Source organism: Apteryx mantelli, chromosome 18 (genome assembly GCF_036417845.1).
Source record: "Apteryx mantelli isolate bAptMan1 chromosome 18, bAptMan1.hap1, whole genome shotgun sequence".
Lineage (NCBI taxonomy): Eukaryota > Metazoa > Chordata > Aves > Apterygiformes > Apterygidae > Apteryx > Apteryx mantelli.
In genome coordinates this window covers 13885039-14007022 of record NC_089995.1, presented here as the reverse complement: position 1 = coordinate 14007022, position 121984 = coordinate 13885039, and the positions used below count along the sequence as shown (strand labels likewise).

General features: G+C 42.7%; 2 protein-coding genes and 1 pseudogene across 7 annotated transcripts; 1 reads left to right on the top strand and 2 right to left on the bottom strand.

The window, feature by feature from the left end:
- Positions 1 to 754: 754 nt before the first annotated feature.
- LOC106492789 (piezo-type mechanosensitive ion channel component 2-like) lies at positions 755 to 33128 on the top strand (annotated as a pseudogene).
- A 2919-nt stretch (positions 33129 to 36047) lies between these two features.
- Positions 36048 to 52384, bottom strand: NPEPL1 (aminopeptidase like 1). 2 transcript variants are annotated; one of them, XM_067307611.1, is made up of 12 exons: positions 52196 to 52384; positions 50648 to 50833; positions 49250 to 49420; positions 46531 to 46620; positions 45715 to 45796; positions 45373 to 45515; positions 44753 to 44830; positions 41036 to 41136; positions 40246 to 40369; positions 38581 to 38757; positions 37785 to 37895; positions 36048 to 36937 (listed from the first exon to the last, which is right to left on the bottom strand). In XM_067307611.1, exons 1-12 carry the CDS (start codon positions 52343 to 52345, stop codon positions 36779 to 36781), a joined length of 1572 nt encoding a protein of 523 aa, XP_067163712.1. In that variant the 5' UTR covers positions 52346 to 52384; the 3' UTR covers positions 36048 to 36778. The 2 variants fall into 2 exon arrangements, with proteins under 2 accessions (XP_067163712.1, XP_067163713.1); XM_067307612.1 differs by having other exon boundaries at positions 49250 to 49346; positions 52196 to 52279.
- A 2787-nt stretch (positions 52385 to 55171) lies between these two features.
- STX16 (syntaxin 16) lies at positions 55172 to 70850 on the bottom strand. 5 transcript variants are annotated; one of them, XM_067307511.1, is made up of 9 exons: positions 70672 to 70850; positions 64476 to 64583; positions 63335 to 63475; positions 62620 to 62782; positions 61482 to 61573; positions 60101 to 60244; positions 59479 to 59559; positions 56844 to 57195; positions 55172 to 55780 (listed from the first exon to the last, which is right to left on the bottom strand). In XM_067307511.1, exons 1-8 carry the CDS (start codon positions 70750 to 70752, stop codon positions 57091 to 57093), a joined length of 915 nt encoding a protein of 304 aa, XP_067163612.1. In that variant the 5' UTR covers positions 70753 to 70850; the 3' UTR covers positions 55172 to 55780; positions 56844 to 57090. The 5 variants fall into 5 exon arrangements, with proteins under 5 accessions (XP_067163612.1, XP_067163614.1, XP_013808185.1 ...); XM_067307513.1 differs by lacking the exon at positions 70672 to 70850 and adding an exon at positions 70618 to 70665; XM_013952731.2 differs by lacking the exon at positions 70672 to 70850 and adding an exon at positions 67997 to 68215.
- Between the last annotated feature and the right edge of the window lie 51134 nt (positions 70851 to 121984).

Below are 121984 nucleotides of genomic sequence, written 5' to 3'. Positions count from 1 at the left end.
ATACTGTTTTTTTTTTTAAACATTCTAAGTATAGAACCCCCAGTCTATTGGTAAGAAAAAAAATTTGTAATCCATCTTTGCTATCTTTGTTAGTCTGTTCTTTAACAATACTTATCCTAAAGCTATCTGAGCCAAAAATACAGACTAAATGGATTTTTTGAGACAAAAGACTGACCTCATCATTTTAGTGACAAACATTAAGCTCACTGCATATAATGACATTCTGGATTTTTTTTTAATCAGTGTATGATTTTAAAATAATATCAGCAATTCTTTCTTCAGCACTCTAAATGAATTAATATTTAACCGTATTTTATATCATTGGTTGAGGGTAAGCACTAAATTTCTCTAGTCTTTCACAGGAGCTTAAGAGGTGCAAAGTTTCTGTTTCTTCTGCAATGTATCTGATCTTTAAAGCCACATCTTAAGAATTATACTCAGTGTTTGAATATAATACCAGCTCATATGATTGATTACTGTTATTCTGATGTAATTTGCTTTATTTTAAAGCACATTAGTGCTTTTTTTTCTCTGTTACTGCACAGTTACATTTCTGGGTGGTAGGAGGAAGAGAGATTTCAGTTTAATTTTTCAAAAGGTTATATGGAAAAAATGAAGCAGTAGTTTTTTAAAGCACTGCTTCCTGCTCTGCAGGCTCAGCGAGGTCGATGCTGGGAATATCTTCCTCCTACTGATTCCTGATGTTGGAATGTTTCTTAGTAGCATCACAGTTACAAGAATTTGTAAAAAACTGATGAAGCCTCCTGTTCCCAAAACACAGACTTATTCTGAAGACCAGGAACAAGAGGAGGAGGAGGAGGAGGAGAACGATGAAGAGGTACATGCAATACTCCATTACCTGAATTAAAATGCCGACAAATATCAAAAAGTCAGGCAGCTGGGGTAAAATTTGTTGGCAGCGTATACAGGAGCCAAATAAACAGTCCACAGAGAAGTTTTGCTTTCTCTGGTTCACTGTATAGCCTAAGTGATCTCCCAGAAAAGCTTCTCACACTCCAGCTGTAAATATACAACACAGTGTTTAGAGACTTAGATGTACCTTGACTTACTTTTCAGTAGATTCTTGTGTCCTGTTCTGCACATCACTGTATCCAGACTGGAACACATTTCCCCTCGTGAGAAAGTGCATTAAAGACAGTTTGAGCGCTGATGAAATCGCTTGGTTTTCATTTTACTCTTCATGCTGATGTTTGGCTCCCGCTTTTTAAAGGACTCCGATGTGGAAGGAGGAGATAGCAATGGAATGGAGTCTGACTGCTCAACTGAGGATGATCTGGGAAGAGAAACAAGGGAGAGAAAACCCCATGTCGTGCAGAAGATCACTGTCTTCCTGGCAGGGTTGAAAATCCTATTTGAGGCTGTTTGGACCAGTGCTGCAAAAGTGGTAGGAACTCTGCTGTTACACTTGAGGTAAGGCTTTAAAGAAGAGGTCTCAAAGGCCTGGGCCTCAGTCCAGAAAAAAAACAAAACAAAACAAAACAGATCTTAACTGCCCTGTTATTCTTGTTTGTTATTTGCTATGACCCTGTTACTGTTGTCACGTCAAATATTGTTGCAAACTCGTAGTACATACAAGGCAGAATTTCTTTCTCAATTCACAGATAGCTCTTGAAATAGCTGTTCTAGTCACCCGACCTGTCTGATGGGGAGTTTCAGATAATCCAGCTGCTGTGCAATTGAAAAAGCATATTTCTTTAGTGCAGATCTGTTGTCCAGAGAACTGTGAGGATTTCAAAAATTTCCTTTCATTTTTGTAGGTTACCTAAGGGGTAGAAGTTAATATCTGCTTATATTCTTGTTACCTTGAGTTAATACCTGTCAGTGAGATGCTGTTCTGCTGAGTGCCTGGTCTGCAATTTTTACATCATTGGTTGAGGGTAATCCAAGTGCCTGCGTGTTGCTTGCTGTGGAACAGAATCTATTTCATTGACTGCTTTTCCCCTACGTATAATCTTGCCTTCTGCAACATCTGCAGTCTATTTTCTTACCTTCTTGGGCTCGCGCTCCTGCTGGGCTTGTCATCGTAGCATTACCTTGGTCAACTTCAGCAGCATGTGTGTGATGATAGCTACATTCAATGCAGGGCACCTTTCTGCCCTTTACCTGTACTAGTTACCATATTTCCAGAGCCTCATTCCTCCTGATGACATCTGTGCAAGGTAAAGACATCATCTGCTGTGCAGGGAAATATTTAAAGTAAACTGCTTTCAGAATGGATTGAAACTCACATGTTATCTTATCACCAAGGCAATATAAATAGAAGTGAAATGTCAATATTTGGAAGAAATACTTGAAGAAAGCTCTATGGGACGATGTGCTTTCTAAGGTGTAGCACGTATGTCCTTTCGCACCCTCTTTGCAATTTTTAGTGGAGAATTTCAGAGCACTTGACAAACTTTATTCAAACCTCAACCCCTCTCCTGTTTATTCTTCCCAATTTACATATTGCAAAGCCGAAGTTTAACAGCTTATCCAAGGCGATGTGGAGCACTGTGGCAGAACAGCTCCAGAAGAACCTGGACTTGCTGAGGTCAGCGGCTGTTTCTCCACCGATTTCAAAGGGCCTAAGCTTTGCTGCAGGAGGCCCAGTTTCCATCCACCCATCACGAGTCAGGACCCTAACGCTATTCTGGCAGCTTGTACCAACTTCATTTCACAATAATTACTAAGTGGGTGATCGTGCAGAGTAGCTGGTGGGCGATGATTTTCATGGGTTGAACTCTTAGCATTTCTTTGCTACTATTTTAGAAAACAAGATTTTTAGCACCTTTGCTGTTTCTCTTCCACTTCTCCAGGCTCTTTGGGATGACGGCACTCATCAACACAAGCATCACAGAGTCATGGAAACTGCAGGTTCATCCTGGATTAACCTGGCCTGTGTTTTTAAATCCCATCATACTGCTTGCACTATATTATACTTTGGTCACATTGCTACAGCAGAGGACATGAAATTCAAAGGTAACAAATGGGTGAAAGGGCAGAGGGTGAAAGGCAGAACAAGTGGTGTAGCAAATACGGTCACATAAAAGAGACAATCAGAAAGAAAGGAGTTTCTTCTTCTTTCTACAGAATTGCTCCACATGAGGAATCAGTAACAGGAAATTCTGTACAGATCCATCTCTCCAGTCTTAGGTCCAGGGTGTTCAAAAACATGTCTCTGCTTGGTTTACAAATGGACTCTGTTACTGGGAAAAAAATTTTAGAGGTTTTGCTGATATTCTGTTATTACTCTCAGCTAGTAACATCAGCACTGGATGGTGTGTAGTTGCACGCTGGGTATATGATATCCTGGTGTGATACTTAATGCAGGAGCATAGGGCAGAAATCCCATTGCCACCAGCAGGAAACAGAAGTCTGCAGGAGAATAACATGCTATGGATGATCAAGAATGAAGAGAATAAGGTGGATTAGTTTTGTCTCTTATCTACACAAATGTATGCAGAGAAATTGAGAGCTATTGTTTCTCCTTTCCTGCTTTGCCCCTCTCCCCATTTAAGTTTCTTATTAAAAAATCCAATATTCAGAAAGCTAACATCTCCATCGCTGTGTCAACATGCAGGAACTATGAGTCATTAGAAAGCAGTTCCAGGTTCTTATACTGCTGCACTAGACAACCTCTGTAAGAAGACAAGGCTGCACCTACAATATTTTTGTATTTTATTTTTAGGCAGGTTATTTCTCAAGTGGAAGCTGGCAGGACATACCCCTTTTACAGTGTGAACACAGCATTTCCTGCAAAGTTCCTGCCAACATCTGTGAAGGACGCAGCCCTTCTTTATTGGGTAAAATACTCCTAGAGCGATAATTACATGACTAAGTGCGACACAGCCCAAAGCACTGTTGCCACTTAGTGCCATCAAAGGGTGCAGTACCAAAAATAAAACTAAAATAGCTCTTTTCAGAATATCTTTTCTAGGAAAAAAAAAAAAAGGAACTGCAAAGATAGACCATGTTCATCTTGCACCTATGGCAGTAGGAGTGCCAGGTTATTGGGCAAATAATATCACTTCGAAGGAGTTGCCAAATCCAGCATTCAGGGGGAGAGCAGAGTCAAGCCATGTCAATGAGCAGGATTTGATGCAAAGTATTTCTCACCACACAAGAGCGCCTTATTTGCTTTTGTAAAACAAGACTTTCACTATGGGCCTTCAACACTGGTTGCACTGATGCACTGGTTGCACTGGTTCCCCGTGTAGTATTTGGGGAGGTTCAGACACCTTTTACAAAAAGGAAGGTGGCTGTGTAAATTCACAGCCTCGGGGCCCACAGGGACATGAAGACAGGTTGCCTGGGATAACAAGCCAAGTCCCTGGGATGGGGAGCCACCACGTCACACAGTTCAGTTCACCATATGAGGATTGCTGGCACTGGTGAGACACTCACAGCAGGCACCATAACCATGTTCACTGATGGATATAAGCTTTATATTTCTTGCAGAGGACAACATGTGTCCTGCAAACGCGAAGGGTGATGGGAATGATACCGGCTGTCCGGCTGCACCAGCGCAGTTTGTTCGGAGTCAGAGCCATGTCAGTGCCCCGACTGCCATGCTGGCAAGACTGCTGCAACTGTATGTATTCATATTGTTTTCCAGATTTCATTAACCTCATCAGGGAGCTTGGCATAGAGCTGGGCCTCTTCATCATTTGGAGTGGAAAAGAAAGGAAAATAAATTTCCTAGACTGTAAAACTCTTGTAAAGAAACAGGATTCTTCTTCTTTTATAGCAAAGCTTCCTGGTCTGTACTCTCCAGCTGAACGTTGCATATATGGCACTGAAATTTCAAAAGGACTAATACATTTGTGGGTCAGTCCTGATCAGCCATATAAATGCTATAAAAGGGACTTACTTCCCTTAGTATTACCAATATGAGCAAACAAACTGTTCTTTCTTAAGTTTTTCTCCCGCCCCGCCCCCCCCCTCCCCCCCCCCAGCAGGAAGGGAAGTATCCATGTGGTTTAATGGCAGGTGCCATATATGTTCATTTTTTGACTATTGCTAAGCAATAAATGATTGAAAGAGGAAGTTTCAGTATCAGAACAAGCTCTAAAAATAAAACTCCACTCTGCTGTCAGCGTGCAAGAACTTTATGATGATTAAGAGCATACAAATAAAACATGCTCATTTGGTCAATTAAACCTATCTATCTAAACTGATTTTTTAACACCCTGGCTTTGCAAAATTTATACAAAGTTTGCAGGTAACCTTAAGACACATTCCAGTGTCACATCCGCTTCCTACTGAAGTATGCAAGCTCTGTAAGTGCCCAGAAGACCATGGCCAGAGGGACTGAGAAACTGAGGTCTGAAAAGGTGCTGGCCACTCGTTGCCTAAGAGACTATTCCGCTTCCTTCCTTCCCGAGGTGCCACATCACACTTTTGCAAGCCCCGTTGTTTAGTACAGACACACAAGGTTTTCACTTTGGAGCTGATAAAACCCTAATTTTGCTTCTCATAGGGAATCAAAGGGGATAACGTAGTGCATAACTTTTCTGATATGTCTGATTTTGAGTGCTACCAAAATTTAAACAGCAGCATTTCTTCCACTGGGTGTTTGTGTTGTCTTGCAGGTTTGGAGCATCACTCATAACAGCTGTTTGACTTTTGCTCTGCTGATTTTGTCCTGCATCGTTTGGATGGTTCGTGACCAGAGACATTATGCCTTGCATAGTTCTCCATTCCTTGCTGTTTATGGGAACATCCTGCTTGTCCTCAGCTTCTTTGTAGGGCTGAACATCTCCGTAGAGGAACTCTTCCCTGCAATCCCACAACTGGTTCTCATTGGTTTTGATTTAAAACCATACTCCTTGCCATGCACGCATCTTGGTGTGAAGGTAATAATTCCTTGATTTCTCACCCCCTTTTTAGGCAAGTTGGAGTGCAGGTCTTCAGAGAATGAAAAATGTATTTTTATTCTTTTACTGTATCATACTCTCCCTCAGACTGCAATATCCACCCTCATGTTAGGAATGGTAAGAGGGACAAAAGAAATGAGCTGGCTAAGGCATTCATGAAATATGCCTGCAGTACGGCTTGTACGTTCTCAACCTCTGAGGGCAGGCCATTTGCAAAGTCCAGCTCTCAGTGCTAAAACCTGGGAGTTGGTTCCAGGCCTATCAGGTTATTGTAGTACAAGAATCTGGCTTTGTAGGAGAGCGCAGAGTGGCGAATGGCTAGTCCTGGAATTTGAACAAGAGAACTGCAGTGCTTGAAGCACTTAGCATTTGATTTGTCAAAGACATTTCAATGCAGGACGTGGGGAGTTTGGAAGAGATGGTGTTATACAGCCAGCTTAAACTTTCTTCTTCCTATGCTAAATTAATCAGCTGTCAGAAATAAAAGGAAGTAGTTGTTATTACTGAAGAGAAGCACAGCAACTAGTCTTCTCACCTTGTTTTCTGACAGTGCACGGACCTCACATCGTTCCATGCTGTACTGACACAAAGCAATTCTTGCCCCCAAAGTCTTTGCAACCTGAACTCTCTAATTTACTTGTATATAAGATATAGCCACTGTGACAAACCTCTTTAAAGCGTGCTACTTTTTTAACTTATTTAGGTAGTTTGTGAGGATCTAAATCTCTAGCAAAAGGGGAAAGGCATCACTGGTATTCCTTTATGAGTTCTGCAGAAAAAATAAGGTGCAAATGTGGTTTAATTGCAGATCCTTTATGCATTCACATTCTGGCTGTTGCTTAAGGCAACATATGATTGAGAGACATACGAAGGATAAACAAGACCCACCCCAAGAAGTGATAGTGACTGAGAACAGTAAGGAAACAACACAAGTTGATCCTGTTGTGGTTTTCTGACTTTCTCTTTAGAGATACAGCCAAGCATTTGGTCTTGTTAAATTAAAGCTGGAATCTCTTACCAAAATACTCTAAGGATAGACACTAGTCATCAACAAGTTGGCTTTTCTTCTCCTGAATTTTCTGAAACTTGTTCATGAGACTCAGATATTAGCATGCAGACTCTTAGAACTGCACTTCCTTAAAGTTGTCTCTGCTTGGGTTGTCTGGATCACTCTTCAAGAGGTCAGTAATGATTTTTTCTTATAAGCTTCTTTCCTGGCACTATGACAGGCCAAAATCATGCCTAGATCAGTAACCATAACAAGTCATATTCAGGTTTGGGACCACTACCTGGTCTTCCAAAGCACAAAGAAAGCATATTACAAAGAAGCAGAGGCTCTATCATTCTCTACCTTCCCCCAATCATAAACTTCATGACTTTTTTTTCCCCCCCAATTCTCATGAAAAATATTGCACTTTCTGCCCAGCGGTATCAGCTAATTCCCTTTAAATCTCAGAAGTCTTTTGTTTTGTCTAATGACCTAAATGTTTATTCCATACAAAAGGGGAGGAGGGCAGGAAGGGTGCAAAAAGACTAAATTTTGCTAGAAATTTAGACTTTCTGTCTACAGTGATTTTAGGTCTCCTTGATGAATTATCCTTTTTTCATCCTCTGGGTGTTTGCTCTACCCAGGCTCCCTCCTCACACATCAAGGCTTTGCACCATTTGGTCTTGTGTTGTGGTCATCTGCAAAATAATATATCAACTGAAGTTTGTCAAACCACAGGGTTATGCCTCAAACTGCACAGAGGTGAGGTTTTTAGTCACTCAGATGGACTTCAAGGACCGTGAATATACTCGGCTTTTATACTTTAACTAATCACACATGGTTAGTCCCAGACACAAATATTTTCAGGATCAAGGCCTTTAGTACTACAGAATTAGGAAATTATGCATCAGATAACAGCAATCCACAATAATGAAAGACAGTAACTGATGATGAGACATGGGCTACTTTTCTTGGGTTGCTTAAAACCCTGCGGTTGCACACCTGCCTGACACACAGGCTTTCCACTGTGACGTGCAGAAAGGCAGTAACATAACTGCAAGTTACTAGTCCCTGGATTTTTGGGGTAATTTTTTTCTCTAGTCTTAGTTAACCTTAAGTTCTATCCTATGTAAAAGTTTCACTTTTTTCTGATGACGAACATAAGTATAAATAAATAAAACCATCATAGCTGCAACTATCATTACCATAAACAATGCTTTACATTCATCCAACATTTAACATCCTGCAAATAAATAGCATTTTTCTCCATATTCAGCATTTTCTTGAATAACTTATACCAGGACAAGATTAAGCAGACAGGTAAAGCTCTCAAAGGCAAACTTTCCTACTAAGATTGTTGTAAGTAAGTTTGTAGTAGATAAAAGAACAGTATGCTGAAGAAACAAATGAAAAATCTTTTAAAACTTGCTTCCTATAAAACATCTCAAACTACAAGAGGCAGAGACTGCACTCACTGGTTCTGCTACACTCTGCTACCTTCATTTTAGAAGCGTAACTCATTTTTAGGATTTTTTTTTTTAAACATACAAAGATCCATGAGATAACTTGTGACCTTTAAGTAAAAGAGAGAAAAGAGAAAGCAAAATCTCCAAACAGACACTACCTCACATCTCCAGTTAGTTCCACCAGCATCATTCCTCTCCTGCAACCCAGCACCACCTGGCTGATAAGCTCACCATTAATAGCACTTCACCTGGCTCCCAGCCTCTGCCACTTCACTCCATCCCAGCACATCTCCTGTGTCAGGTGCTCAACTTATTCAGCCTTCTCCAGACCTGGCAAAGTCTCAGGCAACCTGCTGCCTTGTCGCACCAGTAACTACCACCGTGCTCCCAGCATTTATCCTGGTTGCAGGGGAGAGAGTGTGCCTTCCCTCTCCCTGAAATGATTCCTTTCTCTGCTCCAAAGCATTACCATCTTTCACAGCTTTCTTCCCAGACGGGCTCCACTTATTTCTTGATCCTCATTTGCTCCTAAAATCTTAAAAGTACATCATCATGGAACAGGGCTTACACTGGGTCTCTAAGCCCTGCAAGTCCTAAAGTGGCAGCCACCCTGTCATAGTGACAGACGCAGGACAGATATCTGATTATAACCAGAGCTTCAAAGTCAGACAGCTGGAGCCGTGAATAAATAACACGGTTGAGGTGATGAATGAAACAGCAAAGCAAGCACAGAAGACATGGGGCCTGGCTTCATTTTCTATATCAAGCATTCATTACTGACTTAGCATAAAAAGAGAGCTTTTCGTAAGAGTATAGTGTCGGGTAGCTTATGGAGGAGAGCTTTGACAGTGTTGCTCAAGAAAACACCAAGCACCCTTGGGAAGGCCTTACTCAGGGGGGAAAAAAAAAAGAAGAAAATTCCTGCCTAGCAGAGGACCTGTTCAAATGTGTGTGATAAATTGGTACAAACACTTGAAATCTCACAGAACTACTGGAATTTGTGCATACCTCCTGTATTGGAGGAGTTTGTTCCTGAAAGTGGAATTCAGGCTTGGTCTGTCCTTATCTCTGTAGGGGCTTTACCAAAACATGACGTACCATCACGGCAGCCTGGGCGAGCTGCTGCAGAGATCTGCGTTACACGGTGCTCCTGTTGATCCTGTGAACCGGTGGGGAGGGCTCCGGAAGTGTGGTGACAGTGTTTTACCCTTCCTCAAGGTAGGAGCCTTATTTTAATAATTAAATGATTGCTGGAAAAATAGAAGAGTTTCAAGTAGTACAAAGCTCTGCTGGCGTATCAGGCTTCAATGTTTACAAAGAGAAGGAAGTACTTGCAACTTAGCACAATTTGAATTGACTTTTTTTTTTTAAACACAGTTGCAGGAAATTTCCTTCTTTTATTTTGTTTGCTTTTCTCTTTTAAAGAGAGCTGGAACTTTAATGTTGGCTAGAAACCATTAAAAGATTTCTGATTCAGACAGTAGGCTAAATAAACCATTATTTGCATGGCTTTAACAAGGATAAACATGGGTATAAAAGATTTCTTTAAAATAAAAATCCTGTTTAGATCTTTGCAATAGTAAATGGGAGAGAGGAGATTTATGAAACAAGTAATATTTTCTCAGCTATCTTCGTTCTTAGTCTTTTTCTGACTTTGCTTCAGGGCCCCTCCCGCTAGGATCTGGAGTTAGATAACTCCAGAAACATTATCCCTTGAAATTACCAGTGGCCCAAACCCATTACTGTCATTACTGCGGAGCTATGAGGAGAATCTTTCCCACATCATGACATTGCAGTATTCCAGGCTAGAAATGGACTACGGGTCATTCCATTCTCACCGTACTCCTATTCCTACAAACATCTAGAGAGAGCTGTAAATATTCACAGTACTGTGTCCTAACAGAAAAAAGTGCAGAGCAATATTTTAGATGCTGTGAGTTTTGACTGTCTCTTCTCACCTTTCTGAGTTATTCTTGCTTAGTGTCATACTTAGGTTTTCTTAACATCTGAGACCATTTCACGCTGATCTTGCAGAATCACCTTATTATTTTGGGGCTAACAGCAATGGAGATGACAGTGTATCGCCATCAGTTTTTCTACCGGGTTCAAAACCAGCTGACGCCACCAATGGCAGGGGTCATATTTGACAGCATTACTTGGGAGCACTTGGATGATGGGTTACTCAGCTGTGTCAAATATTTTGTCAGCTACAGTTTTTGTAAATTTGGGTTGGAGGTGAGGAAATATGAGGAAAGAAGGAGTCTTTTTGGAATACAGGCACCAGCAACAGTTCACTGAGGCATTAAAAAGCCCACAGTAAACTCATTTAAACAGAAGTCAAATTCTCTACTGCTATAAGCATACACGACAACAGCAACATACATTTGTCTTCTCTTCCCTTGCTCTTTCCCTAGTATGGTACTAGAGATATCAGCTCTGGGTATGGGTTCTGGGGGTTGCATTTCTTCCCTTCCCCTTTTCCTCCCACAAGACATGTCAGAGGAGGATTGAGGCGTCAGGGTTTCTGATCAGTTATCAGGTTATCGCCCACTTGTTCAGCAAAACAGAGTTTTACTCTTAATGCTTCACTCCCTAAAGAACAACATCGCTTTATGACTTCTATAAGCACAGGCCTCACTAATACAGCAAAACTTTATCTGTATAGTTACATCGCTGTACTTATACAAGTAAACTCCAACTATAGACGCTCTTATTCCAGAAGGAGTGGTTTGTTTTTTTAAGTCTTTCTTAAAACTTTTCTCCAGCTACAGTCAGGAGACTGCAAGGCAAGTCAGGATAATTTTCTAAATGACAGTAGATTGTAATCTACAAAGCCATGCCTTCTTTCTGACTTGGATTGTTATGTTCTTCCAGATGTGTCTCATTGCTGCCATTAATGTTATACAGCACCGTGTGGATTTCTATGCATTGCTCCACGTACGTTGGATAATCTATCTGCTGTGGAGCCAGAGAAGAAAAGCAGTGGCTGAAGTCTGGCCAAGATACTGCTGTTTCCTTGCCACTGTGATGGCCTTCCAGTGTTTGGTGTGTCTTGGTCTGCCTCCTGCTTTCTGCAAAGGTTTGTGCAGTACAGTTTCTAGGTCTGGAAAATGGAGAACACAGAAAAGATCTATGGAAGAACTGGCCAAAGCATGACAGTGGAGGGCTGGAGGGTTACTCCCCTTCCAGTTCTGCCAGAGGAGATCACCTGCACAGCAAAACAAGAGCAGCAGGTGGGATTCCAGTCAATAGTGTCACTTACTGTTCTTTGCATCATTAAACTCTCATTGGATGCGCTTTCAAGAGCAGTGGGAGGCTAGTGAGGGCCATTTCACCCAGAAGTGGATGCAAACAGTTCTCCAAGCCTCAGGTCACTAAGGCTGTTTTCTCAAGGCTTGTTTATTATCTGCCCAACAATCAGAAAAGCAGTGATCAACTTTAATCTCCACAATAATCACCAAAATCTAGTCATGCTCTGGAAGACATGCTCTTTCTCTTTGTTCCCTTTCAAACAGCCTCCATCTCTTTCTCTGCTGCATCCTAAGCACCATGTCTAAAGAGGTATTAACTCTTGGTAGAAAATAGCTATGCAAATCAAAGTTCCTGAATTTTTGCTCAAAAAAAGACAACTGCTAACAGGTCAGGCCAAAACCCATATACAAAAGTGAATCTACGACACAATGTATTCATGCTCCTGACAACTTTATGGCCACAATTAAAAGGTCTCATTGCACCCACATTTTGCTAGAGGCAAAAGACACACAGTGCCTTTGGGGAACTTCTAGCCCAAAATGTAATAAAACAGTGACCACTGCTGTAAATCATTCTCCTGTTTGTTTTTTGTTTTCTCCCAACTTGGTTTCTCCCTCAATCCCTTTCTAAAGGATGCAGCAAAATGAAGAGAGCAGGAATGAGTTCCTCCTCTGGCATAGCTGACTTTCCATGTCCTCTCCCTGCCCATGAGCAGTCCAGAAGCCAGGTTCTAACACCATCTTGTAGAGCCGAGGGAGTGGAAGAGGGCAGCCACTGCAATGAAACATCTAAAACAAAGAAAAAAAAAAGGGGGGAGGGAAGTATTTCAGAGTTTGGTTAGCAACTGGCAGAGTTCTGCTAATGCTGACTAATGATGAGATCAGAAATCATCTTGGAATAGACCCTGATGAGCTTCTTCAATTATATCCCCAAACCACCAGTTGCTAAGCAGTGAACCACATACATGGTATGCAGCTGTAAACATCTACCTCCTGTTAGAAAGTCTCCTGTTGACTTTTCCCAGGGCTGAAGTCAACTCACGTAGCCACTCCCATTCCTTGCCACTGAGGTCAGAGCACTGAGAAGGTGCATTTTTGTGGGCAGCAACAACATTGCCTCTGCATATCTCTCCAGACATGTCCAGATAAATAACTCCTCTGTTAACAGATTACCTATGGAGGACCTCTCGCTGGTCAATCCATTACAATCTGATTAAATGGCTCTATCATCTGCTGGATTTTGAAAAGAGACCTGATGCTAGCTTTCTCCTGTGTAAGTATGAATCACTTAGTGCAATGCTACAGTTAAAGCTACATTATGACTGCTGTAATTTTTCTGGCTCTTCTGTCTTTCCAGATGACTTTGTACTTCTGCTTTCTGCCTCCCTCCAGTGGCAAGTATTTGAGAACAAGAATAAAGCTTGTGTGAGAAAGCAGGCAGGAGACAACGTGGAGATCAGTCATGATTTAGACCTGGCTGCCCTTAGCCAGTACAGTCCTGTGCCAAACTTTATATACTGCAGGTAAGAGCCAAGGAGCTATAACAGGTGGAAATGCAGGATCTTTTGATATTGGTTCAGGAGATTACAGAAGAGAAAGGCATTTGCAAATACTACCACCTCAGCCAGAACTAACTGAGATTGCTGTTCTGCACTGCAGATGTTAGTACTGACTTTTCTTTCTTCCATTACTCTCTCATAATATGTTTCTTAGGCTAATTTTGCATATGTTTTGTGAGTTTTTATGTTTTTCATTGATTCTGGGTATCCCATTTTCCATCATTTTCTGGAATAATCAAGAATTGATTATTTGCAGTTTACTTGATTGCAGTTTACTTGAGTCATTAGCTTATGTTTGACTAAATCATATCTTCATCATCTAGCCTTAGTCTGAAGAAATTAGGAGACACTCCCATTTCTCCTGACAGTTTGCTCTACCATCTAATAAGTTTTCTCCCTTTGAATAATAAACTAATAAACCTGGGTTGCTGCTCCTCTTCCAGAACAGTCCAAGTATTAACAATCCAATACAGTGCCTGTGTCTGACACAGTTTGGAAATAGCTTTTAAAACACCATCTAATTATGTGAAGCCACAATATCAGAAAATGGGTTGCTGAAGAATCCTCAATGTTACATCAAAAGATATATTATCCAAATTTTGATTTTAATGTGTGGCTCATAGGACAATAGACAGAGTTCCCTGTAATGCTCTGAAGTTTCATTTTCTGCGATGGTTTCTCTCCTGCAGGTCCTATCTGGATATGGTTAAAGTGGTTGTGTTCAACTGTCACTTCTGGTTCGTGCTCTGCCTGATTTTTACCACTGGGACAACTCGAATCAGCATCTTTTGTCTGGGCTATCTGATAGCTTGTTTCTACTTTATACTTTTTGGAAACAGTCTTCTACTCAAGCCTGTCAAGAATATTCTTAGGCTGTGGGATTATTTGATTGCATACATTATTTTAGTAATAGAGATGAAGAATCTCTTGTCTATATATATTTTCTTTTTACACTTCACAAAAATAGGGGGAAATCTACACTTTATTATTATTGTATTAATGCCCAGAAGCACTACCTAAGACACAGGAGTAATGTGCTGATGTTCACATGCTCTTTCACAACAAGTGCTATCCTAAATATCTCCTAGTCAAATGTTAAGCTCCTGTGGCAGTCTTCACATTGATAGGCACTAAATTCAGGCACTACATAAGCCACTAAAACTGAATTACTTGTCTTCCCAAGGAGGTGGGAAGCAGTCAAGAGTTATGGTCTGCTCTGGATTTGTTTTGCAGATAAAAACAAATGCCCTTGGCATGAGAGCTAAATTCACCTATAAAACAAAATATTTTTTGAAAAAGAGCCTCTTGATCATGAAAAATCCATCAAGTCTTCCAAAAGAAGTGGGGAATTTGACTCTGTTCCTGTGCCTGGGTGGTCTGCCTACAGCAAGTGGTGAGCATAGCATTCTTTTGCACACCCCTGCCTGCTTTCCACCCGCTGCCTGCTTTTCACCACTGTGTTCTCCGAGAACCTTTTCTTTCAGAGAAATCACATACAGCAAAGACAAATGCTCATTCAACTGGCCCAGCGTACTGGGTTGGATCAGAAAGTAGAGATGCACTAGAGCATGGGTGGATGGATACACTGGAACCAAACCACGCTGTCTTCCTTCCCAACAGATCGGAGCATATGCCTATCTATCTTGACAAGCTTCTGAGAAATCACTGCTGGCTAATACAGACCTTTGGCGTGTTCTGCACTGTACCAGGGTATGACTTTGGCAAGTAACAGTGAACACTGGGAAGGAGAGAGGAGGCTTATGGGGCAACATTGTTGGCGAGTATATTATTTCAGAGGAATTAACAGCAGTCCATTTCTCTTGTAGAGAGCAAAGGGAACACTGTGTACCATTAGCAGTTCAGGCAAAGTGCAGAACCACAGGAATGTGTAAGATCTTTAGCACGGATCATATAGTGGATTCTCCAGCTGGATGAACTGACTGGAATTAGGTATTAGATTCTCCAAAGGAATGCCTGGAATCACCTGGTGTCTGTAACTTGTCCACTGTATTACTTGACAGTGTGCAAAGGCAGGCGATAGAGACCACAGAACAGGAGGAAGCCAGTGAGTGCTTCTGGATAGGATCCTTAAGAATGAAGCAAGGAGTTGTCCACGAAATCTCCAAATCCACTGCAGTTTTGTTTTTTGATGTTTTACAGAGCCTGACTGTTTCTAAGATCTGCACAAATCACCAGGTGCTAGTCACATGTTTGTGCTGTTTTCTGCGTGAAAACTGGACAATACTTGTATTAATGTCTTAATGTGTAATAAAATATTTGAATAGTTGTTGTGATATTTTCTCCCATCCAACAGTTCTTGAGGACAGGAAATGTGAACTGCCTGAAAATGAAGCAGGAATAGTCTGGGATGCAATATGCTTCACTTCCCTGCTAGTACAGTGAAGGACCTTCACAAGCTACTATTACCTCTATGTGGTGGCAGATCTGAAGGTCACCAAGATCTTAGCTTCCAGGTATTCTTGCAGGATGCAGGACTTAGAAAGTTTAAGCCAGTTCTTAGCAAGGCAGAGAGCAGCTAGATCCCTCATTCTACCCACAACCAGATGGTGTTGGTTAGGGATGCAGATTTCTAGGGACAGTGAAAGAGAATCTCCCCAGTGTTTATATTGTTCCTCCTTCTTCCTTCCTCCACAAAAAGTGATCCAAAACCTAATTACTATTTTTCTGGGAACTCAGTACTACAATAAAATATGAATAGGAAGTTCAGAAATAGCTGCTAACACCCTAGGTCAAGAACTGGTTTATTGGGTAGGGAGGGAAGTTAATACAGTTGTATACCTATCACTCTATGAGTACCATGAGATGCAACCCATGTTCCTGGCCATGCGACAAGGAGGAAACACGAAGCATCACAGAAGCCCTTCCACATCAAGGCCACAATTAGCCCCAGTGAAGATGCACTTACATAGCCACACAGCAAAAATCTTGCCAGTACCACTGCTGAGAAGTTCGGGGAGCAGGGTTTGGCATAAGGAATTTAGTATTTTAAGTGCTGAAAATTCTACCATGAGAACAAGAGAAACATTAAGTCTGGCTTTAGAAAATAATTTGCATGGCTACTTTATTTACCCAGAGAACAGTCAAAGAAAAGGAAAGAAACTGGGGCTTGTTTTGAAAGCTGTGAAATGCTGCTGTAATTCTGAAAAGAGGAAGGGTTTGTCAAGCACTTTGTCACAATCAATCAATCAGAAGTGTATATGTGCACTCAGAAAACAGCAGGGATTAAAAGAGGAAAAGAACCTGCATGCTCTATAAGGACTGTTAGGGAACATCCTCAGCCCTTCTACTCATGCTCCAAGTCTCTCTCAGACAGTTTCTCTCCTGTCCGTTGATCTATATTTCTGTAAAGCTGCCTGTTTCTAAGAGATTTCTTTCTGTAAATGTAATGTCTTTAATGATATCTTTTCTCAACTCTGTTGAGTGATTTACCATGAGTTGATCTGTAAGACTGGATCTTCACTCTCTCGTTCTTCTACTGCTCTGTTCTATTGGCAGAATCAAATACCTTAGGCCAGACTTTTGCTACCAGACTACCAACATTAGGAGTGATGTAATTGTGAATTCTCCCAGTCCTACAAAGAGTAGGCAGTAATGTCAGTCCTTGGATCTACCAAATTGATAACCATAGTCAGCTAGTTTATTTTACCATGGTCTATTCCTTTGTGGCAATGCAGGGATGGCTGCATGCTGCCCAGAGGAATGTTTCATGAACAGTCCTACAGAGGAGCTGAGCTGTTCGCAGCGAAGCTGAAGAAAGTTGTGTTGTACAGATTGGAGGAAGAGAAGAAATCCCTCCAGGCTATGAAAAGACAGTAAGCCTACTATAATTTAAAACTGCATTTTAAAATATACTGTGTATCCAGATGGTGAGCATGGTGAGCTGTTTCATCTTTTTACTTCTCCCTTTCTGTACTCAGATGACTGAACTTTCATTCTTTTTGATTCTTTCCTTCTCCTCCTGTCTGAGGCCAGTCCTTCACAGTAACATTGATCTTAAATCTTTTACCATTAGGTGGAATGGGGGTTAACGTTATAATAATATTAACTAAGATCAAAATACAAGGCTCTGACTCAGGAGTCAGAGATTCAGCTAGAAAGGCTCAGATTATGGACCATGTGCCCAAAACACTACAGCAGCTCTTTACTCCATGTCCGCATTCTTCAGTGGGATCCACACTCAATGGGACACAACATGTGCCTGTTCTGTTCCAGGAGCCATGCACCTATATCAGCTGGTTTCCCAGCATTTTGGTTCCTAGCACATAGCTGGCTTATCCCTGGCCCTCTCTGAATATAGGCAACATTCACTCACATTTGTCCATCTGACCTATCTCTAAGACACAGTCTGTTGGCTCAGCATTGTGGCTGCTACCTCAGATGACCTGTCTCTGCTCACCAGGGCAGTGTTTTTCTGCTAGGACACACCTTTCTATTCCATCCTATGGAATTCTAGTTTCTTCACTGTTTTACAGCAAAGGGTAAACCATTACAGCAAATGGTTCAGTGACTGGAGCTGGGAAATGAGACCGAGGCCACCTGCATGCTAAAGGCTTTTGTTGATACTGTAATTGCACTGGTGCAAACAACTAGTGTAAACACACTGCACTGGAGCAAACACGGATTAACCCCTGCACTTTCTGCCATAAGCTCTCCAAAAAAACCTGATGCTAAGACAATATGTTATGTAGACGTATCAGTGTGAAAGCGTTACAGCTTGTTAAGAGTCCTCCACTGAAGATGCAGACAAAGAAAAGACATAAAGTTGTAGAATGTCCTTGGAAGATGGAAGGGAAATGTGTTAGATATAGATCTGCCTCATGACCATGATCTGTGGTCCAGCAGGGACACAACAGGATTGTCCTTGCCCATTTTAACTGCCCGGGCACTACGCCACCACTGCTCGGCAGAGCACTGTTTGAGGCTATCAGTACTTGCACTTTTCATGTTGGAATAATGAGACTCATTTTCACTTTGCAGTTGGGACTGAATGAAGCCTTCTCAGTGCCTTTCTAGATGAACAAAGATTGACCAAACATTTTGTGTTATCCACGGCAGAATCTCACAGATGTTTCCTTGCAGAAATCTTAAGCAGAATACCAAATGTTTCCACACCACATACAAAGCTGGTCCAGAGCCAAACATTTACAATGTTGTTTTGTGTTTGCCTATAGTATTGCATGCGCCTGTCAAAGCTGCTTCCTGTTTTGGATATTATATTTTGGGATGGAGAGTTTCCAAATACTAGCCAGGTCCAAAGTAAGCTGTGCTCAGTAAAAATAAAAACAATAATATCAGCAGAAGTATAAATATTCAGATGAATAATTACCTCTTTATTATTTCCTGGCTTGCAAACTTACATGTGTGGATAGGAGAGGGGCAATTTTAAAAGACATATGCTAAATCTCAGCTGGCCAAAGACATGAAAGACTTTGTTATTCTCACAACCTTTATATTTTGCATGTCAAAGCAATAACCAACAAAATACATATTTGAGACCCGTCCCTATCCCTTTTCATATTCATACAATGGACATTGAATCAGGCTTGTGAACTTGTCCTTTGTTAAGTCTATTGAAGACAAAGGGATGCTACTTCAGTATCCCTGGCAATATTTCGGAAAGATATGAGAAGTGGCTAACATTATGAAATTGCTTGTGAAATAGGATTCAGAAAGAAGCATTTTGGTAGGATACCCAGTCTTATGAGAAAGACTGTGACAGTCAGATGAAGGGGGAAGAAAGTCATGTTTGTGAGTCAGGTGATGCCCATAGCAAACAAGTGGCTGGTTTTTTTTTTAGCACCAGTTCTGGAGCCACTGTCTCCTTGGTATTAGTCTTAGCCTTTTATCTTTGGGGAAAATACTTCCAGATTTGCAATCTGGACTTATTCATTAGGACAGGTTTGATAGGAAATCAAAAATGTTGTAAAATAAAATAGAGTAAAATAAAAGTATATGACTAGTTGAAAAAAAATGAAAAACCCAACATTTTAGACAAAAAAATGAACATTTCTCATTTTTAAGGTAATTTCTAAACCAAATCTTATTTTCCTGACCATTTCTATAACACTGATGTTGCAAACTATATGCCACAGAGCAGGCATGAAAACAATGTTTGTAAGACACTGAATTCAGATAAAGTGCATGCCTATTCGCAATACTGTCTAAATTTTCTTTTCAACCTGCAGGATGGAACCAATCAAAATCAGAAAAAAGAAATTTGAGAGCTTAAAGCAAACAACTAGCCCTGTGATGCAATCAGAGAAAGAGCAGCAGCTCCAAGATGCAGGTAAAACTGCGGCATCACATTAAGTGTGTTGTAGTCACACAGTGGGGAAGGTCTCTCTGTCCCTATTCTTTCTTTGGGTTCTAGAGAAGAATATTCCACATTGCCTCTAGATGGTTGGACCACAGCTTCTGTCTGTCCCAGGCAGTTTTCACAGTTGCCTTTGGGCCCACAGGACTCTTGGAAAGCAAAGATTCCTGTGGCCTCATTCGCAGTTGAGAGCAGACATGGCAAATTGCCTCCATGGTTCACAACCGTGGCTCTCCTGCCATGCACACAACCTCAGAGTGCCCTGAGCAGCCCTCTGCAAGAAGGAATGTCGTTCTTGTAACTTAAAGGGGAAGAAGGAAAATCTGCCCGTCTGTTCTGTTACATTACTTTCACAATCATCTTTGCAGAGGAGGGTGAGAATGACTGCAAAAAGAAATGGTGGCAACCTTGGGTGACCCACACCACGGGTAAGCTGAAAGTCAACAAGCCATTACTAGCTGGAAAGATGATGTGTAGAAGTGGAAACAACATACCCTTCTGGAGATGTGTCTCTGCACACAACCACAGCCTGCAGGAATGAAATCCAACTGCTCTCCCATAGCTGCACCAAGACCTACCTCATTTAAGAAGGAGAATGTGTGTATTTTAGCAAGATGTGTACAATTTTCCAGTCTGTCCCTTCCAAACACTACCGTTGCCCGACATACTTCAGTGTAGATGGAAAATGATTTTTCTCCACAGATGTTCCTACTTAGAGCTTGAGAACTGCCTTAAACTATATAAAAAAATGCATTAAAATACTAATGAAGAGAGTAAAAACATTAACAGTATGTTCCATTATACTATAGCTAACCTACTAAAATACATATCTTGTTTAAACATAAGTTAAACATGTGGACTAAGATTTCTAACAGTACACTGGTGATTGAGATGCATAATTCATTTGGATTTTGAGGAGAACTGTGTTTCTAAATCTCCTATACATCTCTGAACTCTACCATTTCTTCATTGTTTTAGTGATTCAGGTTGGTAGTTACCACCTCTTTGAGAGTGACAGTGAAGAAGAGGAGGACCCAGGGCACACAGGAAAGCGTGAGGAAGAATTGCCAAAGAAAAAAACAGCATTTCAGGTGCTGGAAAACAGCAGCAGGGCCTAGGGGACAGGGCATTAGGTGGGAACCTGCGGAATTTAAGAGCTACTTCCAACTCTACTAGTGAGTTATTTAAGGAAATTACTTGATTTTCCTGGGCATTAGTTTCTCTGTAAAATGGGGATAGTGAGGCTTACTTCCTTACTACAGCACTTCAAGATCTACAGGGGAAATGGTACAGGTATTGCTGTTACATATGGCAGCTGGACATCAAGAAGTATTTTTCTGCTACTGACTGTTGGTATTCCTGTATGGGTGTTCTCTGACCCTGCAGGGAGCAAAAAGGGTCTGTGGACTGTCACTGAGTGTGGAGTCGAAGGGAAGGGAAGCAGGGTTGGGGAGGGAGAAGCTACACTACATTGGATGAATGAGCAGACATATGAGGCCACTCCAATCAGTCCATGAGAAGCAGCACTACCCAACCCCTGCTAGCTAGACAGATCTGTCCAGCTCCTGAGCAGAGAACAACAGGGCTTCTCCATGCAGCTTGCCTATGAAGCCTGGATGACCAGCTCTACATTGGCTCTGAGAACAAGGGAACAGGATGAATTCAGAGGACAGAGAACGAAAGAAGACGAAGAGCACCAGAGGCTGGCAGGTAATGAGGAAAGCACTCGGACACTTTGCCACAGCAGCTTTCTAACCATATCAGACCAATTGGAACAGCCTAGGAATAAGAAAAACTGTAGGCAACATGTCAGGGAGTACAGACAGCTATCAGGGTCCAGAGGGGTCTGAGGAAACATTAAATATGTATATCCCTGTAGTGCACAAGCTGCAAATACTGCAAGGTTACACTGTACAAAAACAGGCCAAAAAAACGTGAGACTTCTTGTCCTCGACATACTCCACATGCTCAACAAAGTCTTCCCTTGTCTCCTGCCCCAATATCCGTAGCTCTGCCCCCATACTTGTGATTTCCAGTGCAGCCTTCAATGATATGACCTCCACATAGCTCCAAAAGCCCATTCATTTCAGTGAGCAGTGGAAGGGGCCCAGAATTCACGTGCAGTGAAAAGATGTATAGACAAAATTTATGTGGCTGTGTTTGTATTCCTATACAGCACAGGAGAGGTGAGAATTGAATGCTGTGAAGAAGAAGAGAGAGTGAGCTTAGATGAACCAGGTAAGGCAACCTATACTATAGCAAATGCATAAGCCTTTGTACACAAGGTGTCAATAAAAAGTGACTTGAAGTGAGCTTTGCAACTTATTGCCATCATAACAAGCACTGAGGAACGAAAATAGCAATGGAAAAGCATGATGAATCATTCCCTGTTTGTTAATGCATGTCTTTTTTTTTCCTTCTAACAGAAAAGATTATCCAAAGAGTAACCAGTATTGCCAAGTTTATGTGGGTCTTTCTTCAAGTACTGCTAGATGATACTACAGAGGCACTGAATTCCCTCTGCAAAGACAACCTGGACATTGCAAATGTACTCAGAATTGAAGGATGTATGCTACAGCGTGAATTCAATAGGATAAGAACATTATGGTTCACATGCATGGTAGCTTTCAGTGTCAACCGCATATCTGAATTCATTAATTTCCTACTGGAAATTCTGGGCTCTATCCTAAAATCATTCTACATAGAAAACACTGTCAGATGAGAAAATATTGCATTAATTTTCGTACAGATAACAGGCTGAAAACCAAAAAGTTTTCACTGGTCACTTTTGCCCAGCTCAGGACATCATTTCAACTCACTTCTGATTCTTTTTTTCCATATTAATCACAGCTCTGCATATTCTTGGTATTCATTTAGATGTCCAAAGCAATCTGAAAAAAAAAAGATGCTAAATAATTCTATTCAGGTTATATAGAGAAGACTGGTAGATATCAGCATTGTTTTCCGCAGCAGATGAGAGCAAGGGGAAGGACATAATATGTTGTGTGGAAAGAAATTTAAAACTGAACCTAGCTATATGTTCTAGAGGTGAGAATTCATGTGGGACCTCAGAGGTCTTCCAGGATAGAACATACCTTGTAATCATTTTCTTCAGCAAAAGAGAGCACTGTATTTCTGCCACTTGATTAATACTGTATTCATTTTTGAAGGGAAATGACACTGTCCTCCAATAATATAACATGAGGAAGGGTCAGCAGGCACAAGCAACTCTATATGAAAGACACAAAATGGAAGGCTCGGAGGAGGATAAGAAGGAAAAGGCAGTATCTGAGTGCCAGCAGACATCCAGAGATGATACCCTACCGCTCTCTGAAACCACTGCATCCAGGTGAATGGGCAGTGATGATGATTATCATAACTCTTTGGAGCTGTAGAGACATCACTACAGGAACTCAGCACCAGGCAGTATGTGCTAAATTTGCTAGACTGCTTAAACTCTTATGACCCTGTTACTGTAGCATCTGAACAGCTCACAGATATTAATATAGTTAATATATTATCTTGTGTCACTGGATATCATTCTGTAGGTGGGGAAATGAGATACAAAGGATCATCACTAGTACAAAGTCGCAGAAGAAGTCCTAGGAGCAAGGATGTCCTAAAACTCATAAAATCTCATTTCAACTTTTGTTAAAGTTCTCCATTTCTAAATTCTAGACGAACCATACTCCCAAGACTCAAAATCAGCAGCATTCTTGTGTCTAACAAGTCAGAGACTGCTCCAGAGTGAATACAGAATAACTTAGAATATTCAAGAACAGAGAGATGAAATACTCTGAGTATATGAAATACAGAAAAATAATTTTACATTTCTGTGCGAGGTAAATGTTATCAGAATTAAAATAATTGCAGATTCACAAAGACAGGATTGGTGTGGGAATTCAGAACAAGTGTGATGTTTGCCACTTGGCAAGAGCATTTTGTTATCTCTGTCTAGAATAATCTGGACATTGTCTATTAAAATTTTTTCTGATAGGTCTAGAGATTTTCAAAACAATACATTTGAGCCAAGGGACTGTGACCAGGATGCTGAAAAAGTAAGTAGAGATGAAGCAGCAGAGAAGATGGAAGCTGAAGACAGCATCAAAGGCATGGTGCCAGAAATGAATCCTTCACCTTCTTCCCATGCTCAATTTCCCAACCTGGAGAACTGTTCATTAGATGCAGCAGATCATGTTGCTTCGCCATCAGTTCAGAGGAGCAAAGAAGCAGGCAGGCCATTAAAAGAAATTCCTGTTGAGATGACTGCCAGTGAACTACTTCTGAACAGGCAAGAAAAACCTAAAAACAAACCCAACTGTTATGATATGTGTGTGTTCAATGCACCATCTTGAAGAAATAAAAAGCACTTAACAGTTTCCAGTTTTTAAGTTGCTCCAAAAAGGACTGGAATCATGTATAGACTAAAAAGGTTGTGTAAATCAGTTGGTGTAAATCAGTATTACTGCATTCACAGAGAATGTGTGCCAGTTTTGAGTGGGCATCTGCCTCTCAGGGTTACACCCTCTGCCAGTGTTAGAAGTCATGCCATGTGCAGGAACTGATGATCATTTTCACACTGCACTTTTTATGGCCTTTTAAAGAAAATGAAACTTTCAACAAAGTAATTTAGCAGCTGTTTAGTATCCTGCTTGATGTGTAAGTGTGTAAACACACTCTTGTAATTTAGGAGGGGTGACAGAGTAGGTACAGTTTAGGTGATTTACCGTATGTCATTTTAGTACCAATAAATCAGCCCTAGGATACTGGAATGTGATTATTGGTGGATATAGTCAGCGATAACTTTTAGTAAGACTTGGTGAACAGGCTGTTAAAGCTTCACACATGCAGATCTGAAGAGGTTCCACTATGCCATCCCTTTGGTCCAATTTATTTAATCATCTGCATCAAAAATTCTGGTTAGCTATCTCACACCCTTTTTCCTAGAAAATATAATTGATTCCTTTGCATATTTTTTTGTTCTGTGGTTCAGGATATTTCATGACAGTGAACTGGAAGAGTCAGAGAAGTTTTATCAGGGTCTGCCTCATCCTTTAAAGCTGGACTTTGCTTTGTACAATGCCATGGTGTCCAAGTCAGAAATGCTTTGCTATTTTGTGATTGTTCTGAATCACATGGTTTCGGCTTCAATCTTCACTTTGGTTCTGCCCATTCTTATTTTTATCTGGGCCACATTATCTGTTCCAAGGCCTACAAAATTCTTCTGGATGACAGCAGTTATTTACACACAGGTATGTTTTTCTGGATGACAGTCATTACTTATACAGAGATACGTTTTTCTCACTACTGCTAAAGTTTTTCTTAATATTGAAGTGAGTGGCTTTGTATATAAGTCATTTTTAAAGTATAGTAAACTTCTCTTAGGACCAATGTTTAAGTCGATTAGCAAGGGGAAAAGACTTAAAAAAAAGATGCATGAACTGTAGGCAATTTATTGACTTGAAAACAAGAAATAAGTTGAGTAAAAAGAGAAAACATCTATCCACCAAAAAGTTTCACTGGCTTTTGGAGAAAGACTTGCTCTCCAGAATTTCAAAACTTTAGGAATGTCTGTTGGACATTCCCTATGGCTCTTGGAGCCATTCCCTATTCTTAAAAGATCTGCAAATCCTTCTGAGAATACTTATTCTCTACAAGTTTGTATCTTTCTTTTTTTCTCTCTAGATAACAGTAGTTGTCAAATATTTTTTTTCACAGTTTGGATTCTTTCCATGGACAACTAAATTGTATTGTGCCATCAATGCAGAAGAACCATTCGTTCTGCCAAACGTTGTTGGGACTGAGAAGAAGCCTGGCTATGTGCACTTTGATCTCTTCCAGCTGCTTGCTTTGTTCTTTCACAGGTAAATCCTGAAGGTAAATGGTCCTATATCAGAAGAGGAAATTATTATTTTTTCTAAACTCTGATGCATATTTGCAGTTAAATCAAATGCTGCTGAATGCGCTTTATCTTAATTTTTGTTATAAATCCAAAATTGACTTTTGTGTTTTAAGGAATATGGCCTCAGCATCCAAATCTTGATTTGAAGGTAAATTTAAGATCTGTCTCTCAGCTTTGTAAAAGGCTAAATCACAGATCTAAACACCACTGGCCCTAATTCTTTGGCTACATGATTAAAAGAAATGCTGCATATTTAATAGAAGATGTGCATATACCACTGTAGTTGGAGCCTTGGGAGGAAAAATTATGGTCCCTTTGAAGGGCAGTAAGTTGTGCCAAGAATTTCAGGGGATCTGAAATGTTGATCTAAATCTGTGAGGCTGGGTTCACTATTTACTCACCATAAAAGCCTTTCTTAAATCTCAAGTGCAGGCTGTCTTTCTGGCCATTCCCATTTTTGTCCTTTTGCTTATCTGATGGGTGAGATGTGATTTTCATAACTCACAGAAATAGATTACATTATGCTTTCTTAAAATATTTCCTTTAGTGCCATGGACTGTGGGATTTTGAATGTGTTGATATTCCTGATTCCAAGAAGAAAAGACCAACTAGATGGCAAAAGAAAAAGCCGCGTAGAGGTAACTTGGTGGAAGAGGAACATGGGTCAATGCGATGGCATCTTTTCAGGCAGCATAATTCTTCAGGAAGTGTTTGCAGAGGAAGTCTGACAACCCCAGGGAATGGAGGCCATTGGATTTTCAAGCTATTTTTGTACATGTAAAGAGAAGTATGTTGCATTTTAAATTAAGATAGGAAGAGTACAAAAAAAGTACAATTGTGTTGACTGAATGAGTGCATTCTTGCCACAGGTAAAACAGAATCAGTCATCTTCCCAGGGAAATTAGGAAACATGCTATGATTAAAAAAAATTTGCTTTTTTTAACAGATTGGTTATTTGTCTTTCATTTGGTAGATAAGTTTTGTAAGAAGGAAGCAAGGAGGAGATGGAGTCTTTTTGGAAGGAATCTCAGCAGTAAGAAGAAACTTGTCAAGCATAAGATGAAACAACTGATACTCAAGACAAAGATGATGGTGGTTAAAATGTAACTTGAATATGACTTCTAGCCTCCCTTAAAAAGATGCACTTCAGCCCAGTAGTTATATTTATTCCAGTCTTCACAGGCTGCATGCATTAAGGACATTTGTACATTTTAAAGACTCTTTAGCAGAAATTTCCACTAAAACACCCTATTTTTATTCCCTAGTGCCCTTCAAGTTTACTGGCCCCTCAAGCAGTTCTTCTGTGATATTATTCATCCGGAGTACAGCCCTGTGTGTGACATCTGTGCTCTGATGGTTTTGGTCGACATGATCAATTTTATCATCATTATCTTTGGATACTGGGCTTTTGGGGCAAGCACAAGAGTGAATTTGGTTCTATAGCCTGTGGAGCAAGATCATTTGATTCTTGACTTAGGGACCATAACATATATTCAAAGGTCTCTACTGAGACTTTATTCTTAAAGCTGGGGTTTAGGAGAACCCTTTGACAGGCTGTTTTAATGATGAAAACTGGAAGTCTGTATTCATAAGCCTGTATAAGACATACACTTTGTATTCACTTTAGCTGATTGCTTTGCTCTGCCACTAGGAACGTGACGGAAACTTCCTCTAATTAGTCTATTACTAGGAACATGATGGGAATTTCCTCTGATCTACAGCCACTCTTTTTCTGTTTGTTTGATTTCTGATTTAGTCTTAAACTCCAGTGAAACACAACAGCTCAGATGAATATCGGAGTGACTAACCAAGATACTGGGAAAAGGGGAGGCACAAAGGAAGAACATGAAAATGGAATGCAGATGTGGCAAGGTCACTACTTCCCAAGAAAAGCAAACCATGTGCTTTGAGGTTTTCCCAAAGCATTTTCCTTTCCTAGGCAATGCTGGAGAGCTCCTGTGCAGGATGGGAGCAGATCTCAGTGCAGAGATAAGACATGAAAACTAGTCAGAAACAAATCAGAGGGCCTTGGATGACTCCCTGAGAAAATGAGCAGTCCTAAATTCCATCAAGATCAGGACTTACGCAGGGCACCACCATAACAGGAGAAATGCTCTTTTCAGGATCAGATTCCCAGAGCCAGAGCGAGAAGGCCAGCTTCACTTACAAACTACTCTTAATGCCAACTGGGAACAATAAATTTCTAGAAAAAATGCTCAGCTCAGTCTCTGAAATGTTGTTAGCTTGGCTGTTTGCATACTGCAGTGCACTCTTCTAGGCCAAGCTTTGCAAGGAGATGCGAAAGGGAGCTTACAGCATAAATGCATTTTGAGAATCTTAGCGCTGCATCTCTCTTTCCACAGCTGGCTGTTGCTAAAGTGACTGCTTCATTAAAAGAGAAGTGGATACCAACCTGGGAAGAGAGGCAGCAATAACAGTTGCTGGCTCTTAGGAGAGAAAAAGCTTTGCAAAACAGTCTTAGCAATAAAAAATGAGCACAGGGACAGAGAAATCAAAAGCTGGATCAGGATCTGAATTCCCTTTTTTTTTTTTTAAACAGGATCAGATAAAAACTTCAGCTCTAAAACCTCTGAAATCTGGGGATGAGAAATCTAGAGCAGAGCAGTATGAAAGCATTTGGTTTGGGGAGCTTCAAGAAACAGATGTGTCAGGCTTGAATGTAGGATTGGTGCCCATTCATATGTAAAACTTATCAACAAAGAAAACTGTTCAAAAATACTATCTTTGAATCCTTTCTTATGCATCCATTGTGTTGTTTGTCTGTGGCTTTCTTAAAGATGCATTCAGTGGCACTACTTACCTAAATAGCAACAATGCACATGAGCATGGATCCAAATTTTCAGTTATTTTACTGGATATATCAAATCACCAGATGAACTCAATCATGTGTGTTGGTATACAGAGTCTCCTCCTCTTTCTGTTACAAACCCCAGTCTCGATTCATTTCAGAAACATTCAGCAGCTGCTGACATCACTGAATCGCTTTCAGAAGACCAGGTCCCAGCAGCCTTTTTGGTGATGCTCCTGTTTCAGTTTGGTACAATGATTGTGGACAGGGCTATATATTTAAGGAGGACAATGTTTGGGAAGTGTGTATTGCGGGTGGTCCTCGTCTTTAGCATTTCCTTTTGGATGTTTTTCATCTTACCAGGCATTACTGAAAGGTATTAGCCTGCCCAGTTTCACATAGTATACTTCTGCCCTAAGGCCCATCCACTGCTTTCAATGGAGAAATGAGAATATGTGCTTTTGGCTGGTAAGCTGTGATGAGAATATTTGGAAAGGGATAGATAGATGGACACTGTGAACTTCAGCTTTTTCCAGCAATCCTCAACTGAGAAGTGCAGCATGTTCTGGGCAATGACTATGCAAAAACATGATTAATTGTAGTTTATTTTGCCTCTGCAGACAATCATGTCTGTGGTTCATATGCCTGCTCAGATGTGGCAAAAAATATTTGATCTGATAAGGCGGCCTAAGCTCTACCAGGAAAAAGAGCCATCTGCGTATGTATGAAATATGACAAAGGAAAAATCCCAGCAGAAATATTTGCCCAGTCTTAGCTATATCCTCTCAAAAGCTCTTCTCTATAAGTAGACACCAATCTTCTCGGACTTCTTATTGTTCAAGCTACAGAGAAAAGAACAGTATTTAGCAGAGCTTCCAGCTCTGGCAAATGGCCTCTACATTGAATCTTGGGTTTTGCTGGGTTCAGATTTGGTCCAGATTTTAACAAAGAGGTCAAATCAATTATTTTGAAATAGTCACATTTATGTTCTTTAAAAAAAACTTTCATGGGAAAAATACTCAAGCAAATCCTATGATCTGCTCATTTCCAGGAGGTTTAACAGAAACCATGTGGCTCAGCTTTGGTGCTTGTTCAAATGCATTTATTTTGGTTTGTCAGCCTATCAGATCAAATGTGGCTATCCAAGTCGTGTCCTAGGCGACTTTCTGACAAAGAAAGAGCTACAATTGCATCAACCTCTTCTTATTTCAGGGGTAAATACAGCAGTGACATCCAGCTTTTGAAACAGAGTACGCAAACTGCAAGCCTGGTCCTACCCTCATAAGAGCCAATGGCACATTCCTGCCATGGTTTAGTTTAGGATACTTGCAAATTATGGAAAGTGCACCAAAAATTCTTTGCAGGAAATGAGAGCAGTATCTGAATGCTATTGTTTGGCCCCTGAATACAAACCGTGTTTCTTACTGCTATGGTCAGCCTTACCCCGTCCCTGATGGAGGACTGTTCCAATTCTAAATAACTACTCCATGAGTGTTTCAGACACATGGTCTCATTTCTGGCAGCCGCCCCTACACTAAATTCTCTCTGGTGCCTGGAACAGCTGCTTATTCCTCCAACTTGGGCCTTTGAGATGTAAATAGTGTAATCCAGCTTCAAGAGGCAAGGAAATATTAGCAGAATTTAATGTAAATATTGTATAAATCATCCCAAAATAGCATGGCCATGGGATGAGCCAAAGACACTAACAGAAAGTTAAACAGACTAAGTAAATACAGACTAAATATATTCCCCTCCTGGAATTGCCACTGGAATGGATCCAGATAGGAAATAGGTTGAAATACAGTCTTGTGGCAGTGATATTAAAAAGCCATTGGCCCGTTTGGTGACATTTAAAATGAATTTTATGTACTCAATGCATTTTTAATACATGCTGAGTTAAATATTATCAAATCTATAAAAAGATTATGGAAAGAATGTCTGTTTTCATATGGGTGGACACTGCCCGGAACTCTCTCTGCGGGTTTTGTGTAAGAAAGAGAACTGTTTGAAAGCAAACGTGAAAGAAAAAAACCCATCCCTGCTGTAAGCTATGCGCCTAGATTTCAAGCAGCACACGCACAAATCGTTGCACTGCGGTTTTTGAACCCAGTTACTTGCCCGTTCAGAGGCTAGAAGTCGTTATACGTTAAGGCAACAGAATTTGCAGGACACAAAACACAATGAGGACCAAAAAATGAGATACACTAGTTCTATGCCTTACATGTGCAAACGGAAGAAATCAGTCCAATTGTCTGGGGTGGGTTTGTACAGAGCCTGATTCAACACAGCATAAGCATAAATGGACCCTATTCTCGCATGGTTCCCTTTCTAGCTGGTCCCTAGCCCCTACTGTAGAAAACAACAGTTTTCTGATGATAACAAGATGTCCTGACTCACCTTGAACAGTCCTAGAATACAGACACCTGTCTTAATGTCCCAAAGCCCTTTCTTCAGAAAGCTACTTTGTCCAAAATTTTACAAACAGGATGGGCTTTCCATGTTTCCCTCTCTCATATTGCACCCAAAGAAGGTGGCAGCTTTCTATGATTCCTCAAACACCTGGAAACTCCTCAGCTACCCAACAGACTTCAAATCAGGAGCTACAGAAAAAGTCCAATACACCCAAGGGGGACCATGTCAAGGAAACATGGCAGTGAAGACCTGCAGCTAGGACTCCAGCTTCCTCTGCTTAGCAAATACAACAGTCTAAAACGTACAAGCTGTTTTCTGTTCAATCTATCGGTTTCGCCTGGTGCCTTTCCTCACAGAGCTCCGGACTGTCATGGACTGAGTCTGGACTGACACAACCCTCAGCCTTTCTAGTTGGGTCTGTGTCAAGGATTTATATGCAAACATTTTCATTATGAAATGCTGGAGAGAATCTGAGAAGGTGAGTGACTCCAGTTGTGCAATCCCTTCTGATTAAAACCTCTGGAGCAGTTGTGGCAAAGTAACTGTCATTTTCCTTTTTTGCAGAAATAACCTCAGCCTTCAGGGCAGAAGAAGAAAATGACTGAGATGTATGGAATGGGGGGCTGCATCATCTTCGTATTGATCTGTATTGTGTGGTTTCCTCTGTTTTTTACATCACTGCTCCAGTCAGTGGCAGGGGTGACCCACCAGCCCTTGGACACCTCAGTCCGACTTACGATTAATGGTTACGAGGTAAGGCGTTCCTCTCACCACAGCCTGGGGGACAACTGCAAGCTCCAAACTCAACAGCCAGGAGGCTTTAACACGGGGGAAAGTCCTTTCACCTTAATGTTAACGGAAGGCTGTTCAGTGCCATTTACAAAGCAGCAGGGAGGCAAATGATAGAAAAAAGGTAAGGGATAGTGAGAAATGTGGAAGCGGTGAGATCCATTGAGTTTTTCTGCTTCTCAACATTACAGATTTTGTTAGCTTTACTAAATCCAGTCCTGGATGCAGAAGGAGGTGTTTGCAAACACCCAGCAATCCAGACTCCCTGTAGTCAGTGAGGAGCAGTTTTCCCCTCATGGGGCAGGCAGACCACAGGGTCCTCCAGAATAGCCTTTCTCTCCATATTAACGGTAAGAGACTAAGCTAATTTGCCTCCCTAGGCTATATGTAGCCTTTATGCTATGGGCTACAGGCTGCACTTAGAAGACTGTCTCAGACTCTCCTTCTCTTCCTCTCCTAGTCATTATTCACCAGGAGCGCTCAGCAGAAGAATCTGGTCCCTTTTACTCAAGCAACATACAGCGACCTGACAAATCACTACGCCCTTCACTCGCTAAGTGTCACCCAAGAACCTATGATACGTAACACACGAGTCCAGTATCCCTATGTGACTTAAAGATGAGCACACAGCACAGCTCTGGTATTTTTGCCCGGCGCTGTACTAGCTCCTCTGCCAGGAGCTCTCACAGTTGCATTGGTGCTGCACGCTACCGGCCTCAGACACTGCCTTGCAGCAGCCTACGAGCCCGGTGACGTGCCGCATCAGCACATCAGAGGGAGCACACCCATCGCTATTGCACTGCGCCGTATAAACGCCCTCCGAGGGTTAATACTGCCCAGCAAGAGCTATTCAAAAAGACAGAGCGTTCTGGATAGGTCTTTCCTCTATGGGACTGAGCCATAGGCAAAACTCTGGTGATGGGTCTGTCCCCAGGTCCTCAATACAGACGGTGCCAAAAGCGATAAAACACGCTGCCAAACTCATTTGCTTCATGCAAAACACAGTGCAGTCAGAAAAGGCCTTTCTGCCTGCGGTAAGGTTTACAGGTTGAAGGTAAATCAAGACATCATCAAGACAGATTCTCCTCAGACTGAGTGTGTTGGTCTGAGACAGTCCTTAAAACATCCATTCCCCTTGGTTTTTAAAAAGCAAGCTGATCACCTTCTAAGCTGCCCTAGCAAGATTTGCAACAACAACGTGGAGCTGATCATCTTCGATGGCAGTCAGCCCCTCTGGCCTGTCTCCTGGCCAGCTCGGCAAGGCCGGGCTCTGCTTCCTGACCGCTCGGCTCCGCGGCTCAGGTGATGGCAGCGCTGCCCGGGGGAGGACACCACGGCATTTCCTTTTCCGTGCCCGCGGCATGGGGCTAAAGCCCAGCTGAGCCCCGTTTTGGCTGCGGGTGACCGCCGGCCCTTTGGAGCAGGGGTGGTGCAGCAGAGGGCATGGCGGAGCTTCCAGCAGCGGCGCCGGCCGCTCGGGCACGGCACGCGGGACAGGCAGGACGCGGCAGCACTCACCGCGCGCAGGCAGGGCTCCCCTCCGCCACGGCCAGCCCTGCCCCGGCGCTCCGGGGTGCCCCCGCTGGCTGGGGCTGCCGGTCCCGGCAGAAGGCAGCGTCCTCGACTGTAGCCTTTTTTTTTTCCGGAGGGCATAAAATTGAAGTGACCTCTGTCGATCTTGCCCCAGGAACACCTCTCTGGTGGAGAAGGTGGAAGTGTCCGGCAAGCACACGCTGCGGTAGGAGGAGAAGGAAATACGAGAACAAATTGCTCAAACACTGAACGGGACCAGGACGGAGCCAACATCAGTATTTTTCTTCTCTTCGGGGAGGTGTTACAAAACGCACGCTGGCGGAGACTTCGCATTACAGAAATGAGCATGCTTTGCTAGGACCGCTTCCTGGTGAGGAGGGGGGGAAGGTGGGTCTCCACCCCCAGGGTGCATCAGCAGGCGCTTGCTGTCATCAGCCTCTTCTGAAAAGCACTGGGCCTGTGATGGGTCTGCAGCTGTAATAATTTAAGCTGTAATGATTATTTAATTATTTAAGATGGAATAATTGAATGGCATGGACTGTAAAGTTAAGCGCACTAGTCACTGTGAAGCACTCAGTCAGGTTGGTGATGGGGCAGTAAGAACTTCGGGTAGCTTCTGCCAGGTGCTCACCTCGAGCTGCACAGAGCTCTTAGCAGGTGCAGGTGGTAACTGCAGAGACCAAATTCCAGTTGGGCTGCTCAGTACAGGCTTATTTCTGTTTGGTAACTACCTCACAAACCCATTCCTAACGCTGAATATTTGCTACTTCTAAGGCAGTTTTGGCATCTCCCCTTTTCTAGATTGTTTCCAGGCCTCATACCAAGATACTCGAGGGCGAGCACTACAGCAGAAGCTAAAACAGCGTATCTCCTGAAAGTGGGTAAGCAGATCAAGGAGGTAGTGCAAGTGGGTGATGGTGGAACTAAAATTCTACCATTTGGTAGTAAAGAAACATTGTGAGCTTAACAGGAACGATCCCAGCACCTCTGTGATACATAAAAGAGCATCACCTATTAGGTGAATACAGCTCATGAATCACTTTCTTGTATAGGTAGGAATATTCTGCTCTAGGGAGTAGATTGCCTATCTGAAAGGGAGGAAAGAATAATATGGATGGGGCATAGCAAGAGATGTTATTAAGAAAATTTAAAAAGCCTCAATTTTTATATCTGTGGAACAACTCCTTCTAAAAAAGCACAAGATCTAAAAAAAACCCCACCTTCTTGCAAAACATAACCCTAAAACTACAGCAGCTGCCCCCCAACTCATCCTCAAGCCAAGTCATTGAGTGGTGGATTGTTGAAGAGCAGAGTCCTCGCTGCTCTAGCAAGATTTGCAACAACACCACGGAGCCAATCATCTCTGATGACAAAGTCAGCCCCTCTGGCCTGGGATTTTCGGCAGGATGTGGGTAAGAAGGCAAACAACATACTACCAATGTCACACCCTCTTGCTCTTTATTTTTGTTTTATTTTATCTTGCTTAAGCAAACTTAAGTAGTTGTTCAGGTTTTGATTTCCTTAGTATTTATCCTGTTTAGTCCTGCTATTGCTTTTCAAGTATTTCATATTAGATTTCTTTCCTACATTGGTCAGCTGGCTTAAGTGCCTTCCAATTCCAGCAGCATGACATGCTTTGAGAAATGGCAAAATAGAAGAATATGGTCATCAGCCATTTCTTTCACCTGAACTTGCTACCATTCAGTGAAATTTCAGTGGTGAATAATATTAGAATTTAGCCCTGGCCCACAAAATTGCAGGCTAGTCTTTATATAGAAATCTGTCTAATTTTGGCAAAACACTGTAAATCTCAAAATTAGAATTGATTAATCTGAAGAGGTTTCTACAGGATGGAGATTTAAGACTTGATTTCACAGCAATGAAATTGGAACATTTTGACATTAATTTCAGTGGTCAGACTGAATCAGTAATGAAAGTAACTGCTCAAGTCTTCCCCCACAACAGGTTTTGGTACCAGATAGTACTTTATACTGAGTGCCCAGAGTGATAGGGAGACCAGATTTATCAGTTTCACAGAGCTGAATGATTCTTCTGGAGGAAAAGGGGGGGGGGAAATCAAATACTGTCCACGTTTTCTTCCTTTCCTCAGCACTGCTGGACTCTGTACGTCTATTGTCTTTGTCATCAGTAAGTTTATCTGAGAGCTCCTCAATGGTATTTCCCGCTCCATAATGTTTGAAGAGCTTCCCAACGCGGATCACATCCTGAAACTCTGCACAGATGCCTTCCTGGTGAGGAAGACTGGGGAGCTGGAGGAGCAACTCTTTTCTAAACTCATCTTTCTTTATAGATCTCCAGAAACTATGATCAAGTGGACCAGGGAATTGAAACCACAATAGAGGAGCAAATACAGGAAATAATGAAATTCTGTTAAAAAAAAAAAAGTTACATTCTGCCTAAGAATCAAATATAGCCACAAAACCAAAATGAAAAATGTTTTTTCTTCTCCCTTCTGTGTTAAGGTTTCCAGAAGGTCTTTAATCAAAAAGACTGATATCTAAACCAGATGTGTACCTCATTGTTGGAACTTCAGCTAAAACCTAGCACCAGTTCTCTCCAGAGATCACCTTGCACACAAGGAAAAGTATAATTTATTACAATTCAGTTTGACTTGATCTGCAAAGCAGCCAAAAGTGTGTGTTGGGTGGGATTTTTCAGTGTCAACACTCTGGTTAAGCCAAGAAGTGTTTCCAAAGGCTGATGCTTGAATCCATGAGGCAGGGACCAGCACTGATTAAAACTCGGTCACTCCATTTCCAGCTCTGCTGCTGACATTACATAAACCAGGGCAGGTCATTTCCCGTGGGTGTCCAAGCCAAACTATTACTTGTAAGTATCTTGTAACTAGCTTATATAGAAAATAATACAATGCATCCCATCCCTGATTCCTGTTGAATCAATCAAATGAAATGAATCATTTGCTCAGTGAATCAGTAAGTTCTTCAGCGCTGCATCAAACCGTTCAGTACAAGCTATTACTCTGTTAGGTCTGTTTTCAGATGTATGAGTGCTGGGAAGATGGATTTGAACAGACTAATGAAGTTGCACAGGAACTTCTGGAGCACTCAGTGTACTCAGAAATGTAAATAACACTATGAGACATAACATGGGATACGTAAGCTGCTTTAATAATAATAAATTTATTAAGTGGCAAGAAGCCACTCTGCTTTGTAAACTGATTTTACTCAATCACAGTCCCCCTATTTTTTTCTCATTTAGCATGAATTATTCTGTAATTTGCATGTGAAAGATTTACATAGAGATATGTTCTGGCCCACTCTCTTGTTGATTTTACCGGTCAGCAAAACATTAAACATGCAGAAACAGCACCTTATTAAAACTAAATGCATTTCTCATTACATCTCTTTTGCTGCTAAGCTAAATTGTCACTGAATAAGCCAAACCTACAGTGGTTTTTTCCTCATCCTGTGTTCCGAGATGTATTGGGGCCTGCAGAAATGTCTGATAAAACCTCACGTAAAACAAGTAATTCAGAAGGCTGTGTAAGCGAGAGTTGCAGTTGCTTCTTCAGACTAGAGAGAGCTTCTCATGCATTAAATGCACTTAGTTAAGTTTTGTGAGGTGCTCTAAGGAGGACCTGCCATCCCCCTGATACAGTTAGTAGAGCCTGGAGTCTGCACCATTGGTATTGTTCAGTCACTGTGTGCACCAATAATTTAAAAAAACAAGAAATCAGGTGTTTTATCAGAAACAAGTAATAAATCTTATGATAGTAAAAAAATGGCAATTTCTGATGTGGGACTTTTTCATTGCTTGAGAATGAATCAGTGCAAAGTGAGGTAACACATGCACCCCGTCACTTTGGGATGAGGGCGCATTAAACCAGGCGGCGCCTTTTGGAATCCCTCTCCATATCTTCAGTGGGAGAGTCTCCATTGCATCCTAGTGGGGACACCATGTTTAGCAGAGGGTCTTCAGATGCCCCTCCAAACAGGGACAGCAACAAAGCCACACCATAGCCAGTAGCTCGTTCACCCTAGGAAAAAAAATAAAATAAATAAAATCACACTTTAGATTGTATAACCTGGGCTAGTTTTAATTTATCTACCCACTCAACAAGAGCAGTGAAGGTGCAAGGCCACAGTGAATACTCAGGGTCCCTGTCAGGCCTCCTCAGATTGTGGTTCTGTCTCCATATTGCTGGAATCCAACCAGGAATCTGTCCTGGTTAGATTAAACCTGCACATCAGTCGATTCACACAAGAACAGAGCCCACAATTACTCGAAGTGGGATTTGTGCTGACAATATTCAGGGCAAAGAATGTTCCATCCAACATCAGCATGGATTTGGAATGTGAGCTGAAGAAACTGGGTTAAAAAAAACAAAAACAAAAAAAACAACCCCCCCCCCACCCATATACAAGTTCCAGGCAAGGGAGGAAGGGGAACACTAGAGCAAACAAATGTTTTTCCTGCTGCCAGTCAGCAGGCAGAAAAGTGAGCTCTTGGTCAATCACCTTAAAGACAATATGGGGAAAAACTGTTTGGAAGGCTAGAATTACTTCCATGAACAGCAAGCCACTGAGTTAAGAAACACAGGTTTTGAAGTTTAAAGAGTTAAAGAAGCTGCTGCCTAAAGTGACTTTTAGAACATTTTAAAAAACAAAATGAAAAATATGGCCAGATGAAGCTACCAAAACAAAGGAATTCAATTTCCCAAATACAGATGAAGAGTCATTGAATTCCAAAACACTCTTCTCCATCTAATTCTCTCCTTGCATTTAAAGGGACAGAATTCAGGGTCTCTGCAGGCACAGGCAGTTTTCTTTCCCACGGGAGCAAGCAAGGTAAAACGTCAGTCACATGAACACGAACACACTCACCGCATGAACAGGTGCAGCAATGTCTATATGGACCCAGACTCCAGGCCAGTCAAAGCCAATGTGAGAAGCAATGAAGAGTCCAGCACAGGAGCTTGGAGTATTGTCTCGGTCCTGTAGAAACAAAATACAGTTTTCTTGCAAGAAAACAAAATGTCAATGTTTTATTCTTGCCTACGGAGAAGGTAGCATGCAAATCTAGGTCAAAGCTTAATGGATGGCCCTAAAACCTAGACTTGCTAACCAAGTATACTGTAAATCCCTTGACTTGATCCCTGGTAGCAGTCTGGTCTCACACTCTTCCTTGCAAGCTTCTTCCTGACATGTTTTTGGAACCTATTGCATACTGTAACTCTCACAGTGACCACAGCTGCAGCAATCCCTCAGGTCTCTGTCCTCAACTTCCTGGTTGCTGCATTCCCAGTTACTCTCTCCACCGGCTATAAACGATCTGCGGAACATTCGTCTTTACTTCTTAGGAGGTTTCCACCCAGGAATTTAGCATACATCTTAGAGCCATGCTTAAAAGGCAAGCGAACCAAAGATATCTTTGCAGCAAGCTACACTGTATGATATAAAATTGACCCTAAATATCAATGCAGAGACATTTGGTCTGTAAAATACCCAAGAAAATAATGGTTTTCGAAGTCCTTATATGGCCCATTTCTTAAGAATATGGCTCACAGGAAAAGCTTTCATCCAACCATCAACAGACCAGTGCATTATCCAGGATACAAAAAGGAACATGAATCAGAACACATCTTTGTGTAATAAAGAAAGGATTTAAAGAAAAACTTACTGCCACAGAGTTCTTCATATCAGCTACAGCAGAGGTAAATTCACTGAAGTGGAGCTCAGGGCAATATACAAGAGGATGGACCAAGTCTCCACAGTTCCTACCAGCTTTAACGCAAGCCTTTTCCCACTCTTCGTTGTTGGTAAGGACAGCAGCATGATACTTTCCTGTAGCAATTCCCTAGTGAAATACAAGACACAGTCAGGAAGGATTCACCTTTATTGTGCTGAGTAGGACAATTCTCTACTCCCTCCTCTGCATTACCAGTTGCTTGTCATCTAACAAGACCACCGAGAAAAAAAAGTCTCAAAGTCATCTGACGAGAGGGTGGTGTTACGAAGGTAGACACAGGCATTGTAGCTACTACTGAAGCTTTTAAAATTTTTGGAAATCCATTCTGCAGTGAAACAGTCCACATTTATTTGGCCTATTCAAACCACAGCCCCATGAAAATATTCTTTGTAGTTACTGAGTAAGCAAACTATATGGCTTGATAGTTATTTCTTCTTAGGAATAAAATCAAATCAGCAATGAATTACAAATAAAATAGCTAACACACGTGATATTCCAGCAGTGTGTGTCAAACATTCTGCATGTAACATCCTGAATGGTCAGAAAGGTTACTTCCTTCCAGATCTACAAAATCCAGAAGCCATCCTTGCCTCAGCTTTCCAGTAGGATAATGATGGGAAACTCTTAAAGGATTAATGTTTACACCAATGCATGCAACATACATGCTTTCAAAAATTTGCCACCATTTCTCTTCCGGATATGAAGACCATTTTTTCTCTAGAAGATTATGCCACAGGAATCACTGCCTGCCAATATCACCTTCAATGGAAAGATAATAGATTTCAAAAAACAATAGTATTAAATTGGTACCCACGTATCATTCTGTGTACGACTTACAACGTAAGCCATTTCACGGACAAGAAAATTCCTGTGCTTTGCATTATCCTCAGTTGGTGGAAATCAGCAAAGCCTCAAGGGAGCTATTTTAACTCCAGTAGAAGACCTGATCCATAATTTCTGTCTGGTATCTTGCAACTGCTAAGCAACATTCAACTGGGTGCAGTATCCACGAAATGCAGTAGCACAACCATGACGCTCTCTTATCTGACCTTATGGTAATGAAAGCCTAATAGTATTTTACTCAATCACATCACAATCTCTTGTGCCAAGGAAAGAAGTCAAACTGAAGTTATCAACAATCACATTTAAATCACACCCTTATTTTCAGTGTTAAGAATGGCTACTACTTCCCTGTTTATTAACCCCACTTTGGGGGTGTTACTAAATATAGAAACTGACTCATAGCAAACACTGGATCACCTACAGCACCTGCTAACATCATCAGAAAAACACCTTTTTCCTTAAGTATGCAGGAAGCATAAGTTGCATAAAAAAACAGAAAACCTGCTAGTTTCTAGAAAACATTGATGGCACATGTCATCTTCTCCAAATACATAGTGCACACAGAGAGTTACAGCTTACTGGTGTTACTGTTGGTGGTTTTTTTTCCTTACACAAGTTTCTGAAGTCATCAACAGGTACCAGTTCATGATACCCAGTTTCCCCCAACAGCCAGCAGAACTGAGGCGAAGATGCAAATGATGCGCAGACACTAACATGATGTCTCCCTGTCCATTAGCAGCTTTGTACCAGTACCTGAGCTCCAGTAAGAGTGGCCATATCAAGAATGATATCAGCTCCAAGATCTTTGCATGCGTAAGCTACTCCATCAGCCAGTATCAGCCTGCCTTCTGCATCAGTGTTATTGATTTCCACAGTTCTAGAAAGAAGACAGCGCATTTAATATAGCACTGGTTCAGTCTGGAAATTAAGACTGCATCTATCCTGTCTAGAATACTGGACAAGAAAGCAGGCTCAAGTCTAATGTGCTTTTTAACTTGACTCTGCAAGTCTGTATTGCTGCTTATTCTCTGCTTGCAAGCAACCAGGCAGAGCAAGCCCCAGTAAGTGTTTTTATAGAATGTGTTGTCCTCATGGGAAGGTCTACCTGCTGGGTCTGTACGGTGCCCAGCATGCCAGGCCGGGATCTTACAAACTACTGCCATACAAATAAGTATCATACTCTGTTTAAAACTATATGAGATACTTAAACAACGCTAGCCTGTTTCTGGGACAATACAGACTACAGATGGACACAAAGCACTGGTTGTACAGGAACAACGGACATACTTGAGAGTGCTTTAACAAAACTTCAACTCAGCATATTACATACATATTATATGTATTTTGACGTGCACTTACATATCCAACAGGAAACTCAGAGCACACAGGAAACTCACTCCTATGGCTGTCTGAAAGACTATTATCAATACTAAGGGAGGTTGCTGAGGGGCAGGTTCATAAATTGTATGGTACTCAGATAAACAGAATCAAAGATCATGTTTCTTCTCAAAGTGTCTGTTAAAAGGGATAGATACAATCTTACTTTCCAGAGTAAAGAACATGAATATCATCAGGTCTTGTCGCGCACGGTCCAACTGCATTCTCAGCCAAACAAAAAACAGCATGAAGATTGTCTTTAAAACCCTGTAGTAACAACAGGAGAGAAATGGGTTTCTATTCATAACATCAGGTTAATTTATTGAGACTGAAATCAATAAAGGATTACAACTTGACAGAAATGCCACTAATTACGTGGGAAATCCATGATAAATGTCTTACAGTTTGAAGCTGAGGCCAAGAGCTATAAAATAGGGATGAAAAGATTGTATCTAATACTAGCTTCAGAGTCCTCACTGGAGAAGGAATGGGAGCCTACAAGCATGTGAGACAGACAAGCAGTGTAGGGATCTAGAAAGTCTTCGCCAACTGAGCAAGTGACCCATACAATCTTCCCTCAATGGCAAGGTATCTGAGTTAGAATGTCTTTTATATGCAATGTGCAGATGCAACAGGAGGGCAGTTACGTTTAGTCACTATGATTCTCTGGGAAGAACACTTTTTGTACTTTATAGCCAGCTTTAGTTAGATCACCACAAGCATAATTCCAAAGCCCACTGAACTCACCAGGAGATCGCTGGGCTCACCAAAAACAAACCCTAAGTCACTAAAACTACAGTATCCCGTGTGAAAACCTGTGGAATACATCTCCAAAGATGTGCTGCTTCATTCATCTAACTTAGTACAACTCTAACATAGGCTCACAACAGAGGTTACAAACACCAGGGCCAAACTTCATAAGCCCTTCATCTTTTGTAGCCACAAAGGAAAGATCCAAGTAACAGATGCTTTCAACATGACAGTTACAAAGATTTGTGACAGTACGTTACGCAGCCAGTCAGGATGTCTGGGATTATTTTCCAATCCCTATATTTTCCATTGCTTTTATTTAGTCTCCAATAACAACAAAGATACAATTTGGGGCCATTTGAGAAACTGAGCTCCTCCCTATCATTTCTGCAATATTGGGAGAAAGCCTACAGTAATAATGGAAAAGGATGGAAATAAAAAATGCTAATATGCAGCCATTTGTGAACTATGTGCTTTCTCTGTAAAAACAATCCCAGATGAACTAATTCCACCTCTGAGAATTTTGTTGGAAAGCAACTCCGATCATGCCAATCCTGGAACATGGTACTCCTTCATGTCTCAGTGCATCTCCCAGCCACCAGCCATCTGTGACAGCTTGCTGTCCCACAGAATCCAACACTCAGACCACAGGTCAGATACAGGCTAGCGGTATCTACCCTCTCCTCTTTCCATATGAAAACAAAATAACCACAGTTAAGAAGAGTTTGGGGTTTTTTATACATTATTCCTGCTGGGAGGCACACAGCATTTTCAAAATCTTTTTCCTCTTAACCCCCTCTCTTTCTTCTGCCAGATTCCATTCTGGTTTACTTTGGTTTAAAATTAAGTGCTTATATGGTTATGGGTGGTATTTTAAAATATATGATGATTTTGTTTGTACAATGACTGTATTGTGTAGAGGGATCCTATGAACAGAAAGGCAGACAGCAGCATTTAACAATAAAGGCACCATTTCTCTTCAAATGGGATAGCTAGCCTTAAAAACAACAAATTCCTAGGAAAACCAAGGTCAGTTTTACTAGGAATCTCTTGATAAAAGTCCATAGCTGAAGAAAAACGGACATGCTGAATAAGCTCATGTTCTGAAGTCCAAAGTACAAATGCATCAATTGAAGACTTTCAGAATAATGGGCAGCATCTGGAAGCCATAAAGTAATTTTGCAGTTTCTAGTCCAGTCAGGGGGCAAACAGCATTGCAGATGAGACAACCTTCCATCTAGGACCCACTGCTCTGCCAAAACAGCCTGTGCAGCAAAATCCCACTCTATTCACAATATCTCACCAATTTCACCAAATTTTCCTCTTCCAAATAGGACATGTAGTTTACCTACTGTCAAAAAAAACGGAAACCTGCTTCCACTGTCAGCTGCCTTTTCACTTTCACTGAATCCCATTCCTTCCATAGCTGTTTAAAAGCAACATTCCCTATGTTGACATGCAGGAGACAAGGATTCCAAAAATTTAAGTGAATGTTTTTCTCATCTCACTTGTGTTGGAAGGCTCACAATGGATGCAATGCATCTTTCTAGGAAAAAATCACTGCTTAGCTTGATTTTTCTCTCCAAAGTCTCATTAAATCATGTTGAAAAATTGTAGAACACCATGTAGACAGAAGATTTTTTCTGAAGATGAATAATTGCCTCTCCCCCCTTCCCACTGAGCATCCTATTCAATACAAGTTTCAACTTCAGTCTTTGGGACAAAGCATAGCTAAGCTAAACTCCCTCCAGCTTTATATTACTTTAAAAAGCATAAAAAAAAAAGTCTTGAAACAATAACAAGGATAAATTCTTTCCACTACCCAACTGAATAAATTTTCTACAGGGAGTTCTTTAACAGTTTTTTTCACATGAGTTTTTAAAATTAAGCAGGGAGATCATTCTTTTGTTTCTACATATGAGGGCACAGATTTCATGTAGATATGACAACTTTTGCAGGATTGGTTTGTCCAGACATATTACTGACAGTTTTGTCATGGTCCCAGTAATTGCATAGGAAATGACAGATCACTTACCATTCACGCCTACTGCAACTGTGAAAGCAACTTCAGCCAGTGGAGATAACTATATACAAGCATACTTCTGAAGTAAGGACTGAATCACCGAAAGAGTGTACCACATATGTGACTTTCCCAGACTTTCCCAAAGCACTGGAGAAGTTTTACCTTTTGTCCCTGTTAAACATGCGATTGAACGTTCTGAAGGACTGAGTTATGGAAAGCTAGCCGTTTTGACCAAGATGCTCATCACAAATCTGTTTTCAATTGTAAATCTCTACAGATAACTATAAAGTTTGCAATCCTTCCACATCAAACGTGCTGCTAGGGCCAAGGCACAGGGCTATACTGTTGAGAAATGGGTATTTGGCAGTGATCCTCCCCTGTACAAAGCTTCCGTCAGATCTATGCATTAATCTGCAGCAGTAAATGTTCTTTGAACTTTGGATACTCCTTGGAGGCAATAGCTGCTCTGTCAGCAAGACTTAGTGACTGGATTTGTGGAGAGGGCAGAGTTTTATTGGCAGTGGCCACGTATTTTCCCCAGTTCCTATTGTTAAAGTGTTATATGCATTTCTTTTTAAATCTTCATATTTCAGTGCTTGGCTTCTTCTCAAGTCCCCTACTAATTTCTGAGCACAGGGGTAAACCAACAAGCAGCTCCTGATCAGACTAGAACTGTAACTTCCCCATTAGGTAATATTAGAACTGGCACAGGATTCAGGATATGGATAGACTTAGTACCCTGGGGTAGTTCATCCCCTTTTTTGCTAAGGGGATAACAGCTGCCTCAAATCCCATACCTTAAATAAAAACAGCACTGGATAACTCAGGTGTAAATCTGATTCAAGGAACTTGAATCAACCCTAAAATTCAAGAAACTCTTTAAAAAAAAAAAAAGAACTCAAGAAATTTCTCACATTTCCCAAGATCCCAAAGATTTTAAATATTTTCCTGAAATAGCAGAAAGAGCTGAGTGACCCAAGATCACTTAAAGCAGTGGCAGGTCAGAACTTCAGGATTAGACTGGCCCCAATATCTGGGAATACATCCAAAAATCAGACTGCTCCTTGGCAATACTGGTCTACATGGTATCAATTAACACATTTTACTTACTTGCTTTACAGTGGCTTTGAAGGCACCCAAAATAGCAGCTGCTCCACCACAGTCTCGTTTCATGCCAGGCATAGTAGTCTGTTTAAACAGAATCATACAGAGTTGGGGTTTTTTTGTTTGGTTGTTTTTTTTTGCTTTAAAGGAGAGTTTCACAGTTCTGCCCGCTAAAATTAGTATTTCTGATGCATCTGTAACTCTATTCTTGACAGTGCTCAGCCATAACAGATACACAGAATACATGTGCATCTGCTTTTCAGTGGATCTTGCTCTGCTGCTAATTTATTAGCAAGGAGGAAAAAGGTTGATAAGATTTGCATTGAGATCAACTCAGATGGGCTTTGGATCTGTCTCCAAAATCAGAAATTAAATACCTTTGCTTTAGCTTTCTACTAACAGTATGCAATACCTAAAGAGTAAAATACCAGGTAGTTATTAACTGCTCTGTAAAATAGTCCTTGAATTCTATTTGGTCTTTTCACCCTGGTAGCTTACGTCCATACGGGCGAGGCCAGATCCACCTCAAATAAAAATGTTTTCGTTTCTACAGACATTAAATGAATTGTTTCCATCAGGAAACATGACTGCAGGCAAAGACATCAGAAGAACAAGTGTTTATGTACCTTTCCCTTAATGCTGAGTCCTCCAGTGTCATACACAATACCTTTGCCCACCCATGCAATGGTCTGTGTAGCACCATCTGGAGTGTGACTGAGAACTGCTAGGGCAGGAGGATGCAGAGCTGCCTTGCCAACTCCATAGATACCTGGAAAACAGAGAATTAAACCACCTGTGGGGAAGAAACACTGGGAGGGACAAATCTCTGGTTATTCTGTGTGAATCATCTTGAGATTCTGTGGGCAATAAAACTGTTTCAAAAATGCATAAATAAAACATTATAATTCAGATGGCATAATATTCCAAAGAACTGCTGGGAAAAAAGTTGAATTTTGAACAAGATATACCTCCAAATCCTCTCTCTTTCAGCTCCTCATCCCGAATAATGGTTGGAGTAATCCCAAGATCCTTGCCAACTTTTTTGATTTCCTTCATCATTAAGAGAAAAAAGACAGCCAGTCAATGATCAGAAAGACACATTTGCGTCTTCCCACAGTAAAGAGAGATGTATCCACATATGGGTTTTGTGTGATTTTTGTACACAGACACACACAAACATTCATTATTTTGGGCTTGGCACTGGTTTTCCAATGGCATAATTCCCCTGAGACATCCTTGATTTACTACTGCATTAAATGCAAATCTGATCTTTAAGCTCTGCTAATAAAAGAAATCTTCAGAGGTAAAGGCCAGCTGTACTCTCTGGACCATGATGAAACAGAACATTTTCACTCTCAGCAGCTTTCCAGAATTATAATAAACCCATTTGCAAACATGTCAGCTTCTCTCCCTTAATTTCAGAAACATTCAACACCATGTGGCTTCCCATTTCACAGATCCATGACAATTGCACATCCTTGAAATAGCCAGCATCTTGCTGCTTATCCAAAGTCCCAGAGGAACCAGTGTCATGACCAAATCAAGAACTCACTTCTTCTGACTGCTGTTTGTTACCCCAGCTTTACACTCTGCATCCCTTCAACTTATCAAAGCTCTTTGAGCTGTTAAGGAAATACCCCAAGCATCCTTGGACAGTTTTTTTTGATATGCCTCCTACTGCCAACAGAGAAGAAGGTTTTGCTATGAGATACCAGCACTGGTTCTTGATCACTGTAGTCAAGACTTCCAATATGCAACTCTTACTCGTAAGGTGTATTACCAACCTCCAGGAAGTTATCTGTGTTCATTTCATTGCATGGGGTGTCCACAATTCGAGCAGCCAGCCTGACTCCTTCTGTAGCACTTGCCAGACACTAGGAAAAGAAGCAAGGACACTTGAGAGCTGGCTTTGGTTTGAATGTTTTTCCCATATAACTTTGCACCTAGTCCTGTGCAGCGTACACTGGATGTGTGGCTGCTTTGGAGTACGTTAATGCTTAAATGCAACAGATCCCAGGCAGTTCTACAACACTAAATAATGACAACACAATTAACCATTATTTTTCACATTTGTTAAACTTAAGTTACTTTTTCCCGTGCTCTAATTTCTAAGGAACTTCATTCCTTCCCACAGTGAACTGATACTTCAAAATTAGCAGCTTTTTCCCACTATCAAAGTGTGACCAAGAATGCAATGGGAGGTGCAGGGAGAAACGTAAGACAAAGCAAGTTCAGGATATTAGGGCAAACTTGTAGGCTGCCTGGGCTGGAAACCTGCAGAGACTATGCAAGCTACAACATGGGAAGTAGTAGCGTTTAGAATGGTTCAGTGCAGTAACTTACTACCATAAGACATTCTATATGGGGAGGGAGGTATGGAGAATGTGGAATATTTCATATTTGTGTGAAACATGCATGCATCTGTTTCTTCATTCCCGTGGCAGAATGGACTGACCTTCACCTGGACTGAGTAAAAACTGACTGAAGCAAGAGTGGATTAAACCAAAATGGTCCACAGTGAGCAAGCTGAGAGCATTTCTTTAAAGAAGGATCCTCTCGACAAAAAGGACAATGGAGGCACCAGAGAATAGACTTTAAATTTTAACACCTGGGAATCAACAACTCGAAAAAAAAGACCAGGTGGAAGGAAACTTTGTTCAAGTTTTCCAGCAGCCACACTACACAGAAGACCACACACAGCAAGAGGGTGAGTCAAGACGGATTTCAAAGAAACCTGATGTGTTGGCTACTTATTCGTGCTGATGTATCTCAAGTTTGGCTTGGCCAGGCTGCCCTAAGGACTCTATATTTTGTATCCCAACAGACTCATAAACCTGGCTTGTTTTGGAACGGTGCCTGATTCCCTACAATTACTTCTGGTTGCTTTACTTCCCCTAAAGGGATAAGGACCTCCTCAAGAGCCAAACTAGGTTTGCAGTGATCCACTGTTAGGGCCATGGAGGTAAAAGGAGGTGTTCTAACCCAAAGGCCAAGTCCGAGGGAAACAATACAACCTACCCACAGAAATAAGCTGTGCCTGGGTTTGGCTTCCAGGGTACTCAGAGAACCTGGATAACGGCAGTCTTGGGCAAGAGCCTTGTAAAACTGTGACAATCCCTGCTAGTCCTCACCATGAAATATCTTGGACTATGCAGTAGGGGCAGAATGTGGCAGCATGCCTAGAGAGAGGTTAAGCCAAAAAACTGCTACCACATGCCTCTTCCAAGCTCTGCATTAGCTGTCCAGTGCTGGTGGAATTTAAGGGGTGAAAACTTGGCTTGGAAGAAGCCAGTAGTACTTTTGGCATTGACATCAAGGGGAAAAACAGGAGGTGGAAATGACTTCAGCTTTGTTTTTTAGTTACAAATACCCAAGTGGCTTCGAATCTACCTATCTAAAGGAGTTTGCTTTAAACCCCAGTTACTTGTTCTCTGTTTTGAGGCATGGAGAAATTTAGTGATCAGCTGCTGTATTCATAGAACATCTCTCCTTGCTGCTTTCCTGCAAACTGGGCTGGCATCATTTGCTGTAGCCAATTCACCCAATCAGTAGAGTAGGGCAAAAGTGGAGGCAAAGATACTGCAGGAAAAAAAACACAAAAGCCCTAAAGCTGCAATTCTGCAAGTTTCAGATGCAGAAATACCATCTCTCGAGTCCCATCCATAGCCAAAAATTGTAAGGGATTTTTCTGACCTCACTGACTGATCACCTAAGTGAGTGTCAGTCTATACTGCAATAGAGAATTTGGAGCACTGAACAGGAGGCTGCCTAATAGCTTAACTGTAGAACTCAGAAAAGCTTTTAAGTTAGAACTTGATGAGGAATGATCTAGCATATTAAAAGTTACCTGATGTGGAGTTTGCTCTCTGTAACAGTCAGGTGTAAAGAAAACAATCTTTGATTTTCTGCTGTTGAAACATGACTTAGAAAAAAAAGGTAACTGTTATGCATAGCTCATCTCCAAGCTGGGCTGTTTCTTAAGGGTCTTATTTCTGGCTACAGTTTTGCTAGAGGAATGCAGCCAAAGAGATACATCAGACAGAAATATCAGAAGCCACGTGTGACCCCAGAATACACAGCTCTTAAGTGACTTCAGTGATATTCATCTGCATAAGCATGGACAAAATTTGCCCAGGTAAAAGAAACAGGGAAGCCCACACACCAAAGGTAGTGTAATAATAAAGACTAAAAATCTACTATTTGCATCCATGATTTTATTTGCGTTACTTGTTTGTTTGGTGTCTTCCACTCCTGAAATCTAAATTCTGAACAACAGCTTCAGCCTTCACTGCAATAATAACATGTTCAATATTTCTATTTAGGTACCCTGCAAACTCATCAATAACAAGGAACTTTGATCTGGGATCGTTTCTTACTTTAGATACAACACCTAGTCTATAAGTAGCCTGAAAGACATGCATTTGTGCATGCAACTATTTAAAAAAATATATGATTTTAGAGAACAGTGGAAACAACTCACCACATAACAAATCAAAAGCTTACTTTAAGTGTTGCCACTTCTATTGGTCCATTGTTCTGTCCAACCAGGAAAAATTCTACTGTTACAGTTTTCTTCTCTGTGCGTCTCGATGCACTGGACCTATGTGTGAACAACGGGAAAGCCCTGGCTAACGCACAAGCGGAGGCGAAAACTTCAGACCGCTCACAGACCATCTGTAACACCAGCCAGAAGACAAAGAAGTCAGACAACTTCAGGGGTGTGGACAACTGCACTTAAAATGATCTATCATCTGTGAAAATATTGGTGACGAGGAAAAAAAAGGGGGGAGGGGAAGAACTGATGTCTGGATCAAGACATACTCAAACATCGTGCTTCACATGGATGGAGAGGCGGTACAAGCAGAGCACACAACTGAGCAGGTTCAGTTCACTTCCCATACAGAAATGAATTACAGTGCTGCACCTGACTGCATGGGAATGAGTATGTCCTTATAAGGGAGCTGAACTACTTTAATTACACTAGTGCAATTAACACAATTTTGCATATAGACCAAGACAAAAAGGCATGGGAACCACCAATGTGCGTTCAAAACAAATGACATGAAGAGAGCAAAGATGAGAATGTGATAAATATTAACATTTTTTAACATGTTGAATATTTTTCTAAAGTTCATTGCCGAAATTACCAATGAAAAGCAGTTTTAGTTAAATATTTCCAAAGTTAACTATAAGGGAAAAAAATGCATGTAGAGTTATTACTCTTGCAAATAACTTTTCCAAGTGAAGACTATAATTAGATTTTGTTACTGACACAGACTGTATGAGTTTTCTCTAATAACCTGGAAATCTGAATTAACCTGGAGGAGCCATAGAAAAAAAAAAATGTAATCATCAAATTGAATTTTCATCATTCAGTCACAAATTCATCAAGCTCACAAAGCAGATGACCAGAGCTGCAAGACCTTGTCCAGTATAAGATTCACGGTGGAACATTAGTTTGCATTAAGTCTTTTAAAACCCACTGACTAACACAGGTGAGGCCTACTGCTTTCAATACACCCTAAATAGGTTATGCAACACAGACTGCATGCAGGGTGCTATAACTAAGTTAATCACCTAAAGCATGATATGTAGCATGTGCTAATATCATAAATCCTAGTCTGAAAAAAGCCACTACTGGTTTTCTTTGCATGGACGTTCCTGGATGAAAACATTCCATACATATCCATCTTGAATTCCCTCCAACTGCTTGAGCATGCATAAGCTGTTATACTTAGGTTTCATTAACGCTTCAGTGCTAAACAGCTTACAAATACTAATATAATTATACTGGCATAACTTGCCCACCTTCAGTCTCCTTGGATACAGCTAAAATCCTGAAGAGTCAAGAAAATACTTCACCAGACATTTCACCAAAAGCATTTTCAAACAGCCACTTACAACAATACATCTGTTGACACCTCCTGGAAGACAATTTCTAACCAGGCGGGTGATGAACTGAGCTGCAGATGGACTATTGTGTCGGCTGACCCTGGAAGGCAACGCGGCCACAGTGGCATAATTCAGGTAGAGAGGACAGCTGTCGGTAGGGTTTGGATTCAGAGTGCTTAAAGCAGATTGCCATATCTGAGGAGAAAAGAAGAATTCAAAAACAAAGAACTCGTCGGACTTTTCTTTCCTTCTCATTCTGACTATTAGTCACTCTTAAGCACAGCATTTTAGGGGTTGAAAACAAAGAAAAAACGATGCAGCCATTTTTAAATGCAATATGCTCTATCATCATCAAAACGAATCAAAACGAACAAGAAGTACGATGAAGCTCTTTAGTAATCAGAAAATACAAACTTGCTTTCCATCACAAGTATAGCTCTCTTTTAAGCCACATGAATCATGTTTTAAAACACAACATTTGGTGCAAGGCTGCTTCAGAGCCCTTTTAAGTTGAAACAGTTTTACTAGTGATAAAAAGATGGACTGGTTTATTAGTTTCAAATTATTGTCTCCCATAGCAATTTAACTAAAACCAAAAAAAGGCTAAATATTGTCCTAAGAGACTCAGAAGTCCAACACAAAACTGCCAAACATCCAGCAACCTAAAAGCTGCAATGCAAAACATTTACCATTTTACCACAAGCCATCAACACCATGTAAATAAAAATAGGCGTACATGTTCCACTGCGATAGCTGGGGGTAGGGGAGGGGGAAAGAGATGTGGTATCTTTCAGCCCTTGCAGGGAGCAAGGTTTAGGTCTCGCGCTTGCCACCTGGCACCTGAGAACGTGCATCTCAATAATTGCATTAATTGCAGCCCTCATCTTGGCACCTCGGTGGAACGCAGAGCACTTTTCCCCCACTGAAGCGGGTAAAAGGTAGGCTGAGCTCTGCGTTTGAAGCCGCAGTGATTTATCCGCCGACGCACGGCTTGTCCAGCCAGAGCAACAGGCTGCTGCAGGGAGGCACCCCGCCGCCCGCCGGCCTGCAGGGGACCCCGGCTGCTCGGCCGCCGACCCCTTCTCTTCTCCCTCGGGCAGGAGCCGCTACAGCGCGATTTTACGGCCCTGCCCAGAGCGGGTACAAGGCCTCTCTGCTCGGAGAGGACGATGAAAAGCGGGTTTCCCCCGAGCAGGCCTGGCTGACCCCCTCGCCCCCCAGCAGGCCCGGCCCGCTGCGGGCGCCCCCCGCGGCCGGGCGGCGGCCGGCTCCGCTGCGGCCCCCTCGGGACCCCCGAAGCGCGGGCGGGAGAGCGGGGAGGGCGCCCGCGCCCGCCCTGTCACGGCGGCGGCGCCTGCGGCGAGGCGAGGCGAGGCGAGCTCCCGCCTTCCCCGCACCACGAGGCCGCTCGGGGCCGGGGCGGGGAGACGCGGCCTCAGGAGGGGCCGCGGCCCCCGGGGGAGGCGGTGCCGGGGCGGGGGCCGCGCTCCCGGCGGCGGGGGGGGGGGGGGGGGGGGGGGTTGGGGGATCGCGCGGCCCGGCGTGGCGCGGCCTCACCTCCTCGGTGACCCGCGGCTGCAGCTTGCCCCGCAGCTGGGCCCAGGGCAGGCGGTGGAGGTTGTGCAGCTGGCCCAGCACGAGCAGCGGGCGGCTCTGCGGGTCCGCCTCGCCGGCGCTGGCCTGGAACTCCAGCTGCACGTTCGCCATCTTCCCGGCCCGGCCCGGCTCCGCTCCGCGCGGCTCCGCTCGGCCCGGCCCGGCCCGGCTCCGCCCCGCCCCGCGCCGGCTCCGCGGGGCGGGCAGCACGGCTCCGCGGCGCAGGCGGCCCCCGGCGGCCGCGCCGGGCACAGCAGGCGGCGGCGCCCGGATGTGACATGGCGGGCGCGGCCTCGCCAGACCGCGCTACCGCATGGCGCCTGCTCTCGCCCGCCGCGGCCCGGCTCCCTCGGCTCCTCGGCTCCCCCGCCGCGGCCCGGCTCCCCCCGCCTGGCAGAACCGAGCGCTTTGGCCCCGCAGCTTGGCCCTACGTCTCCCCCCCCCGCCCCGCGGCCGCCTCGAGGGGCCCAGGGCGCCAGGCCGGCCTCGGCACGAGGCGCCATTTGGGGCGGGCTGGTGCAGCCGCCCACGCCGGGCCAGGCCTATGCGTAGGAATCGGTAAAAAACGGGGAGAAAAATACGTATTTGTAGTGTCGCACAGAAAGGAGAGGGATGGGCTGATCATCTTGAGTTAGGGGATGGGAACATATAAAAAATACATCAAAAATAGAGGCTACATATCACTTAAATTATACCAACGATACAACATTTCAGAGGGAAAAACCTAAGACTACAGAATAACCCAGGTGGTGGAAGCTTTGCAGGGATGGGCCATATAAATGCAGGCAGGAGAAAACCTGAAGGAAGCACGGCTTTAGCAACTAGTAGCACTGTCACACTGTGCAACTTCTTCATATTTGGATCCCCCTCATTATTTGGAAGCCACTAAACAATGCATGGGTGTGATGGTGGTGGCTGCCTCGCCTCTGCTGTAAACGCTAGGCTAAAAAAATCCTGTGCTAAATAATAGTGTATTTGTAATTTTGAAAATATAATGTGCTTTTGTATTTGGAATAACTTTCCAAAAAACACGCAAGTATCACTTTTACAGTTTACTCACAAACAGTTCAGAGAGGAAAAGGGAAGAATATACTGTACCACTGCTGTGCAAAATGTGAGATCCATTGTGTGCTATTTCTATGCATCAATTAGTATATCATAGTTTCAGAAAACAAAAGCAGTAATTCCAGCTACCTCCACGTACAATTAAAAATGCATGCAATTTTATCAAAGGTCCAGGTTTCCCATTCATAATGCCATTTAAGGATGGAAATGCCTCATTTTGAAAGTGTAAAATTATATAGGGATAAATATGGAAAATGCTCTTTGCCACACAAAGTTAGATATCATCCAAAATGTACTTCTAAAAAACATTCAGAAACAGAAAATAGCCAAAATACACTCCAAGGTGTAGCATGGAGATTCACTAAAAGAAAACAATGTTTTCCAAACTCCAGCTTTAATAGTTAATTGAAATGTTATTTTAAAGATAATAGGATATTTATCCTCATCTTTTCATATTTGCCAAGGATATCCTATTAATGTTAGGTCAGTAGGGAACGAATACACATTAATCTGCAGCTATTTGGAAAGTCTAAACATCAAAAAGGGAGTGCATTTCCACTTACACTGGAGAAGTGAATGCTGGTGCAAATAATGGAAATACATCTGAAAAGAAAAAAAATTTAGGTTGTATTCCAGAAAAGGTTTCCTTAGCATAAGGTCCTAGTCAGTCTCTGAAGGGAAGCTGTGGAAACTTTACTGCCCAATACATTTAAAATTAGCCTGGATAAAAGACCTAGCAAAATCTGCTGTGGAGGTCAATGAAGCATCATCACAGAATGTACAGGATAACCCAATAAACAAGTTCCGACTACAACTTTTATGAGTCTCTTATTGAGCCAAAGAACACGATCCGTTTAGGGGTTCAATATCATTCAAATACACACAGTGTCGAAGGTATGAAAAACAATAACAGAGCAGTTGTTTCATGATTGAAACAAAAAGACTCTACCAGATGGAAAACTTGTAGTCATTTAGTCCAAATCCTGCTGTTGCAGAATTCTTAATGTGGATTCGGGGACAGTACTGTATTATCTGAAATGTAAACAAAGCAATAGGAAATACTCATCTAGCCCTTCATCCTTCTTTCGTTGACTTTAATGACACCAGAGGAGGATCCTAATCAAGGCACTGGACTAAGTCATTTCTATCTACAACACAGATGTTTTCTACATATTTTTCCTCTAACAGTAGTTGCAAATATTTCTACTAACGCGAGCCACAGTGAAAGTTGCAGAGTGGACCAATCTTCTCTAACACCGGAGCAGGCACCAGCTACTGCTAAAACTCCTTGCTTGCAGTGGCTTTTGGGGGCTTTCACAGCCTAATGGCACTGATGGTATCTCTCTCTGTATAACACTCCATGTAGAGATCATTTTACAAAGCACTGCAAGAGTGTTTATGATTTAGCTGCCAAGAATTATTTACACTTGATTGTAACAGATTCTGGACATCTGAAATTATTTAGAAAACCTAGGAATTCTGTTTTTTCCAGATATAGTCAGCTTCAATCACTTCCAGCTCAAGTTACACAGGACAACTCCCATCTGCGTTCAATCTCTTGTGCAGTGCGTATTAAAAAGTGCACTTCCCTTTACAGTATTTGTATAGAAAACATGTAGCCAGTTACCTTACTGGAGTTAAGATCCCATTGTCATTTCATGCCACCTACACAGAAAACAAAAATCCATCTCTGTCCCACTTTTGACAATGCAAAATTACATTGTGCTACAGAACATATAAAAAAATCTTTTTAAAGATACATCACTGCTGCTTTCATTTAATTTTAGAGAATAATATATATATAGACATATTAACATCTATGCAAGTATTTGTGTCAGTTTATAGTATTTAAAAAAATGAGCAATTGACCAATTAGGTTGGAAATGTTTTATTACTTCTTTGAATTCATTAGGCATGATAAAATGTCAAAAGCACCAGTTAGGACAGAAATAAATAACACAATCTCATGTTAAAGAGAAAGTTGCAAATACAGTATATTAAATTATAGCAATATGCTGCTTCACACCAAATGATGTAGACAGCACACTAGGGAGACAGTAGTTTTACTCACGATCATTGAAGAGATCTATACCAAAACAGGGGAGCTGCACACCCAACTGGAAGCATCGTTCTTTCTTTTACCAATTCACTCTGTGAATTCAACCAAGGGTTTGAACTGACAGTTTTGGAAGTTCAAAACCCCCTTTGTCCAGAGGTAACAAGAATGGTACAAAGCTTTTCTCAATAAGCCACACAAAAAGCCAAGGCTTTCATGTCTCTGTAGTCTTCTTTATCAGGTTTGTTCCTGCACTAAGCTTAGAGCCATACCTTAGGTCCTCCTTAGTGCACACACAGTAAAGACGCAAGCTCAGGGCAGGTAGAGGAGTTCTGTTTCCCATATGTAACATTAGAATCATTAATATTATGAAATTGTACTTCAGGGGCCTTGAGCAGATCATCTCTGTAAGTTTATGGAGATCACTGTATCAGTCAGAAAAGGAGATAAAAGTTACAGTCCCTTAAGCAAAAACAATCCACAAAGAAAAGCCATATTAAAAATATTAAGGCAAGGCCTCTAAAATTGCACATCACTTCAGGCCTGAATTAAATCATGAATAATCTATTACTAAAATGCTTCCCTATTTTCTTTCATGGCCCACAGCAAAATTTTCAGCTGCAAAAAATAGTAGAAAAAAAACAAAAATTCTATACTGAAAGCCTAATTACCTGTCAGTTGCATGACATTGGTCATGGTCAGTAGAAGACCATTAACATGTCCTCTTCCAGGTAGAGGTTTGAAAAAATAATCTATCAGGGAGAATGGATGCAATATATACTGTAGTGAAGTCACATTTTTATATAAAAGTTTACCAACTTGTATGGACAGGTGTACTGTAAAATAAACAGCTTATGCAACAACAGTAGAATGAAATATCCCAGATCCGCTGTAGCGGGCCAGATGATGTAGAAGGCCAAAGGATAACCTCTGTATTTTTTGGCTTTAACTTTATCACTGTTTCAATGTAATGGTTGTACTTTAAACTATATAAAAAAAACTGTACATGAAAACCTATGTGATCTTTCTGAAGAGGAAAGACATTCCCATGATTACTCAAGCTTAGAAAATTTTTTAATTAACTAAGTGTGTTAAATTATGTCAGTGATTAAATCTTGTTATTTACAAGATTAAGTACTACTCTGATTCTTAGTAATGGTGCAATATCTAAATTAAGATCATAGGGTTGGATTAGGTTCCGGTTGTTAAAAGCTTTCCTTTTTAGCAGTCTATCCAGTTCTTTGTGGGGGGGTTGAGTCTGGAGGAAAGGAGATGAAGTCAAACATTTTTGTGCTTCTTTTAACACATTTTACATCTAGATCTGTTTTTGTTATTGAGCCCCATGACTCAGTAACATGGTTTAAATTTGAAGCTCATGATAACTGTGACATAAGAAGATGGAAAACATTTTTTTCCACAATAACACACTACTTACTGTACTCATTAGTAAATTTTTTTTTTTTTTAAATGTACTGTGTTTCCAAATACCTCTGGATAAAGAGCCAGATAATTCGTTTCCGAGCATCATCGAATTTCCTGATGTTTTCCATATAATCTTTACCAACACCTCACAGATGACCAAACTTGTACTTCAAAGAGTTCTTCTGAAACATTGCACAGACTTTGTACCACAAGGGCTTATACATTCAAAGGCAGCTTTCTGGAGTGCAGGTCCATCCATTCACATTGGGAAAAAAGTTCACAAACTCCAAAAAATAAGAAAATTGAGTGAAACCTAGTGTGACTTTACGCCAATGAGAACAACAATAAGGACAATTACTACAACAAACAAAATTAAAATAACAAGCATCTTCCGATTCTTCTTTTGATATTGCTCTGCCTATAGAAACAGAAAAGAGACAATTAATACTTAGATTTCTGCAAAACTCTGAAGTATGACTCTTGCTTAGTATAATCAAGTACATGTATTTTAGTATTTTTCTTTGGTAACTTGACATTTCATACAATGTATATTGCAAGCAACTCCCACAAAATAACTCCGGTCTCACTACCGACTTCAGTGAAGATAAATGTACACTGAAGTCACATTTATGCATATTAAATAGGAGAGGCTCTTCACAGAAGAATGCACCTCATGTGTGTTAAGCAACCTTGCTACGACTTCTTTTCAGCAGTCCTTGAGAAGGTCCTATGCCCCCAAAAGATACTGCACATAATATTAGTTGAGGTGATACTTCATTTGTAAAAACACTTAGCTATGAAGACTGTGGAAACAAAAATCAGGCAACTGGGTATGTCAAAGTCTGAACAGTAAGATCTGGTAAAATGCTTTAACTCATTTTGCTGGTATAAGATTCCTGTATTATATTCAAAGGACATTAAAATTCATAACAAAACTTCATTGTTTTAATAGGCATTTTTGTTGTACCTGATTCAGCTGTGCATTTTCATTTAAATTCAATTAGAACTGAAAGTTTTCATTTTGATTTGGTTCTCAGTTTCCTGCTTCATTCCTTCTTTCTTCTAACCACATTTTCTCATCCCTTTCCTCTTTTTCCCAGGGGAATTAAAAGGAGGCAACGTGGAGAAAACTCTCCAAAAGCCAAATGAAAGTCTGCTAATAGAAGCTAAACAAAACAAAACTTGCATTTAATTCGTTTTAAATTAATAAACCTTGAAAATTTAAAGGGAAAAAGAAATTAATTCTGCTCCTTTACAGTCCCTGGAAAATAATTATTTGTTATCAGATCTACTAAAGAGGAGTTTTGACCTGCAACTATCTCATGTGCGACCACTGTGACTATTTAGTTAATCAGGCTTAAAGTATCACAAAGCAGTAACTTTGATTCCAATTTTCATGTGAAGGATGACTTGGTAACTAGTAATTCATATCACAAGATTTCTGGAGTGAATGAATGCAATTTCTGTGAAAGTGCCTTCTAGGTAGTTTGTGATAATTATGCCAATTAAAACAGAAAGGAAATTGACATTACACACATTAAATTAGAATAAAGTTACCAGCACTTTTAAAAACAGCACTGTATCTGTGTTTTATATTACCATTCAGATGCGTGTGTACATCTTACATGATAGGCCAGAAAATTTCTATGCTGTACTGCAAACATCTGATCTAAACTGCATATTGCATCAAAAATCCATACTCTAATCAGCAAGCAGAAGAGGGGTTTGCTGATGATTCATTAACTACTACTAGACTAGATGTAGTCTTCATTACAATTGATTCATTTATTTTCAGTTCAGTTTGTGCAAATTGCTTGCAATTACTTTAAGACTTGTTTCCCAGTGGTTAATGCCTTAATGATCCCAATTTACCTCTATGCGCAACAAAAATAAACCTTTAATGAAATTTATTTTGCTCTTCTCAAATGGCACTTTTTTGCTGACAATATATTAGAAGTCTGCCATAACATGAGGAAGTTGAGTGCATTAATAAGATGTCCACATTTCCAAAACTGAATGTTCTACTCATATAGAGGTTTTTGCATAAATCTCTAATTCCATTTTATTTCCAGCAATGAAAGGACTGAACTGAGCTGACAAGTCAGAACTTTGCTTAAAATCAAAAGAAAACAAAAAAGCCAAGAAAACAAAACAACTGCAAAATCTGCATTCTGCTGCCAATTCAAAACTGTCAGATGTTCACAGTAAAAGCTTCACATTAAAAGCATAAGGTTGGATCTAACTTCTAACAAATACCGTACTGTAAGAGAAAACATTTAAAGTTATCCTTGCTACTCATTGAGATAACACTTTCAAACTAGGCTATATTGACTGATTGAAATCTGAAATGAGGTATCCAATAACCAGTCCTATTTTAAAAGTGCTTAGCTCTCAAAACAAACACTGAAGACAGAAGGAATTGCAGATAGGTCCCAACAGGTCTGCAACATTAGGACCAGAGCACACTGCTTGGATGCCCGAAAAATAATTCAGGAACTTAACACTAGGCATTGAGCATGTTGTTAAAACAAGTTATCTGGAAAGATCCTACTACAGTACAGGTGGACATTTTATACTGCACAGCAATCATATCTAACAAGAAAGATGTCCAAATGAAAAATGACTTGTAAGAACTTAATGGCTATTAAATTATAAAAGATTATTAGGTATGCAAAGCATCTTAAGTTTTCTGTGAGCTTACCTTATGTAACTGTTTTAGGCCCTCTTCAGTTTTGATACATGACTGTTCAACATTGTAGTCAATTCTATCTAGAACTGTTCCCTAAACAAAATGGAGAGAATGAATACCAACTGGTATCTAAATACACTCCATAAAGCAATTATCACTATGATTAGCAGGGTAATAAACAAGGCTTACAGCAAAGAGCTAATGAACTGGGCTAAGCTGTGAACTTTTACAGAAGAACTGGTTAGGACTTTTAAGGGACATCCTTGTTCAGTGCCTAACTGGCAACTCTGTCACCATCTCACATCACATCCTTTAATAACCCCTTATTCCCAATTCAGGTGTTCTGGGCCAACATGTTCAACTCAAACAGAATCTTTGGGAGAAATAACCAACCAAGCTCTAGCATTCTATGTTTTGCTAGTCTAATCCTCATGAATAACTAATTATTTTTCCTGATTTTTCTTGTTAATTCATCTTCCAGCAGATATTGAGCATAGGAAACCTTAGACTGAACAAATGAAGTTTGGAAAAGTGATAAACACATGAAAACAGGACATTAAAACAGGAAGTGTCTGGAAGCTTTGATGCTACATGGAATCTCCTATTTCTTACTAACACTGTGGTGTTGATATACCTGTTCTACTATCATTGCGCCCAGGTCCCTAAATATTTCATTCAGATCAGAGATTGACTGTACAATCTGACGGATTTCTCGTTCCCGCTCTTCCACCATTAATGTGTTTTGCTCCACCAATGCTAGCTGGTCATCTGTAAAACCCTGTTGAAATAAAAGATTTAAATGTTGAACTAACATTAACAACATGTTAACACTAGAAATAATTATAGCAATTGTAAGATTTCATAACATAACAGTGTTCTTGGAATCCCCATAGTAGACAATTATCTAATAAAAATCTTGCTGTAATTTAGAAACAGAGTTTCAGAGTTGCTAAGATAATTCAGATGGCTATTTATAGTTTTAGTAGAGAAAATTTAAATCTTACGTCCTGCTTAAACACACAAAGAACTTGTGTACATCAATAAAAATATTATTTTAGGACAGACTTTATTTAAAAACCAATACATGTAATGGACTTGTAATTATGGAATATCTACTGATTGATCAGCATTACAGAAAGTCTCATAATGTTAATGGTCATTAAAATGTGTAAAGACAAAACACCAATTCTGATTTTTTTTTTTTTAAACTATAGAGACCTTATTATTTTTATCTTTCAAGGCCATTTACTACAGAATACCATCCCTTTTTTCCAACATTTCTATTTAGAGATCAAGCAAAACACCTCTTACGCACTAGTTGTGGAAAAAGCAAAGACTGCTTTTCAGCTAAATTTTCAATTAAACATTAAGCATTAGAGTATTCTGCTGCACCATTACATGGGACACAATCAAACAAATTCCAGTATTGCTTAGATATGCAGTATCCCCAAATGACAAGTACTCCAAGTATTCCCCCCCCCCCAAAAAAAAGTAAAACAAAAATATGTCTGGTATTGTGGTACAACAATACCAACTTAACTACCCAGAAGCAAGTCATTACATTGCTATTTATATCAAATTTTAATCTTGAAAATCTTGAGTTACAGTTTCCTTCACTTGAAAAAGGGCCACCTTCCACCCAAACCGAGCATCGTGTGCTCACAGCTTTAATAATTACTCTTGTATATGCCCAGGGAGGTGATGTGACCAAGAATAGCACTGTATTTTCAGACCTCCTAGTCCCTGTCAGTCATGTAAGAAGAATTCAGTTGTCAAACTGAGTTCCCTCACACTGCAACACTGAAGCTGATGGCACAATCCTCTTAACATCTCAACAGCAATACAATCCTAATCAGGTAAATGTATCACGCAAAGCTGCAAAAATGTTTTTTCCATGTAGTTTGGTGCTCAGTGCACATCAGGTTTTCATCCTTTTTTATATTTTCATATTAAAATTAAAGGTATACTACAAAAAATTCTCTGCATTGAATTCATGTAATAATACCTTTACTTACCCTATCGTAAAGTGTATTGTCCTCTCCATCATCCATAAGTGGGACTGAAGTGTCAAAGAAGTGTTTGGATCTTTCTTCTCTGTTCTTCATACCTGTAAAAGACAAACTGCATTTCAGCATAAGGTTTAGGCCCACTAAATAAAAAGTCACTCAGATTTCCTATCAACTTGCAAAAGCATGTGTAGGTAGAAGAATACTTTCCAATAGCTTTTAGAAGAACAAGATATACACTGGAGAGTAAGAGCAAGATCTGAAGCACAAGATAGAAAAGAACAAGAAAGAAAATCTGGCTAATAAATGACATAACTAGCAGGTTCTGAATTTTAACTGTCATATAGGTTTGCTATTTAACAAAGCATAATGAATTTCACCAGACTGACAAGACCCTGATTAAACCAAAGATTTTAAGTCATTATGTTCCATGCAGTTAAAAAGTTAGATCCCAAGGGTAATAAGAGCCTTAATATGTCTGTGTAATGACTCTGGCCTATTTTCTAACAAATACTCTCAGGAACATCCTTCGTCTGAATTGTGACCCTAAGATCTACCTGCGCCATTTACAGCATGGGAGGAAGAAATATTAGACCAGCATTAAGTTTAAAGATCATACTTTTTACAAGATTAAAATAAGTTTGCTTTAGTATGCTAAAAATAGAGTTGTACTCAATTTTGGAATTTAAATGGAGGATATTCCATTTTCAATCTGTTTATGGATACAGAATTTTAATTTATCACAAGCCACCTTTTAAAGTTTAATCAGACTACCAATCAACAGCAGGTATCATGTGTGAAGGCCAATGGCTGTTTCACGAGTGTAACAGAAGCAGCTTTGCAGACCACAATTTGAGAAGCAATGAGACATTAAAAATTTGTAAGGAAGAAATACACGTCCGATTTCACTGATATATTTAACCATGAAATTTCTGCTTTATCAATATGAAAGAGAGAGGCACAGTCAAGCAGGCTGAGCATGCGCTGTGAACCAGAAACTCCCAAATTCTAATCTCCATTCTTGGTGGTCTTATGAGAATCACTTAACTTTTCTGTGCTTCAGTTTTCTCAACCAAGGAAACAGGCACCCCTTAGTTACTGTTTTCCACAGAAAGTGCCCATGCATTACTGTATCTCTTATGCTTACGTTTGAGATAGTCAGACTGTGCATGCCTAAAGTTGGTGGATAGGTCCTGAAGGGACTGTGCTAAGGAAGACACTACATTCCTGAGAACACGTTCTTCTTGTTCTGTACAACTGCGTGACCTGCTCTGCAAGACTTGAACTGCTCTCTGACACCTGTGAAATAACTGAGAAAACACTTCTGTTAGTAAGAAGTACAGCAACACACATTTTAAATATGACATTGCTAAAGTTCCAAACAGAAGACTAAGATTTTGACTTAGAGATTTTTAAAATAAAATCCTTGTTGCACAGTCCAACGTTTAGAAGAGTACACAGAGTGTTCACAGAATGAACACACAGAATATAGATGAACAAACTATTTAAGCTAACAGGATAACACAAGTAGTTTTGACCAAAGACGTGCTTCATTATAGCTGTTCAGACTGGAAGCCACAGAACACACTTTTGTATCTCTGTCAGATACTTTAAATGTGATTTATTAAGCATCCTAATCCTATTCCAAGAGAGAAAAGTAAGTGGGTAAATAAAGGAACAAGTGACTTGTTGAGAAGTTCACTGAGACAGCAGAAGTACCAAGCACAGAACCCAGGAGCCTGGCTCACTGAAAATACTGATTACAGAAGATATAATTTATTCCAAGGCAACCGCTGCCTCACATGAGGATATGCATTATAGATATGCCATACTGTAGCTTTAGAATTGAAAGCAATCTGCACCTGTGTGATCTCTTGGGTGGTTATTTCTATTGCATGTTCTTCTTCACTGCTGTCATCCAATGTTGGTCTGTTTAGATGTTTATCATGAAGACTGGCTAATTCTTTCATCTTCTGTTTAACCCTGGCGATATCGCACTGAATCTAAAACACAAAACCCCAACAATGGAGAAAGGGAAGTGACTAATGTTTCAGAGGAAACAGGTCTGACAAATGGTAGACAAATAATGCAAAAACATTAAAAGAAATCTCTGTAACATAAAAGAGCAGACTAAAGATCATTAAAAAACACACATAAAAAGCCAACCTCTTTGTGACTGAAAACTTTCATAGGCTTTGTGAGTTTGCTGCTTTTCAAACGGGGTATAAACTCTCCTCTAATTGATCTTAGACAAGACTGTGCTGTTTTCAAATATGCATCATTAAGTTGGAATAACATTTTTATTATTATATGATTAATGTCATAGTAAGAAAGGTTTAGTCAACTTCCAAAGATATAAATGAAAATTCAGGTCATGTCTTCATCTCTGTCAAACATGCTATAGACCGAGTTCAACAGTGTAAGTTAAAGGACATGCTTTCAAACTGGTCACTAGAAATAAATCTGTAAGGATTTGGGGTCTATTCAGCCGGATCCCTCAAAAGGCTCAAACAAACAGCTGAGTGGAAGCACTAAATTTTTTTATATCCTCCCTTCTAAACTTTGAACTTTTGGACTTTATATCCTCCTTTCTAAGCTAAGGACTTTGCTTTGCTGAGAGCTTTAGGACCTTTCTGCAGTCTCAAGTCTCTCAGTGCTCAGCTACAATGTGTCCTATTCTAACAGTCCAAATGAAATGTTAATTCTGGACTCCTACTGATCATGGAAATCCAGCCTTCTAGAATTTCTGGCCCTAGATAAGTTCCCTTTATTTCACTTGTGATATAGCTTTCAAGATAATAAAATACAGCTTGCCCCAAATCTTCCCTTAACAGGGGTAGCAGGTGATCCAGCAGTATCAGAATGTAGAAAAAAAGCTTGCTTTAATTTTTTTTCTAATACTATTTCTATCACAAAACTTCAGAAGCAATGTTGTCACAGTTACATTCCCAATAAATTCTTTTGGGAAATCACACTCAGTGTTGCATTTAACACACAACTTACTTCATCTGCTCCATCAACCCATTTGGGAGGTAAGCGTTTTGTTACACCAATTGCTGCTTCAGGATCTAAACTTATTCCTGATACCAGTGCCATACGATCATCAGCAAGCTGCAGAAGATAAGAAAAATATCCTCAAAACCAAAAAATTAACTTTACTCAAATTAGAAGCATAACCTTAAGCATTAGGAAACAGTGCATATATGCCTTCCCTTTCCATAAAAATAACCTCAAAAATGCGTTTGCACATGAAGCAGTTAAAACCATGCTCCACATTTTCTCGTTAGTCCCCCATATATTAATGATCTTTGTTCTCCCACTTCCTAAAGGATCTGAAAGATGGAACCTACCCTTAAAGTAGATTCTTAAAAGATTTTCAAGGGTTACATGTGGCATTGCAGTGAGAATTCAAGTAATTCTTACACTGGAGTAAGAGGTGCATTTCATTTTAGGAAATGATTCATGGCCAGTGGATCCTTAATCTACAGTGTAACATGGCTTGTACTAGTTTAACAAACAAGCTTAACAAACTCATTTGGGGAAAACTCCAAATAAATCCAGATGCTTACTATTTCCTCATGAAATGAAAATGATATATATATTCTCATCAAACAATACTGTATTTAGCCAGGTGCTCACCTATACGCTGCATGGCAAGCATTCTTGCAAACTGACATGCAACTAAAATTGATATATTATTTATTTAATGGAAATTAGAAGGTGCTAAACAAAAATTACTGAGTCAATGAATGATCCACACTTCTCTGTCACAATGATATGAGCTTGCTGCTTCAGCTATACAGTCTGAAGCAAATAAACTCTTGCATGAAAATAGATAGAATAATTCTCCAGAAACTTCCACACATTGTCAGAGAAAGTAAAACAAGACAATGTGCCAGCCAGCCTTATACACTGCTTTCCCCAGATCCAGGGTAGGGCTGGAGTTGGGGGGTGGGGGAAAGATGGGGCAGTAGTCTTACCTGCAGAACTGCAGTAGGTCCCTTACCCTCCCCACTTTCATTACATGTTTTCCAAGTGGAAAAACAGCTTCAAGCATTAGACTTTGCCACTGCAGAAGTTCTGAAAGACTCCTAATTGACAGTTTCCGGGCTTCTGAAGCCCACAACATTAGAGTATTAGTTTGTATCTGAACAGATGTTCTGAGCAGAAAAAGCCCTATTTTGTAGGGGAACCTCATCATTTGTGTCCACTGGGGAATCACTTCTAATTTAATAACAAAATCAAAGAAAGCATCCAAGAATAGAAAGGGGCTAAAATGGAAAGATCAAAATGATATACAAGTAAGCTGAGGCACTTAACTGAGGACCGAGAAGTATTTTATGCATTCTGGATGGTTACATTTTATAAGCATATTTAAATTATTATCAAAACTACCAAATGTGATTTTCTCTATGCAACTAGCAGCTTATTAAAGAGCATATCTATCTTCATCTCTTCTCCTCCCCAGTAGCCTTTTCTGCTTTATTACATATTACTTTTCTCTGCTCAAATTGCGTAGAGCTCTGCAGCATCACACTCCTGTACTTAAGCAAAGCCCCACTGACTTCAGGAATAACGGACCAGAATGGAGATCACTGATGTATCAGTGACTTGAATTCTACACACATCTCTCTCTGTGCAATGCATAATACAAGGCCCTGATCCTAAGTAAGGCCTCTGGAAACAGTGACAAACACAAGTAGATAACATCAGCAACCTGGAAGGAAAATAAAAAGGCATGCATTCTTAGCAGCAATGCACCCGACATGGATTTATAGGAACTTAATACACAAATCATTTCAGAAATAGCATACTGCATTAGTCCTCCTTAGAGGAGATGACACATTATTGCATCTTGCTTTGCAGACCTGTAATAATACAGAAAGAAACCCTTTATCACAATTAACAGTAGTCACATAATTTGAATAACTGAAGTGTGACAAATCAGGGTTTTATATTATTGAAGACTGAGCCACACTGATCTACAGCAGCGCTGTAGCAGTTACTGAAGGATATCATACAGTTTTTGGAGACAGTGTATTTCTGGAAATAGAATCCCGATGTGCAGGGTTGAAAAATTAAAAGACTTTGAGCAACACACATAACTCATTATAAGTACGTTTTACAAAGTCACAAAATGCTGGTGATAAATGTGTCAGAATCTTATTTTTCTAATCATGGTTAGAAATGGATTTCTAAGTGCAGGTGCAGGTTTAATCACTTCAAGATACAAAAGCTTAAACACAACAAATAAGAAGGAAAACGAACATAATGCCTTTTTTGATTAGTTTGGCAGAAACTAAAAGCCTTGGTCTGATTTTGAATATACTGGTACAGATGTATTTATCTGCTTTGATATCATTACTAGTAAAATGTGCTGTTCACCCTCAGTAAGGATTCTTTCATTAAGGACAGCATCAATACTACGATCTTTAAACAGATCAAAAGATTTTTCTCTGTTGGGTTTAGAAGCATACGTAAATAGAGACAGTGCTATAGAGCAGGTGCAAAGAAATCCATTTCTAAAGTGGTGCAGCGTAAGACCAGGTTGTCCAGAGAAGATGCGATATCTCCACTCTTGGACGTTTTTCAGAACTTGGCTGGACGAAGTCATGGATGACATGATACAGGTTGGCGATAGTCCTGTTTAGAGCAGGAGGTTGAACCAGATCTCCAGAGGTCCCTTCCAACCAGCATGTCTATGATTCTTTGACTCAAAACTGAGTATGACACACACATAAGTGGCTGCGTGCAGGGCCAGGAAGCAACATTTAGCACGGGCCTATGTATGCTTCCCAGTCATCTTCCTCCTCAGAGGGGAAGGCAGGGGAATGGATGGAACCAGAAGACAGTACAGATCTTTTTTTCTGGCTGCCAGTTGAACCAGGCTGTGCAACTTCAGAGACAAAATACCTTCATTTAAAATATTAACTGTAGATAGAAAGCAGTGGTATCAGCAGTGATACCATTTTAAACACACCTAGTTACTTCACTGTTCATTCTCAGGGAAGAGATTTCATTAAAAAACAAAACAAAAAAACAACAAACAAAACCTCACTTCCTATTTTCCTTACAGATTTTTGAATTTTCCCATATCAACTCTGGAAACCTTTGTGGTTCCCTCCCCCCCCACCTTTCTAAAACCAATCCCTCTTCCTCCCTTGGCAATTCTTTCCTGAAAGCCTGCATTTCCCTCGGACCTTTGTATTTCCTAATCAGTAAAGTTTGTAGAATCAGATGTGGCATAGCACAAAAAATAGTTAAGAGCTTCATTGTTCAAAGTTACTATATCCCTTGTGTGTACAATAAGTCAAGCTAGTTTTATATACATATATATGGTAATAGTGTAACATTATTTCACAAAATGATTGTTTTCCCTATGCAACCTTGTCCTTTTACTGTAAAAGGAGACACCTCATCTTATATAATGAAATTTCATAAATTGGCAGAATAAAAAAGGAACATTTTAACTCAGTGATGCACGTTTCATGCACCATGACAGAATAAATGTGAAAAAACAATACCTCATCCAGCTCCTGAAGTGATTTGTGGATCCCATCAGCCCCATCCAGTTAGAGACAGCAAAAGATAAAAGGGCAAAAGAGAAACATAGGACAGAGACAGGGTATGGTCAGTTGAGAAAATACTAGAATTTTGTTTTTAAACATGACAGTTTACCAAGAACAAAACAACCTGGCTTTTAAAACAAGACTAGTCAATAAAAAATACAATATCATGATGTGTTTAAGACAGCATTTTGCTTGATGTACAACCATATATATATATATATTTTTTTAAATATTTCAGTTGCTTGGTAAACAGAAAAAATGTAAGAGATCAAGTTAAGAGGTTTTTTTTTTTAAAGTAATTGCACAATAAAGTTTCTAGTTACTAAAATTTCAGGTGCAAAAGTGCAATGCAATATTAGAATATATTGAAGCGTAACAGCAAGGGCAATTTGATTGCAGTATTCAACACCTAATGCAGAGTTAGAAGCCTTTGATTATGATTGGAGGATCCATATACAAACTTGGGTAAAACATTTTTGGTAAACACCACAGTTATCACAGGATAAAACAGAGACAATAAAAGACAAAAAGCAAAAGCAAACATACTACATGCTCGCTTATGTATAAACTTCAATTATGTTCGTGTTTCAGGGAACATTAATTTCACATGCATCTCAAAAACACAAAAGGCTAGCATCCCCAGTGTATCTGCAACTTCACTTTTCATCACTCTTTGTACTGTAGAGGGTATATGGAAGGAATAGGAGGTTTCACTGAAAGATTAATGAAGCAAACATGTCAGATCTGAAATGAAGACAAAATACTTGTGGTTTAACAAAGCAGCAGGCTTCACTTAATGATCTCTTTTATTCTATACCAAGCTTTTAAAATAGAACTATACTGTTAAGAATGCTATTTCAGTTAAGTAGTGGTTAATGATCAGCATGAGAATGCATATTCTAGGGCAGAATGCAATTTTTGACATATAATTCTCATAATAAGGGAATTCTCCAGCAGAAGACTAGAGAGTGAACTAAGATAAGCCAAAGTACTAAGGAATACAGTTCACAGTACTGCCCTGCTAGTATGCTGCAGCCTCGCTCTGGGGATACTACCCAAAAGAAAAGAAATTAGCCGCAACTGTTACAGTAATAGGCACCTTAGAAACATGAGAGGTGCACTGCTCCCACTATGCCATCTTTACATTTATCGCTAAAACAGTACGTTTGTAGTAAATAGCAACTATGGAACTGAAAACTGTCCACAAGAGCAAAGTTCAGTCATTAACTAACTTCATACACAGCACAAGAGGGTAACAATTTCCAATCTCTGCCATCTTTGGTTGCATTTGAACCAGCATCCTAGAAAATATCTTCAATTAAGTGTTGACAAATACTGTAAACAAACATTTTATGCAAGTACTAAGTGTTATCGCACCCCTTGTTGAATGGAAGTGTAGTTTCACTGGTCAGTAGTCTGAAGTCTGCATTTTAACTACTACTAGTTAAAGTGATATTAAAAAATTTATGAATACCAAGGATCTAAAAAATGATACTGTTCTTGGCAAAAAACAGGTTAAGAAGAAAGTGGTACAATAAAACATATATAGTACACATTACTTGTTGTGACTTTTCCTGTTCTGCAAATGCAATTCAATACATAGCTAGCATACAGGCAGGTTTAATAAAGTTAACAATTAACAAAGATTGTTCCATAGCAACTCATCAGTTGAAATAAAATTCGCAGCACAAAGAACTGCTTTTCCTAACAAAAAAAATTCATTAATGCAAAGCGATTGAGAAAGATGAGTGGGCCAGCAGACATTTACTGGAGTTGTTGCAAATAAAAGTCTGAACAGAAGGTAAAAATAGACTGGTAGCTCTGGACTGATGTGGTTTGTTTCAATTACCAATCAGAAAAATCAGCTGAGCTTGGCTGCCAAGGGGAATGTTTCATTACTGAAATCAAACCCTTAACACCCTTCAAATTGTTGCTTTTATAAAAACCTCCTTGCACATATTTTCGGGAGAATGATTTTGAAAATGGTTTCAAAGCAACCTTCAATTCTTAAGTTTTCCACCACAGTCTGACCAGCTCAAAATGTAGAAAGAGCCACATAAAATCAACTGCCACTGAACAAACAGCTTTTTGAAGTTTCTGTAATGAAGAACCATATTAGAATCTACTGAGCTCCCCCCTCACAGATGACTTTCAATATTACTTGTATTGGGAGGGGGGGAGAAGGAAGATGGGAACCAGAACAAACTAAGGAAAAATTCAAGCACCAGGATTAATCCACTCTACTGCATTTAACAGTGCCCACACCAGAGTGAATAGAAGAGTTCTGCTCTGCGAAATAACTTAATTTTTTTCTTTCATTTGGGAGAGAGCAATAAAAGAGCACTGAACAACCCAATGCCCAGCGCTAGAAGGAAGCTATAAGATTAATAGCTGCGTTATTCACGAAGTGAATGAGACGAGCGTGAAGGCAGATCTCTTCTATCCATTTTATAGGGAGTAGTAGGGAAGAGGTATCGTCGGGGGGGGGGGGGGAAGGGGCAGAGTGCTGGGGAGGGGGCGAGGAGCCGGGGGGCAGGCGGGGGCCCCCTACAGTAGGAGCAAGGGAGGAGACTCACCGCAGCAGCCATGCTACGTGAACCCAGAGGGCTGGAGGAGCCGTAACTACTCACTTGCTCGGCCAGCAGCTGCCGGCTCTGCACCGCGTTGTTCCGCAACAACAAGAACGCGTCCGTTAGACGCCGGGTGGCCATGGCCCCCCGCCGCCGCCGGCCGCCGCGCCGGCCAGAGCCAGAGTCAGGGGCAGGGCCAGGGGCAGGGGCGGCGACGCCCGCTCGCCACTCACAACGCCGCGGGCGCCCGCGCCGACCCCCGCCGCCCGCCGGCTCCAGCCATCGCCCCGCCGGATCTGGCGGCGGCGCGGCCCACTTCCGCGTTGTGCGCCGCTCTTCGCCTTCCGCCCGGGCCCGCCGCCCGCGCCGCCACCGTTCCGCCTCCTCGCCGGCCCGGCAGCGCCGCGAGGAGCCCGCGTCCCGCCGCGGCGGCTGGGAGGCCTCCCCGGGCCGGCCCGCACCGGCTCCCCGCCTCGCCCGGCCCCTGCGGGGGACGTCGGTGCCTTACGGCGGCCGCCCTCAGTAAAACCAAGCCCGGGCCCGCAGGAAATGGCTGCCTCCGCTCAGGGCGGGCCGCGTTGCCCCGGCGGGAGGCTTGGAAAAAGCCTCCCTGCGCCGGAGCCGCGGCGTTCCCGTAACGTTTGCACGGTTACTCAGCTCCTTACGCCTGCGCTTCCTCGCAGCCGTGAGGTATTTCAGGGCCTGCCCGAAGGCTCGGTTTTGCCTCCAAGGGAAGTGTGGCAGTATGGCCTTTCCGATTTGATTGCCTCCCTCTTCCCCTCTGTGTTTTCCCTTCTCGGTCTCCCACCCCACCTAAGCTGCTTTGCTTTCGAGGAAGTGACCATTTTCCAAAAGCACTCGCACAGCTCTTTTGTCAACTCTGACCATTCAAAAATCTTGCAATTCCCTGAAAAAGCCATTGAAAATGACAAACGTTGACTGTTTGCAAGAGGCTTTTTAATAAAAACTGAAATGCTCACTGAAATGATTTTTTTCTCTGAAAATGCTGACTGAAATGATTTTTTGTGTCATTTAAAGCTATTGTACTGGACCGTCTGGAAGCCGATGCGATAGGGAGCAGGACTGGGACTGCCCAGGACTATGGTCGACACCTTGCGTCTTGCCCTCCAAGTGTCCAAAACGGCCTTTGTGCAAATAGCAGCAACCGCTGTACCAGGGCAGCTGCTGTACCCTTGTCATCAGGAGAATCACTACCTTAAATTCTCAAAAAAAAAAAAAAAAAAAAAAAAAAAAAGATTTAGTATTTACACATATGGTAAGAACAGTTACTGTAATCACAACCACATTTTCTGGAAATGTTACTCCATTTTATCTAACCACTTGGGCAAACTTGTGCAGTGAGAAATAGAAAGAAGTATTCCTTTGCTGTTATAAGACATTGTAGGAGTTTTCTTGAACAGCCCTTCCGCCTCAGTGGGAGAGGCTAGAAACTTGGAATTTAACAAGGAAATAAGCCCCAGTCTTACAAGGACTAATGCACACACTTCATTTTTTGTGGTCTGGTGAAATCTGTTTTCATTTTGGCTGCTTTACAGAGGCTTTAAAAATCTATGTATAAACTTCATTTCTTCATGCTAATTTTTAATCTACTGTAACAATTTTTTATTCTATGAGAACAGTTGTAGTTAATGATCTTCCAGCCTTCCCTTGGCATAGCGTATGTGGCTGTAAGCGGAGTGGAACTTCTCATGCGAGCAGCAGTCTCTGAGCGCTCTTTCAGTCCTGGACGTGTGTGCAGAGAAAACTGGTTGCAATTGCTCATTTAGTGGGACAGTGAACATGAACCCAGGGAGAAGCCTTATTCCCTCATGTGCCCAAAGCTGGTATGTACTGGCAGTTTGCATCTGACCATTGCTGGTCTTTGACAGCTTCAAGGGTTTGAATGTTGGGCAGGCTTGGAATTTAAGCAAAGGGTATAAAAAGTATCTGGATCTTGTATACAGAGGGATAAACCTCTGTAAGGAATAGGTCCAGACCTAACTCAGTGAATAACCACTTCAAAGTGGCTATTAGGAATATGCAAAGGAACTAGGAGGAATGGAAAAAAAAAGGATTAATCAAACAAAACTACATCTTAGAAGTTAGGAAGTGTAGGCATAAAGGGAAATTTGCCAGAAGCAGAGCTGAACTAGACCTTGCAAAGGAAACTAAAACAAATAGCAAAATGTTCTTCAGGCACACATGCCAGGAGATGAAGAACAGAAGAAGCAGGGATGATGAGAGGGGGAGAGGCAGGACATAAATGAAAATATGGTTTATGGTGGAAATGTACATAGAGGAAATGAATGCATGGAGACAGAAACTGTGTTATCCAAGCAGGACAAAGCAAAGAGATCAAAATGGAACAGGCCTATGACGTATCTATTTGGCTGTATAGGTTTAAATAACAGCATCAATGCAGGAACAAGACAACACAATTTCAGAACAGGAAAAATTGTTCTGAGATTTTAAAAAGAGGAAAAGTGACTGAAGTAAGACTGATCCCACCACTGTACAAGACTTTTGGATAAAGTTAGCAGGAAACAATAATACAAGACATGCTGGCAAATAGAAATGAGCCAAAATACACCATGCATATTACATGATAGTGCTAGACTAACCTGGTGAGTTTGTGAAGTAGCTAGTTTTCTAAACAGAGAAAAACTAGTAGATCTAATCTGTCTGGTAATGAATAAATGCAGACTGGAAATTAGAAGAAAATGTTCAGCTATCAAAGGAATGAGGTTCTGATTTCCTACAGGCATAGCAAGGCCAAACAAATGCATTTTAAGATAGCATTCCATCAGTTCACAAAAGGAATCCTATTTTTGCCTCCTATGACAGCACATATCCCTAAATATCTTTCTAAGCATATACTGCAAAAATGTTGAGCTCTGTTACTACTTGGTGCTAGAGCTCACTGCCATATGTTTGGCTGCTGTCTGGAGTGCTATGTCTTCCTTTGCCCTCTTATCTGCTTTTTAATGTCTGTTCCTTGCTGCTGTTCTTAATGAGCAATTCGATAGCAATGTTGTACACGCTCGCACATTCCTACACCCACTGTCTCCCACAGCCAGGGCCTTGTCCAAAATGGTGGGAACTTTCCAGTTACTACAGTGGCATTTGGCTGGAGCTTACGAAGAAAGACAAAAATACTCTGTATTTCAGAAGAACATTCTATTTTGAGGCAAATAACTAAACATTTTTTAAATGGGAAGATAATTACAGCCACATTTCAAAAGCCAGCTTTTAAACCATGCTTTTGAGTCCAGGTCCTAGTGGCAGGCTCTCTGCCTCATCGCTGTTTAGCTGTCGAGGCTAAATCAAGGGCAAAGAGGCCTCATGCTTCAGTGATCGGATGAAGGTCAATCCCCATGCCACTGGTATCTTGTGTAATTGGGTAGATACAGGGAGGGGGCGAAATGCTGCAATCTTTTGAAGCCTGAAAAATTGGCTTGTGCCAAAGGTATGATTCAGGGCTTAATGGACCATTAAGTGCATTTTGCCACGGCAAATCCCACCATCCTTTTGCAGCTGGGACACTTGGCTGCCAAAAAAAGTTCTGCAGGAAATAAAGAAGAAATGGGCAAAAGGTACTGGACCTTCTGCATGTGAATTGAGGAGCTTTTGGCAAAACAGACCCTGTTCTTGCTCTTATTATGTAGTAGAGGATTTTAAGGCTTCAGGGCTGTCAGACTAGCAGTTTCTAGAGTATTTTAATCACTGAAAGAAGATTTGTTTGGCCAGTGAACGGGGAGTTTCCCGAGTTTTGGCAATGGATGTGATTCTGCCACTCTCTCTGTAGGTGGTGCTACAAGGCAGCAAGAGGAGACTAAGACTAACTACGCAATTTTTAAAGTTCAGTCCCTCGGTATCTTTCTAGCTCTAGGTATTTCAACTTTCTTAAAAGAGTATTAGACATAGTTGCCCATAATTTCTTTATTTTGCTGAGCTATGATCTAAGTGCACCCACTGGAAATTATATAAACAGAGGAGAGCTGTTATTTTCACCAGGTTCAAACTGTGTTCACATTATGCACTGTTCCTGGAAATCTGCAACTGAACAAACTGTCTTTTCATATTGATCTAACTTTACTGGAATTTTAACAGCAGATTGTAGAATCTAATGAATAAGAGAAGAACATCTGAAAAAGAATGGTAAGATGACCTTGCAGAGACCCTGAGTAATGGACATTTATATTATAAAAAAGAAAGAAGTGTCTCTAAGTGGGCTCTGACCTGTCTTGCCTCTCACTCAAATATTCCCTTGAGTTCAGCGGCTCTTCTGCACCTAGAAAACCAGTAAAATGGATCCTGCGAGTGTACTAGTGCTCCTTCCCCTGCTGCTGAACCGTGATCAAGCCCCAGTAGGATCAAGTCTTAAAGCTGCGCAGGCAGTGAAGAATGCTGTGTCTGCTTGGAAGTGCGGGAGGAATTTTTCAGTCAACATTTACCTGCAAAAATTGGTGTTTACAGCCAGCACAGAGCTACTTCATATACATAAGTAGACAGGCAAGCTTGTTCAAAGGCAGATGTGAGAGTTACAGGCAATGAACTGCTGTCCCAGTCTTGTGACAGTCTAATAATGCCAATGGTACTTGTACAATGGAACAACTTCATCATTTAATACTGTGCAAAATTCCTTCCCTCAGTTGGGCACTATATTAAATCTTTTGTGTCATATCAAACCATGGTGTCAGGTCACCTCTACAGCAAAGATGATAAAAGATTGCTCAGTGTAGGCATTTACAGATTTGCTTATCCTAATCACCTCTCCAGTAGTCATGTGAAGCTACTCTGTGCTTAAATTGATGTATGAAATGTCAAAATTTGTCACCGATCACTTTGTTATAAGATATATATATATATATCTCCAAAGATTGCAGATCAAGATGGGATGCCTACCCATCCTGGAAGATACGGTTTTGCTGAGTAAAAATTTTGGTGCTGGATGAACAGCAGTGGTTAGATGTTAATCTGCAGAAATAGCTGTGTGAATTTATGGTGTTTCTGTCTCCTGACTGTTTGCTATTGCCCATCATTTAAAGGATGTCACCCTGCAATTTAGCTAGTACAATATGTATGGAGTAAGAAAGAGGGAAATTTATTATTTGCATCCTTGTGACAGAGCCCCCAAATACTCCAAGCAACACATACATGAAGATATTATAATCAGAATGAGTAGACAAGGGTTGTATTATTATTCATATTTTAGAGGCAAGGAACCAAGCCACAAAGAGACTGAGTGAGCACTTCTCATGCATAATGTCAGAGCTGGCAACAGAACACCGGATTCATCATTACTGCCATTTTACAGATGGAAAAACCAAGTCACAGAACAATACTGATTTGCCCAAGGTCGCGCAGGGTATTTATAGTAAACCCAGGACTTGAATCTGGAGCTGCTGAGCGCTGGTCAGCGTTGTTCCTGAGGGAATCACTGATGAGGAGACTAAGGTCAACGCTTTGCCCAAGAGCAGCAGAATTTCAGAAAGAGAAGGAAGACTGTTCCAGAACAAGATGCCTGTGCTTGTGTTAGTTAGAAAAAGAAACCTGGACTCCAGTATCCCTAGCAACTCAGACCTGTGTTCTTGTCATCTTAATTAGTGCCAATGTTCCACTTCCAGAAGATTTTACCTCTTTAAATTAGAAGTTTTTTTCAACTAATGGTATTAGAGAAGGCAATTCAGAAGGACGTATTACAGTAGACCGTGATCAGACATTCATTCCAGCAATAACAACTGTTATCAGAGAAGGATCTCTTTCATAACCATAGGAAACAAATCAGACTAATGAAGACATGAATATGAATAGTATTTGTACATTAAAATATAAAAATAACCAGTGAAGTAATGAACACTTTTTTTCTGATCAGGAGATCTGCCTAATGAGTATTATCTTGCACAGAAATAGTCTGACTCTGCTTTATAGTGAATAGCATTTAGCCATAAATTGTCCTGGAACGAGAGGGAAAGAAGGAATGACCCTGCTAATCTCAGTGCCTTTTGGGAGCAGCAGAGGGCACAGAAGAGCGGTTTCCTACTTAACAAATCTTTTTTTTTTTGGCCTAGATTTTCCTGTAAAATCAGGAACTCTAAATATTGATTTTCTTAATGAATGGGTGCCAAGTGGCTAGTAAATGGGTATCCTCGAATGAAGGAATCTTAGATTTCCAAACTGGTTTTCTGTCACTTAGGATTGCTGCCTGCAGTTGACATATTATGCCAAGATACTGCCTTACATGGTATTTATTGCTATTCTCAGAGGTGCTTAGAAATGGGAAATGCTAGAATCTGAGATAAGTACGGAGATGATGTAAGAGCACAAGGAAAGAAACTAGACCAGGCAAAAAAAAATGTTTATTAGACCAAGTGGAGCAAGGAGGGGGGCAGAAGTGCAGCTGAGAATGGCTGAGGGGAGATGATGAAATCCCCTTTCTGCCTTAAATAGCATCACAGTAAAAAAGGAGCAAACCACACTTCTGAAAACAAAACAAAGGCATTGCAAGGAGCAGCAAACAGCAGCTCCAAGGAACTGCTCTCTTACTTGTTTCTCCTTTCTTCCTCTTGCTCAGAAAGGAGAATTCCAGTGTCTCTAAAACACTTGTACCCCACCAGTTGTGAGCTTCCATTACATGAGGCAAGTTCCCTCTGGGAAGCATGTCTTATTGGCCCCAGTTTACACATGGGGAAACTGAGGCAAGGGAGCTTGCTGCGGTTTTGACAATAGTTTTTCTCCAAGCTATCCTCGTCCAATCCCTCTGAAGACATGGATGTCTGTCCTTGGGTGGCTCATGCAGCCCAGTTTCAACTAGTTTACCTCCCACTGATGTCTTTCTGCACAGTGATTCCCAGCAGCTGGCTTTAGGCCAGGACCCTTCAGCTGTTGGCTGTGGGCTCCAGCTGGACTGCAGTGGCATGGAATATCTCCTTCACATTGTCTGTGCCATGAACTCCCCCTTTGCTGGGAAGGGATCATCCCACGCACTGTGAAGGAGGACAGCAGTGGTCTCCCTCCTCGGAGCTGCAGTCTATAGACTGGGCTAGGAGGCTCGGCGGTCTTTTCTTCTCAACCAGTCCAGACTGACTGGTTAACCTGGCACTGTCTGTACAGCTCTCCCCCTTTTCCTCACATCCACCCTAACTTCCTTCCACTGAGTCCCACTTCAGATCAGTAGAAGAGGCCACCAGAAGCACTCAGCCTGAAATCCTGAGCACAAGGACCCTGGTGGGATTTAGGGTGCTTGAATGTGGGCATCTCTGTGCTTCAGTTTCCCAGTAGAAGCGCTACCTTTCCTTGCTCTTGTGAATGAGAGTGTATTAGAGACTGACGAGTGTTCAGTAATAGGGGTCCTAGATAACAGCCCAAATGCTGACCGGCTTTCCCTGCAGCGTATCGTTGGAAAACATTGGGCTGGGAGAAGTTAACGGGATGTAATTTGGCTCTATGTGGTTTCTTGAGGTATTCTGTCTGCATACACTCAGCAGCTTTGCCTATCCCCATCTAGGTTTCCTGACCGAAGATGAGGTGCTAGGAACCGAACCACATTCCCTGGGAAGAGCTGATAGAGCCTCCCCCGCTTTTCCCCCTTTGCTGGTGCTTCAAACCAAACCAGCTGCAGATGGCTTGTGGCTGGAGATGTGCTGAGTGGCCTGGCACGAACTCCAGGAGAGGTGGAGGAATCCCACCCACCAGTAGCAAGGGCTCCGCACCACCACCACCCCTTGCATGCCCTAAATCCCAGCTTCCTCCTAATTGCTATCTCCATAAATACCAGTCAGCTGGCCGGAGAAGGGACTTGCATCCCTGGACTGGGTTGTAGCGTGTGAAATATGAGGTGACACACAATACACTGGCATTAGGCAAAGGGGTTGTCTGCTGATGTGGTGACACGCTTGAGGCCAAGCTGGAAAATTTGATCCCTTCCCATCCATGGTCTCCCAGGCTCTGTGGTAAAGCACGCTTGACTTGCTTCGCTCTGGGATGTCGAGGGAAATGGGAAAGTGAAATACATGGGCCAGAGCCATCTGCGGTTCATGAACTCGGACGTGTTGGATTGGCAAGTGCCCGCAGGGCCTTTTGCTTTGCTGAGGTTGGGTCCCATCACGGCTGGATTATCTGGACTAAGCAAAGCAAGGCCAGGTTCGTCCCTGCTGAAGCTCAGGGGAGGTGAAGCATGCTGAGCTACTTTTGGCAGCAGTATATCAGAGACGATTTTGGCCAACAGTTAGTCTGGCTCCAGATTTGGTTCAAAATGTCTCTGTGCTGCACTGATGGCTGGTCGCCCCCTCCTCCTCCCTGCAGCACCAGCAGCCTGTCTGGTTCCTTGTTGAATCCAAGAATGAGAGCTGCGTTTGTTTTGGGCTCTACCAGCCACGCCGCCTGAGCGCCACAGAGACCTGGAAACACCTTTCTGTGCTTCCCTGCATGCATCCGCTTCTCCACCTTTCTCTCCCTCATTTCTGTTTCCGGATCACTTTTCTCTTTCTAAGCAAGATGGCAGCTGTGGCACAGAGATCTGATGCTAAGAGCTCAGACCCCGTGACTAGGAGGATTCGTCCTCCCTCGCAGCTCTGTTGGTAGTTTCTTTTTGTTTTCATGGCCCCAGCTCCGGAACGATGCTGTCTATAGAAGAAATGCCGAACCATATCGCTGCAGAGAGAGCTGATAGTTTTGTACCCATGATTACATATCTGGTCTTACAGCACGGCAAACAGGCAGGGGCAGTAACGCACACAACCACCTGCCTAGCTAAGAGGGGAAACCTCCCTTCTGCCTGGGACTGTACTGTGAGCTACACTTCCGTCAGATGCCTAGTGCAGCTCAAAGCAGTCATTGCAAATACCCCCCGCCCAAGTGCCGCTTGTGAGAGTGTCTCTATACTTAACCAAGAACCAGATAATTTTGTTTGGGTTCCCCTGTGGATTTTGTAAAACTAATCTGAAAAGAGCCCCAATGAAGTAACACAATTAGTACTAATTTCTGTCTGTTCTTGCGTAGCAGTTGAACAGGGAAATGGGAATCTCTGCTGTGTGTATGACGTTCCCTTGGGTGCATGTGTACACACACACTCATCTAGAAGGGTTTCTAGTTATTTATGTAGCAGAAGTGTCTTGAAACAGATCTGTTTGCACTGAAGAGCAAAGGATTAATGAATAATGTGCAATTAAAGCCTGCACATGAGGCAGCAAATAAGAATGGCTCCAGCTCTGCTCCCTTTCCGGGGCTTGTTTCGCATGCATTTTAAGGAGTGCTTGTTTAAATGAACAGATTTCTTTCTGTTCTTCGAGATGGCTTTTCAACAGGGCTTTAGAAAGACAATGATAAAATAACACTCCTCATATCCCATGAGCTGGCCGCTTGCAAGGTGACTTGATGGGTGCGCAGCCGGCAGGCAGCAGCGGTGGCCACCGAAGGGCTGAGGCTGCCCCAGCAGCCGGCCGCTCCTCCAGGGAAAAGGCCTGTCCTGTGGCTGGAGCACTGGCTGGGACGCAAATTCGACACCCTCGCGACGATCTGGTCTGACACAGATTTCCTGTGTGACCCTGAGCAAGCCATTTAGGACGCTGGCAGGCAAGTGTTGCCAAATCTTCCCAGGGTGGTGAAGGTATGAGCATCTGTTTTCATAGTGGAAGGGGAGCGCGGCACAAACATCTGCCAGTTCCTCAGCCTCTGCAATTCCCAATCTGCTGGATTACCTTACGCTGGCAATTTAATTTACTGCAATGAACAGTGAGCTGCAGGGGCTGCGAGCTGTGATTCCTGTGATAGCTGCCAGGCTGTGACGGGAGCGTCCGGCAGAGCTGCAGGGATCAGCTCAGGTGCCACCACCTCGGGCCGCCACAGCCGAGCCCGGCATGGCTCCTTTCTACCTCCACAGGGCCCCTCCACCATACAGCCCAGGCCCAGGAGAAAAGGGCTGGGTTCCCCCTTTGCAATAGAAAGGCTGCGTGTAAATGGCTGGAGCTGAGCGAACGGGGGAGCCCCGTGTTTCTGGTGCTGGCTCCGCACTTCGTTCTGTGCGTGCCCGTAGTACCAGCAGCCCCACGTGTGCTCTGGCATGCACATCGCTGGAGAGCGCTGGGGCGCATGTCCTCCTCCACGCTTCCCTCGGCGTGTGCAGTCCGAGATGGATGCACGGACAGGGAGATGAGGAGAAAGAGCTCCTTTGGTCAGGCAAAGGATAGTGCTGGTTTTGGTCTCCTTTGAAAGTGATTCAAGCATCTTGGGTTCAGGAGCTCAGGCTCACACTGGTATTATTGTGACGGTGAAAGAAGAAGCAGGAATAATCCTATGGGAGAAAAATAAACCCAGTGCTGCTGCTGATTACAGAGAGGGCCAAGCCCTGGGGAGCTGAAGCTGGTGTTTCCAGCCCAGCTCATTGCCCAGGTGATGGCCATAGTCTGGAGCCCAAGGAGATAAACTCTGTTCCCATTTTGCAGGAGGGAAAACCGCAGCACAGGGAGGCTGGATGATTTGGAAAGGTGGTGGGGCAAACCTGTGGCTGAGCCAGTGATACAGACAGCATCTTGCGTCCATGCCTTTGCCAGCAGATTAAGGCCTCCAGATCACCAGAATAACGTGCTGCAGCATTCAGTGCACATACTGTTTTCGCTCAAAGGAGCAACAGTGTGCACATCACTAAAAAGAAGTGTTTTATGTAGATCATTCCCAAATGCCTGCTCTCTATCTGTGCATAATCTCACACATTTACATCTCATAAGGAAAATCAGACCTCCTCAGGCTAAGGAATTGTGTTCTGGGCCCCTGATAAAACCATTATATGGAGATGAATACTTGTGCGGTTTTCTGCTTCCCTTCCCTGGAATGCCATTAGAAATGCCATCAAGCACCTTTGTATTTATTTGAGGGAATTCCTGTTAGGATCTGCAGGCAGAGAAAAAAAGAGAGATGAGAAGGGAGCTGGGGCCGAATTATGCCACGAACTGGCAGCCAAAGTGCATGGCTTGCTAGCTCATTTAAATCCATCGGTGGTGCAACGAGTTGCAGTCTAGGATACGTTACCTAGTCTGAAGGATTGAAATACCACATCAAAGCGTCATGTGGATCAAAGGTGAAAGTAACTTGCATTCCCGGCTGGCTCATCTTTCAGACTTTCCTCCCTCTTTAGTTTCCACTTTGAATCTGATAATGCAGCCTGAACACAGCCTTTCATATGCCGTCATTCCTTGGGGCGCAGGTGGTGTGGAGCATGTATTTCCTTGTCAATGGACTACATAGGGCATAGGATTTCCAGGGCTTAGCTCTCAGGCATCAGAGTGATGGAAAAGATCTATCATTTTGAATAAGGCAGAGCAAGACTGATGAAGTCAAGGCAGCTGAGCAGTGGCTCTCTGCCCTGGTACCGGTTGGTGGTGCAAATCCACCAAGAGCTGCCCCACAGTTAAGTAACAGTATTACTCTGTACCATGTTGGGCTCCCAGAGAATCAGGCCCATGATCCAAGACTTTGCACACAGACAGACTAAAGCTTGTACAAGCCTTGGAGAGAACACACTAAAACATACAGGGTGAAACTGTGAGCAGGCCCCATCTGCTGACACACCCATCCCAGTGGCTTTGGAAGCACATTGAAAGTTTTTATGCTAAATGAAGCTAAACACCTGGAAATGGCCTTTGAGACCCAGAAAGGAGACTTTCACTGCAATGTCTACCACCCAGAAGATGCTAGGAGGGAGATGGAAGCTGTGTTGCTTAGTGCCTCTGAAAATCTGGACATTAACTTTTCCTACAGCACCACTTGTCACAGAGGATCAGGGTCATCACAGTGTGAGGGAAAGCCTTAGGACCTGAAAAATTTTGATTCTGGCATTTTCCATCCCTCAGCCCCTTCATTTACATCAGCAAACTTCAACTGAGTCCACAGTGGCTCTCCCTGGGTAGGTGGAAATCTCCTCTGACAGATGTACTCAGCTGTGGGTCCCATACTGGAGTTTGGTGTCAGAGACAATAGAAGTGCTTATGCGAGGCTTGTGCAGGTATCGTGTGCCGGATTCAGAGCTCTGCGCTAGTAAGTAGGGCCCTAGCGAGTGGCTTTGAAATCCAGACGTTCCTAGATCAGTGGATTCATGCAGTGTGAAATGTTACCTAATGTTAAGGCTGAACTGGATTCTCTCGTGTCAGGGTTAATCTCCAAGGTTAATAAAGCCATTCACACTGGCAGTGAGATGAACAAGGCAACTGTATAGCTCCCTCCCATACCCAAATCTCCAAAAGGAAAACATGGTGACTCGTCAGATGGAGAAGTTATGTCTTCTTCAGCAGGAAGCTTTGCAGATTCTCTGCTCCCAGATCTCGTTACACTCTTCCATCCCACCATTCTGGAAAAACTCCCACGGAAAGACAGGCAGATATTTTAATCAAGAAATGGTCCTTATTTCCATTAGCAACAGCTGTTTTCCTTTTAATTTAATTCTACATTCTGGAGTCTGTTTATGAAAGCTGCCATTAATTATGTTTTTCATCAGTCAATGTTCAGAGATGGCTAATGGCCCAGCACACCTAATTAGTCCTTCATGTATGATAATGTTTCAGCAAGTCTATAGTTAGTACGTAGGGCTGATATCTGCTGCATAGTGGAGCTGTGACTGGGGCTGCACAAACTCTCCCGGTGAGTGTCAGATAGTGTTACAGGAGCCTCCCACTGCTGCTTCCAACATGTGGCTAGCTGTGGGCTGCAATTACGGGGACGTGATGATAACAGCCAGTGCCAGAAATGGCTTCTAATGTCACTCAGAGCATGCTAACAAAAGGGTGAAGAATTCAAGCTGCCCTTGGAAGCTCTTTGAAGACGGGGAGTGCAGAGAGAGGAATTACAGCTACCTTTATTTGTTCCAAATGATGCACTTGGTAAGTGCTACTAATGGCTAGAAGGACAATACTAGGGGTGCTTTGCTTCAGCTTCTTCTGTGCTGAAACCTTCTCGTCAGCCTTGCCTAGGTGGCCCTCACGTCTCAAGTCAGGTCTCAAGTCACATGAGCTGCTGTGGCGAAGGTGGCTAGCTGTGATGCAGAGGTCTTTTATGCCACTGTGTAGGCACTGGCATGACCTAATCACGCTAAGCTGGTGAATCATCTGTACTTAGGACAGTCTTTGGCCAAGTACAGCAACAAGCTTGACACAACCGTCCAGAGAACTGTGGACCTGAAAAACAACTCATCTGGATCCAAATGTAACAGACTGTCCTCTTTGTTCAATAAGACGCACAACAAGGTTGATTGAACTCTTAGCATAGCTGAGAGCTGGCACCAGGGTTTGAACATCAGGCTCAGCTGGAACTTTGTCTTCATTTCGAAGGCATTTGCAGCTGCAAAGAATAGTAGTAGTTATCGGTAGGTAGCCTCAGGTAAGAAGCATTTCAAATGCTCCAGTACGCAGCTAGCTTTGAAAAATATCCACATCTGCCACAATTGTGTGTTAAAATCCAATCAGCATGTGTGTGTACCGAGCTGGCTCTGTTCCCTTGCTCAGACTGTCACCTGCTGAGTTCATGGCATTGTGGAAAATTGCATGCGCAGAGTACAGACATGTTTTATTTATCTTTGTTGAAAAGTGGCAAATGATCAGCTCAGGATTTGTAGTCATGTCTTGCATAAAACAGTCTGTCACCTTCAGCCTTTCCTGTGCCCAAAAGAGTCCGGTGCCCATGATCATTCATTGCTCACTTCATTTGTTTTTGCTGTGAGCCCCATGGGAGGCTGCAGGAAAATAAAACTCTTTTAGCAATATTTGCTATATATCATCGTAGCAATATACTGCAATGACACCATTTCACTATATTTGAATAATGAGAGATGCCCAGGTATTCTACCTGCTGCTGAAGGTACTTCTTTATCATGTAAAATCACATCCAGCTTACGCAGAGGTTCTTCGGTGAGTGTTCGGTTGCCCAGTTTCTGACTGTGTGACCTCAGTAAACTTAAAATCTATTGACAGGAGGAATGAATCTGCCATGCTGCTAAACAGACAGAGGACTGTCCACAATGCATCTGCTTCCTCTAATGACATTTGCTTTGATTTTCATGGCCTGTTGAGGGATGAGAGCAGTGCTGCAAGGAATCATGAAGGATTGGCTCAGAAGGGGCTTAAAGGAGGATACGTGAACACCCGAGGTGTGGTCATTTGAGAAGAAAATGAGAAAATACAGGTGACCTGTTAAAGAATTTATCCTATTCCTGTAGCTTGCACGCTGCGGAGGTATAATGTGCCGACAAAATAGATGTAGACACAGATTAACACTGTACTTAGTATTACTCGAGCTTAATACATTTTTTGACGAGGGGAAGCAAGGCAAGTGTCCCATTGTTATTCATTGTTTGGTTTGTCTCTTGCTGCTTGTTTGATTACCTCAACTCTGAGCTCTCGTTTGAAATGTCTCAGCTGGAAACTGCCAGATTTACAGAGCTCTTGCCATGGTGATATAAGAAGTGTACTAGCAGGGTGTTATGGTCCTGCTGTCAAGTCCTTCCCGGGAACCTCAGAGTAGCTCCAGCACAGCTGATGGGTTACTGTCGCCTAAGTGAAGGCAGTGCTCATCTCTTGGACCTCACCTTTTGGCCTCTTCTGTTGGCAAATGAACCTGATGTAATATTGCAAAAACACATCCTTTGAGTGAAAGTGATAAGAAAGACAAATGTTTGACTTTAGCCAGAGAATTTAAAGAGGCTGCAAACTCCGAGTCCTTTGAAGATTACTGAGTTCTGCGCTGTGTTAGTTGTCCATATCTATCTAAGAAAACACTCATTTCATCACAGCTGATGACATAAATTCAGACTGGTGAGCAAACGGTTAGACTGAGTTAAATCACCTCTCTATCTGCTAATGGCATTTTTGCCTTTACTTGATGATGAAGGTTATCTTGCTGTTTGGAAATTATAACCTACAATGGTTAGACGGCATTATCTGCAGACTCGGGTGAGATAATTTGCACAAAAAATCCAGGGAATCTCAAACTTACTGGCTTCCATTCACATGAAGCTGAAACTGCCTTTATGTACTGTTTTACCAAGGTGCCTCCCGCCACATGTCGGGGAAAGAAGAGTGGCTGGCAGATGATGGATTGCAAGGCCACAGCCCGCTCTAAGGTTAGTGGTGACATCACCGATAGAAAGGGGAGCAGCTTGAGCTGTTTATAAAAGTGCAGTTGGGAAGTTTGCCCCGGACTGCATTAGCCTCGAGTTGCTGCCTACCCGGCTTCTCCCCACTCAGATTCCAAGCGCCTTCGCGGGAAACAAACATCTGCGGAGACACAATGTTAATTGTTGTACTTAGTGCTGCTGTTTACATTTTTGGTGCAGGCAAGTCAAAGCATGTCAAGGCTATCCGAATGGCTAAAACAAGCCAGGAGTCTGAAATAGCAAGGGGCTGCATTCTGATCTCTTGTGCAAAGTCATTCTGCATTGGTCCCAGGGGATGGAAATCAGAATTTGGACACCCAGAATGTGCAAAAAGTAGCAGAGAGGCTTGTAAGGGGGTGAATGTGGTGGAGTCACTGGGAAGCATTAGCAGGTTAATGCAGTTTTCCATTATCTGAAAACAGTTGGGGATTACCCTGCATTTGTAAGCTTAAAAAGGCAGGCGTCCCCAGGTTCTGCTCCCATCAAAATCCAGCCTAATGGTTCCTTATCAGGAATGATGAATTGCTCTTGTGCCTACTCTCTGGTCCCTAATTTCCATTTTTTTTTGTGTGTCTGCTTAGAGTCCTTTTTAATTCTAACATGTACAGCAGTCTCTGAGCCAAGTGTGGCCCTGGTGTTCATAGTCAGTCTGGTAATTACTGCACTCACCAGGTCCCTTTAGGATGCAATTTCAATGGGGTGTGACTTTCACAATATTTTTTTTCTTGTTGTTGCTCGAGCCACTCCAGGAAGGAGCTGTTAAACACGAGTCTCAGCAGGATCCGTCATGACTGAGGACGGAACAGAATGTAATGAAACAGGGCGAATACGTGTCTCGCTGAGCAGGATATGTTCGCTTAGTTATATGGTTGATAAAGCTTTGGCTGAGGTTCAAAAAGGTGTTCAGCTTTCATCTCTCTGTCTTCCTTCCTCCACTCCCCTAGATATTAATGGCTGCACTCCTACCTCCCATATTCAAGGCCTGCTATAATTGCTCACAGATTTTGTTAATAAAGGATTCGACCTTTTGCCTTTGCTGTTATACAAGCCTCCCTCTGTCTTCGTGGGGATGCCCCCTTCATCCCAGCTTGTCCTGGGCTTCCCTGCGCCCCGGCTGGCTCGATCCAGCGCTGTACGAGGGAGCAAACACTGAATCATTGTAGTCGGGAATGCTGCGCGGAGCTGCGCTGTTGAAGAGGAGGAGGGACGGCGCCGCGCGGTGCTCCGGGCAGGCGGTGACCCTGATTGCACGCAGGCGCCCCAGGACACCAGCACCGGGGTCACTCGTAGCCTCATCCGGCAGCTCCGGAGCTCGGTCATTTGATGGTGGGTGTTTTTGGCACCCTGGGCTTGCTGTTTGAGATCACGCTTGCTTTGTTGTTCCCCTCTCGGTCCCGGTGAACGTTCAAAGCCTGCGTGGGACGCTGAGGACGCACAGGGGCGTGTGGCAGCGCTGGGGACTGAACTCAGCTCGCCCGAGTGCCCCCCAGGCCCTTCGCCACCAAGCCGCTTTCCCTCACTAACTGAATGCAAGGAGGCCGATCTTCCTGTCGTCACGCACGTCCTGGCGGAGCGGAGGCAGCTCTGCGCAAAGGGAACGCAGCAAGGGGACGCAGAGCTGGGCAGGTCCGGGTTGCACCAGGACCAAGGCTTCGGGCTGCGCCTGCTTGACCCTGAGCATCTCCGTAAGCGCGGCTCAGCAGCTGCGTTACGGTGTCATGCAGAAATGACCTGGGAGTGCAATGACTGTATAACCAAACGTATATCCCTGCCAGGCGGGAAACGGGGAACGTATACCCTGGCCCGTTCCCTGCTCCTTTCCAGCATCGACTGCTCCCTAAATGGGATGCCGTTGTCTCCAGACAGATCTCACACGAATCGCAGCAGCTGGGAGTGAAGGGAGAGAAAAATCAATCACGCTGTTTTGCTTCGGTTACGTTAAAACGTTACTGTGCTCTGTTTCTGTATCGGCCAACTTCTGATCATGAAATTCTCTTTTATCACATTTTTGGCTATGTTTGCCATACAAAATTATGATACTTGAATTAGGGCCTGTGTTTATGAAAAGAGACAAGAATGATTAATATTAATGTGAGCATGAATTAAACCAGTATTTTTAATACTATGGCAATTAATTAAATCAGGGCAGTGACAAATAAGACCATAGATGCCCGATTAGGCGCTGTTCCACAGGCAACCGGAGGAGAGAAAACAGCCCATCTGACGTAATGTAATTTGGATCAGGCCCTTAAGAAACAAGAGTTTTACTGCTCCAAATGGATATTAATTTGATTGTTATCAGAACAGGAATTTGCTACAGCCTCTCCGGCCAGCCTGTCCTTTCCCTCTGACGAGACTTGGGTTCCTCTCCCCTCCAGGACTGACTGTGTGTGCATACGACGCAGCTGTAAAAAGTTTTGAACAGAAAAGTGTTAGCTAAGTATAACTTATCATCAGTGGCTGGCAGCTGGGAAGGCCCGGGCCAGCGATGAGAGGCAATGTTCGTTTTCCCTTCGGCTTTCCGCGTGCTCAGGGGTAATCCCAACGCGCGGGGAGATGAACTGGCCGACGACCCGCTGCGCTCCCGCCTCTGCAAGGGACGAGACAGCGGAGCGAGTTAGTGCGCAAGCCAATCTGCGAGCAGCTTCTGCTTCTGGCTCCAAATGCTGCTCCGTGCCGAAGCAAAGGGAACTGGATCGTAGCCCTTTCCTCAGTCCGTCCTGCAGCACACAGCTCAGCCGATGCGTTTCAGAAGCAATGCTGGAGGCGGCAGGGCAGGGGCGCCCCCGGAGCTGGTGCAGAAGAGCCTTGGCCGCGCTGGCGCGGAGGGCCCGAGCTGGAGCGCGAGGGACTGCGCGTCACGGCTGGCAGCGGCCAGCGCGGGGGCCCGGGGCCGCACGGCAGCGGCTGTTGTTTCGGAGTCCGCTGGCAGCGCCGGGGCTGTGTGGGCAGGCACGCCGCCTGGCAGCATCCGAGCTGGCCCCGTGCGGCGAGATTAGTCCTTGAGCACTAACTCTACCCACAGAATATTTAGGAAAATAAATAAAAGGAAACCAGGCTTACGTTTGGGCTTTCATGGCTGGCTTTTTGCATCTCGCTTTCTTATTCTTGGTCATGAAACCAGTCAGTCTGCCCAGCAAGTCAAATCCGAATTCTTGAACATGGAAGGCGTTTGGTGCAGTGTACTGTCTCCCGGCCTAAGACTGAGTCAAGGAGCAACACTTCAGCAATCTTCATTTTCCAGGCTGGTAATTCCGGTTTGACAGAATGAAGAGCAAAGGCAGCGAATGAGAAAAAGAAATAGGGGAAAAAAAGAAAAAAACCCAAAGGGAACGGACATACTGGTTGAGACATCCCATTTCTCGAAAACCTGATTTTGAGGTATCTGTCAAAGCACTCCGTGTGTTCCTTATGATTATTATATCACATGGCCTTGGCGTGGCTTTCTGGTATTTCGCGAGGACCACCCAGAAGTGGGCCAGGTTTGGTTACTGGATTTACTAAACAGAACAAGAAACGCAGAGCTCCTGCCTGCTGTTCAAAAATAATATCGCAAGGGAAGCAAACCGCAGCGAGACCACAGGGAGGTGAAGCCCATTTTCCACTTGCTGCGGGAACTGCCCTCGCTCGCTGCGCAAGGCAGCCTCCATATGTTGGGAAGGATTCCCAAAAGTGCTCTGTCCCCGCCGACTGCCTCTCCACTCCGCTGCCTTTCAGAAGCTGCGTCCAGTGGGACGTGGGGTGAGGAAGTGGCTCTGAACAGGATACTCTGGGGTGTTTTCTCTGTGCAGTGAGGTGGAGAGAACAGCCTGTAAGAGAAAACACCAAATGGTGTTGGACGAGAACAGAGAAAGCTTGTTTCTGCCTTACAGTTTCTTGGATTATGGATCCTGGACCACCCGATGGCTGGAGAGAGCTTTCTGGGGCTCAGCACGCTGCCGAAAGCGCTGCTCCCGCGCCCTCCACGCTGTCAGTCTGCATTCCCTTCCTGCTTCTCCCAGCAGGACAAGGACAAGGAAGACTGGGTGCTGATGGAGAGAGGGGAGAGAGCTTCCCCCTTCCTAGGGAGCCATGGAAACAGCAGCCAGAAAACAGGGAAAGAGAAGGACAGATGACCTGTAGTGATGGGAATTTAAGAGAGCTGTGGAAAGCTTGTCTATGTGATCTGCAGGAAGAAATGTTATGAGAAAGACAGAGAGTTGTGAAGCAAATAGAGCAGGTTGTTTCAGGAACAGAGAGGACTCGCCATACGAAGGTCCCAAGGGCGTTTGGACCTGAAATGAGATAGGCATTGGCTTTGTGTGAAGTTTTTCCTTATAACCCAGCCAAAGAGGACATCAGGACTCTCTGACATCTAGCAATACTGTCCAAGTGGCGGCCTAACAGATTGCACAAGGGTAGATGAGCTGTGTTGGTGGAACAAACCCTCAGGGACTTGGAAGAAGCAGCAGCCAGACCAGCCCCGCCGATCATGTAATGCGTGTGATGGGCAGGGTTTCATCCAACAGAGCATCATCCTTTGCAACTTGTTTCCGTAAGACTAGTAGACACCAGTTGAATAAAACCATGCAAATACTGCTAGAAGTGTAACACTGCTCCACCTCTGCTGTATACCACTGCTCAATGGGAGAAGCTAAAGCTATAACCAAAAGGCTAAGGTGATCTCAGCAATTCATGTTCATGTTAAGACATAAAACATTTTATAATATCAGAAATCCCTGCTTACACTGGTGTTAGATGCTGGCGTGGATGGGAAGGAACAAGGCAATGGAGACCTTTAGCTCTCCATACCTTGACTCAGTGCATGCTCTTTCCAGTTTAGCAGCAGTTAAGGGGTTAATGCGAAAAGCTCCCTCCGGTGACCTCTCACTTCCCGAATGTGTTTGTTGATTTCTTGTTCTCCTAGGCATGATTTTTGTTTGGGAATGAAATGTGCTTACTCACTTATATGCATTTATTACATAGACACGATGTTTGGGTACATCATCCATCAGTGGAAATGTCACATTGTGTAAAAGCTCGGTATCCAGAGTGACAACTGAGTTAGTGCTTGTGTTGTGGAGCAGCCCCTTGCCAAGGCTCTGCAGCTGGACAGAGTTAAACAAAACTCATGTACGAACAGATCCACGAGCAAAAGAATCTGCAGTCACGTATATGTAATTCGCATATATATGTATACATATATAAAAAATAAAATTCACACATAAATGTATTTGTATACACATATAGGTATAGTTATTATAGAAGTCGACAGCTTCTATGGCCGCTGGACACCTCACAGGAGACCTGGAGACCTGGAGCTGGTGGATTTTAGCCAGCGAAAGCCCGTAGAAGGGACTGTGATCAAAAGCTATTCTCAGCTGATCAGACTCGGCTTCTCCTGCGAAATGACTCACTGCTCTCAGTTCTGTTAAAGAGATTCAAAAGGTGCTGTTGCTAATTCTGCGGCTGAGCTCAAGGCTGAGGATTAAATGGCACAAGAATGCTTAACGGCCATTTATACTCTTGGATGAAACTCCGGCTGGAGCAGCAATCTTTGGTATACGGCAGTGATGGCACGCTTACTTAAGCATATTCATTTCTCAGTATGCTATTTGCAACTTCTGCCCTTATTCTACTGCACAGACATCTATTTTTTCTTTTATAACGATTTGGAGTTTTCATGGCAACAGCCGTGAAAGCCAATGGCAGTCATACAAGTCAAACCTCAGGCAACACTCTGCAAAATACACAGCAATCTATTTTAGTGCACTGCATCATTAATTAGAAGAGACAGATCAGCCAGGTTTGGAAAATATGATCCCCGGTGTTCAATTCTTAAAGGGATTCTGAAACGGCCATTGAAATTCTCTGCATTTTCTAACCAGAGAAGAAGTACGGCTAGAAAAATTAAGTCACATATTGATTCATCTCAGAATTGAAATAAATGATTTATGTTAGTTATCAGCTAACTCTGCTTATGACACTTGTTTTGCGTATGGGCTTATTAACTTAATAGGGTAATAATGGGAAAGGCAGAGAGCGGGATCAATGCCATAGGAATATTGAAAAATTGAAAAATACTTTCTGAATTTATCACAGTAATTTTGCACTATAGTAATAAGGGATTTTGATGTTCATCCATCTAATTTCTAGGACACATGCATTGTTTATGATAGCAATCATTTGCGTAACTCCAGTGTTGAGACAGTAACACGTTAGTGCACCAATATTTCCCCAGTCAGCTTTAGCACTGACTCTAGTTATGGTCATACTCGTGGCAATATCTTGGGCCCACACTTTTATAGGCTGGGTTGATATCTGTTTATAACCTTTATTTTTACAGAGAAGAGCTAAACCTGATTTCATGAATTTTGAAGCTTCGCTTTCTCCAGTTGGACTTTTTTTCTTTTATTGAAGCTGCTGATGATTTTTTTCGTTAAAATTTTCAACTGAACATGTTCTGCTTAAAAAATTTTCACTTGAAATCTTTGGTGGGAGATTTCTAAAAGTGATGAAATGTCAATGTTACGTTTGTTTTGATTTGAGAATATAATTACAATTCCAAATTTTGTCTGGCATTTTCTAATCTCTTTAAAAATAATTTAAAAATATCATTTTCCTGAAAATGTTTGTATTTGATCAAACTCCCATGTGTGCTTTGGAAATGTTTCCAGTGAAAAGACTCTAACCCGCTTGCTTTGTGTTTAAAGAAGCAGCGATCATTGCAGTAGGGTGTAACTATCATTGCTTCCAAGATCTTTGATCACAGCGTGTTCACATCTAAATCTGACCTGGGATCTAGATCTCATTTTTATGCCTTAGGCTATAATTTGTGGGTTTCTTTGACAAAAGAATTTCTTTTATAAGATACATATTGCACACAAGGGCAGCACCATGCTTTCCCTCGCTCTGTGGGAGGATACAGCCTTTTAAAACATGAGTTGTGATTCCCTTTAGTGAGAGGGGAGAAGAGGTCAGGTATTCCAGGCCTGGAAGGCTGGGATTTCAATATGCCGGAAACGGTGTCAGGTAAGCATCACATATGCGAGATTAATGACCGCGGAGAGGAATCCTGCGTGCTGTGGGAGTAATTTGTTTCTTGCATAAAGAATAATACAGATGTGAAGCTGAGAAGCATTTTCTATTTAGAGAGGGGAGCGGCGTAAGAGCGGTGCCCCAGGCCTGGCTGCGGGTTAGTCCGCCGCTGCACTGGGAGAGACATATACAATGTGTGCATTTAGCTACGCGTGTTGTTTGGATTTGCAAAGCATCTGAGGCTGGGTATGATAGCCGGAAAGGATGCAGAAATAATGGCAGAAATTATCCAGTTGTTCAGCCACTGTTTGCACAAGAAATTGCAGTGTCTGTGGGAGTATTTGCTCCCGTTTAGCTTTAATTTGGGTGCCTAAAATAGGCAGCTCATTTTGCTAGACTCCCTCAGTGGGAGGGACTTTTGACATGTCTGAAATCTTCTCAGGACATTACTGCTGTGTTTAGTTTGTGCATATATAACATTGGCAAAGAAAACCGCCTGTTTGAATGCAATGGAGACGGGGATTCCCTGGCCTCAATCATGACTCCTGGTTTCCCTGAACTACTAGGTCCATCTGCAATGCCACATTTCAATGAACAGATTGTAGGCAAATGTGTTATCTATTGAGCTCCCAATCTTTTATTTTAGTATAACCATATTTAAACTTACTTTCTGGAGAAAATAACTTAAAAATGGCCAATTTGTCTTTTCATCATCACCATTATCATGATGAAGGATGATGAAAGAAACTGTGTTCCTGAACTGTTTTGCTTTGAAAAAAAAAGGAAGCAATGTATAGTATAATTTTCATGCTATATCTGCGCACATAAAGTTGTGTGGCCTCAAACCTTAGCATCCTCTGCCAGGCAAAATGATTTCATTTCTGCTGCATACTTTTCTTAAATCATTATCTGTTTATACAAAAATGTCAGATGACAGAAACAGCGAGAGGTAAATGGGGATATGCTGGATGCTATCAGTTTTGACTGAGAAGACACAATAAGCCTATTTCTAGTAAGAAGAAAATTGTACTGTCAGGGAAATGGTATTACCCTGCCTCTTCCAATATGTTTTCAGCTGACAGATCAGGGAAGAAACATCAATATTACTGCACAACATATTTCCCCTCTGAGTGAAAGGGCTTCGTGTCACAAACACACTCCAAAAATGACTTTTGCATTCGTGCTAATTTCTCAGAGCCAGCACTGGGCATATGCCGCTTATCTGATCTTGATTGCTGTGCTAAACCGATCCACGCTATTCTACTTTATCCTTTGCATAACTTCAGATGTGGTTTCTATTTTCTTTGCACTTCACCAAGGTAGCATATAACTGCTTGGAAAACGTTAACATCTGCAACAGGGAAAAAAAGAAAAAGAAAAAGGAAAGGAATTCATCAAAGCCCTGAGATTTATGGGCTAAATCCTCAGACTTTGGTCCAGGTGGTGGGTTTCTTTCCCTGCTGAGGCAGCAGAAAGCAGCTCGCGCGCTGCCCGTGCGGAGCAGTCGAGGATGGTCCCAGCGGGCGCCGGGGCAGCGCCGCGCTCCCGCCTGGCTCTCGGCCGCCCGTTCTCCGTCGCCGCTGCACACGTCGGCCAGCGCACGTAGCCTCGAGGCAACCCTGCCGCCGGGTCGGCAGCTGGCTGCAGCTGGGCTGCGGCAGCGCCCCGAGACCGGGCTGCAACACGCTGCAAACCCTTTCGGCCCGATGTGCTCGGCTGCGGGGAGACGGCGGCAGAGTCGCCAGTGCGGCCGCGGGCAGAGCCGGGTGATGGAGGTGGAATTGAATCCCGCCACCCCCAGCACGGCGGGGTTTCGCTGGTGCCTCTGGGGTGCTAGGAAAACCCCTTCGGTGCAAAAAAGTGGGTGCGCCTGGATGGCCAGGACGGGCTCGCTGGCACTGCTGGGGCCCATGAGCCCTGCAAAAGCCCCGGGGCAAAGTGGTGGGGCCCCTGGTGCCACCAGGCACCCGCGCAGCTCCACAGCCCTGCCTTACCCCGTGCAGTGCCCGGAGGGCATCGTGAGCCTTGCCTGCGAGGCTGTCACCTGCCCCGACACACCCCAAAAGGTAAATAAAAGCTCAAATAATCCAACTGGAAGAAACGTGGCCTGGCCACGCAGGGTGCGGGTCCCTCCTGCGTGCTCCCCGCTGGCTTGCAGAGCTGGCGGCGCGAGCCGAGCGGTGGGAACGGCTGCGCTCCTCCCGGGCGCCTGGCAGGGTTTCCACCGCTGCAAACAGCCGGGGCGAAAGGATAAAACTGCCTAACGGAGGATGAGGCGTCAGGGAAAGCCAGGGCTTGAGCAAATCTCAACTTGCGGTTGAGGTGTGTGAGAAGGAGGGGATGGGGCTGTCTTCAGCTATCCTTTTTTTTCTGAACTTTAATGACGCATTTTCAAAAGCCGCTCCTCATTTTTCTTTCCTTGCATTTTCAGGTATTAGTACAGCTGCAGGCAGAGCAGCAACATCATGTTTGCAGATGTCTGAGCTATTTCTGGTGATGTAAAAAGAAGACACTGATAAGGCTGACTGGAAAACCTGAAGGCGTGGACTTGATTTCCTCCAAGTATGCAATGGAGGAGCCCCTTGGTGGGAGTGTAATAACACTCATGTAAGCAGGGTGACACAGAGAGAAGTCGGAAAATCTTTGGGATCTTGGAGAGCTAAAGTCAAAGTTGCCTTTTAGTGTTATTCATGGTTTAGTCATCAACTTCTTGGGTCTTTCTAAATGATACCGTCAGGATGAATTGCTCTGCCATGGACAGAAAATTAGTTGTGCACAGATGTATTATGGGAAGACACTTCACAGTTAGTCTGCCACTGACTATTATTATTATTATTATTATTATTATTATTATTATTATAGCATTATGATTATTGTTGCTATTATTCTATCTTTTTTAGGGAATAATAAGAAATTAAGATTTGAAGTGGAAGAGTCAAAGTTCTTGGGAATGTTTTACTATTCACAGAAGATTACCTGCATATTTGCAGTTTCGCAAGTACCACCAGTGCTTTAACGGTCATACTGTTATAGTCTGCTAGAAACATCCATTCAGACTGGATACCCATTACTGGAAATGATAGTGGGTGTCTGGAATGGAAATGGTATGTTCTTTTGAAAGCTTCAGTTGTCACTATATGTTACTTGCAACATTAATATTGCAAATTGGAATACAATGTAGAAACATAAAGGGATTTACTACTACAGAACTGGATGTGTTATGTGATGTAGTGCTGTGATGTGAGACAACACCACATTTCATGAATAAAACAGAAGATCTTACAACACTCCTTAAAAAGGGAAAAAAGTGATGGGGCTTGAAGCTGGTCTCATTTAGAGGGTGACTCTCTGAGGACTATTTCAAATACTGGTAATTTAATTACGGCTTTTTTAAATCTAGTTTTGTACTCTCTACAATTAATAAAATCCACAGGAGCAAAGATAAGAGTTAATCAAATCAGATCAGTGCAGATATACTAATGAATAACAGGATTTATGTTAACATTTCAAAACTGTAATGCAACACCATCTAAAGGTACACAAAACCTCATTAGTGGAACTTGAGAGACAAAACCTACTAACTAAATAAAGCTGCTTCTCCTCTTTAGATTAAATATGTGTTAAGAAGAGCCCAAACCTTTGCTCAGCACCCTGGAAAGAGAAGGAGGAGCAGGAAATCGCTACCCTGGCTTTTTGGTGATGCCTATTTGACCTGCAGTGTGACTGAGCAACCTCAGAGCCGGTGGTCACTTGACCAGATGAGGGGCCTGGTTAGCAGAGCCACCCTTCTTGGAGGTGTCCTAGCTAACCCTTCGGCCTGCATGCGGTGTGGGAAAGGCGATGCTGTGCAACCTCTTTTGGCAACTACTCCCTTCCCTTGCGCCTCCAGAACGACAGGAACTGGCCAAAGTGGAGGCCGTGATCTGTCCTGTAGCCCCTAGACACTGGTGGTCTCAGCGGCTACCTCAAAATTCAGCTGGCTATTCCTGACACCTGGGATGTCTCCTAAATCCCAGACCCTTGCATTCACTGCTGTCCTTGCGCACAGGCCAGGTTCCACCTGAGATGCCCAGAAATCCCATCTGCCCTCGTGCGCAGTCAATGCTGTGGCCCTTGGAAAGATTTCGAGCGGTGTGGTCTGCCTGGCGTTGGCTGCCTGGCACCACCGCGCCGGCAGGCAGCACGGGTGGGAGCTGCGGGCGAGACAGGGCGCTCGGGGACCTGCGTAGGCTGCGGGTGTGCTGCAAAGCGCGAGCGCACGTTCAGCTCTCCCCTCTCGGACTGCCAGATGGCTCCAGAGCTGACTCAGGTTGCTGCAGCGGGAGAGAAGTGTAGGTGAGCAGCAGGGCTGGCTTTGAGCCCAGCCTGGGGTTTATTTTCACACAGATGCAACCACTGTCCTTATTTGCCACTTCCCATACAGTACTGCGTAAGTGCAATGCATTATTCTTCCCATTATTTTATTACCAGAGGATCATGGCTCTTCACTGAGGGAATATTCTCATGGCTGAACTCAGACTCAAGAGTATTTTGGCCTCTACAACTCTCACTAGTGTTGACATGGAATAATTTCCCCCTTAATCTCTGGATCTTGTGATCCTGGAGTTGCATCTGGAGAATATTAAACATGGTAGCCTCTGCATGCTTCCTATTTTTTTTTCTTTTGTTCAGAAAAGTATTTATCCACATTTCTTTGAAGCCACATGTTCAGTCCTGAATTCTTGAATTTGCACAGTAGGATTTGTACACACTGTCTGGTGCACCACAAACCTGAGCACACAACTCTTTGCACAGCTATTTGTGCATTGTTGGTTGTTATTATTATTATTATCAGACTCCACTGGGAAATTGCTCCATTACAAATAAGCATTTTCATAAGCATGATCAATTTTAAGCACTCAACAACTGAACAAAAACATCACTATTATGCTATTCAGCTTATAACTTTCCAGCTAGAACCCCTTTCTACTAATGAGTGGAAGAATTACTGTGCTGAAAATATTTGGCAGTACCACAGGCGGCATGTCCTGTGCAGGCTCTAGCCTACATACGTGCAATCTTCCCACCTAAATCATGGGGACATGCTGAGGAGGCTGTATTCGGGGACACATTTACCAGAGCAACCAGTTACGCCTGTAGAGTTGCTTGTGCTTCCTTAGAAGTCATTGGAGGCCCATTTGCACGTATAAGCTGTGTTGTGTATTAGTATCCCCTGCTTTTATTATCAGCTCATAATTCGTTGATCTTCAGTTCACCGCCCCGAATTGCTTTAGCACCTTGGCTGGGACCTGAACCTGCAGATATTTCTTGTGCTCACATTATCTGCCCAAATAACCCCATGGCACCTGGTGTTCCAGCAGTAAACGCTACTAGTGTTGGCGCTAGTCATATGATTAATAGGATCCGCGGCGTGGGTTTGCAAACCTGGGATTTCTCCGGTCTCCTCCTCCTCTGTTAATGACTTGTGGGGATGGAAAGTGTTAAGAGTGTCTAAAGCAGTAATAACAAAACTGGAGAAGCCCTCAGGCTTTGGCATCAGAAAAATCTATATTGCCTCAAGTTCCACGTTGGAGGCTTACTGCACCTTGAAATATAATTAATGGGAGACCTGCTAATTTTTGATCTTGAGGTTCATTTTAGCTATGTTCAGCATTTCAAAAAATTGAGTTGATGAACACTTGATGTTGCAGAATGGTGCCAAAAAATGTACGTTTTGAGCATTCCTCCTCCTGATTTGTTTTGACAGATATTTCATTTTCTGAAGCTGCCGTTAGAGCAATAAAAACAAAAATCACCACAGAAAAACAAACTCCGGCTCTCCTTCCAGCAAAACCGATGTATTTTTCAAATGCTGGAAAATTGTACAGCCAGAGCCCATTGAATTTCCACAGGAGGTAAAGCTCATTAGCAAACACATGAAAGACAGCAAGCAGATTATTGTGAAAAAGGTATTTGTACAGTTACTTCAGTAACACTTTATTTAACGTTTCTGGTTGCTGGCACTCGGACAGTATGTGTGACCTCGGTTAGTGAATGGTTATTGCTGAAAAACAGACCCGCTAAGAGCCTTTACAGTCCCCTAGAAAACTGGAGGGAAGGAGTTCAGTGAAAGGAGGAAATACAGACCTTTCTCTTTTTATTAAAACATCGGGTCGGCTATTTAAGAAAGTAGAGGGAAAAGGGCGAGAGGCTCCGGAGTGGGGAAGGGGGGTGGACGGGACCGCGTGCTGCGGGAGGGGAGCACCTTTGATTCGGCCCCAATCGAAGGAGATTTGTGCTAAGCCGGTTGCCTCAAGATCCCCGCCACCGTGTGCCGACGGAGCACACAAGAGCTTTCTGTTATAACTTCCTGCGCTTTGTTTAAGAAAATACATTAACTAGAGGAAGAGAGTTCTCGCTACAACCCTGATTACTATTTCCTTTAATTCCATCAAAATGACTTCTTCCCAAGCCGGCTCCCAAGCCAGACGCTCTCCCCGGCCCGCCGAGTGGTCGAGCTCCCTTCATCTTTTCTGCAGTTAATGTTTTGCAGATTTCGGCAAGGCTCCTGGACCGCGTGTATAAAAGTACAGTTTAAGCAGCGACAAATAGAAAGCACATGCTTATTAAAGCTGCGTTACACAACTCGGAGCGGCTTTAATGTCATCTGCTCCTAAAACAACAAGCCTGCGGGGACTTGTGCCTACGTGTGTGTGTCTTGGAAGAGGAAGGTGGCTCTGAGGCCGCGGTGGCTCACGAGAAGAAGCGGGTGGATGGATTCGGGCTGGCGCAGACCGCGCCGGCACCGCTCGTGTCCGCTCGAGGACACGCATGGCACTGGACAGCCGCCCGGGAAGGGACGCGCGAGCCGTTGAAACGCGGCGGCTTGGGCAGGACAGCCGCCGGCTTGCCCCGCGCCGTGAAACCGCCCGCAGGAGTGGGGGTTGCTGGGCCAGGCTGGCAGCCGCTGGCGCGCGCTTGGTTTGCTTGCCTGCGTCAAACCCGCGCGCTCGCACGCCGGGCTAGTCGGGTTCAGCTACGGCTTTGCCGGTCCCGTTCACTATTAATTAATATTTCCTTCGCCACTGAGCAGCATGCACCAAGCTGGGCCGGGAGCCGTGATTTCCCCGCCGGTGGCGGCTCCCGGTTTGCTCGAGCCGCCGGGGCGAGGGAGAGGGGCTCGGGGCCGGACGGCGCGGGAAAGCAGCAGAGGCGCAGGGCGCCGTCCTCCTCGCCGCCGCTGGACGCCTTCCCCCAAGCTCGAGCGGCCCTTGAATACTTTCAGCCGTCGAACTTTGTTTTACTTAGCGTCTGCGGCGGCCTGCGGCAGCCAAACTCCGGATCTCTTTGGCCTGAGCCCCTCGGCGCTCAGCGGCATGCGGCGCAGGCTTGGGATGCGGCACGAGTAGCGCCCGGCTGGGACAAACGCTGCCGGCGCGAACTCGAAGGCTGCATCTTATTTAATTTTGTCGCTTTCAATTAAGCTTTGCCCATCCTTCCCTTACTCTTTTGAGTCCTGTTTAGTGCTAATGTTTAATATACACACGCTTCAAAGTGTTTTTCTTGTGGCAGCCACATATTTCAAACATTCTTTCAAAGATAAAAAAAATGTTTGATTTTAGCTTCTTTCTTTCTTCTGTAGCTTTCGTGGTTACAAAAACGTTGACAGTTTGGTTCAAATAGCATCATATCAAGATTTTCATATATTTGGAATGGGAAGGGGGGAGGGCAGAAAAACAGCCCGGGAAGGCACTGAACGCTGCTACGTGTAAAACTAATAGAAGAGAAGTGAAATAACATGGGATATTATCACAACTTTTTTTCAAAAATGCTTTCTGAAGTTATCTGTATATTTTAAGTTTCCCACAGTGATACACTTTAAGTTTTTAAAACAACACAAACATTTGCCTTGGCTAACAGCCTATTGTAAAGAATAAAAATTATCAACACAACTAAATGGCTTAAAAAGACAAGGTATTCTCCCCGAGGAAAAGCAGAGAATGTAAAAGTAATCTGTACAGGCGCAATCCTATTCACGGGTAGCCAGCAAAAACAAACCGGTTGAGTCAGCTATCTCTTTTAAATGGGGAGATTTCTTTCTTTACCTGTCCATCATCTCTCTAGGATGCTCACGTACCATCTGACCGGGCTACTTGAAGTACAATTATTAATTGTTCTGTATCTTGTTGGTGCTTTTTCAGTAATAACATGGCATTTATTTATTGCTCTTCTACAAGAACTAATAAAAAAGCCAGAGGGGCTATAGAGTCCCACGATCCACTAGCAGATGGCTGTGAACACGTTATCCGGACTGTATAACCCCCCAAAGGTCATTTTTTTCATGGTCTGGGCCTATTGCATTAGCACAGGTCATTGAAATACATTTTTTCTCCTCTGTTACTTGTTCTTCAGGCTTTCTGTGAAAAGCAGCAATAAAGTTCAAACCTCTGCCACGCTGAATTCCTTGGCAGCTTTTTAAAGCTGCCCGGAAACCATTGTGAAAGCTTCCATAATCAGATAATGACTGATATACAGTGTGTGTTGATAGAAGTGTTTGAAAATAAAACGCAGGGTTGCTATAAAATGGCTTTACTAGATAGTAAATAACATTTCAAACATATGCAAGGGAATCACATTCCAGTCCTGCTTTCCCTCCGCCGCCTTCCTTTCCCCCGGGATCCGCTCCTGGGGAGGCCGGCGCAGACTCAGGCAGCTCCGGCTCTGGGCGATATTCGCAGGCTGCATCCAGGGCTGCATCCAGGGCGTCGTACGGAGCCCGGGGAGGGAAGGCAGGTCTCGAAGAGCTGCAGCGCTGCTGCAGCACCACGGTGCTGAGCGAAGCTGGCGCGCGGGCGCAGGGCCCACTCGATCCTGCAGGGTCCCTTCACCTGCTGGCTCCGACAAATATAAAGTGATCTGAGGGAGCTGAGTCCGAACGAAAGATGGGTGCATAGAGTTACTGTCAAAGGTCTCGAGAGGCTGTTTTGTTGCCAAAAAGGAAAAAGATCCAATATGCACCATACAAAAGCAATGTTTTGATCAAAATAAAACTGTGACAGTGACCTCGGCAATGAAAGGGACTCGCTTGTGTGGAGCTGTAGATGAATGAATGATCAGTTAGTGGAAAATAGTATTTGCCTGGGAAAGCTTAACATTTGAATAAGGAAAAAAGGCTGCTTCTTATCTGTAGCAGATCACTGTGCCCCACTGAAAACACTGCTGTGAATTTTTCTCGCACTCTCTCTGAAGCTGCTCTTTTTCAAATAGGGCTAAAGTGAAACAAATGTTTAATTGTCTCATTTATAGTCACTAATCTGAATTTCAGCACAAATACGTAGCATTGCTTAATAGAGGAAGGAAAAAATGCGATTGTTTAGAATGAATGTATGGTCTTCTTTGAGTACACAGACTATGGGTTACTGTTAGCAACTGTGCAAAGGATTCTTGAGACTTGTAAATTATTGATAAAACTTAGGTTAGATGTTTTTAACCAGCAACGAAAATTTATGGGGTCATCTCAGAGACTGAAGCATCTGATAAAGACATCAGATTCAATGGGATTTTTGCATAGAGATGCGGGGCATGACTGTGTTAAGTGCTGTTGTAGGTCCCATTTCATGGAGGTACATACACACACTTAAACACATGAAAAATCTGTTGAAGTTAGCAAGAATACTCTGAATTTTAAAATAGAAACATGCTTAACTACCTTCCTGGGGCCATGAATGGCTGAGGACGTCTGGCCCAAGGTTGACCGAGTTTCGGTAATACTGAAGTCAGCCTACTTGATGCATTTTTCCCTTTGTGTGTGAAATCACAAGTGGTTTTCAAGGGAATTTTGTGAGTGCCCTGAATGCAAAATCCAGCTTGTGGATGTGTGGATGAAAGGCTCTGTATAAATGTCAGCTTTTATTATTGTTACGAATTTCCGGCTTCTGTTAGTAAGACATTTTATATGGATCTTTGTGTGTCTCTCCGTCTGTAAGGTAGGATTAAATGCCTGCCACAAATCTCCCTGGCATCCCATGGAGGGGATTGCTTTAACTCTGTGCTCTTCTAACCTTTCCTTCTGTTCAGGGAATAAACCGCCTTTAAAAAAAAAATGACCTCATAAAAATGGAGTAAACTCTGAGCTCTTTGTTTTTCTCAAGTCTAACCTCCAGGAAGACTATAAATTCATTTATTCTATAAAACACAGAGAAGTAAATCTTCAGCATAATGTGTGGGGAATTAGCCACTTAACTCCCATTAACATTAATGGCAACTGAATATTTATTTACCCCACAGCATATAAATCTCAGCCTTGTAACTTCTACACTTTCTGACTAAAATGTTTCCATTGTTCTAAGGATCATGGTTATCCTGCTAGAGTGTTTACTAGGTTGTCAGCCTGAGCGAAATATATTGGATGTTTCAGCCCTTTCCCTTCAGTTAAGCACTGGGGCTCTGTAATGTGAACTTTTTGAAACCTCTGTGTGATAAGCTCAGTTGATTCCAACCTCCTCCGCTGGGTGCTGGTCCCATCATTCCTGCCGGAGCTAAAATCTTTTGACATGAATAAACTTTTGTGACTGATAGACTTCTGATCTAAGCCCGGGGTGATGGATGGATGGGACTGAGGCTGTTGGTGCTTTACAGTGAGTCTCCACCTCTTCCAGGATCTGTGTTTCTTCCTTTCTTCCTTCAGGTTTGGCACAGGCGCGTGTTCTCATGGTAAGAGAATGACGCTCTGCAGCTCTTTCTTCTCTACTTAAAGTCAAGATCAGGCAAATCAATCAACCGCAACATAATCCTGCTTTCAGGCCATCTTTTCTCTCCCCCAGAGGGAAGTGAAGGGGCTACAGGCTCAACAAGACCTATTGGAGGCTTCACAGCTGCTACGTGAGTTTATGTGGAAGACAGAGTTGCTCTCAGAATGGGTGAGCTGATGGACCCTAATAAAGATACGAATTCGAAACTGCCAGTCACTGGCTGAAATCCAGGCTCATTATACTCAATGGCAAAACTTCCCATGACTTCAGTGGAACAGGTTTAACTATTGCATGAAACTATTTTCCCCTAAAGCACTCAGTAAAAAGCTATCGCTCTTCTGTATGGTTTAATTGAACCACTCTGAGGAAGTTAATAAAAAACTCTGGATTTCTGGTTACAAATAAATGAGTAACTATGGAAGCAAAATGGTTCCATCTTGCCTCAATCGATTTATGAAGTATTTTGGTATAAAGCCTTATTCTACACCTCAGTGGACTGGGCAAAAAGCAATGGGCTTAAACTGCATCTAGAGAGTTTTGGGCAAGACATCAGAAAAAGCTTCCCCAGGTAAGGGTTGTGAAGCCCAGCTGCAGACCATGCAGGCTGCTGTCTTTAGGAACAGGCTAGATAAATTGTGAAGAAGGACCTAGGTGGTCTAATCTTAGGCTGGACAGCTGAAGAGCAAGAGATGGGAGGGTGTATTAGACAGTCCCTGACAGCTTTGTGACTAACAAAGCCAGCAGAATATCCATTGATTTTCATGGTTGTAGGATCAACTCTGTTTAGTTCTGTAAGACTTTTCAATGAACTAAGCAAACTTTATTCAATACCCTGTCCTTTAAACACCAACGAATCTGGATTTGGGGCAGAAATTATTCTGGAATATTGTGTTAGGAGAGCAGAAAACTGGTCGTGGCTGACCTGTGGCTGAACTCCTGTTGAAAGTCCTAGTAGACTATAAAACCATTGCAGGGGAGAAGGACTGCAAGGAAACCCAAACCCCAGGTAAAAGTTCCCTGTGTGAATAGTTCAGGTCACCTTCCAATCTGACTTGCTCTGTTCTGCCCCACGGTGATCACGGGTGCCAGTGGGTTGCTCGTATCACGTGTCAGCGTAACGCAGAACCTGCATTCCTTTCCCATGCCGAACTCCACATTTTTTGTGGGAGTTCAGCACATGCAAACATTGCATGCACAAGCATTGCAAGACCTGGCCTTTTATGGCAGTTTTACAGACAGCCCTTGACTGAGCTAAGCATCCAAGCTGAGTGTAATGCCTTTTTTAATAGTGTATTGAAACGATGGCTTTTATCATCCTGAGCAGCTCGCTAACTGCACCTGTCAGGTTCCTCCCGAGACTGAAACGAGAGCAGCCCCTGCATTTGCTTGCACAGCTCCGAAGCAGAGACGGGGATTTGTCAGGGAGCCATTAAGCAATACTACACCATTTGTTGTGGATCCATTTTCTTTCCTGAAACCTAAGTATTTGTTTTCAAGGTTCAGGGGACAGGATTCTGGTGTGAGTTATGCCGACGTAACTACACAGCTCTCCTCCAGACAATTACCAGGAAGACTTCTGATTTACACACTTTACTTCACGCTGATTTACACACGTGAGAACCACATCTATCTCTGGAGCTTTAAAGCCACAGAGACTGGATTCATGGTTAGACTCAGAGATATGAGACCTATGAAATATTAAAACATCAAATTAGCACCAAAAGTATTAAAAACATGTGAATCATAAACAATAGGCAAACAGGCAATCACACGTGCAATGTGCTAATGGTATGTTAAGCAGAGACCCAGGAGGGAGCTTTGATTTCAGGTTTGGCTCCTTCAAAACCAATTTACTCAGGAGATCTTTCCTTAGATAATCTTTATATTTTCTTTTCTCAAATGTGGCACAATTCATCAAAAATCCTTTAAAAATATCAGACTAATGTTATCTGTAAACACATGCTATCAATGTATCATTGTACTTCACATTTAGCACATTCCTTCCTGAGTGGTCCGTTAGCAAACTACACTATATGGTGTATCCGTTACTGAAATGTCAGTGTCCCAAGGACAGAGACAGAAGCTGCTTAACAACGTTCAGCATCTTACTTCAAGAAACAAGGTTACAAAATGGTCAAAGTGAAAACTAAAGCAAAAAAACAGATAGGAAACTGCAATTACCCAGCCTTGACTCAAGTATTTCCTATGGAAAAGAACATGGTGTCTTTAATCATTAAAAAGAGAGATTCCCATGAACTTTTTTGCCGGTGACATGAATTGTGGTGCATTAACCCTGGTCACAAGGGCTCCATCCAGCACAGTGCTCAGAGATAGCTCTCCACGTTGCAATGGATCATGATCCGCTTGGAGAGACAAGTTAATCCAGCTGGGCTGAACCACTGAAGCATCTCCCTGCCGCAGGCTGGCTTCTTGGATGCACTGACCTGGCTTATACGAGGTAATTAAAACCTAGCTGATGGTGGCACGGCCATATCAGTTAAGTGGCAATGTAGGAATATGGTTATACTATTGGGCAATATTACTGAACTAGTCATACTGATATAACCACTGGAGGAACAAATGCAGGTATCAGATATAACTTTATTTTCCTCTTTCTTTTTTTTATATTGCTAAAGTGCTGGAGGGGTTTCCAGCAATAGATAAAATCATTTTTATAAAATTGAAATGCAACATTTGTTCTGGAGCTTGTTAGATCCTGAAATCTGTAGGTGGGGTTGGGGAAACGACATTCTCAGCTCTTCGCCAGCAGCAAAGCTATTAGAACCTTTATAAATGTCATCCAGTTCAACGCTGTGGCTTGTGCCATATTCCCAACAGCAAATGCAAGCATCATCAGGATCCAACAGGCTCCCAAGAATCAGCCCAGCAATTCAACTAAAAATAAATATAATTAAACCATAAAAAGAAAAATGTCTGTAAGATTATCATCCTTGCAGCTAGCTGGAATGTACTGGAGAAATATTTTTGTACTTAGTTGCAAGTAAAATATGTTTTACATCAAGAGAATGTTGCCGCAATATCATGAACTAGATTTATTAAATTAAAAATGAAAATGGGGAAAGGAAAAGAAGAAAAAGAAATAGCTTTGTCACACCTTCAGACAATTCGCTTCCCAGTACCTCCTCCCTCTGTTAGAACCAGCCAGCTGTTGTCTGCCCTAAGACTGTGTTTTGCAACCTGTTGAGCTGAGAGCTGTGAGAGTGGATAGCAAACATCAGTGAGTGATCCAAGGAATTTAGTCTGTTACTTCTTCATTTTTACGATGTTTTCCTTATTCGTGACCTTAACCGCAATCCTTTGCCTCCAAAAATTTCCATTGCTGGGATGCTCACGGGCTTGTTCAGCTTGACTGCATGATCTTTTAAAAATTCTGTCTAAATCATATTGTATTATTTCTGTTACTTGTTTGGGTAAGTTCAGCTTTTCAAACGGGGCAGTAATGAGTATCACATAGTGACTACTCTGTCACCTCCCCCAGTTTCTTAAATAACTGATCTTGGAGAATCAGTACAAAAGGGTTTACATCATCTGTGAAAACTGAAAAAGTTTTCACTAATAAATCACTTAAAATTGTCTGAATATTGATATATGAATAATTTCATATAACACCCACATATACCTTCAAAATAAAATGAGTCAGTAACATGCTCAGTAATGTGCTCAAAGTCGAAAGGACAGCGGCTCTTTCCCCAGTCTCTAATGCTGTTAAAGGGTTCTTTCTCACGCTGCTACGGGGATGATGCCTGGATATGCTCTCCCTGATGCGCCCGACGACTCCTTGGGCAAGGACAATCAGTATCTGTGCATCCTTTCATCAAGAATGAATTAATTCTGTGGACTTTCAGCAAAGCGAATGGTGGCACAGAGCACCTCTTACGAACTACTCAAAACCTCACAAGTCTGGGCTCATTAGCAAGAACAGTAATTAATGCTCCCATTAGTATTATTTGATGCATTTGTTATACCATTTCTTCAAAGATTTCCGGAGTTCATTTGTCAGATATTTATGCTAGCATCCAGTATACTGAATCTTTAGCTTGCTAAGGACGCAGGTCTGTGGGAATGCTAACACATCAGGCAAGATCTGATTGCACGAAATAGCGAAAGGAAAATCAAACTATTGTCAGGTCTGGTGGGCATTTGAATGGGAACCTGACAGGGAATTCATTAGGAATCATGTCACACATGCCCATTGCAAAGCCACTGTTGGCAACTGGCTTTGTTGGAACTGAAAGGCTGAGCCCAAACTTTGCTGGAAAACTCCCTAAGGCCATTTCACTTATAAAAAGACCAAGCTTTTGAGAGCATATAATTATCCTTCACCCCTGCCATCTTATCCTGCATTAAATTTAATTGCTCACAAAACTTGGCAACATTCTCACACTCGTTTAAAGAAATTAAGTGGTTCTGTCATTTTTTAGCGCTCAAGATATGAAAGCATTTCAGCTCAAACTACTTCTGACTAATGCACTCTGTGACAAGAACTTCTGCCTCCTCCCCTTCCTGGGAGAACTGAGCTCACAGGGAACAGATGGACTAAAAATAGTTGATTTTGGCTAAGACTGTCACAGGTGATTTCTAGTGCCTCTATTTTTAGAGGTGAGTGCTAGTTCTGACCACTTACTGAAAGTCACATTCCTGCAAGTTTTTGGAGCTGGGCATCCCAAGTCTTGCTCTTTCATTTCAAAGAAAACAGATCATGAGCAATGGTCACCCAAGGGCTGCAATGGGATCGTCAACCTGGGCCTCAAACCTCAGCCAGACACCCGCTATCCTCACCCAGGAGAAACTACCCAGTCCACCCACGCCATCAGTCTGGCCCATGGTGCTCCCCGACCCGTCAGTGTGTCTCTGGACCATCCCTTGGGGCTCACAGTGTGCACAGCCACACGGTCAGGTCTGACATGCTGTACATGGGCTCATGAGGTTGGTCTGAACAGAACTGCTGGCTGGGATACAGTGTTAAAGGCATTTTTGCTCCAAATGTCTCTGTGTCACTGCAGCAATGAATTGACGGACCAGGCACCAGTGCTCCGTGAGCTCCAGCTGCTGGTGAGCACCTCCCTGCTGAGATGTGGTTACTGCGCAACGTGAGCTTTCCCTCTCCATTTCCATGAAAGATGAATAGATTACAGATTTACTATGTCCTTCCTCTATCCTTTGGCTCTGGCACTCGAGAAGAGTCAAAGGAAGTAATGTGGAGTGATAAACAGTTAGTGACCTCAAACATAAATAATAGTAGGAAGCTATTGCCAATATACTCATCGTAAGAGCGCCACATGCAATTTAATTTGTACCCTTCCCACCCTTTGCTGTCAGTTGGTCATAATTTTAGAGCAAGGTAGAGTCAAACCTACTACCTGGAAATAAAAGACTCCTAAAATATGAATCAAAGAATAGTCCCAATGCTATGAGCCATCCATGCCCAGTCTTTGTTGGTGGTAACTGTATTGGTTATTTTATTAAAGCTGCCTTCATTGAGAGACTGATTTGATATTTACCTGCCTTGTATGTAAAGTCTTATTTTCTCAGGCCATAAAGAGTGCAAGTAATTTAAATAGGTTTCAATAGATAAAAGATACACATTTGTTGCTCTTTTTAATAAACTAGGCACGCACTAACTATGACAGTGCAATTAGAGATGGGGTGGAAAATATGAGTTCACTGAGGGAATGTCTGTTAACATTTGCTTTTTATCTACAGGTCTGCTTTTCAGCTCTGAAGTACGGTTAATCCATCATGAAGTTTTGTCTGTTACATGTATTTGTAATTATATGTTTTGTTGTTCTTTTTGTATGAAAACAAAAGAATTTTGGCTTTTGGGTGGGCTGTGTGTAGGGGAAATTCCTCATGATAAAATAAAAATGCACTGTTGGCACATGTTGCAATTAAAAATCCCAAATGGGGTTATAAGACCACTATTTTCAAAGGTATTGAGTACCTACGGCTCCTGTTGTCTTAGCGCGATGTACTGAACGTAGCCGGACCCAGCACTATAGTAAACAAATGCTGGGTTTTACGTCCAGTGTGAAAAAGTATCATCTGCGCAGCAAAGGTCGATGAAGCCAGATTTTCTGCTGTGTTTATTGGCGATAAATACCTTGAAAGTGAATGTGAGCATTTACAAACACGAGGTTATAATGTTAATATAGTCCCTTATCACCGCATAAACACTCTGTATCCTGACACAGGAAGTGAGCTTCAGCCCCAGACGAATGGGATGGAATGAGTGACTCCCTAATATAAATTAAAGCAGGAGGATGGGCCTTGTCTAGCAGTCTGAGCTCAAAAATGGGAACTGGGAGCCAGGACTTATCTCAGCTTTGAAAAGTGCTCGGCCTTGGACTGTGGTCAAAGCTCAGTAAAGTAAATGGGAGTCTTTCCAGCAACTTCAGAGGACTTCATCACCCTTTATTAGGGCTACCATATGTTCACCTTCTTCTTAGATTTATCTTCTATTTCTGCCCTTACGATCTTTTCCGTTGTTTTTTTGGTAAGTGCAGGCCACATTCGGGTTGCCCCAAACCCTGCCAGCCTGAGTGCGGCGCAGTGACCCTGGTCTGCTGCGGTGGGGTCAGCGGTGCAAGAGCTGATGGACATGGGGAGGTGACAGGAGTCGGGGCACGATGAGGAGTGCCATGGGCTGGCAGAAGGATCTGAGCTGGGAAGGCTGATGAGCTGGATATGGGGGGATCTAGGGATGAGGAATGGAGGAGGAATAAAAGGAGTCAGGAGGGATAGGTGAGGTCCACCAGACCGCTACCACTGGCTCTCTAGGCTGTGGGGGAGAGGGCGGCTCTGCTCTGCGGCCTTGAAAATGTCACGAGCTTCCCTGCTTTTATGTCCTCCCTATACATGGGAGTTAGTACAATATTCACTTTTCCATGAAGTTTAGTTCACATTTGTGTAGATCTAGAGAGAGAATAATGCTTTGCTATTAAATTGCCCTCTTGGAACAACAGAAAGGCAGGCTTGGAGCCTGAAATGGGAGGAAAAAACCCTAATGGAATGAAAGTATTTGATAAAAGGATGTAATGAAGCGGAGGTTTTGCCCGTCCTAGCTCTGTGGGTGATTGGGACCGCATGCTGTGGGCGAAGGGCAGGACCCAGCCGCAGCACACAGCGTCTCCAAAGGCCTGGGCCCTGCGCTGGTGCGTGCTCCAGTTTAGTCGAGGACAGCGGTGCTCCAGCTGCAGTGCCGTCCCTCTCCTCTCCAGTGCTTTGGTTCTTGGTTGAGACTTCCTATGACTTCATCCCTCCTCCTCGGAGGTTTCCACAGTGTCATGGTCAAAGCTAAGCTCCAAACACACATGTGTATGGAGCTGGGACTATTCTTTCCCTTGGACAAATTGGTCAGACCTCACACCTCTACAGCTAAACAAATGTAATCCAAGCATCAGATCATAAAATCTTGGAAAAAATTTATTTGAACTGCTGGCATGGCTTCTAGTAGGACACAGGGGGCAGCTCTCCTTTCACACATCCCCAGAGACATGTAAAGCATTTCACTCCTAGTAAGTGAGCTGTAAATGCCGGCCTCAAGCAGTGCCTGCTCCGCGTTACAACGTGAGAAACCTGCAGGCTTTAGCTTTTTGTGCAGAAGATTATCAAAGCACCTTTAAAAGGAGCCAGATTTCCTGCCTCACCTTTCCTCTCTCGTTGCTCTGACATCCAACTCTTCAAGAAACCAAAAGGTGTCAAACTTTCTTCAACACGTACAAATGAGCCACACAGCCCAGGCAATCGGAGAGGAAAGACTCGGGTCTCTCAACGGCTTTCTGCTGGCTGCTCCACAGGCAGGTAGCAGCAACCGCGCTCTTGCTGGCAACGAGGTGCCGCGCTCGTGTTACTGGTTATGGTAATAAGGAGACTAAGACACACTGATAACAACACACAGACAGGCTTATTTTCTTAACCAGCTTATACTCTACTGCTATGAAACGCAGTGTGCTGGAGCAAACACGTCCCTTCATGTTTTAGGGGAAGGAATGTGATTTTGCAATTCAGTATTCTGCTTTTCCCTCTCGGTACTGGTGGTGTACACTCGGACATGGAGGGAGAAGGGCTGAGGGGAGTTAGGATAAAACATACAGGTCTGCTCTTCGCTCCTCACCCAGGACTCCCAACTACCTGAACTGTTACTAACTAACTACAAGAAAAGGATTGTTATTAAGTGCAAACTTTTAGCTTGTCCTGGCAAAAGACCTTGGTAGATTCGAACATGCAAAGACTGACGGAGAGGGAGCGCAGGTACCAGGTCGTGGTAGGAGCTGTAGGCTATGAGCACCCATCACCAAAGGTTCACCCCCTCACTCTGCAGGGGCCAATACCAGGGATAACTGAAACACCCAGAATTACATGTTGTGAAATGTGCAGGTCAACATTTGCTTTGTTCTGCAAAGGAATGAAACTGAAAACTTCTGAAATTTTTCATAAAAAATATGAGAAGTGTTTTCTTATCCTGAATGAGTGCCTGAGGCACCAGGTTATAGCGTCCATCTCTCACTGGGTAGAAACACTGAACTCTTCATTCCTTCATCTGTTGGATAAGATATCAGGTATATAGGCCCAGATGAAATGTTTTGCACCATTTTAAAAAAAGGACTTGAAAATAACTTTGCATAGTCAAGGCGAATGGCCTGGCCACCAGATATTTGCCTAGATGATCAGAGCATGAGACACAGAAAGGGATATGTTCCCCCTCTCTATCTCCTTTCTCAGCAGTTTCCCATCTTGTCTTGAGTTAAATTTAATAAAACCTACATGTTTGCACACAAAGCTTCCTCCTATTTTCCAGAAAAGAACACCAATTCATTGAAAACTTCCTAGTGACTTGGATATAAACACCGCTGGTCTGGTGGTGCTCAAAACATAATGCATGACCAAACTCAACAACGGGAGGATAAATAATCAATTTTCACACGCTGGAGAAGCAAAATTTAGGGCTTTCTATGCAAAAAGGACCCACACAACTACAGGCAGGCATTCATGGCACTGGAAAATTTGACTCTGAGAGAGGGCACTTGGCTCGAAAGAGCGAAGGGAGATCACATTGCATTTTTTGTGTGAAGACAGTGACTGCACCTGCTGGGCAGCTCGTCCTAACAAACTCAGTTGAGGCGGGTGGATGGGGCCCAAGGATGTGCAAGTTTTTTTCTATGAGGTGGCTTTCTGCCCACTGCAATTATACAAGGAGGAAAACAGCAGTTTTGTGAATAAAGCTGGCTACTATCCAATTCAGCCTGAAGAAATAACCGTACCTTGGAGAATCCTTTCTGGGTTAGGCGCCGGCTCTCTGGAGAAGTTTAACACTCATGTAGGCATCTTCATTTCAAGATGCTCATTACTGATGAAATCTGTCCTGGTCCCCACTCACTCACCAGTCTGTGCTGGTATAAAATGCCCAAGATGCGGCTGTGGGAGGTAACCTGCTCTAGACACTTCTAAATCTGTAATGTTTAAAGGTGGGTCTCAGCTCTGAAACATTATGTTAAAAAACACTTCTAGGATTTAGCAGTAACCATTGTAACACTGGTTAAGTTTATTATCCTATCTGGTTCCTGAACTTGGCATAATTCTTGACCACAAAGACTTCCTCTGGTGCTAAATTCTGACTTTTAGCTGGGTTTCATGTGGAAAAAACATCCTTGGATCAGTGTTGACCACACTCCCTTTTGCTGTGGCTGGATTATGTTTTTTTTAAAAGAAATGGGTCTGAGCCATTATCCCTCACTGCCTGTATCTCAGTCATTACAGCACTTCTGCAGCGTCCCCAAGTCTTCCTCCCTTGCTTGCAGAACTATGGAGAAGTCACTCTATAGCCAGCCTTGGGGCTGCAGGACTAAGTCCATACATTTCAAGCTCATCTCGGTCTTATATTTCAGCATGTTCTTCTGCACAGTGATAAAGCCGTTGGCCACATCCCACACATCTCCTGAGGCTGGGGAAGTGAAGTCAAACACTGCGGTGGAGTATCACTTCCCAGCGTGCTGAAGGTGGAGGAGGAGGAACAGCCCTGCAGTTATTACTGCATATTGGCAGCCTCCTGATAAGAACATAAGAACATAAACTCCAATGGGTTTAGCGGCTCCCATGGTATGTAGAAATAACCTGTATATCAAAAGTGAACAGCACAGTTAAAAAATCAGTTTTAGAACCCTTTTTGCAGATTCCAGTATTGCCTCTTCTGTGCTCAATCTCCAGGTCTTACCTCAGGAATTAAACATGGGCATCAGAAAGGACACAGAATGACCTGGAAAAATCAAAGGTAGGAATGCTGATACCATGTGGCTCTTTAAAGCAGGGCTTTGTTCAATACGGAGAGAAACTGAATTACCAAAGTTTTACGAACAGAAAAGAAACAAATTCAGTCTTCTAGAATAAGAGTTTTGACACATATTGAGCAAGAGCCAACATTCATTTGCTGAGAGGTCCTAAAGGTTTTATCTATTAAAAACAAATAGAACAAAAGTTTCAGCAAGAACAGAGGAATCATTAAGAAGAGAAGATGAAATGAGAAGAAAAAAGAAAGAATGCAGAAAGTTAGATTGTTAGAAACAAAAGATATGTAGAGCATGAAGCAAAACTACACACAATAAAACCTGCTTTCTTGCAAGTCCTTTTATGAAATTATAGCAGAAGGGATAATGTGAAGAAGAACATTATGCAAAGAAAATAAATACTGCAGAGAAAAAAGGTGAATCAAGGTTAAGGTAATGTAAATAGCTTTCTGAGATTCAGTTTTGCGTAAAAGAACTCACACCCTTCATGTCATTCATTCCCTCTGAACAAAAGTATTATATTTTAAAGTCAATAGACATGTTTTTCCAAGTCACTTCTAGCTCACTTCATAAGGAAGGTTTGGGAGTTTTTTATTTTTGGTTCCAGACAAAGTCATTTTTCTTTGTCCTTTCTTTTCTTTTAAAAAAATATAATACATTTTTCATATTAAGAAAACATGAGATTGAAGGATTACTTTTGTCACTTCCCATCCATGACCCCATTTGTTGCTTATTTGAGAAAAAAATGCAGAAGATGGTTCTTACTGAAACGGCAGTCCCTACAATTACCAGACGTGAGCTGCATAGAAGAACAGAGACTTGCCAGCCTGTCTAAATCCACACTCACCCAAACCACGTCCCTGTGTCTAAAGACACCTACAAGAGCATTTACCCTTGAAACATCACCGGGGCCACCTCCTTCAGGCCCTGTTGCTTGCTGCTAAACTTCATCATCCTGAGGAAGGCCAGCACACCTCTAATACAAGTCCCTCAGCTAACGAGTGTTGACCCCTGTTTGACAGGAGACAAATCTCTTACTCTGGGAAATTAAGTTTGTGTCTTGTCTGTTTATAGCAATTTGGCAATACATTTTCTCGCTATTCCCTTTGGCACAAGTAGCAGCCAAAGGCAGACCTGTCTGAAGGAGCCACCGGCACTCCAGCCTGAAGACACATATCCCCCACGCTCTTGGATGGGTCCTTTGGGTGGTTTTATCCGCATTAGAAGGAGACTGCCTTGTCCTCTGTCAAAACTGCTTAGCTGAGTGGCCTTCCTAAAAGCAGCACCCCTCCCGCAACAAGGCCTTTTATTCCTTTTTGAATCTTTTCCCTAGCATTCTTTATAAAATAAATTGCATAACACTGATTACAGAATTCCTAATGTGGCCAGATGAGGGGAACAGTTATCTCCTTTGGCTTGTAACTGATTCCCCCAGCTATATATTCTCAAGCCCTATATGACTTTTTTGCAGCTACTGTTGCCAGGAGGTCTGTTTCCTCTTTAGTTTCCTCATGAACATTTCCATCCAAAGTATATTTTGCATTTTTATTGGTCCTCCCCAGACGTGTGGCCTTTCATCTATTGACATTGAATCCATATGTCAATCTCGTCAGAGTGTGCAGACTTCAGAGTGTTGCCTTGTAGCACTCCCGCGATGAGTCACTGCCCATTTTCCAGATCAGATCCCTTTGTTGCCCTATTTTCCACAAGCAACAACATACTCTCCCCCGTGCCGGGACAGGGATCTGTCCTGCACACTGCACCACTGCCCCAGCTTCCCCCAATCCACCCTTCAAACACTCTTGCCACATCCCTGCAACAGGCCTCTCCGTTCTTTCCTTTTGAAAAATACCTAGCAGTTAAGGTACGTCCACTACTGCCTGCTGCCCACCACATTCCCAGGTACTCAAAAGTCATAACCAATAACCTCATTTGTGTGTGGCTCTGCTGGCACCCACAGCGTGGATGGTGAACCCTGAGGACCTGCATTCACTTTGGAGACTGATCCAAAACCAGCAATATCAAAGAGACTTTGTTAAACTATGCAGCAGGTGCTCTCCACCAACTATACCACGCTTGGCCAGGCATCTGTAGCCAGGTTCTTCCTGTCCTCAGCAACTAGATTTTTGGGGGAGAAAGTGAAATTCAGAGGGCTAGAGGGGCTGCACCAGTTCACCCCTGCGCATGGTTCACAGCAAGGAGATCCTGGTGCAGGTGCGTCACAGTGTAGGTGGGTTTCTCATGGCACGCTGAGGAACTTGGATGAACGAGTGAACTATTTGAAGCACTATTGATTACTGAAATAAGTGGATACTCACAAAAAGCTCAGGGAGTCCCATCTGCCCCTCAGCGTGCTATCACAGCAAGCTGAAAGATTTTTCCATGATGTGAATGAGCTCTTCCAGGCGTTTTCCCTGGCACCAGAAAAGCTCTGATTCATTTTGGCCAGGCTGTTGGTTAAAAAGTCAAATGAAGTGAGCAGGGCTTGAGCGATGCCTGAGCTGTGGGAAGCGCTCAAGCTCTGGCCTTATGCCTCAGATGTACCTGGGGCATGACGGTGTCTGGAAACGTATGTGCCTAATCATGCGTTAACATATACTTACGGGTCTGCTCTTCCACTGTGGCATGCGTGTAACTCCAGCTGATATTAATCGGAGTCGCATGTGCATCTGGACAGAAGAATTATAGAGTCTGAAATAACGCCTCTGCACATGGAAGCTCTTGCTATTTCAAGACCTATTTCTTTCTTGCTCACAACAAAGCAAAAAATCCTGCTTGCTTGTTTTTGTCTTGATATTTTTCACAGATCTCAGCACAGTAGGCAGCCTCAGAGCAGACCCACAAAAAGGGTTTCTGCTTAGTTTGGATCATGAACTACTTGTCAAAGAAAATTATACTGTAAACCTGGGAGATACAATAAAGCTGTCCCTTAAGTCAGGCACTTGCCAGTTGGAGGTGATTCTTAATGTGGATTTCAGTCTGCCTGTATCACATTTGCTAATTTTCCATGAATGATTCCTGATTTTCAATCGACCTTGGCCTTTAGGTTTGTAAAACTTTCTTTCACATGAAGGTCTTCTAGCAATGTGGAGTTTTGACTGAAATAAAGTAGGAAAGAGATATTCTGAACAATAAGTTTAATAGGATTTTGCACAGGACGTTGCATTATTGTCAGATGCTATGTTTTCTGTTGTTTCTACTGAAAGGGGAGATGTTCCAGCAGATAGGATGCTAGGTTTTAGGAAATATGGCTTCAGCTTGTACTTCTGTAGGGCCTCAGGTTGATCTTGTAATTGCTTTGGGACTCATTTTTTCCCCATAAATGTAGACTTTTTTCCCTGTTGTGTCTATTCAGACTGCTATTTTCAAAGGGACCCGAGGGAATAGCTGTATAAGTCCCATAGAACAATAAGTCTGTTCTAGTTTCATTAAATGCCTCAGCGAAGCCCTTTCCTGGGAGAGTAGATCATTCACCCTGCTTTCCTACACATGAACCTGGTCCTATTTACACAAGCCGACGGACTACCTGATGGAGCCGTTATTCTCTTTTCACATATAGTCTAAACTATTTCCTCTTGCTGGGAACTGAGCAGTTTTAAATCAAGATGTCCTAGCTCGTGGAGATTAGAAAATAGTCCTATAAAATGCCTTATTTCTTCCTTATTCCCATGTAAATCTATTTTATTAGACAATCTGAAAGCATAACACTTGGCTTGTATGGATAATCCCCCATGCGATTCCAAATACAAAATACAGTATTTTTTCAGAATAAGCTTTTCCTGAAAGCCTGTTCTTCTCTGCGTTCTGAACCCAGGCTGCGTTTCCACAGAGCAACCTGCCCTGTAATCACACCCAGAGACAGACTCCAAGATGGGAACTCCACACAAGGTATCATTTCAGTGGTTAAATTCATATCACGTTGAGAAGGTTTTGTGTGACTTTAAGCCTGCGAATACAGGTTAGACCAGTGCTGTAATCAATGGAAAAACTTCCAAGGGGCTTTGAATAGTTCTCTGTTGCCTACTAGGCTTTGTGCAGGGAGGTGCCCAGCCTAGGAGTTAACCCATGAGGCACCTAGGCTGGTTCCTCCTGCCGTGGAGCCTCTCTCAGCTCGTCCCCGCCACCCCTCCAGCCTGCGCGTTGGTACACAGCGTTTGTCCTGGCCAGCAACGCGGTTTACAAAGATTAAAGAGAAGCTCTGTGGAGGGCAGCTGGCCTCAGCAAGCGAGGAGCTAAAGGCAGCATTGGGGCGGCGTGGGGATGGTGCAGACGGGACGCGGGGGACATCAGGTGTGTTACACACCCAGAATATGCCATTAATGACGAATGCACCAACCTCAATTCTTCGCACAGGTTGTGCTGGTCTGCTTGAGCTACTGTCCCTTATAGTCCAGCATCTGGCTCACTCTAGGCTTGGTAGGACACAGTGCAACTGTTATGCTCTGCAAAACTACCTGTCAACTGCCCAGCTGCCAAATAAACAAGGCAGGAAAACACTCCCTGAATCTTTAAAATCATCAACAGGCTCCTTCAAACCACTGGCAAATGCCTCTGGTTGAGATCTAGTATGCCATATTAAGAAAGAAATGGTTAACTGAAACACCACCTCACTTCTACAGTCAGGAAATATGTTGCATTTATTGTCATTACCAAAAATCATTTTAGCTTAAAATATGTTACTGGAACATCAGATACAAAGGAAAGGATTTCCTGATGAATGCTAAGCCATATTTATTTTACTACATTAAGAAGTTAATATAGTAATGTAGTATAGAGAGCATAGACCAAAATCAAAGTTCATATGTTATTGCCAACTCCAAGCAATTTAGTTTCATGAGTCAGGCATTAATAAAAGTGAAATTGGCTTAAAAGTCATGAGGCTGTTTTATTTTTATGTTTGTATTTTTTTAATGCATTTTTCAGGTTCATTTTATTTGTCTTAAGACTCAAAGGTTCATCTCAGTGATCTTATGGGGTAAAAGGCTACATTTTTTAACTGAGAGCAGAGATTCACACATAATTGTCTGCAAGACTGGGACTGTAAATAAAATGGTGAATGTATCAAAACACACACAATAAAATCTATCACAAACATACTGTGGCTCTGCCCCATCTATCCACCCATCCACCCTGTAAACCAAAGCTTGGAGACAGTACAGCAGGAGGATGAAAGTGTTGTGCAAAATATCTTAAATGCGTTCCCTGAAATGACACTAAGTATGAATTTGGCTCAGTTTGTCTCCAAACCCAGAGGCAAAAAATGTGACATTCCAAAGCTTTAATTACAATGAAAGAAGGAGACAATTTTGTATCATGTTAGGGTGCTTTTCATAAGACAGTGTTTAATACTGCGTGCCAGTGCTGAGTGTTTTCAAATGTAAATCTGATCGCAGGCTGCAGCCCATGTGGTATATAAACAAGCCATATTTTTAAACGCAGTGTGAAATGTGGGGGCTGACGTGACCATTATCAGAGCCTCATGCATGAGTTACGAGACATCATAAAATATTTTCATATTGCAACAATGAAAACTGAAGCTGCTCTGTGGTAGGCTTGTTTGATCTGATCGCTAACCCAGCTCCCTTTACTGGATTTAGCAGGCGGGAGGAATGTTATTCAAGTCCTGTACTTCTGAATATGAAGCTGTTTTCTCATAAATTTCCTACAAAGCAAGAACTTTTAAAAAGGTTTCTTATGGAATGACTGGTTTAAATTTGACTATTAAGCCAAGGCAGGTGACATTTTCAGGTATTTTGGGAAATTCCACCCTGCCCGTGAAGCAGCTGAACTAGTCACCTTAATCAGGCTGAAACAGAGTTGCGACGTGAGTGCAAAGAATTAGGTCACCTTAGAGTCTCCTTTTATTAAACAATTATTTATGTATTTTATCCTGAAAATGAGCTTTCCTTGATTTTTCAGACTAATGCTACACAGCTGGATGGAGAGAACAAAGATAGTAGCTCCATCTCCTTCAGAATAAAGCTATCCCCACCAGACTTTGAGACTAATTCTGTAAACGCTTAATGCCACAAACTTCCTCTGGCTCTGATAGAGTCTTTCATACCATTTTATTTCATTGCATTCATTATACAAGTGATTATTGCTATTTGCATGGCCAGATTAGATTTTACGGAATACCTGTCAGCTGAGTTTCCGTATGTTAGTGGTTTGGGAATAGATCTTCTTAAGTTTTGGGTTTTAATCCTTGTAGTGACATTGATTTCCTGAGTGATCTTGAGGTCATAATCATCTGATTTCTCTGTGTTTCACTGCTGCTGCAGCAGATATTCTGCAAAAGCAGAAGACTTAGATGCCTTGTCTCACATGGAGATATATCCATTGATTTGTTCAACGTCTGCACTTTATCTGGGAGAGGGGAGCCAGACTGACAATCAGACTGAGGAAAAGAAGATGATGGGGTGATACAGAGGAACCATAAGATGATGGAGAGAAAAAGAGAAGATTATAAAATGGAAGAATGGGAGGAGGAATTGGAGGTGTTTTGCTCTGAGGAGGAATGCTGATATTTCCCAGCAGCTGGGCAGCTGTCCAGGTCTGGGGGTGCCCCTAGGCAGCTGCCTCCTGGTCTGGGGCAGGTGGTGGTGTTTTCAGGTGTGGATGGGTCTTCAGGTTCCCTGCATATGGAAAAGGGCTACTAACTTTGCAGGGTAAGGCGAGACCCATGGAGTTACCATGACAAGGCACCTGGGGACAGCAGGCACTCGGAGTATGGAGTATAAAAAGGGCATTAAAAGGAGAGGGTGTCCTCTGTGCTGCGGCTTCCAGCAACGTCTATGACAAAAGCCAAAGCTTGGAAATGTCAGTTGAGAGTCTTCTCCATGGACCATTCTTGTGTCTGTTCACAGTGGCTCTACATGAAGGTCATGGAGTTACTGCAAGTTAAACAATGAACTTCTTCAGACTCCTTTGAAAACCCTAGCCTGCATCGTTCCTGCTTTCCCAGCGGATGTAAATGTTTCTTACCATGTGGAGGCAGTGGAGAGGGAAAGATGAATAGTTCCATTGCTGCTGTGAGCAGCAGGGCTGAAAGGCACTGATACAAGACCAGCAAAGACGTTGAGAAGAAGGGGAGCATGTCTGTGCAAGTGTCTCAGGGGAGTTTGCACTCAGGCCAGCAATGTCTAGGCATTGGATTGTGGAGTTGGCTCATATCCGACCAACTTGGATCCGTGGCCGTGTGTGGTCGGGGCTGGAACAGCCCTCCATGGACACATACCCTTCGAAGCAGGGAGTTCAGCTCTGTGGTTTTTGCTAGCTGCAGAATTGACTTGAATGGCATGAACCCACGGGAAGAGCTGGACCTCGCCGGGTATAACTGAGAGTCTAATTTGTCTTCCTGTCATGAGCAGAAGGTTTGATTACTTTTTCCCCTCTCTCTATTTATTGAAGAATATGATAAAAATGAACACAAACAGTTAAATATTCCAAACTATTTCAGCTTGGCAGAATATCCTCTCATCTTGTCTCCGCAGCATTTTACTTTGGGGACACACACACACACAGAATTCATGTCTGTGGTGCCTTTGCACTGAGCTGATTCCAGTCAGCCTAATCACAAAGCTGGGCAAAGGAAAAACTGAATTTTCAAACTGATGACACATTTATACCAGAATTGTAACTTTATAATATTAATGTATCATTTAACTTACATGTATACTTTGGAATGTTTATAACTACTGTAAATCATAGGCGAGAGCGGCCAAGAGAGTGCCACACAACATTCCTAGCACAACTTGTAAAATAAATACAACAATCGCAGAAGAACAACATTCCCTGTTACAAAAGGGAAAATGCAGCTGCTCGGGTGCCAACGGGGAAAGTGCTCCATAAAATCTTTACGAAGCCCAAGCACACGCAAGGGCAGTGGAGCGGTGTTTTCTCTCTACTGCCACCCGTGCTCTAGCTGGGGTCTTCAGTGGAGATTTCAAAGGACGAAATGCTATCAAGCCAGTGTGAATAAAGCATGTCTTGGAAAAATGATACCAGGCATTTGCTGAGACCGCCACTTAGCATCACTGCTCCCTTCTGTACGACAGCCCAGGTTTTGTGGCACAACTTTCCTTCCTCCCTCTGAGGTGAATCTGCGGAAAAGTCGTCCCTGTGCAGCGTGTAACACTTCACGACCTCCGTTCACCTTCTCTTGCAGGGTACCTTAAAAAGAATAAACC

What these genes read in the sequence shown, in the direction of transcription:
- STX16 (XM_067307511.1), bottom strand. Translation starts at nt 70,752, where the DNA reads ATGGCCACCCGGCGTCTAACGGACGCGTTCTTGTTGTTGCGGAACAAC. An exon ending in GGGTTGATGGAGCAGATGAA is followed by an intron (nt 63,476 to 64,475) that starts GTAAGTTGTGTG and finishes TTTGTGTTTTAG; the next exon opens with ATTCAGTGCGATATCGCCAG. An exon ending in ACAGTCTGACTATCTCAAAC is followed by an intron (nt 61,574 to 62,619) that starts GTAAGCATAAGA and finishes TGTCTTTTACAG; the next exon opens with GTATGAAGAACAGAGAAGAA.
- NPEPL1 (XM_067307611.1), bottom strand. Translation starts at nt 52,345, where the DNA reads ATGGCGAACGTGCAGCTGGAGTTCCAGGCCAGCGCCGGCGAGGCGGAC. An exon ending in AGCCGCGGGTCACCGAGGAG is followed by an intron (nt 50,834 to 52,195) that starts GTGAGGCCGCGC and finishes TTTTCTCCTCAG; the next exon opens with ATATGGCAATCTGCTTTAAG. An exon ending in GACTCAGCATTAAGGGAAAG is followed by an intron (nt 44,831 to 45,372) that starts GTACATAAACAC and finishes CTGTTTAAACAG; the next exon opens with ACTACTATGCCTGGCATGAA.